At 40.9% G+C, this 144179-nt stretch overlaps 1 long non-coding RNA gene across 2 annotated transcripts; it reads right to left on the bottom strand.

Annotated features, from left to right (window-relative positions):
• Nucleotides 1–40097: 40097 nt before the first annotated feature.
• LOC132401559 (uncharacterized) lies at nt 40098–124454 on the bottom strand. Of its 2 annotated transcripts, XR_009514610.1 has the most exons (5): nt 124135–124454; nt 92407–92537; nt 87949–88060; nt 68542–68645; nt 68087–68436 (listed from the first exon to the last, which is right to left on the bottom strand). It is a non-coding gene; the product is annotated as an uncharacterized LOC132401559 (long non-coding RNA). The 2 variants fall into 2 exon arrangements; XR_009514609.1 differs by lacking the exons at nt 68087–68436; nt 68542–68645 and adding an exon at nt 40098–41106.
• Between the last annotated feature and the right edge of the window lie 19725 nt (nt 124455–144179).

Below are 144179 nucleotides of genomic sequence, written 5' to 3'. Positions count from 1 at the left end.
TTCAGCTGGTCAGGATTTCCTTGATTACCAAGAACAAAGAACTTGGAGCTATTGTGCTCACCATACTATCCCTTGGTCCTTCTGACTGCCTGAAAGCACCCACCCTTCCTCTAGTGGCAACATTCCTCAATGGCCAGAAGAGTACTGGTTTCAATATGGGAAACAAGAAAGATTACATCTGCTGGAAATCTGGAGCCACATACACAGAATGCTGGAGGAATTCAGCAGGTCAGGCAGCATGAATGGTGGGAAATGGGCTGTCAGCATCTGAAGTCAAGGCAAAGGGATTGGGCTAAAACTTGGACTGCCCATTTCCTGACCCACTGAATTTCTCCAGCATCTTGCTGCGGGCACTCAGTCATACGCCTGCATTGTTGGGAGCCAGTACTTTAAATGCAGGTGTGTGACTGCTGTAAGTGCTCGCAAATGCAAGATTGTGTAATAATCCAATAGGATTGAGCCTGCTGAAACTGACATAATGTGGCATTATCCAAAGAGGTCTGGTAGAACTATTCAGGAACCTTGCAAAAAAGTTTGCCATTGTTATTGGACTTGAGACTTTTAATGCTGTTAATATGTAATAAAACAGTTTGTAGACCTTTATACATTATTATGGGCACTTGTGGATAAACTGCATATATTGTCCATCCCCAATTGCCCTTCTCAGGGACCAATTATTGGTCAATTAGTTTTCTGAGTCTGGAGGTCAGGTAAGAGTGTTAAATTTCTTCTCTAAAAGACAATTGTGAACCCAGATGAATTTTTGCAACTGTCTGATGATGTCACGGTCACCATTACAGATGTTATCTCTTTTTAGATTATAATTATTCAAGTAATTATTTAACTACTTGAAATTAAGCATTAGGTTTAAGGATGTATTCTGGAGTTAGGGTATATAACAGATATTAAGTTTAACAGCAGTCCTTCTTCGGACATGGACATAGATTGTACATTATATTTAAAATGCAGACTTGAACAATAGTTTTCCTGGGGCCATGGATACCAATTGATTGAAAACCAGACAATGCTGATTAACACACATTTTGAGTGTCTGGAGTGTGGGTGTGAAGAAGGTGTTTGAAAATTATATGTAATTCAAAGGAAGCATTGTAACTATGCAATTTACCCTGCTGTTACCTTTGACCTTTAGCATATAAAGTACCATGGGATCAAGCAGGCCTCTTCCTCTGAGTGTGTCTCATTTTGTTGAATAAAACAATTCTGCATCCACTAGCTTCAGTGTCTCTCCGGTGACTTTGTTCATGTTACAAAAACAGGTGGGATGCCAACTTATGTATCACGCCTCCTAACACTCCTTATATGTCCTAACATGTCCAGATTACTTCTTAATTATAACATGCTTTGGGCTCTCTTGACATCATGAAGTTCGCCATTATAAATGTAAGATTAGCTTGCAGGGAATGAAATAATGGAAGCTGTAGGTTTGGGTGCTGAATTTGCCTTGACATATTGATATAGAATTTTTTGTAGGCAGTGCATCCCGTGGCTAGAAAACACCAGCGATGGTGAAGTTGATGATTGGGATGATCAATCAAACAGACTACTTTGTCTTGTGAAATGGCAATCCCATTGAATATTGGTGCGCTTGTGTCTGTTGTAACTTGCAACTCTTAGTGTGTAATGTAATTATTAACACTGATTGCATATTTCCTAGTTTTATTCTGTTGGAATACACTGTCTATCTTCAACTGCTCTTATGCCTTTAAGTGTGTAATATTACGATCTTATACAGTAATGACTTGCATTGATGTAGCTCTCAATATCTCAGGACTTTATAATCAATTAAGTATATTTTGTAGAGTCATTAGAAACGTCCTACTATATAATTCATTGCAGGAAAACCCTACCTACAATGTTATAAATTATTTGTGCCCCACTTCTCCTTGCCAGTAATAATGGCTTTGGTAAATATTTTTCTTTTGTTGGGCAAACACAGCTGTCAGCCACCCATATTTTAAGAAGTGCTTTACGACCTCAGTAAAAGGATGCTTATTTTTTGGAACATGTTTGCCCACATTCCAGCATATCACAACCATGTCTGAAGCAAATGTGTGTAGCTCAGTTTATGTTTTTCAGCTTATTTTGCAAGTCACTGACTGTTTTACTCTGCACTGTTCTACTCCTTCATGATGTACCAAAAACTGGAAAAATTTACAGGGGTTGCATTCACGGATGTGCATGTGTGCTGTTGTGTGCTCTTCCCTTTCTCTTAGCTTGCCAATAAAAATAAACCAGACACAGAATGGTGAGGGAAAGTCAATAGAAAGAAATGCCGACTGACAGACAAACAAAGAATGAGCACAATGTAAAACAGAGAGTGATATATACACTTTAGACAATAACAGACGGAAAGGGCTGCTTTACCTCCACTAAGAATTTGAGTATGACGATTTAAGTTGGAATTGGGTATAGAGTCATAGAGAAGTACAGGGCAGAAACAGGCCCTTTGGCCCATCTAAATAAAGATTAGCCCTGACTGTGCATTGTGGAATATGTAGTTTTAAAATAGTTTTTTTGATAACTTTTAGTGTGGTCAAGGAGTGGTTAATGTCAGCAGCTTTGCACATGCATTAACATTGAACCTACTCTGCCTTCAGCCTTCCTGTGCCATTCTCTGGGCAGAGGAATGCTAGAGGCAGAGGGACAGTGTTTTACAAAATGACTTGTAAAATATCACAGTCTCCTTTTGGAGGTCAGATTTATGAGGGTGTGACTTAGAAACAGGAAGGGTCTCCCTAATTCTTTAATAACCCAAGTAAGCGCAGAGGGTCACAAGCTTTCAAGCCAATAATCCCTCTTGACATGATGTAATACAGCACAGGGCTGTTTAACTTTGTGGCTATGAATGCACACATTTGTTCTTTCATTAAGACCCTCAGACAGATCATAACTGCATTTCGGGAGAATGAAAAAAGAGCCCTGTGTTTGGTAAGTGGGATGTAAGCCCAGACACATTGCCAAGAAGTCTTCTGTTTTGAAAAAAAAATGTCCTCAGTTGTTGTGATTAGGAGGGAGATTTTCTGGAAGTACACATTTCCAGACTGGGAAATAATTGGCAACTGCTGACTTGTTGACTGGAGCACTGGAACCTGAACTTGGATGTGGTCTTTCCTTTACCACATTCAGCTTGCTTTGGAATGAGATGAGGAGATCCAAAGTTCATTAGAATGTTTCTTCACTGAAGGATCCCGGTAAAGCTCTGACTATTTAGAACCGCAGTAAATAGATCCTCTCAAATTGTAAGTATATATATATATATATATATATATATATATATGACTGAATTTCAAACAAAAGTGTGATTTATCTGTTTTCAAAGTCTTTGAAAACAAATTTAATGAAGTTCATATGTTTTTATATCCCTCAGGATTTGCGCTTGTACCAAGTGTGACCTGCGCTAGATGTCTTCCTTGCCTCTGGCTACAAAATTTCGTTCTTGGACAGTCAAGAATATTGACATGGTCTCTGAAAGGGATCACAATAATGACATACTTTATGTAATTGGAGGTAGAACATTGGGTTGAGGGTATATTTTCTAAACTCCATTAAAACCATTACATTGTTCGCTCAACCAGCTGTGAAGGCGTTGTCACTCTGTATCTCCTTTCCCGCCCACATCCTTGTGTAAATGTACTTGACCTCTTGTTGGTGTACATCTGATTGTCTTGACCAGGGAAGAAACAAAGTGTTTAAAAGCAGACAGAAAAAAACGTACAGCATCAGATATTTCTCCTTTCTTTCCATCTAAGTCAGCAAATGCTGATCATTTATTTAATCTTTTAATATCTCCAGCAGATAATCATGAGTTACCACAATATTTAACATTAACTGTATCCTCAATGCATTGATAAAAGGCCCTGATTATTATTAATTAGTATTCTCTCATCCCTTTAGGAAGTTTTAGAAATGGATATATTTAAATTAACATTTTACAATTACCAGTTGAATTTGAATAAATAACAAGAAAATAAAAAAAAAATCATATATTTAAAATGAACTTGTGTCTAAGTGCCATGCAATGTTCATCTTGTGAAGAGAGCATGGAACTCCTTCCACTGGCATCAAGTGACCTTCTTATCTACCTGTACAGCACAGGTACAGACACTGGCAACCCAATGAGCCCACGCCACCCTGTTACACCCATGTGACCAATTAACCTGCATCTTTAGAATATGGGAGGAAACCTATGTGGTCACAGGCAGAATATACAAGCAATGTATGGACAGCAGTAGAATTAAACCTTGTTTGCTGGCACAATAAAGCACTGCACTAACATCTCAGCTACTGTGCCAACTTTAATTCTGTCATCACCAATATCCTGGACCTTACCACTGGCTACAAATTTAATCCGACTTGTTAGTAAAATGCAATGAATGCTAGACCATTAATTATGGTGTATTCTGTAGCTTCAGACTCTTTCTCAGTATGAGCTTCTCGCTTGCATTAATTATTGTTGTGGCCTCTGGAGAGAAAATGCTAATATTTTCTAAGTTATGCCTGTTGGCAAAAGAACTCTGTAGCCAGTGGTGAAGAAGATACACTAACTTACAATAGCAGTTCCAAGGTGCTCTCGCTGAAAATCAGAGCTGGAACACTGTGATCTTCAGTTGTCCAACCAGGTGCAGCTACAAGAACACTCAGGAACTTCAGTGACATCCAGCACAGAGCAATTGAACTGACTGGCACTTTATCCACTGGAGAAACATACAGAAAATGTACAATGAAAATTCAGTAAGGTTTTGTTGGAAGCATTTCCCAACAACAAGTTCTCTCGCTATCGAGAAGGACATAGAGCTTGGATGTAAGGGAAATCAATCACCTTGTTATTCCCCTCAAAAACCCCTGATCCCAGTAATTACACCTCTTCCTTCCATCACAGAACCTGCTCCTATGATCAAAGCATTTGATCCAGCCCAGGGGTACAATTGGAACCCTTACTAGGATTGGTATCTTCTGCTATAGGAACCTATCTCACTTTGGGAAGATCACTCCTTCAATTGGGCCCCCAGTTTACTGATTAGTTTTCTGGGAATTGAAACCATCCTATCCCTGACTTGCATGATTTATTCCACCCGGTCCTCCTCAGCTATGGCAGTGTGCTCTGGCTATTCTGTTGCTCAAACCTCTAAGTTGTGACTCAGACTGGGAACTGATTGACAAAATATGAAATCCAGCACTTGGGACACACAGCCCATTTAAGAATCCATTGCATCTAGTTGCCTGACCTATGAAATTAGGACCACGTCACCCAAGAGAGTCCAGGCTAAATTCCAGCACATAACTTTTAACATAATTGGGGTATTTTAGAGAATGACCAGGTCTTCAAAGTACGCCACCCACTATGGTGTTTGCAGTCTTGAGACAAATCGGGGTGGATTAATCTCCAGGGCCTGACAAGGTGTTCCCTCGGACTCTGTGGGAGGCAAGTGCAGAAATTTCTGGGGCCCTAGCAGAGATATTGAAATCATCCTTAGCAACAGGCGAGGCACTAGAGGATTGGAGGATAGCCAATGTGTTCCACTGTTCAAGAAAGGCTCTAAAATTAAACCGGGAAATTACAGCTCAATGAGCCTGCCATCAGTAGTGGGAAAGTTATTGATTGGAAGGTGTTCTGCGGGAGCAGATATATAAGTATTTGGATAGATATGGACTGATCAAGGAGAGTCAGCATGGTTTCATGCATGGAAGATCATGCTTAACCGATCTCAGAGGTTTCTGAGGAAGTTACCAGGAAAGTTGATGAAGGCAAGGCACAGAACATTGTCTATGTTGACTTTAGTGAGGCATTTGACAAGGTCCCATATTGGAAGTTACTCAAGAAGGTTCAGTCACTCGACGTTCAAGGTGAGGCAGTAAATTGGATTATACATTGGCTCTGAGGGTAGTAGATGGTTGCGTCTCTGACTGGAGGCCTGTGACTAGTGACGTGCCTGAGGGATTGGTGCTGGGTCTGTTGTTGCTTGTCATCTATATCAATGATCTGGATGAAAATGTGATTAACTGGATCATCAAATTTGTGGATGACACCAAGACTGAGGGAGTGATAAACAGTGAGGAAGGCTATCATGGCTTGCAGCAGGAACTGGACCATATGGAAAAATGGGCTGAAAAATGGCAGGTGGAATTGAATGCAGACAAGTGTGAGGTGTTAATCTTTCGTAGGACAGACCAGGGTAGGTCCAACACAGTGAACAGTAGGGCACTAAGGAGTGTTGTAAATCAAAGAGTTCTGGGAACACAGATAGATTAAGAAAGTTTTTGGTGCATTGGCCTCCATAAGTCAAAGTATTGAGTACAGGAGATGGAATGTTATGTTGAAGTTGTATAAGACATTAGTGAGACCTAATTTGAAGTATTGTGTGCAGTTTTGGTCACCTGCTTACAGGAAAGGTGCAAATAAGGTTGAAAGGGTACAGAGAAATTTTACAAGGATATTGACGGGTCAGAGGACCTGAGCTATATGGATAGGTTGAACAGGTTAGGACTTTATTCAATGGAACGTGATAGATTAAGAGGAGATTTGATAGAGGTATATCAAATTATGAGGAGTATAGATAGAGTAAACGCAAGCTGGCTTTTCCCACCGAGGTTGGGTGGGACTCAACCAGAGGTCATGGGTTAAAGGTGAGAAGTTTAAGAAGAATACGAGGGGAGACTTCTTCACTCAGAGAGTCGTAAGAGTGTGGAACGTGCTGAGAGCACAGATGGTGCATGCAAGCTCGATCTCAATGCTTAAGAGAGGTTTGGATAGGTACATGATGGTAAGGGTATGGATGGCTATGGTTCCAGTGCAAGTCAATGGAAGTAGTCAGTTTAAACATTTCAGCATGGACTAGATGGGCCAAAGGGCCAGTTTCAGTGCTGTACTTTTCTATAAATCCATGACACCTAATGGTCAATTATTTCATTAAATTACATCAAACCGTCTGTTTGTTTTATTAGATGATGGCTCCTAATTAAAGTTTTTCACTTACAGCTTCCCAGATCACTTTTAATCATTTATTTGTTTCATTACTACTTGCCTTTGTAACACCATTCTCTTTATTAATTAGTCCACCCTATCATCCACCTTACCACATACCTCCTTTTCTTCAATCCTCTCCACAACTTCAGCCAAATTTCTTCTTTTCCCACTAAATAATTTCTTTCAAAGTTTGTTAATTACTTTCTGTTAAGGGGTCACGTTATGTATCAATGTATATTTTGAGCGTTATGGGTTGCTATCAAGCTTCCCTGTGTGTTACGTACCGAACGTAACGTTGGCGGGCATTCTGGGTAGATGACGTACAAGCAAAATGAACAGCTGCTTGTTTGTTCCTCGCCTCGCCGTCTCTCGTGTGTGTTATTCACACCCACCCAGTTTCCCAGTATCACAAACAAAAGTTATCCACCTGAAGTACTAACATTGTTTTTCCCTTTGCTTATTATGTAGTTCCAATACATGTTTCCTTCTACTTCAGATTCCCAACATTAATGCGTTTGCCTTTGTTTTATTGCTTTTAATGACATAGGTTACGTTTTGTAAAAGCATCACTTAAATTACGCCTTTCTCCTTGAGTCAAATAAAAACGAACTGTTTTGTTTTTACAGCCAAACGACACTCCAGAGTCATTAGGAGGCAAAATAAAAAAGCCATTTTAACGTAAGTGATTGTGTGATTTTAATTAATATAATTGTGAAAATAAATGGCACAATGTTAGAAGACACAGGGAAGTTAAAGCTTGTTGTGGCAAAGAGCCAACCAAAACCACACCCAATAGATCAAAGAGTCTCTGCAGCCCAGGGAGTAATATCTGAAAAGGATGTAAGATGTACCACAGTTCCACCCACATTCAGCAACGAAAATAGCTACTGAGAATTTTCTTTTCTAATCCCAAGCAGATATTATTAACCGTAGACCCTCAAAGGGAAGTTAACCTCCCAAGAAGAATAAAAAGGACTACGTTTATACAATGTCTCTTAACAAGGGAAAACGCCGCTTTACAGAGATGTAATCAAATGACGACTGACATTGAGTCAAAGAGGGAGGATTACTAAAATGTTGGGTATGGAGGTGAGATTTAAGCAGGAGACTTAGTAGTCACAGAATGAGAGGTGAATGGGGGGAATGTTTAGTGAAGGAAAATATAAAACCATTTGCGTGAAAACATCAAACAAGGGAAAATCTGCAGATGCAGGAAGTCCAAGCATTACACACAAAATGCTGGAGGAACTCAGCAGGCCAGGCAGCATATATGGAAAAGAATTCAGTTGATGTTTTTGGCCCGAAGCGTCGACTGTACTCTTCTCCGTCGATGCTGCCTGTCCTTTTTATTCTCCAGCGTTTTGTGTGTGTTGTGTGAAGACATGCCTGGTAATAGCGTGGCTGAAATGAAGAATGCCTGAGAAAGCCCAAACTTAGAAGACACAAAGTTCTCTACGAGATGTGAGAAGGTTGAAAAGATGGGAACAGGTTAGTCAGTTGGGTGTTTGAAATCATGGATTTTAAATTGGTAAAGTTTAGAATTTAAGCCATTGCACTGTATGTCATCTGGAGCAGAAAGTGGATGGGTAAATTACTCCACATTTGAACATAAAAAAGCGACAAACTTGGCGGCTAAAATACATTGGTGGCCACTTCCTTGTTTTTTTTCTTCTTATTTGTATTGACCCTCCCTGCTTAATACAAGAAGTTTAGAATGTGGTCAGTGAGTGATTGATGAAGGAAATACAAGGACAGTTGAATCCAGAGGTGACAAAAATATTTGGAGGAACATGATAGCAGAAGGGATTTATTAGAGGAGGAGATGGGTTATGTTATGGAACTGGAAGTCGGTGATATTTTGTATAATGGGTAAGGAGAAGGTGGTTAGAATTCTAATATCCGTGTGAGGATGTGCAGGCTTGATGGGCCAGCTGGTCTTTTCTCGTCTGTCATTCTTGCATCTTTGTCATTTACTTTCACCCTTTTGTTCAATGATACGGATAGACTTTGAAATCAATTCACAAACTTTCAAGTTATCCTCGGATGAGCTCAGCCCTGCAAACTACGAACATTAATGAAAAAAAATGATGGAACAATATTTAAGTGTTGTGTGCTGTGACCTGTAAACAGTAGGAAGTGATGACGCTGGCAGGTTACATTTAAGGTTTGGCAATATAGTTTGCATATTTAAACTTCGCCTCAAACTTGGCAGTTAATATACGTTGGTGGTCATTTCTTGTTTTTCTCTTTTTTGTATTGACCCACCCTGCTTAATACAAGAAGTCTAGTTGGCAACTTAATAGCCTAACTGAAGTTTATTAATTTGATTATGAATGATATGAAATATTAATATTAAACTCTGACAGACAGTGCCACGAAACTGGCTTTAGACGCATTGAATGTAGCTATGTAAATTTATTGATTGGTGCATGAACATCATTTAAAACATGCAAATATCTGTATAAGTATTAAAATTGTATTATTAAACTAATAGCTAAGCAAATGAATCCAAGGTGAAGAATGTATATATGCAGCAACATGTTTAGAATTAATACATGCAAAGACAAATACACACACAAGCGTGAACATGCAACTATTTCAGAAGTTAATGAGGAGAAATAGCGAAAGCAGGGTACAATTTTGATCTGTGCAATGTATTTTTATAAGTAGATGTTAAGTCTGACATATGATTCCCATTTTCTCGTCCAGGCTTTTGGGTTTTTAATCATGATGGTACCCACCACCCGTGAAACATGAAACTGTGTTGTGTTTTCTTTAATTATAACTTACTGTTCTGTTTAAGTTCAATCAAAAAGCAGTCCTTTGTGGGACTCTCTTCAGGGATTGCCTTATGGGAATGATCCTCTGGGTTGTTTTCTCTGAATCTAATAATTGGAAAAGCTGTGTCATTTTCCTAGATTTAAGACAACTCAAAAAAATAATGAGATCTAAATGTATGTAATGCCACATAATCAATTTTCAAATTAAACACATATAGTTTTGCTCTTTTCATTCCAGACACCAGTGTGGTCTGGTTAATCCTGGGTTATTAACGTGATACACTAATAAGACCTATTCAAAAATGCACCAGCTACATCTGGGAAGAAGCCTATGAAATCTGATGAAAATAGATTTCACTAATACAGGATAAACAGAACTAATGTAAAGACAATTTTATTTTTGAATACATATAGCTAAACAATAAAGAAACAGTTTAATATTGGTATTTCAATACTTATATATGAAATCTTATATATTTGTATGATTCTTCTATTCATTAATCTGTTGTATAATGAGATTCAAGATTCTGCTAAAATATAAGATGAAAGAAAGTCATGTGAATAAATCAGGCATTTCTGTAACAGTATTGCAAAACAGGTTCTGGACTTGTATACTGGCATCATTTTCAACACGTATTGCTACCTATATGAATTTTGAATCATATCTCTACACAATTATACACAACTCTCATTCGTAATGTTATGTGTTAGCGCCTGACTTTTACTCTATGATCATAGCTAACACATCCAGATCATCATCATTTGAAACAGTTTGGTACAATTAATGGATTAATATTTCTTTCTAAATCTTTCTCAATCAAAAATAAAATAGTCCACACAATAATTTAATAGAGAACATCTACTATCGGAATCAGAATCAGTTTTATTATCACCAGCACGTGATAAGAAATGTGCTAACCTAGCTGCATCAGTTCAATGCAACACATAAACTAACAGAGAGAGAATAATAAGAAGAAATAAAATTAAAACATAATAATAAATAAACAAGAAAATCAATTATGTATATTGAATAGATTTTTAAAAATGTGCAAAAACAGAAATACTGTATATTAAAAAAAGGTAGTGTCCAAAGCTTCAATGTCCATTTAGGAATTGGATGGCAGAGGGGAAGAAGCTGTTTCTGATTCACTGAGTGTGTGCCTTCAGGCTTCTGTATCTCCTACTTGATGGTAACAATGAGAAAAGGGCATGCCCTGGGTGCTGGAGGTCCTTAATAATGCATGCTGCCTTTCTGAGACACCGCTCCCTAAAGATGTCCTGGGTACTTTGTAGGCTAGTGCTCAAGATGGAGCTGACTAGATTTACAACCTTCTGCAGCTTCTTTCGGTCCTGTGCAGTAGCCCCTCCATACCAGACAGTGATGCAGCCTTTCAGAATGCTCTCCATGGTACAATTATAGAAGTTTTTGAGTGTATTTGTTGACATGGCAAATCTCTTAAAACTCCTAATAAAGTATAGCCCCTGTCTTGCCTTCTTTATGATTACATCAATATGTTGGGACCAGGTTAGATCCTCAGAGATCTTGACACCCAGGAACTTGAAGCTGCTCACTCTCTCCACTTCTGATACCTCTATGAGGATTGGTATGTTTTTCTTCATCTTACCCTTCCTGAAGTCCACAATCAGCTCTTTTGTCTTACTGACGTTGAGTGCCAGGTTGTTGCAGCGGCACCACTCCACTAGTTGGTGTATCTCACTCCTGTACACCCTCTTGTCACCACCTGAGATTCTGCCAAAAATGGTTGTATCATCAGCAAATTTGTAGATGGTATTTGAGCTACGCCTAGCCACACCATCATATGTATACAGAGGGTAGAGCAGTGGGCTAAGCACACACCCCTGAGGGGTACCAGTGTTGATTGTCAGAGAGAAGGATATGTTATCACCATATTTGTTGTAATTTTGTCCTATGAAATCATCATTGTAAATGATGCTTTTTGTTACGTTTGTACTGACCGAAATAAATAAACTTCATTCATTCATTCACTCATCTGCACAGACTGTGGTCTTCCGGTTAGGAAGTCGAGGATCCAATTGCAGAGGGAGGTACTTCCGGGGCGCCAAGTGTGACTTGAGTAGCAGAAGTACTCTCAATAGATACGATTACTATACCTTAAAAATTATGTAATATATCTTGATTGATAGAAATCATTGCCACAGGCAGCTATGGCAGCCAAGTCATTGGGTGTATGTAAAGTTGAGGTTTTTGATTAGAGAGTGCATCAAAGGGGAGAAGGCAGGAGAATGGGGTTGAGAAGGATAATAAATCAGCCATGATGGAATGATGTCAGGTGCTCCTTCCCCACCACTAGCCTGCAGGTCACCCCAGTGCAAAGTGTAGCACCTGCTGAGCCTCCCCAAATCAGGGTCACATGAAGCCATGGGAGCAGGTGGTGGACATCACAAGCACTGGTTACGTAACCGCTGACACCAGGCAGCAATCTCTGAAGAGTATCGATAATGTCTGAGGTCACCCATTCTTATCAAGACACTTCGCTGAAGAAGACAATGGCAAACCACTTCTGTAGGGAAATTTGCCAAGAACAATCATGGGCAAAAGACCATGATCCCTCATGTCATACAACATGACACATAATGATGATGATGATAGACTCAATGGATCGAATGGCCTAATTCTGTTCCTACAATATGTCTTATGATCTTATGATCCTATAAGACAAAGGATGTCAGAGTCTCCCATCAATTCCACAGATGAGTTCAAGGACCATGTCAATAGTGTTATATTGAGAAAGTAGCATCTTTCAGGTAAGATGGTAAGCCCATACCCATCTTAACAAGCACAAGTATTCATGTAATATTATACATACTACACTGTGGACTATGGGGGCCTTGCTATGTGCAAATTAGCTGCTAATTCCCTTAGACCCATAGAGCTTTACAGCACAGAAATTGGCTCTTCAACCAACCCATCCGTGCTGACGGGAACTCATCAGGTCAGGCAGCCTGCCTCCAGATGTTGCCTGACCAGCTGTCTTTCTCCAATGTTTTGCGTGTTGCTCCAGATTTCTGTTGTATTATCCATGGCGACCAAGAGTCCTTCCTAAGCTAATCCCAACCTGCCTGCATTTGATCCTTATCCTTCCTAAACCTTCCTACCCATGTACATGTCCAAAAGTCTTTTAAACTTTGCAAGTGTGCATGCCTTTAGCAGTCCCTCTGGCAACTCATTCTACATAGCCACCATGGGCCCTCAGGTGCCCTTTAAATTCTTTCTCTCTCACCTTCAATCTATGCCCTCTTAGTTTCAAATTTCCCTATCCTGGAGAAAATACTGTGTCCATTCACCTTATACCATTTTATATACCTCCGTAAGGTCACCTTTCAACCTCCTACGCTCTAGAGAGAAAAAAACAGCTGACCCAGACCCAGTACCATTTTACTGAACCTTTTCTGCATCCTTTCAAGCTTAATGACGTCGGTCTTATAGCTAGCTGTTCAGAACTGCACACAATCTTCCAAGTGTGGTCTCACCAATGTCACGTGAGCCGAGCTGAATAATGAGGCTGGGTTGGGCGTGAGCTACTGTTCTCATTTCTTCATCTTTGTTGTCAGGAAGACATTTTACAGAACTTTTGGGGGTAATTTTATCAGAACTTGCCGGTATAACAAGACATAGAACATAAAACAGTACAGGACAAGTCTTTTGGTCCAAGATGTTGTGCTAACCTGTTGACCTATTCCAAGTTCAATCTAACCTTTCCTCCTGCATAGCCTCCAATTGACTTTCATCTATATGCTTGTCTGAGAATCTCTTATATGTCTCTAATGTATCTGCCTCTACCACCACCGCTGGGCTGGCAGCCTGTTCCACGCTCCCACCACTCTCTATGTAAAAGTAACTACTTCTGACATACTCCCTATACTTTCCTCTAATCACCTGAGAATTATAAACGAGAGACCCTGCAACTCCTGGAAATCAGGGGTAACACACAAAATGTTAGAGGAACTCAGCAGGTCAGGCAAACATCTACGGAGTGGAATGTCCTGATGTTCTGATGAAGGGTTTTGTCCCAAAATATCGACTATTTATTCCCCTCTGTAGATGCTAGGTGCTGCCTGACCTGCTGAATTATATCCAAATTATAGAATTTGGGTACAACAGTCACACACTATGTTGTATTCTGCACTTACTTGAAGGGATGGGCTACTGTCATTAAGAGGTCTCACTGAGAAGCTTTGGATCTGACTGCAGCTGCTATGCAAAGTTCGTAAAATGTGCTTAAGCTAACATTGATCTCTTTGTACAGCTTTTTTATGTGGGTGGCCTCCTTTCTATTCCTTGTTGTCCTTGCCTAAATGAAGAAACTGGAGGACTTCGACTAACCTTCTCTTCAGAGACTTCATCCCCGTGTGGGGCTGTGGTGAACTATGTGCCTGTCGGGACACGCCCCTGCTGACTGCTCCTGTGGCTCCTCCCACAGGCCCCTGTATAAAGGAGACCTGCGGCCTGAAGCTCGGCCTCAGTCTCCAAGACCTTGTATGATAGACACTCACTCCTGGTTCCTTCTTCCAGTCAATAAAAGCCGATATCTCGCCTACGTCTCAGTGTGAGTTATTGATGGTGCATCAATTTTATTGACTGGAAGTTTTAAAACATGGAACCCGTTTTGCGTCCGGACCAGTTGGATTTGGACCCTCAAGACCCTGACGCAGCTCTCGCTTTTGAACACTGGCTTGCATGCTTCCAATCGTACTTGGCGGAGCTTCGTGCGACTGAACCCGCCGTTATGCACAGAATCCTACTCTCGAGGGTCACCCCCAAAGTTTACTCCTTTATCCGGGACCTGCCGACCTACGAAGGGGCACTGGACGCCCTCAAATGACAGTACCTGCGGCCGGTGAACACCGTCTACGCAAGACATCGCTTAGCTACCCGGCAACAGCAGCCAGAGCGAAATGGGTCCCCCATTACGCAGACAAGGCTCGCCCCCTGGTCAAGTCTACCTCGTTTCCCCTCTCTGCTGAGGCCTGCGCGGCCTTCAACTGCATTAAAGCGGACATTGCCAAAGCTACGATGCATGCAGTGGACGAGACCGCTCCCTTCCAAGTGGAGTGTGATGCCTCCGATTTCGCTCTGGCTGCTACCCTTAATCAGGAAGGCAGACCAGTAGCATTCTTTTCTCGCACCCTCCAAGGCTCTGAAATTCGGCACTCCGCGGTGGAGAAAGAAGCCCAGGCCATAGTGGAGGCTGTTAGGCACTGGAGGCACTATCTTGCTGGCAAAAGATTCACCGTGCTGACCGACCAGCGCTCAGTTGCGTTCCTGTTCAGCAACCAACAGCGGGGCAAGATCAAAAATGATAAGATTTTGCGGTGGAGGATAGAACTCTCCACCTACACCTATGATATCCTGTACCGGCCTGGCAGACTCAATGAGCCCCCTGATGCCCTATCCCGGGGAACATGTGCTAGCACACAGCTCGACCAGCTGTACGCCCTTCATGCACAACTTTGCCATCCGGGGGTCACCCGATTTTACCATTTTGTGAAAGCTCGGAACCTGCCGTACTCCCTGGAGGACATCAGGACGATGACCAGGGACTGCCAAATTTGCGCCGAGTGCAAACCGCACTTCTACTGTCCTGACACGGCACAACTTGTCAAGGCCACCCGCCCTTTTGAACGCCTGAGTGTTGACTTTAAGGGCCCCCTTCCCTCCACTGACCGCAATGTCTATTTTCTCAGTGTTATTGACGAGTTCTCACGGTTCCCCTTTGCCATCCCCTGCCCCGACACCACTGCCACGTCCGTCATAAAAGCCCTGCGCCAGCTCTTCACTCTGTTTGGGTATCCCTGCTATATCCACAGTGATAGAGGGTCCTCCTTTATGAGTGAGGAGCTGCGCCAGTACTTGCTAGCTAGGGGCATTGCTACCAGTCGGACCACGAGTTATAATCCCTGGGGTAATGGCCAGGTGGAGCGGGAGAATGCCACAGTGTGGAAGGCCACACTTTTAGCCCTTAAGTCAAAAGGGTTGCCGGTCTCTCGATGGCAGGAGGTCCTCCCTGAGGCACTGCACTCTATCCGCTCTCTGTTATGTACGTCCACCAATGCCACCCCTCACGAACGCCTATTCTCTTTTCCCAGGAAGTCTGTCACTGGGACCACCCTACCAGTTTGGCTGACGTCCCCGGGGCCAGTGCTGCTCCGGAAACATGTGAGGAGCAATAAATAATCCCCGCTGGTGGAGAGGGTTCACCTTCTACATGCGAACCCCCAGTATGCTTACGTGGTCTTACCTGATGGGCGGGAGGACACGGTCTCCATCCGCGACCTGGCACCCGCAGGTGCAGCAGACCACTACCCTGAAGGCTCTCCGGTGACTGTGAACCCTGCACCAGAGTTGACACCGTGCTCACCAGGCCCTACACAGACTCCTCACGACACTTGTATACCGGGCGTTTTGTACGCATTTATACCAGGCGCCTCGAACATGCATGAGGGATCACCGGCGCCTAGTGGGCAAGAACACGCGCAACCCCCGTCCCCTGTGCAATCGCCAATATTGCCGGCATCTATGCGGTCACAGCCGGTGCTACGTAGATCGCAGCGACAGATTCGACCACCTGATCGGCTTGACTTGAAAGAACCTTTGCCACATGAGGACTTTTTCAAATGAAGGGGGGGTGAATGTGGTGAACTATGTGCCTGTCGGGACACGCCCCTGCTGACTGCTCCTGTGGCTCCTCCCACAGGCCCCTGTATAAAGGAGACCTGCGGCCTGAAGCTCGGCCTCAGTCTCCAAGACCTTGTATGATAGACACTCACTCCTGGTTCCTTCTTCCAGTCAATAAAAGCCGATATCTCGCCTACGTCTCAGTGTGAGTTATTGATGGTGCATCAGGGGCTTGTAGAGGAAAGCTGGTCAATGGTGGCGTAAAGGCAGGAGGAAGTGTTGAAGAGGTAGGGAATCATAATTAAGAGTAGCATTTGTGTGTCTGCCTGGGTGTACTCTTGGTATGAATCTCACATGCCATAGGAGATTAGGGAAATGCCTTGCAGCATTGCTCAATGATGCAGGGCTTCTCAACCATTGAGGAAACAATTGTAACCATCTCCCACGAGGCTCTGCTAACTATGTCTCTGATGAGTCCTCTGGCCCACTCTGTGCTTTACTGGCACTCCTACATACATCCCACTGACTGAGTCTTGAGTGTTCTCCTTCACCCCAGCAACCTTCATCCTCTCCTGTAGCCTGGAGTGAAGCGCTCCCTCTTTCAATGGAATCATTGGAAGTGAGTTCAGAGAAAATTTACTGAGTTGATTCCTACAATGAAGGACTTCTTTCATAAATATATAGAAAAATGAGTCTATAATGTTTAAAAAAATGAGCAGGATTATGAGACAAGTCCAAACCTCCAGTGTTGTTAGTCATGCATCACCAGTTCTAATGGAAGTCATTAATTCTGCTCAATTTGATAAAGGATCCCAGCTATATGATGAATAAACTCTTCTCGGACTTTCAGCTGAGTACGGTTATTAAATATAATCACTATTTCGATGACAAACTCTGCCATCTCAGGGATGAAGATGGCAGAGTTTGTCATCAAAACGTTGGTTTTGCCTTCAATCAAATTTGAGGAAGAAAATTTGAAAGATTTATGAAATGTAGCATCTCCATTTTAAATACGTGACTCTTTATTCTGAAACTATTGCCCATATTTTTACAAACGTTTGTAGATAAAAACATAGTTTTTTCTATGTTTTCTATAATCCCATGTTATTATATAACTTCTTCATAACTCAGCTGCTTCATCCCGGGAATAAACCCTTCTCTCTTGCTGAAAATACAGATACATTCTTCGTTAGAGGCCAAAATGGTAAGTTCCACACCACTGGCAGTAAAGGCCAATATTCCATTTACCTTCTTAATGACCGGCTGTACATGTATTTTAACTACCTGTTCTTCATACACCAGGACTTTCAAGATTGTTTTGTTCCAAAACATTTTGTAGTATCATCTTATTCTTCCTTTTAAAGTGGACAAACTTTCCCATATTGTATGCCATCTGAAAATAACCCATTCATCTCAACTTTCTGTTTTACGTTAGGTAAATAAAGCCCTGTTCATGTCAATACATTATTCCAATCCCATGTGCTTTTATCTTTGCTGTAACCTCTTATCTGCCACTTAATAGGTTTTGTTTGGAAATTACAAATTTCCTAGTTATCTATCATCCACCCTATTATGTCTTTAAAGAAATCTAACAGATTTGTCAAACATGGTTTCCTTTTATTAAGTTGCTATTGACTCTGCTTAATTGTCAAATGGATTTCTTCATATCCTATTATTATGCCCCTATAAAATGAATTGTATCTAATTGGCTTATTGTTTCCTCTTTTCTTTCTTTCTACTTTCTTGAATAATTGCATTATATTTGTGATATTTAAATATTCTGGGTCTTCTCCAGAATACAGGGAACTTTTGGTAGATTACAATCAGTGCATCCACTATAATTGTAGTCCATTCCTTTGAAACCCTGGGATGTAGTCAATCAACTCCAGGGCACTTTTTGGCCTTTGACCACACTAGTTTGACTAACTTAGTTCCAATGATAGGGATCATTTTAAGTTCTTCACTCCCTCTAGCCACTTGATTATCTATTCTTATTGAGGTGGTTTTGGCATTTCCAACTGCAAAAAATGATCAAAAATAATTATTTAGAGCCTCTGCCATTTCTCTTTTTTCCTAATATTAATTCTTTAGTCTCTTCCTTCTAGGGAATTAGGACTATTTCACTGTTCTTTTCCTTTTTAAATATAAAATCATAAGACATAAGAGAAAGTTTTAGGCCATAAGGCCAATCATATTTTCTCCATGGCTGATTTTTTTAAAAACTCATTCTCATGCCTTTTCCCCATAACCTTTAATCCCTTTATTTATCAATCAAAATCTATCAGCTTCTACCCAAAATAAACCCAATCACCAGGCTTCAGCTGCCTTCTGTAACAATCTATTCCACAGTGTCACTACTCTAGCTCTGACTGTGTGTTTTATTGTGTATATCTATAGCTCTTATTGTTTATTCTTATACTATTTGTTAGTTAACTCCATACTCTATTCTTTTTTTTTACTTTTTTGTCATCATTTGCTAGTTTCTAAAGTTTTCCTGTGCCCTGGCCTATCACTAACCTATTTTTATTTCATGATGTTTTAACAATAAACTTCAAAGGAATTATGAAATTAGATAACAATGGCCAGTAAATGTGTTATTGGCATCCCATTAGATGAGAACTGATGCTGGAGAGCACAGAAATAACTGAAAAAAAAATAAAGCAAGAATAGTACATTTTAAACAATAACTTTTTATGATTTGAAACTTTTTTTCTCTTGGTCTCCAAAGTAATAATTGCGTGCAGGATATCTGTCCAATTACTACTTAATACAACGAAGAGTTCTTCAAGTATAAGACTTGTATTTTCAAAGCTCTGGAACCTCTTGAGCATTTGTAATAAAACTTGTCTGCTCAAATTACATATCATAAAATTATGAGTAATGATTAACAAGGAAACAATTATGCAGTAAATCATAAAGCATCCAGTGTGAGCATGGAAATGATATTTATGAAGTGATCGGTTATGACTTAAAGTGTGGTGGATGCAGATTTAATTTTGCCTTTCAAAGGGGTATGGGAGAAGCATTTGAGAGTTAGATTTTTGCAAGGCTCTGGGGAAAGAGAACAGGAATGGGACCGATTCGATTGTTCTACAGATCTGGCAAAGACATAAAAGCCTAATGGCCTTCCTATGTGCTGCAACAAATCTTTGTTTGGTGTTCTGTAAGTAAAGTAATAGACCCCGAGATGTTTTATGGTTTGGCCATTTCCTTTTACCAATTTATGCACACCCTAAATGATACAGAATTAGGTAGTATGGCTGACTGCGAGTCAACCACCTCCTGTTGTGTTTAAGAGATACAGTACTTTGAGTCTGGATAAGACCAGTATACTTATAAGACCATATAAGACCATATACTTCTCTGAAGGGCATGAATGAAACAGATCGGTTTTAAAACAATCCAGTACTTTCATGGTCATCATTACCAGTGCTTCAAAATAAACTCAACATTATTATGGTGCATAGTTCCCTGAAGGTGGAATCTCATGTGGATTGGATGGTGAAGAAAGCTTTTGGTATGTTGGCCTTTATAAATCAGAGCATTGAGTATAGGAGTTGGGATGTAATGTTAAAATTGTACAAGGCATTGGTTAGGCCAAATTTGGAGTATTATGTACAGTTCTGGTCACTGAATTATAGGAAAGATGTCAACAAATTAGAGAGAGTACAGAGGAGATTTACTAGAATGTTACCTGGGTTTCAGCACCTAACTTACAGAGAAAGGTTGAACAAGTTAAGTCTTTATCCTTTGGAGTGTAGAAGGTTGTGGGGGGACTTAATAGAGCTGTTTAAAATAATGGCTTTTTCCATTGAGAGTAGGGGAGATTCAAACAAGAGGACATGAGTTGAGAGTTAAGGGGCAAAAGTTTAGGAGTAACACAAGGGGGAACTTCTTTACTCAGAGAGTGGTAGTTGTGTGGAACGAGCTTCCAGTAGAAGTGGTAGAGGCAGGTTCGATTTTGTCATTTAGAAAAAAATTGGATATGTATATGGACAGGAAAGGAATGGAGGGTTATGGGCTGAGTGCAGGTAGGTGGGACTAGGTGAGAGTAAGCGTTCGGCACGGACTAGAAGGGCCGAGATGGCCTGTTTCTGTGCTGTAATTGTTATATGGTTATGTGGTTATTATTTAATTACTTGAGTTTTGATTCCCTTGCTGCCCTGGTGGAATTCAAACTCTCCTCTCTAAATCAATGGCCCACTTCTGAAGATGCTAATCTATTAACTTAATGGCCATGCTACATGCCTCTGGATGCTCAGAAATAAAATGGCTTTTAGGCATGACAACTTAAAGCATAGCCACGGAGAGAAAGTTTGATGGAGCAACTTAAAGGAGGAGAGGAAGAGGGAGAGCCAGTATGTGGAAGCCAGAAGCCTGAAGGCAGTGCTGACCACAGATTTTGCAAAGTGAAGTACATAAATGCTGCAACTTTGAATATTGGCAAGGGGAACAAAAGACACTTAGCCATTAACTCCCAGAATGTGAAAGGTCTTCCAAGCAAAAGAGCTGAACGGAGTCTGGTGCTTTGCTCACAAATGCAGCAAAAGCTCCACGAAGTGTCATGGCTGTCAGCAAGACAGCACAGAATCACTTCTGATCAGTGTCAGATTTGTCCCTGTATATGATGACAACTGAGTCTTGGAGGTGGGAAATAGAAAAAGAAATCAGGAAAAATAACTTGCTGAAAAGTAAATGATTTTGATTGATTCAGGTTTGGATTTCAACTGAAGTGAGGAGAAATAGCACAGGACTCTAACGTAACATAAATAATCTTATTTATTGGTAAGTCAGAGCAGATTAATTGTATGCTGGCAAAATGCAGCTTGGTGTAATAATTCATATATTTATTCCTGTATTTTTAGAAGTTGTGGACATCTGATGTCACTTATGGCACATTGTGTGGGATCGAGGGTTGTTGTAGCAGTCCTCGTTTGGTTTCTCTACATACAACCTGCTCCTCATTATCTTCAGCTTTTATTGCTGCCACATGGCGTCTTGCCGAGATAAGTTGAAGCCGTGATGTGGTATTCTTGAGAGGCACAGACCAAAGGAGTCCAAAGAAACTGCCTCTCAGCACGTTTTGACAATCAGACACTCGGCAAGCACAACCACTGCGTGTACTCTATGTTACTGGAGTTTCCTCAGTGCAATTTTAAACAGGTTGTTTGTTCTATTTTCGACGGGTTTTCATGGGAAAATCCCAAGTTGTTTGTTTCGTGCGCAAGAAGATTTACAAGGACACATCTTAAACCACTTGGGGGCAAAATTCAATAGCACCCCTCCACCCCCAAAATGACTTTGAGGATCTCAATGCATAATTAACCCTTGCCTGATCACTGCAATGTAGGCATAATGGCAATTTCGTGTTGCTGGTCTATTATAATATGCACGGTATCCCGCCAAAGCTAACCACACTATTGGCTGGGGACATTAGCAGGGGGGCCAAGCTAATGGCCAAGCTAACTGGCTTACATCAGTTACAGCTAGCCTGCACTGTTTAAAGCTAGCCTGCATCTAGTGCACTTATTGTGGCTGGATCATGTACTTCCTGTCCTCTTACAAACAAAGATAAGTCAGAAAACTTTAAAAGCATTGCCATAACAAGGGAGCAAGGTCCTATATCCCTATGGACACATACTTAGAGGCCAATAGTCAGGATTAAGAGTTAAAGGACAATGACCTGGATGCAGTACTGACCCAAGTTTAATGACCTCATGATTCATCAAGGTAATTTCCTGTAATTTCAAATACTGCTTACTGCACCACACCCAAACACTTATATGCCACAAATCTCTGGTGGTCAGGAATGGAACCTGACATTCATTTGCATCACCTCACCCTCACACCCTTAATGCTGTCGTGAGGTTTGCACCCACGTACCACAGATTACTCTCACTCCCGCCCATTAAACCATAACAACCGTGCCACCCAGGTGAATAGTCTGGTACTCGCTGACACACTTGCATGATAGCAATTATCTACAGCGAGATTGGCAAGGATGTGCTCCCTGACCTGCAAGGAAGTGATGGCACTGACTGACATTGTGATGCCCATTGCTAAGGCTGTAGTTGGTTGTGGAACTGAAATTATTGGTCAGGGTTATATCTGTTAGGCCATTGTGGAGATCTGTAGGTCGTGAGGTATCATGTTTTTGACTTGCAGCAAACTCAAGAGTAGCACAGATGGTTCTAGTTAACTCCCCCACCCATCCCTCTACCTATCATCTCAGCCACTGCATTGCATTATAAACACTTAAAATCACTTTTTACAGTATTGTTTATGTTGTAAATACATGCTGGTTTTAATATATTTATGCATTAATCTCTAAATTTATTTTTATATTATTCTTAATGTTTATGTAATCCCTAGTTAAAATTTCTGTTGCTATACTGTGAGATATTTTATTTTAGTAGCTTTCTGTAAAAGCAGTGAGACCTGCTGGTAAGAGCGTTTTGGTTTTGGCTCAAGATAAAGCGCCACGTTGTCCAACTTAGGAATGTTGTGTCAGCCAGTCAAGGGTGGGCTGGCATGGAACAGTCTGGAGAGCCGGGCAGGAAGAGTTTTGTTTTAGAGGTCAGTAGGCTGGTTTGGGGTCTTTTGGCAGGAGGTGCGGAGAGAAAAGTACCAAGGAAGATGTTTGGAGGATCCCATCCAAAGGGGAGACCCTATTGCAAGGAGCGCTTCGCGAGGTGGAGGATGCCAAGAAGGGAAGTTCTACCTGTGGTTGGTGAGGAGAATTCTGCATTGTGAGTAAAGCTACTCCAAGCTGCTACAGAAAGGAGCTCCAATGTTTATGTGCACATTTAGACTGGTTTAAATGTAATGGGCCCTTTTATCTTTCTTTTCCAACTGTTTGATAAAGTTGAAAATTAGTAAATATACTTTCTTTATAATTTTATGCTGGTGCACGATCTGTCATTTCTGGCCTACCGATAACTGTGTATGGGCAGTATTTACACAGCATTCGCGCAGATTGAGGTTCCTTTAATCCTGTTTGGTTGAATCCCAAATCATACTGACCTTAGACATTAATTGTTTATGAGAAGTGGCCTTCACACTGCTGAGTCATGTGGCTGTCAGTGGAGTAAGCTAATGAGCCAAGTTAGTGTACAAGCCCTGGTGAAGTGGGTTGCATTTGTGAGGGCTTGTCTGGGATTTAGGATACTGTGTGAATGCTGTTTAAGGATTGATTAAGTGGTTTATTGTGTTTTATTTGTGTGTTTAAGCAGTGGTTAAACATGTTTGGGGGAAGTGAGGTGTATTGTAATTAAAGTATTTTATTATGGATATCCTGGGGATTAAGGTTTGGTGCAATTTGAAGTGGTTATCCATAGTCACGTTTGTATTCCAAGCAGAGTGGATATTAGAATTCCCAATGAACTGGTACTTAGAGTGCTGAGTTCTGTAAAATTATTGGGGAAAAATATGCTGATTGAATGGTGTTTTTATCAGTCAGTGGTAAGGATGTCATACTAGTCCGGGCTGCCAGTGACAAAATTAAAATCACACCACCTGATAAGATAGGGGCACCTGGAGAGGCAGGGCCATAGCCTGTTCATCTAGTTGATATCTCCAGCGAAGGGGGGAATGTTGCTGAGGGTGAAGACTTTAAAGACAAGTTGTTCTCATTTCTGCGAAGTGAGGGAAAGGAATTGTCTGATGTGAAAAGTTTAATGGATCCTTCAGCGGTTGTTTTAAATTCTGAGGTGGTTTCAGCAATTACATCACTGGTTGATAAATGCCAAAGAGTACCTGCAGAAAGCCAAAGTTATTGTAGGCAGGGAGTGTTCTCTGGAGTCAAGCCACACCAGATGGGGAAGAAGAATATGAGGCTTGGGCGGAGCAGACATCTCAGTTATTGGATGAATGGCAGTGCTCAGATAATATGAAAAAACAGCAACTGGTGGAGAGTATAAAAGGTCACGTTGTTGAGGGAACCCATTGGTCATGTCCATGGACCGTATGCAAGCGTTAGAAAATGTTTCTGGCAAGTCGTACAGCCCAGCTGATCTTATGATAAAGTTTAGGCACACATTCCAGGTGAAAGGGGAGAAACTTTCTGCTGACATTCTCAGGCTAGAGAAACACTTGCATTGTTTGTGCCGTAAAGGGGCTATTCAAACGGCTGAGATAAATTAATGATGGGCAAGTCGTGAAGGCACGTTGTCACATGATGTGATTGCATTAAACAGCCGAATGACTCACAAGATGCATCCCCCTCCCTCGTTTGTTGAGCTGATCAGAGAAGTAAGAGAGGAGGAAAATACGATGGAGGAGCAGAGGCCTCCAGCAGTTGGCCAATGTCCTCAGTAGTATTCTCTGTTGCTGAAGCGACCCCTGATGCCACACAGGTGGGGGTTTTGCCAGATGAAGTGAAAATCCTTCAAGCTGAGATATCTCAGCTGATATCAGCTAGTGCAACCACCAAGGGTAACAGGTCCAATAGGAAGCCTGACCCACCTGTAGGACATACTAAGCAGAGGGATGCTTTTGATGAAGGAAGCGACCACTTTTTCTGTTACAACTATGGAGAGGATGGAGATTTCAAGCAGGAGTGTGAAAGACAGGAAGATCTTCGGAGAGTAACCTGGTGGTTGCTTGAACAGAAAAGGAAGTCAGGAAACATTGGAGGGACCCAGTAAGGGCAGCGCCTGGCATCTAATAGAGAATGCGTTCCAATCAATGTATCAAGGAAAGCACTAAAGTGCAAAACCCTGTTCTTGAAGGCTTAGCGGGACCAAGCTTGGATGATAAAATGCCACACATGAGGCTGATTAACTAGATAATATCATATCGTGTTACAGGAAATATACTGGCAAGGATAGAGGAATAGCTGACAGGCAGCAAATGGGAATAAAAGGAGCCTTTTCTGGCTGGCTGTCTGTGACTAGTGGTGTTCCTCAGAGGTCAATATTGGGACCACTGTTTTCATGGTCTTTCTCAATGATTTAGATAATGAAATTGATGGCTTTGTGGCAAAGTTTGTGGATGATACAAAGATAGGTGGCGGGGTAGGCAGTGCTGAGGAAGCAATGAGATTGAAGTAGGACTCAGGCAAATGGGAAGAATGGGCAAAAAGGTGGCAGATGGAATACAGAGCTGGGAAATGTACAATAATGCATTTTGGTTAAAAAAAAGCAATAGTGCAGACTATTGTCTAAATGGGGAGAAGGTTCAAACATCAGAGGTACAGAGAGAATTAGGAGTCTTCGCGCAAGACTTCCAGAAGGTTAATTTACAGGTTGAGTCTGTGGTAAAGAAGGCAAATGTTATGTTAGCATTTATTTCAAGGAGAATAGAGTATAAAAGCAAGGAGATAATGCTGAGGCTTTCTAAGACACTTCTCTGGTCGCACTTGGAGTTTTGTCAATAGTTTTGGGCCCCCTGCCCCAGAAAGGATGTGTTGTCATCGGAGAGAGTCCAGAGGAGGCTCACAGGGATTACACTGGGAATGAAGGGCACCTGACAGCTTCGGATCTATACTCACTGGAATTTAGAAGAATGCAGGGGGATCTCATTGAAATCTACCGAATGTTGAAAGGACTAGATAGGGCAGGTGTGGAGAAGATGCTTCCTATGGTGAGGACACAGCCTCAAAATTGTGGGGTGACTTTTTAGAACACTGGTAAGGAGAATTTTTTTTCAGCCAGAGAGTAGTAAATCTGTGGAATGCTCTGCCACAGACTGCGGTGGAGGCTGAGTCCTTGGGTATAATCAAGGCAGAAGTTGATTGTTTCCTAATCAGTCAGGGCATCAAAGGATATGGCAAGAAGACAATTGTATGGGTTGAATGGGATCCAGGATCAGCCATGATGGAATGGCAGAGCAGACTTGATGGGCTGAATGGCCTAAATCTGTTCCGATGTCTTATGGTCTTATAATTTCATGTATCCATACAGACTAAGGGTATTTATGCTAAAGCCTTACTAGACACAGGTTCTCAAGTTACTCTACTCTACAGATCCTTTTACGGTCAGAGTGATGCACTTACCTTGGTGCCATTCAGTGCCCTAGAAATTTGGTGCCTTGGTACTGGTGACTACCCGAATGATGATTACTTGTCATTGAACCTGGGGTGCTTTTGGAAGCAGATAATAGAATAGCTGAGATCCTTGATACATCAGTGTTGGTTCGACTGAATCCGGTTGAAAAAGGGGAAGCTTCCATTCTCGTGGGGACAAATACTTCCATTGTGAGAAGGCTCATAGGGGCTTGCAAGGAGAAAAATGGAGGGAATTTTTTTTGAAAACCTTGCCCATTCACCCCGTGTTCAGAGTGTCTTTTGAGAAGGTACAGGTTCCTCCTAAGCAGGATGATGAGCATTAACAAGGAACTGTGTGGTACACCCATCCAAACACATTGTGTTAGGTCCTGAGAAGGGAGCTAGAGTGATGGGACACCCCAAGTTCCCTTGAATGCCCAGTGCTGGGGCCATCTTGCTGGATGCTCCAGAGGATCATGAAGAGCAGTTGCACCTACCTACTCGAGTGTTGGTGACACCTGAACTGCAGAAGCCTTCAGCGGTCTATGCAAACGGGATGACAGTGATCGGCAGGAACCCCTCAGAGACAGAGGTCACCCTCAGAGGTGGGATACTGATGGCACATCTTTTGCCCATGAGGGTAATGTCTAGCTTTCCAGTGAGAAAACCGGGATAGAGACAGTAACCTAGATCAGGAAAGTTAACAGCAAAGTCATTCAAGTTTGGTGACTCTCCAGTACCCGAGAAATGGAACAGGAGACTCACTAAGAAGATGTTGAAGCTCGAAGATGTCTTTTCTACTGTCAGGTTTGATATGGGTTTCTCCACGAGTACTCGCCACACGATTAGAGTGACGGAGGACACCCCTTTCAGAGAGAGGTCTTGATGGTTAGCGCTGGCGAAGGTGGAAGATGTTCTGCATCACCTGCTGAAACTGAAGGAAACTGGAATTATCACTAAGTTGAGGAGTCCCTATGTGTGGTGAGGAAGAAGAATGGTAAGGTACAAATGCGTGTTATTAACAGACAATGAGCAGGTATACAGTCCCAGACCAATGTACTGTTCCATGGATCATGAATGTTCTGGCCTGTCTGGGTGGAGAGAGATGGTTCAGTATGTTGGAACTAAGGAGTGGGTATTATCACTTACCCACGAATGAAGCTGAAAAAGAGGCAACCACATTCATATGTCCACTTGGATTCATTCAGTTTGAAAAAATGCCCCAGGGCATAGCGGGAGTGCCGGCTACTTTCCAACGTGTCATGGAGAAGACTGTTATGGACATGAACTTGCTTGTAGTACGGGTGTACTTGGATAATCTCATAATGTTTGGGTTCACACTGGAAGAGCATGAGATAATGCTACTGAAGGTGCTAGACCATCTGAAAGCTGAAGGGTTAAAACTGTCACTGGAAAAGTGCCAATTCTGTAAGATGTTAGTAAACCACGTTGGACACATAGTCTCACAGAATGGACTGGCTATGGATCCATCCAAGATAGAGGTGGTGACCACATGGCCAAGGATATGAATGTGAGTACCCTACGGTACAACTAGAGATTTATGAAGGACTACTCCAGAGTAAGCCACTCTTTGAATCAGCTTCTGTGTGGTTACCCGTCCTTGGGGAAGAAAGGAGAAGAGACAAAGTTTATCTTAACCCTTCGGAGACTTTCAGGGACAGATGGGATGCAAAACGTGAAGTGGTTTTTCAGCTGCTGAAAGAGTTGCTGACCAAAGCAACTGTGCTGGCCTTTGCAAACCCCCAGTTGCCATATGTACTGCACACAGATGCCAGCCATGAGGGCTTAGGGGGTTTTTAGATCAGGACTAAAGTAGAGGGTTGAGACCTGTTTCTTTCAGATAGGCTAGCAAGTGATGCTCCAGTGAAGCAGAGTGTTCTGTCCATCCCAATAGTGAGATATGTTACTGCCGTTTACAAATGGACTGGAGGTCCTGTAATCATTAACTTCATTTGAATATTATGTTAATGATAATAGTTTAATACGCTCCAAAGTCATGAAGACATGACTATTTTTGGTGGGGGAAGAGCATACTGCCCTGGTTAAGATTTCTACTGCTATGCTGTGAGGTACTTTATTTTAGAAGCTTTCTGTAAAATAAGTGAGGCCTGCTGGTAAGAGTGTTTTGGCTTTGGCTAAAGATAAAGACTCATGCTGTCCGTCTTAGGAATGTCGTGTTAGCCAGTCAAGAGTGGGATGGCATGGAACAGTCTGGAGAGCCGGGCGCGGAGGTTTTCCTGAAGGACAGTAGTCTGGTTTGGGGTCTTTTGGTGGGAGCTGTAGAGAGAAGAGCATTCGGGAAGACACCTGGAGGATCCCATCTGAAGGGGAGACCCTATTGCAAAGAGTGTTTTATGAGGCAGAGGATGCCAAGAAGGGAAGTTCTACCTGTGGTTGGTGAGGAGAATTCAGCATTGTGAGTAAAGCTACTCCAAGCTGCTACAGAAACGAGCTCCAATGTTTATGTGCACATTTAGTTTGGTTTAAATGTAACGGGCCCTTTCATCTTTTTCTTTCCCTTTTTGCTGTTTGATAAAGTTGAAAATTGGTAAATATACTTCCTTTATAATGTTATGCTGGTGCACGATCTGGCATTTCTGGACTACTGATAACTGTGTATGGGCAGTATTTACACAGCATTCACTCAAATTGAGGTTCATTTAATTGGAACATCCTAAAGTTCCTGTTTGGTTGGACCCCAGATCATAGTGACCCTAGACGTATCTTGCTTATAAAAGGTGGTCTTCTCACTGCTGAGTCATGTGGCTGTTCGCAGAGTTAGCTAATGAGCCAAGTTGGTGTATGAGACCAGTGAGAGGGTTACATTTATAATAATTGAATACTGTTGTTTTTTTGTGCATGTTGCACCACCACACCACATACTAATACAAATAAAATTGATTCTTGATCCTTGGTGATAGCCTGAGGTATGGTGAGCTGGAAGAAATGTTCTGCTGTAGAAGACTCAGATGGGGCTTTGCTAAGACAGTTTACAGAAGAAGATTGAGGGGTCTACAGAACAAAATGCTTAGTGCTTTGACAGGTCTGGCAAAAAAAATCTTTAATGTCAAGGAGCAAGTAAAAGTCTGGGGCACAGCTGTTTACACAAATCTTACCCTATTCTTCTAAAGAATGGTAGAAGATTATGGCATAGAAGAGAATCACTCAATCCATCTGGTACATTACATATTTATATGCTTACTCATTATAGCACAGAAATAATCCAATCAGTCTATTACACTTGTGTTCAGGACAATTCCAATGCCCCCTCCTATTTCCCTATAATACAACAATTTCTTCTCCCTCCTGTACCCATGAAATCCTTTTAAATTTGTTTACTACATACCCAAGCTAATAGGTCTTTCACTGTAACCTATAAACCTACCAGCACATTTTGCGATGTGGTGGGAAACACAAGCACTCAAAAGAAACCCACAGGGTCACAGTGATAATGTATAAAACTCCACACAGTTGACAGCTGAGATCAGTATTGAACCGGCATCCCTGGAGACGTGAAACACTGGGCTTCTGGATCCGAACGTACTGCAGCCTCCCTCAACCGGTGCTGCAGTATCTGTAGCACCAGTGCAGAGACAGCCCCCGTCGTGGGCTTGCAGTGTCTCACAGTAATCCCTCCAGTAAACTTCTGGGATACTCCAGCCCACATCATCTGCACCACCTCCACCCAAGGCTTGGAGGCAGGGAGTTCCGCAGCACAGGTGATAATTAGTTACAGCAAAGTGACAGGGCTTTGTCGGACACTGTCATTGGACAATGAAATGATGACCATTCTGAACCATCATTGGTCAGTCAGCCAAGTTTTATTAGGACAGGATCACTCTGTAAGAGAAGGTCTTTGCTCTGTCAGTCTGCTTTGCATTTCAAACGACAGGCACGATTTTTCCATCCATGATAGCAGGCTGTCGGGGTCACTATGGTCACCTGCCTTCTGCTAATGTTTGTGGAACTAGATATTTGAAACATGCTGTAAGTTTCCCAGGATCTATTTGGGTTGTGTTCTTCTCCAATACTTCACCCTGATGATATGTTTCAATAATTGACTCACATTGAGGAGCACGAGGCAGAATGGAAAAGCTTCAGTTGGGCTGATCCCAAATTTATTTTAAGTAGAATCCAACGTGAACTAATATCAAAGTTTTGCAAATGTTCGTTCATCACTCCAGACATGTGACATGAATCAAAGATAATTTGAAAGGAACCAAGGGAGTCAGAGCATAATCCTTTCCATATTTCCACATGACAGGGTAAGAGGCCACTTGAATTGAATTGAATTGAATTGACTTTATTTCTTACATCTTTCACATATATAAGGAGTAAACATCTTTACATTATGTCTCCATCTGAATGTGCAATGTGCAAATTATAGTAATTTGTAATAAATTGTATGTACAGTAAGATCTACAACAGAACAGGCAATATAGATTAGAAATACAATTGTGTCAGCGTGAATTACGCACCTGTCTTTGTAAATATCCTGAATAGTGGGAAGTTCACATCTACTGTCCACACCACTCTCTGCAGACTCCTGCGACTGGGGGAAGTACAGTTCCCATACCAGGCAGCAATACAGTGAGTCAGGTTCTCTCAATTGTGCCCCTGTAGAAAGTCCTCATGATCTGGGGACTCATGCCAAACTTCTTCAACTGTCTGAGGTGAAAGAGGTGCTGTTGTGCCTTTTTCATCACACAGCCAGTATGTACAGATCATGGGAGATCCTTGGTGATGTGTCTACCAAAGAACTTAAAGCTGTTCACCCTCTCAAACCCAGATCCATTGATGTCAATAGGGGTTAGCCTGTCTCCATTCCTCCTGTAATCCACAACTAGCTACTTAGTTTTTGCTACTTTGAGGGAGAGGTTGTTTTCTTGACAGCACTGTGTCAGGGTGATGACTTCTTCTCTGTAGGCTGCCTCATTATTATTTGATATAAGGCCAATCAATGTAGTATCATCTGCAAATTTAATTAGCAGATCAGTGCTATGGATAGAGACACAGTCATGGGTATACAGTGAGTAAAGGAGGGGTCTTAGGACAGAGCCCTGGGGGGCACCTGTGTTATGGGTCAGAGGATGAGAGGTGAGGGAGCAAACTCTTACCACCTGCTGGTGATCTGACAGGAAGTCCAGGATCCAGCTACACAAGGCAGGGTGAAGGCTAAGGTCTCTGGGCTTCTTGTCAAGTCTGGAGGGAATTATGGTGTTGAATGCTGAACTGTAGTCCAAGTACAGCATTCTCGCTTAAGCATCCCTCTTCTCCAGGTGTGTAAGGACAGTGTGTAGAGCTGTAGCTATACTGTCATCTGTCGATCGGTTGTGTCAGTAGGCGAATTGTAGGGAATTCAGTGTGAGTGATAGCAAGCTACAGATGTAGTCCTTGTCCAGCCTCTCAAAGCATTTGCTTATTATTGAGGTAAGTGTGACAGGACGCCAGTTGTTCAGGCATGTTACCTTGGTCTTTTTAGGTACAGGGACAATAATGGATAATAATTTTTTTAATATAGCATATTCTGCCCACATTCCCCTTGATTCCACACTTATATCAGGATCAATTTTTATTGGAAAATTAACCAACTCACCATGGTAGATGTGTACTTTCAGTCACAATTAGTCTTAGTAATAATGACTACAAATAAACTACTAGATGTTGAAATATCCATTCTAATTTAACAATATTCTATAGAGAATGAAACTTGGCTCCCTCTGCGTGATTAATATTTACAAAATGCCCCATGAAATGGCTTGCTAAGCCACTTTATTGTCACTGCTTCCCAGGGGCGGTTCGGAATGGTAATAAATACAACCCCCAAATCCCTAAAAAATAAATTAATTAATAAAAAGGCTGGAACTAGAAAAAGTTAAAGAAAGTTAGTGAGCCTTTTCATGCCTACTGGCTGACATAATGAGAATTTCTAGGATTTTGTTTTTATTTCTAATTCCCAGCTTTTTTATCATAACATGGAGAAACGTGAGAGGGAGTATGTTCTTCGTATGCATATGGATAAATTTAAGGCTGAGCTAAAAGAAATGCCATAATTTATAACCCAAATTAAATATTGATATTTTGCTCCTTCTGTGCATACTTCTGCTCCCATGATGTGGCTGGCACGCTGAACAAAATTGTGTGCTGTGGCTGGAGGCACTAAGAAAAGTAAATATTTAATTGGAATGCAGATTCAGCCCAAGCGCCAACACAGTTATGATGATCAAGCGAGCATTTCTGCAGAGTTCTCAAAGGAGACTCACAGGAGCAGAAAAATCATCTTGCTACCTCAATCTCACAACCAGATTATTTCATACGATTGGGAATTACTTTGTCTGGGATAACTTGTCAGCAAGCAGAACTTCCCTCAGTTCCAGATATTCCACCAGACTCTATGACTGTCAGCACGATGACTGTGAGCAAGTATCTTCCTACAAACATGTATGAAATCTAAAAGGACCATTGCGTGCTTGCATTTCTCAGTTATTTTGTGAAATCCTTCTGTTGTTTTCTTCTTGCTTTACTTTCACTGGGCACCACTAAGTTCGAGGAAGCCCAGGAACTCAAAGCTAACCTGAAAACATTGAATTAAGTTATTAACATATTTGAACATACAACCCCCCTGAAGACAGTGAAGATTCAAGATTCTTTAATGTCATTTCAAGTACACAAGTGTGAAGGAGAACAACTGTTACTCCAGATCTGATGCGGCACAAAAAACACAACATAAGATAAAGAACAGAATGAAAATGAAAAAACACAATAAATACAGCATAAAAACATAAGATAGCTTATATGCATAGATTGATTGTATGTCCACAAAGTGATGCTAGGCATAGCAGTGTTTGTACTGAAGGGGTCTGTAGGAAATGCTAAAGTAGTGGTCATGGTGGTTGTGGTAGGACGGGTTAGTGAGTGGAGATGTTGATCAGCATTACTGCTTGGAGAAAGTAACTGTCTTTGAGTCTGGTTGTCCTGTTGTGCATACTACATCATCTCCTCCCTGAAGGGAGTGGGACAAACAAACCATGAGCAGGGCAGGGTGGGATTCTTCATGATGTTATTGGCCTTTTCCAGCACCTTTCTGTAAATACTCTGTCCTTGATGGTAGGTAGGCCGATACCAATTTCCATACCACGCAGTAATGCAGCTTCACATCTCTGCTTTGCAACTGCAGAATGACAGGAGTGTAGATGTGCTTAGTCCCGCTCTCCTCAGCCTCCTCAGAAATTAGAGCCGTCGGTGAGCATTGTGGATTGTGTAAGAAGGCGTTCTGGGAGAATGATAGGTTGTGTGTGATGCGTACTCCCAGGAACATGGAACTGCTGTGCCACTAATGTAAAGAGGAGTGTGAGTGGTGCAAGTTCTGCTGAAGTCGGGATTTGTTGTGTTGATGGTGTGGAAGGGGTTATTTGCCTGGCACCAGGTCTCGAGCTCTTCCACCTCCTCTCTGTAGGCTGCCTCGTCGTTGTTGGTGATGAGCCCCACTGCTGTCAGCCGCTGGTGAACAATCAGTGTCAATGTGATTACTTGGGTGTTTGGCCATTCAGAGTGGGCAGTGGGCTCAGCACACAGCCCTGGGATGGGGAGGGCCACCTGTGCTGAGTGGTTGTGCATCCTGACTGTTGTTTATTAGGAAGTCCAATACCCGGCTACACAGTGGTGTAGATGGCAGTGTACTCAGATGCAGCGGCCTCTCCGGGGCCAAGCAAGGATGTTATTGCCTACTTAAACTGTGTCTTTTGCCAGTTGCAAGATACTACTGCACGTTAAGAACTTCAAGTACAGCAGGTCTACCACATCAGCCAGTTGCTCATCGGCAGAGGAGCTGGACTTGGAGCAGACCGCATCGTTACCTGTTACAGAGAGGAATCAGAGACAGTGTGCAGAGGCAGTGTGGAGTCTAATGGCGAGTGATTGCCTTAGTCACTTTTCCTGTGATTGCAAGGCCCTGTTGGACGTTGGTAATGTGGAGTGCTGCAGACTGGTTCACTGGTTTATTGGCAGGACCGATGGTGGGGGAGCTGCGCAGCCTCACTTGAGGAGCAGATGAGGCCTCACGCCAAGATGTTGCCTGTTGTAGCCGGAGAGAAGATGTCGGAGGCAGTGTGACATGGCATCCATGCTTGTGTCAGTGCTACTCTCCAGTGTTTGGTCAGTGGATTGCCTTCATCTCCGGATTGCTGCAGGCAAGTTCTTGCCATGCATGGACTCAGGGATCTGGGCTATATTATATTTTTTGTACATGACTATATGTTTACTGCTACGTGTATCTTACATGTGCTATATGTGCCACACTGTGTATGATTGTTGGTACTGTTTTTGAACCTTGGCCCCGTTTCATTTGGCTGTATGCATGGGTATTTACTTTATGTATGCTTGAATGACAATTAAACTTGAAGTTGAACTTAGACCAAGGAACCGGAGTTTGTTCACCAACACGTACAAACACGCTAGAGGAACTCAGCAGGTCGGGCAGCATCCGTTGAAACGAGCAGTCAACGTTTCAGGCTGAGACCCTTCATCAGGGCTGAAGAAGGAGGGGGCAGGGGCCCCATTAAGAAGGTGGGGGGAGGGGGGAAGGTGCCAGATGAAAAACCAATAAGAAGAAAGATCAAGGGGTGGGGGAGGAGAAGCAGGGAGGGGATAGGCAGGAGAGGTGAAGAAGGAATGTAAGGGGAAAGCACTATGGGTAGTAGAAGAAGGCAGAATCATGAGAGAGGTGATAGGCAGCTGGAAGAGGAGGCAGAGTGAAAGTGTGATGGGGAAGGGAGAGGGAGGGAATTATCGGAAGTTGGAGAATTTGATGTTCATACCAAGGGGCTGGAGACTACCCAGACGGTAATTCCCTCCCCCTCTTGGAATCCGTATTCAGCAAGGAAAGAGGCGATAGGATGCACGTTCAATAGGGTGATATCACAAATCATGCGCCATACATTTCTAGCCTAAACTGGAGATTTGGGGTCACTTATGGCTTTCAAAGAACACTCGCAATAGATGAGGTGCACATCACACAAAAAATCTGAAATGAGATATCAACTGAAAGGTCTGCATTGCTACATTGACATCTTGCACAGAGCATCCACCAACTTCCTTTTTCGATGTTTAACATTGTGGAAAAAAAATAAATCAGTGGTTGTCCCCTCATTATTCACAGCCTTTTAATGCTACACATCTTAAAACTGCATGTTGTAAATATCTGCCCCTTTGATCGTCCTGCACGTCCTGTGATCTCTTGTGGCATGAGATTCGACTGGGTAAGACAACATAGTCCTTGACTGGAAACACATGGCTTCCACTTTACTGTACGGCCCTCCTGTGCAAAATGCCTTCCCACTGTTTTTAATAACTTTTGGCGAGTGTCACAGATTGTTGCAAAGGATTTAATTGAGGTAAATGCAGCATATATTTTGACCACCAAAAGAAGCGTTGACTCAAATTTCTAGGAGAATCTTCTTGACTAACCCACAAAAAATGTTTTATAAAATCCATTAAAATATAAACTCTGCCAGCATCAAGTTCAACACCATGAAGTGGTTGGATGTGGATTTGATTTCAACACTTAAGAGATTTGGAAAAGTACAGAGACATAAGGGGTATGGATGGCTCTGGTCTAGCTGCAGGCTGATGGGACTAGACAGAAAAACAACTCAGCTTATACTATATAGGCAAATTCTCCTTTTTCAATGTTATGGTGCTCCATTATTCTATGACTCTACAATTTGGTTCTGAATATCCAGGATATGGTGAAAGCGATCCTGCTTTGCATGATAACAGAAAGTATAGCTGAAATCTTGCGACACTAACAATTTGAGAATGGATTTGAAACTTTTTGCTCCTATTTTGCTTTATGCCTCAATTGCCTTGTATTAGTTCTTCTATAAACCTTAGGCACCCTTCATGACCATTGCTGAACTCTTGGTCTCCATGCTTCAATCTTTTTGCAAATTCATTATGAGCTGAATTTTTGACTCCATATTCTGTGCTTCACTCAGACTGGTTGACCACCCTAAGCCTCAGTCTGTTTGCTTCTGACATTATTCACACCTTTGAACATCCCCAAAGTTGTCATACTCACATCCCAACCAGAGTAATGTACACACTGCAGTCTAATTTAAACTCTCCTGCAGTTATCCTTTTCCACTCCAACATCAACACCCTAACCTATATTGGCTCCATATCACCCCAGTGACTCTACTTCAAGCTTCTCAGTTTTGACCATGCCACTCACTATCTCCAGGAACTCATCCCTTCCTACAAGCCTACTCTTAGATTTCTTCAGAATCTTTTCCTAAAAGCTTATTTATTCTATTATGCTTTTGCAGTACCTTCTTCTGTTTTAAAGATGAAGTGTAAATGCAAGTTATTGCTGTTTTTAGTCTTGTCTGAGACTGGTTCTTATCCTTTAGCTCCACAGTTCTGAATGCAGAGCTACTTATGTTTCTGAGGGCTCAGAAAAAGGCGTTATGTCTGGCAGATCTTCCTCTTCCATCCAAATGTCCATCCATTAGCTATCTCATTACTGATCTACCAAACAGCATCCAGACATTCACTCCTAATTTGCCTTTACAAATAAGAATGCACGCAATAGAATAAGAGCAGGAGTAGGCCACCTAGTCCTCAAGACACCGTCGCCGTCCATTTTGATATACTCAAGGCTGATGAGCCCCACGGCTCACCCCCCTTTTCTGTGCCAATTCCCGATAGTTTTCAAATTCCCTCATCTTTCAAAAATGTATCTACCACCTCATTTTCACTAATCCAGCTCAACATCCCAATAGGGTAGGGAACTCCACAGGTTCATCAGTTTTTATGAGAATAAACTCCAGTGCAGGTCAGTTTTAAATGAAGCCTCTTTATCTAGTAATTATCCTTTCATTTGAGACTCGCAGTGGGTGGAAATATCTTAACATCTACCCTTCATGCCTCCACAAGATCTTATGTTTAATAAGTTCAATCCTCATTCTTTTAAATTCCAAATAAGACAGATACAATTCTTTTAGCTATTTCTGATGGGACTATTACACAGCCTCACAAACACCCTATACAACAGTAACGATTCTCTAAATTCAACACCCCGAAATAAAGGCTGATCTGCTAGTTGCTTTCCTGATTATTGCTGTACGTATGTGCTAACTTTTGGTGCTCCATATATAAGAACACCTTGCTCTATCTGTATGCCTTTCATTTGAAAACTGTCAAGGCTAGCAGCTCACATAGTCAAGATGAACCACAATATGTTCCACCTGTGTTTCAGCTAAAATGCATTGCTGCCTAGTTAAGCAACGCACATAAAATGCTGGTGGAACCAGCAGGTCAGGCAGCATCTATAGGGAGAAGCGCTGTCAACGTCTCGGCTCGAAATGTCGACAGTGCTTCTCCCTATAGATGCTACCTGACCTGCTGCATTCCACCAGCATTTTGTGTGTGTTGCTTGAATTTCCAGCATCTGCAGATTTCCTCCTGTTTGCCACCTAGTTACCGTTGATCTGTTTAATTAATTCATTTAGATGTAATTAATGTAATCATTTTACTCCATAGCTGTATAAATGTTCACTGATTTAAACCAGTTGGCCTTCTAGAGTCACAGAGAAGTACAGCACAGAAACTAGCCCTTCAGCCCATCTAGGCCATGCTAAAACCATTTATAGTGCCTACTCACATTGACCTGAACCAGAACCATTGATCTCCATATCCCTACCATCCATGTACCTATCCAAACATCCCTTAGCTTTGAAATGAAACTCACATGCACCACTTACACTGGCAGCTCATTTCACCCCCTCACGATCCTCTTTGAAAAGAAGTTCCCTCTCATTTTCGCTTAAACTTTTCACCTTTCACAATTAAGCCATGACCTCTGGTAGTAGTCCCACCCAGCTACAGTAGAAAAGCCTGCTTGCATTTACCCTATCTATACCCCTCATAATTTTGTATGCCTCTATCAAATCTCCTCTCCATTTTCTGCATTCTAAAGAATACAGTTCTAACCTATTCAATCGTTCCTTGTAACTCAGGTCCTCCAGACCTGGCAACGTCCTTGTAAATTTTCTCTGTGCTCTTTCAATCTTATTTACACCTTTCCTGTAAGCAGGTAACCAAAACTACACACAATATTTCAAATTAGGCCTCACCAACTTCTTATACAACTTCAACATAACATCCTATCTCCTGCACTCAATACATTGGTTGATGAAAGCCAATGTGTCAAAGGCTTTCTTTACGACCCTATCTACCTGTGACACCACTTGCAGTGAATTATGTGCCTGTATTACCAGATCTTTTGTTCTACCACACTCTTTAGTATCCTCCCATTCATAAGACCACAAGACATAGGAGCAGAATTAGGCCATCTGGCCCATCGAATCTGCTCTGCCATTCAATCATGGCTCATCCTTTTTTTTTAATCTCTTCCTCAACCACAGTTCCCAGCCTTCTCCCTATAACCTTTGATGCCATGTTCAATCAAGAACCTATCAATCTCTGCCTTAAGTACATCCAACAACCTGTCCTCCACAATTCACCACCCTTTGGCTAAAGAAATTTCTCCGCATCTCTGTTTTGAAAGGACGCTGCTCTATTCTGAGGCCGTGTCCTCTTTCCTGGACTCTCCCACCATGGGAAACATGGGAAACAGTTCACTGTGGAAGATCTACCCTGGATGGTACTACCAAAGTGCAAAACCTCGCACTTGTCTGCGTTAAATTTCATTGGCCATTTTTTGGTCCATTGTTCTAGCTGCTGCAGATCCCTCTGCAAACCCTGATAGTTTTCCTTATTGTCCACTACATCCCCAATCTTGATGTCATTCACAACTTTCTGATCCAGTTAACCACACAATCATGCAGATCATTAATATGGATGACAAACAATAATGGATCCAGCACTGATCCCTGCGGCACATCACTATTCACAGGCCTCCAGTCGGAGAGCCAATCCTCTACTACCACCCTCTGGCATCTCCCACAAAGCCAATGTCTAATCCAATTAACTAACTCATCCTGAAAGCTGAGTGACTGAACCTTCTTCACCAGCCTCCCATGTGGGACCTTGTCAAGTGCCATACTATATGTCCACTGCCTTGTTTTCATCCACCTTCCTGGTGACTTCCTCAAAAAACTTCATAAGACTGGTTAGACGTGACCTACCATGCACAAAGCATGCTGATTATCGTTAATCAGTCCATACTTACATGTTTGGTCCCTCAGAATACCTTCCAATAACTTTCCCACAACTATAATTTCCCGGTTTCTGTTTGGAGCCTTTTTAAACAGTGGAACAGCAGCACACACTGGGAAGAAGTTCTAACCAGTTCCCTACCCACACATCCGGAAACCGGTGGATTGCCCTCATTTACAGCATACCTGGAATAAAGCAGTCTTACCTCTTCTGTTGTAATATCATCAGCAAGGGGAAATGAGAGGGAGTAAGGTTGAAAGCAAAGAAGACCATTAAATTAGAAGCGACATATTCAAGCTTCTGTACAATTTAAATTTTACTTGGGTTATAATCTCTGCTCTGCATGCTAGAATAATCAGTCAGTCACCTGCAATAAATAATATTTACTTAAACAGAATAACCCTGGTAAAAAAAGACATTTTATTTCCAGCATAAAAAAGGACAGATTTTATTTCCAACATAATCCAGACAAGCTTTGCAACTAATATTCCAGAGACTTGAATGATCCATTGAAAAATTTACAGAAAACAGTATGCATCATTTTACTGCAATAACGGTTGGATTTTAAAAATTAACAACAGGGACTAGAGCTCTTGATGTGCTGAAAGCGGGGTGTACGTGTGAAGGAAATCCTGAAAAGGTTGCGACCTGAATGTCAGTGTCTTTCTATCTCAGTCCTTTGACCAATCAACAAGGGACTCTGTGAAGCAAGTTAAAGGGCAATCCCAAAATTCAATCTGCTGGATTTTGGAGCACAGCATAAAGATTTGACAGAACAAAACCGGAATGTTCAACGTCTGCGCACTTTAGTGATGGTGTTGGAATCTGTGGAGACACTCAGGAAGGTTTGGCAGTGAAATAAAGAAGTTGTGGTTAGAGGCTGACGGTGACGTCAGTAGCAGAAGGATGGCGGTACTCTCATTGATTTAATGGTGTAAGTGTTTTTCAATGTAAGCAGAGCAGGAAAGGAAAGTACTGAGGCTAGCTACATCCTGCTGTGTGAGTCACGCAAAACTCTCTAATGTGCACACCTCAAACATGTCTGACTTGTTATTCCTCTTACAGTTCAGTCTGGGGCAGCACAGTAGTGTAGCAGTCAGCATAACACTTTGCAGTGCCAGAGCTCTACGTTCCATTCTTGCCACTGTCCGCAAGGAGTTTGCATGTTCACCCATGACCATGTAGATTTCCTCAGGGTGCTCTGGTTTCCTCCCACTTTCCAAAGACACAGAGAGCTAGTAGGTTCATTGCACATGTGGGTGTACTTGGGCAGCACAACCTCACTGGGCCGGGAGAGCCTGTTACCGTGCTGCATTTCTAAATAAAATATCAAGAAGTCGTCCCATCCTTCTTTCTCCGGGTGCACAGCTGCATCTGCCTATCAATCACTGATGCTCACCTCGAATCTGTGTTGTGCCAATCCTTGCTTCTCTGGCCGCACTCAACCACCTGATCATCACGTGCCATTGCTCAGACTCCTGGATCCCTTCCGTTTCTCCTGGCAGAAGTGGAGAGACACAGCTTAGGAGGAGCAGTTGTAAATGAGGAATGGCTACGACAATGCACAAAGGTGTGGGTGGCAGATAGTTTGCCTGCTGACACTCACGCATCGGGAACTGACAGTAGAGCATCTGCTTCAGACGGTATCAAATGTTCCTCTGGATGGAGGTACTATGTATCTAGAATTCTTGTAGAGCAGCAAGAAAGACCATGTGATTTCTATCACACTATGCAAACTAAAAGATACAATGGGGGAAGTCTGTCTCAAGAAGGAGTGAGCTATTTGTCAGGCTTTTGCATTGATATCTTCATCTTGGATTGAATTGCCAAAGGCAAGCATAATCAAAAGTGCCATTCAGCCTTTCATACTGTGATGGTATTGGGTTTCCTGAACACAAACACCTAAACTAAAAAATGAAGATTTTAAGCCCTATCCAATATAGGTATCTACAGGTATTATCACTATAGGGAGGTTGTACTGTATCCACCTGCTCTTCAAGGACCAGCTCACTTCCCTGTCTCATCTCTGCGGCACAGTCTAGCTGCCAATACCCATTGCTTGAGTGGTGGGTCCCCTCTCCCTACCGAGGAGGAGCAAGTTCCAGCTGAGGAAGTAGTTTAAACATAATTTATTTTCATTTTGAAGATACACAGTTACATTTAGACTAATAGTTCTTGGCATTCATTTAACACGCACAGCAGATTTCTGATTTATAAAAGATTTCTGGATTACAAAATATTTACAAACTAGGAAGTATTTCCAGACACAGGTACAGTTCTCCTGAACTAAAAGAACATACCAATAAATTGCAGATGAATGAGTCATCAGTCACAGAAACTGAAGGGTGAGGAATGAATTCTAGTTTTTTCTTTTTTTTAATTGATTTTTTAATGCATTTTCTACAACACTACAAATAAAAAAAATCCCAAAACAAAGTAGAAAATTAGTACAGTGCAAGATAAACATACAATAGTAATGTAATACAAAGTAAGATAATTGAGAAAGCACCCAAATTGAAGTCATGTAAAGTTAGTATCCTCCCCAAGCCCCACAACAAAAAAAACTCCAGACCAACCAAGACAAAATGTAGAGAATATAAATCAAGACATTCAAACCCCCAAAACTGTAAATACACTTGAAAACAGAAGATAATAATGCCTACTACCAAAAAAAAGAGCTGAAAGCAAGGGACTGAAAAAAAAAACTTAATTAAGAGGAAAATTATGGAAATACTCAATAAGAGGTCCCCAGACCTTATAAAACTTTATATCTGAATTAAGAATTGAATAATGGATTTTTTCAAGGTCTAAACAGCTCATGATATCATTAAGCCATTGAGTATGTGTGGGCGGGGCAACATCTCTCAATCTAAGGAGGATTAGACGTCTAGCCAGGAGAGAAGCAAAAGATAATAATCGACATTTAGTCGAACTCAAGCGTATATCTGTCTCACCCAAGAAACCAAACAGAGCAATTAAAGGGTTAGGTTCTAAGTGGTGATACAGAATACAGGATAAAGTTATAAAAACATCTTTCCAAAATTTCTCTAAGCTAGGACAGGTCCAGTACATATAAATAAGAGAAGCCTCAACACTTTTGCATTTATCACAAAGAGGACTAATATTAGGGTAAAATCGAGATAATTTAGATTTGGACATATTGGCTCTATGAACAATCTTAAACTGTAAAAGGCAATGGCGAGCACAAAGAGAGGTTGAATTAATGGATTTGAGAATCAAGTCCCAAATCTCATCAGATAAAGAGATATTTAAGTCATGCTCCCAAGCCATTCTAATTTTATCCACAGGGGCATGATGTAAGGATATTAATTTATCACAGATAAATGATATTAAGCCTTTACCCAGTGGATTAATAGAGAGAAATAAATCCATAGCATTTTTCTCAGGCATTTCAGGAAAGTTAGGAATAAAGGGATTGATAAAATGTCTGATTTGGAGATATCTAAAGAAATGGGCATTAGGCAGATTGAACAGCAGAGAGCTGTTGAAAGGATGCGAAGCGATTATCGATAAAAAGATCTTCAAAATGTCTAATGCCCTTTCTATACCAATCATAGAATGTTGAGTCATTCACAGTAGGTAGAAAAAGATGATTATGTAAGATAGGACTAGAAAGGGAAAAACCATAAAATTTCCTGAACTGGGCCCATATTCGCCAAGTATGTCTAACAAGAGGTTTAACAATTAGTCTAGACAAGCTACTATGGAGTACAGAACCAAGAAGTGCAGAAATAGATAGTAGTTTTTTCTTTCTGTCAGCCCCGTACTTTCTATCAGTCTCCTTGTAAGTCCGAACAATCCCCACGACTTGTTAGGGAAAGTGAAGCAGTGATAGACAGGAGCTACAGGGAGGTACAGGAGACATAAATAGGTGACTGTCACGAGGGGGAAGGAAGGACATCAGATAGTGGAGAGCACCCCTGTGGCTGTCCCCCTCAACAATAAGTACACCTGTTTGAGTACTGCTGGGGGGACAACCTGCCTAAGGGAAGCAACAGTGGCAGTGCCTCAGGCACTGAGTCTGAACCTATGGCTCAGAAGGGTCGGGAACTGAAGAGGATGGCAGCAGTAACAGGGACGCTGTAGTCAGGGGGACAGATAGGTGATTCTGCGGATGCAAAAAGGAAACACAGATGGTAGTTTGCCTCTCAGGTGCCAGAGTCTGAAGTGTTTCTGGCAATGTCCACAATATCCTTCCAAGATGTTTTTGGACACATCCACAACATCCGGACAAGGGAGGGTGAGCAGCCAGAAGTTGTGGTGCATAATGGTACCTACTAAATAGGAAGACAAAGGGAGAAGCTCTTGAAAAAAGAATACAGTTAGTTAGGAAGGAAGCTGAGAAGCAGGGCCTCAAATGTAGTAATCTTAGGATTGCTCCCTGTGCTATGCAACAGTGAGGGTAGGAACAGACTAAGGTGGCAGATAAATACGTAGCTGAAGAATTTGAGCAGCAGACAGGGATTCAGATTTCTGGATAATTGGGACCTCTACAAAAGGGACGGGTTGCACTTGAATCCAGAAGAGTCCAATATTCTTGTGGGCAGGTTTGCTAGAAATGTTGGGAGTGGTTTAAATTAATATGGCAGGGGAATGGAAACCAGGATGACAGAGCTGAGGATGAGCCAGCAGATTTATAAGAAGATGATGGATGCAATGTAAATGTAAGGAAGGAAACACCAATGATTGGGTACAAATGTAGACAGAGTAAAGAGTTAAATTGTACCACAAAGGCAAAATTCAAGAAGGCAAAGAATGCAGAACTGAAGTACTGTATTTAAATGCATGTAGCATTTGGAATAACTTGGACAAACTTGTGGCGTTATTAGAGATTGGTCAGTATATGGGCATCACTGACTCATGGCTGAAAGAAGGCTATAGTTGGGAGCTTAACATCAAAGGATATGCCTTGTATCGAAAGGACAGGCAGGAAGGCATAAGGGTGGTGTTGCTCTGTTAGTAAGAGATGGAATTACATCTTTAGAGAGAGATGACATAGGGTCGGAGAATGTTGAATCTTTGTGGATGGACTTAAGAAACTGCAAGGGTAAAGAAAGACCATTATGGGAATCATATATAGGCCTCCAAATAGTAGATAGCTAACAGGTGGGGTTGAGGTTGCAAAGGAAACCAAAAAACTAGACAAGGGTAATGATACAATTGTAATGGGGAACTTCAATATGCAAGGATATTGGAAAAATCAGGTTGGTATCAAATCACAAGAGAGGGAATTTGTTGAATGTTTAAGAGATAGCTTTTTAGAACAGCTTGCGTTTGAGACGATTCAGGGAAATTGGATGTTGTGTAATAACCCTGATCTTATTAGGCAGCTTAAAATAAAGGGGACCCTTAGGAGCTAGAGATCATAATATGATTGAATTAAAACTGCAATTTGAGAGGGAGAAGCATAAAGTTACATGTATCAGTATTGCAATAGAATAAAGGGAATTACAGAGGTTCGAGAGAGGAACTTGACCAGGTGGATTGGAGGAGGATACTGACAAGGATAACAGCAGAGCAGAGATGGCTAAAGTTTTGGGGAATATTTCACAAGGCGCAAGATAGGTATGTCCCACAGAGGAAGAAGTTCTCAAATGGCAGGCTTAGGCAACCGTGACTGACAAAGAAAGTTAGGGACTGTATAAAAGCCAAGGAAAGGGCATAAGGTGGCAAAAGTGGATGATTGGGTAACTTTTAAAATCCAACAAAAGGCAACTAAAAAAGCTATAAGAAAGGTAAAGATGAAATATAAGGGCAGATTAGCCGATTATATAAAGTAGGATACCAAAAGCTTTTCACTTATATAAAGAGTAAAGGGGAAGTGTGAGTTGATATTGGATCACTAGAAAATTATGCTAGTGAGGTAGTAATGGGGGACAAAGAAATGGCTGATGAACTTATTGGGTATTTTGCATCTGTTTTCACTGAAAACAGACTGGAAGACACTAGCAGTGTGCCAGAGGTCCATGAATGTCAGGAAGAAGGAACGAGTGCCATTACAAAGGAAAAAGTGCTAAGCAAACTGAAAGGTCTTAAGGTGGATGTCACCTGGACCAGATGGACTATATGCTATATTCCTAAGAGAGGTTGCTGACGAGATAATGGATGCATTGGTCATGATCTTTCAAGAATCACTTGATCCTGGCATGGTCCTGGAGGAATGGAAGATTGCAAATGTCACTCCACTCTTTAAGAAGGAAGGAAGGCAAAAGAAAGCACATTATAGGCCAGTTAACCTATTGGTTGGGAAAGTGTTGGAGTCTATTATTAAGGGTGAGATTTTGAGGTATTTGGAGACTAACGATAAAATAAGTCGAAGTCAGCATGGCTTCTGTAAAGGGAAAACTTGCCTGACAAATCTGTTAGGGTTCTTCGAGGAAGTAACAAACAGGGTGGACAAAGGAATGGCTGTGGACGTCATTTACTTGGTTTTTCAGAAGGCATTTGATAAGGTGCCGCACGTGAGCCTGCTTAATAAGATAAAATCCTTTGGTGTTATAGGAAAGATACTGGCATGGATAGTAGCTGACAGGCAGGAGGCAGTGAATGGGAATAAAAGGCTGCCAGTGACTCATGGTTCCCCTCAGGGGTCAGTATTGGGACTGCTGCTTTTCACATTGTTTGTCAATGAATTGTCTTGATAGCTTTGTGGCAAAGTCTGTGGATGCTACGAATCTAGCTGGAAGGGTAGGTAGTACTGCAGAAGCAGAGTGATTGCAGCAGGACTTAGACAAATTGGAAATGTGGACAAAAAAGTGGCAGATGGATACAGTGTTCGGAAATGTATGATAATGCATTTGCACAAAAAGAACAATAGTGTGGGCTATTATCTATGTGGAGAGAAGGTTCAAACATCAGAGGTGCAGAGGGACTTAGGACTCCCAGAAAGTTAATTTACAGGTTGAGTCTGTGGTAAAGAAGACAAATGCAGTGCTGGCATTTATTTCAAGGGGAATAGAACATAAAAACAAGGAGTTAATGCTAAGGCTTTATAAGACACTAGTCAAGCTGCACTTGGAATATTGTCAACAGTTTTGAGCCCTTATCTCAGAAAAGCTGTGTTGTCATTGGAGCCTGTCTAGAGGCGATTCACGAGGATGATTCCAGGAATGATGGGATTGACTTATGATTGTTTGCCAGCTTTGGGCCTGTACTCACTGGAATCTAGAAGACAGTGGGGGGTGGGGGGGGGGGAATCTCATTGAAAGCTACCCAATGTTGAAAGGACTAGATAGGGTGGATGTGGAGAGGATGCTTCCAATGGTGGGGTATCCAGAACTGGAGGGCTCGGCCTCAAAACTGAGATGCAACCCTTTATAATAGAAGTAAGAAGGAAAGAGTAGTAAATCTGTGGAATGCTCTACCTCAGACTGCAGTGGAGGCCAAGTTGGTGATTTATTTAAAGTGGAAGCTGATCATTTCCTAACTGGTCACAGCATCAAGTGGTATGGCAAGAAGGCAGGTGTATGGGATTGAGTGGGATCAGGGGTCAACCACGATGGAATGGTGGAACAGACTCAATTGGCTAAATGGCCTACTTCTGCTCCTACATCTTTTGGTCTGATGGTCTTAACATTTATACTGTCTTTTTGTTAGATAGCATGATCTGCATCAGATATTTTCCAGATACCTTTTCTGGAAGAAAGTAATTTACACAGATGGCCAAAGAGCTTCTGAGGACAATGGTACATATAACTTAGCTGTATTTGTCTGGCTTAATGTATGCCAATTAACACAGCCCCGTTGTTTTGCATTTGCCTAATGCAGGCAAGAAGTCTCATGGTGCAGACCACATTTCTTAGCAGCCAGCCCAAGTGTCTTTTTAACTTCAAACAGGTTATTGCTCGCAATTTATGTTAATAACTGAAGACCAATTCTTGTTTACTGCAAGAAGTTGAGCAAGGAATATTTGTTAAAAGTTTAACTTTGTCACTCACAACTCTGACCCTTTGGAAAGGTCATTCTGCTGCAGTAGAAAGCTGAGGTTAGCAATAAGCCTCTCTGGGCTTGAAAAGTGAATATCCATCACAAGAGCATCTTCCACTCACATGAAGCTGACCAGGGAAGCATGCCTAGGTGGCAGCCTATTCTGACTGGAGTCATCATTGCTGTTCTGGCAAACAAGAATTATTGTCTTACCCTAACTGACTTTGCATTGATGACTGTGAAATCTTTCTTGTGTCTCCAGACCAGAGAACACTGAGCCTGGTTGTGATTCTGGCAGCCACTGATAACATATGGCCATTAGATTCAGCAGGCAATAGACTTTAGATCAGGATGAAGGGTCATGGCTGTTTCTCTGTCAACAGATATTGCCTGGCCTGCTGAGTATTCTCATCATTTTCTGTTTTTGATTCAGGAATCCTTTTCTTGCTGAAGTGAGATCAAAGGATTCCAAATACTATTTAGCAGTTGAATTAATCCTGTCCTGAGTAGCTATAATTTGTGTTAAAGGACTGACTGAAAGTCTGCACAGTGTGGACGTGGAGCTTCTCTTACTCCAATGCCACTTCTTTAAACACATGTGTAGAACATGAGTTAGTGTTTTCTCACTTTAATGTCCCAAAAAATAGTCCACAGGGACAATTAAGGCAAGACAATAATGCCTCATTTGCCAGAAAAGCATCAATGACTCTAGTCAGAATGAGCGGCTGCCTAGGGGTATTTATCTGGTTGGCTTCACTTGGTGAAAAGTTCAGAGCCAGTTTTTATCTGCAATACAATACTACCTGTAATTCAGTAAAACTGCAAAGGAAAGGAAAATAGACCAGGGTAACGTCACTTGCAGCCCTCACACACATTGCACCATTTGATAACATCCCAATGAACACAGATTAAGGTTGCAAACTGGAATGGAACTGGTATTTGAAACTTTAGGCATAATATTGTGAGTTTAATTAGTTTTATCTGAGACTGTTTAGACATGGAATAGCCCATTTTCTCACATTGCTATTCCCTATACAAAATCCATCCTTTAGCTGCAGTGGAGTGAAAACTGGGACTTTTTCTTGGCAGGCCGGACTGAATTTCCAACTGCTCAGAGTCAGTGGGTGGAAAGTCTAGCACATCAGTGCTGAGTTAAGTGGATGGTGAGGTGAAATAGAGGCATTTGTTTTCATATAGCATTTAAGCCAAGGAATGTTACTGTTGGCCGATAGAGATATTTGGAGCCATCTGCTTAGCTTACTCTTTGGCATAATTGTTGACATGTTCTATTAGTTTTGCCTTTTTCATTATTCACTTACTTCCTGCAGAATTGTATTACTTTTGTCCTTCAGATGAATGTGCTTTCACTTCAGAGTTAAATGAAATCACATCTCCCATGCTGCAAGGAATATAAACACACGAAACATAGACCGCGCTGCTTCATGAATGTGTCGTGGCACTGAACCGTACGTAACCCAGCTAACAAATGTAGTAGCGCACCATGACCTTGGGTGATTAAATTTCAAGCAAATATCTCATTATAGTAATGTAAGTAAAACTAGTGTAAATGTCAGTGCAAATTGATATTCATTGTGCCTGTTTATCAAATATAATGTGGATCAAAAATGAAGCACTAGCTCGATAGCTCTTATATACTGAGCAAGCTATGGCTTTCCCTTTGGAGCAAAGAAGGGTGAGAGATGACTTGACAGAATGTACAAGATAATAAGAGGCATAGATTGACTGGATATCCAGAGTCCTTTTCCCAGGGTGCAAGTGGCAAACACAAGAGGTGCATAATTTTAAGGTGACTGGAGAAAAAAATGGCGGGGCGTTAGAAGTAAGTTCTTTACACAGAGTGTGGAATGCTCTGCCAGGGTTAGTAGTAGAGGCAGATACATTAGGGGCATTTAAGGAACTCCTAGATATGCATATGGATGACAGAAAAATGGAGGGCTCTGTAGGAGGGAAGGTGTAGATTGATCTTAAAGTAGGCTTAAAGGATGGCAAAACACTGTGAGCTGAAGGGCCTGTACTGTGCTATAACATTCTCTACTTTATGTTCTACAAAATGGTGCTAATAAAGCAGTGGGTAGGGGGGTGGAAGGTGCTTGGCTGAATCAGTGGCAGATACATTGGTCCCATTGATGTTTCCAAAATGGCCACCCTGTGAAAGGTTGCTCGAAGAACCGACTACAGGGTCGGGCTTCTGTAATAAAAATGAAGTCTCCCAGTCACAGAGCGTCTGCACGATCACACGATGCCCCAAAGTGCTCTGGAGTCATTGCTTCTGAAAGTATAATCACTGCTGCAGTGTGGCAAAGAGGTCTGACAGTTAATGGATGACCCCTTACTGGAGTTAATGAGTAAAGAGCAAGACAGTCATTGGACTTGCTCCACATGTAATTCAGATTCAGTTTATTGTCATGTATAAACCACAGATACAATGCAGTTAAAAAATGAGACAAAGTTCTCTGGAATGATATCACGGAAAAGCACAAAACAGACTACACAAGAAAAACCACATATCATTTGGTAATCCCCAATCCAGATTCTTCAGCTGGCTAAGTTAACCTTTCTTTAAAGGGATATTGCGTTAGTTCCAGGAAGATAAACTTTTTACATAGAGAGTGATGGATGCTGCCAGAGGTGGAGGTAGAGGCAGATGCATTCAGGTCATGTAAGAAACTTTTGGATGGGCACATGGTTGATTGAAAAATTGAGGGCTATGTAGGAGGGGAGGTTTAGAGTAGGTTTAAAATTTTGGCAAAGCATTGTGGGTCAAACAGCCTGCACTGTGCTACAATGTTCTGAGTTCAATGCAATTGGCCTGATATTAATGTTTTTGCTTAACTGGCAGCTCAGCTGAATGCGGTGATGAGGTTTGCACACCAGTTTCCATTGCCCTTGAGCCTCTCAGCTTGGTGTACATTGTTAATGTGCACAGGGGCGTTCTCCTCCCTGCCGTCCACAATAATCATTAAGGACATATTTCTATAGGCCTACATGCATAACATGTGTTTCCTTAACATGGCCATCTAAGAATAATCAAATTTAAGATCCTGCATACCCCAGGGTCTTGTACTGTCACATCTGAACCCAGATGTTGCTCTCTACTTCTGTGCACTTCCTGGAGGCCCAGGTTAATCTTTGCCAAAAGATTGCTTATTTGGTCACACTCTCAGCTGAAGGCTGCCCTGTGTGAATTTCACTAAAGAGAGGCGGCAAGCATTTAAAACATATATACATTAAATGGCTTCCTGATGGTTTAGTAGGTGAATGGACTGCCTTCATCTCTGTTCAATTAATGGGTCTCAGCTGGAATAATAATGAATCTACAGCTGAGCTCAGCCCCACGAGCTAGGAAGAAGAGAAGCCATTGAATGTTCCTGCTTCTGATTGCTAATGCAAGACAATAGGGGTCAAGCTCAAGACTTTACCCAACCCTTCACTGCTGAACAGCAGAGTGGAACCCTTTGAAGTTATACTTACTGAATGGCAACATAGTACAGGATGATTATGTTGCATCAGCAGGCCACTAATATGATTGTCCATTTTCCATTTGCTATGATTTCCCATAGGCTCTGAAGTTAAAACGAGAGAACAAGTAAAGTGTATACAATCCTATTCAGCTCCTTCTACCAAGTTGAAGTGGAGGGAATGATATCAGAAGGATAAGGTAAGAAACCTGTACAGTAATCCATTTTAGAAGTAATATAGAGGCATAGAATCAGCTCTATAGGATGTTGACCTCTCTTCATTATGTTGAGTACTGAGTCACTCAATAATTTAATAGGAAATAAATCATAGAATGAGTGTTGTATTCCCAGAATCACAAGCCACCCTTGAACTCATTGACAGTGTTTCTCTCTACATCTCCATCTGGTCTGTGGTTTCATTTGTTGATGAAAAATATTACAATGAAAAATTAAGCTGATTGCCCAAATATGCTCTACTACTGGCCACTAACTAGATTGTAGAATGGTGTTCGGCATTTCCTGAGAATTTAATTGGTAAAATTATTTCCAGTAAGTGTAATGACCTGCCCCAAATGGTTGATTAGTCTGAAAGCTGCTCCTTCAATATTTATAATGTCCAGTCCAATATTTAGTGGATAATAGTTAATTTAAATTCATTGCTTGTTAGTTATGATTCCAGCTTTATTATTTATACAAAGTGATGGATATTTTTCTGGCTGCTGTTAACCTTTTCCAGGCAACTGGCTTTTAAACAGCTAGGATGACAGACCTACTTGCATGAACTTTGATGGCTCCCTGCCTGTACTCACTGGAGTTTAGAAGAATGAGGGGGGTTCTTATTGAAACCTATTGAAAGGCTGAGGTAAAGCGAACATTGAGAGGATGTTTCCTATAGAGGGGGAGTCTAGGACCAGAGGGTGCAGCCTCAGAATACAAGGCCATCTCTTTAGAATAGAGCTGAGAGGAATTTCTTTAGCCAGAGGGTGATGAATCTGTTAGATTCTTTGTCACTGATGCACCATCAATAACTCTCTGAGACGGGAGGCGAGATATCGGCTTTTATTGACTGGAAGAAAGAACAAGTAGCAATTGAGCACCATGCTACATCCTGGAGACTGAGGGCAGGGCTCAGGCCTCAATCGCCTTTATACCGGGGTCAGTGGGAGGAGCCACAGGAGCAGTCAGCGGGGGGCGGGGGGCATGTCCAGACAGGTATATGTAGTTCACCACAGCCACCGGTGGCTGTGAAGGTCAAATCTTTAAAATGGCGGTTCATAGGATCTTGATCAGTAGAAGTGTAAAGGATTAAAGGAAAAATGCAGGAGAACGAGCTTGAGAGGGTTAATAAATCAGCCATGATGGAATGGCGGTACAGACTCAATATGCCGAATGGCCTATGGTCTTATGGCCTTCTTAGAAAATGCACTGCACACTGTACATCTATGTACTGTGTTATCAGCTCAGAATATAAGGCACCTGGGATCTTTTCACATACAGGAGGGGTGTCTACTGAGGCACCTATCACTCTAGAGAATAATATCAGGTCTCATTTTGATAGCCTGTGTGAAAGAATATGTAAGGACTTTCACTCCATTTTGTCAGCTATGTTGACTGAACCGCAGAGTAGTAGAATGTCTGCTCTAGGGCCTGGAAAAGATACTACAACTGACTATTCCATGTTGCCATTGCTGTCTGTTTTTAAGGTATCACCCCCCCCCCCCCCCCCGCCCACACAGCAAAAGATTTTTTTGATTCTTTCGTGGTTTATCGTCCATCCTAAATGACCCTTGAATAATGACCTTGCAGTCTGTTAGCTTCTGAGAAGTGGTGCAGCAGACTGCCTCAGTAGATCACTCTTTATACAAGCGGCTCAGAAAGGCCTTCAATTATCTTGTTCGGGTGATCTGTGGATGGGCAATAAATGCTGGACAGCCAGTGATCAACGTGACCAAAGAATGAAGAAGGAAAAACATGGAGGTTGGCTCTGTCAATGTGAGTCAGCCCAAGGTTTGTAACAGGGGTAGTTTGTAATTGCTAATTTGCCCGCATTTAGCAGAGAGGGAAAAAAAAAATCAAACGTTATGTCCAGAATAGATCAAAATAGTTGAGTATTCGTCCTTAAAATAAATGACAAACCACATTCTTGTGTTGGTCAAAATAACCCCAGGTTTTCAGCATTTTGGTTAATAACCTAGTCTGTGATTGAAGCAGCTGCATTTTCCAAAACAGAGCAGGAATAGAATTCTAACTTCAAATTTAATGCTAACCTCCAGAGAAAAGATTTAAGAAATTATTCATACCTTTATTTGATTCTGTGTAGTAGTGTTTCATACTTAAGGGAATATGCATTAGAACCTGTCCAGTTCACTGAGATCATATAAAACGTGAAATATGCCATATGCCGATCTGTGACCTCATATTTGACTTCAGTCCTTTAATGACTATTCTATCCATTTTGCTGACATACAGCTGTAAACATGCAAGCCAACCTTTGGGAAGCAATAGTAGCAGATGTGGTAATCAATGGTAATATATTGTATAGTAAATAACAATTTAAATTCTATTATTTCTAACATGGCTTCAGAAGAGATACATTCAAGCCTCGGAAATGACTAACTGGTTATTGGAGTGTTTTTGACCTACAGTCTCTTCCTGAGAAGCCAGCAGTAACTCTAGTGAGACCTTTAATAAATGAAGGCAGAGTATTGCTCTGTTTCCATCTTACACATCTCCAGTGTAGTTCGCATTGCCACACTGGAGGATCACAATCCTGCATTGCATGGAGCTGTGAAATTTGAAATCGGAACTAATTGGTTTAGTTGAGTTGCAATTGGTGAGTCAAATCCATTCAACTGGCTTCCGGATTTCCATAACTCATGTCCAAACTTAGCGCAGAAGTCACCTTCAGATTAGTATGTCTGAAAACAATCTTGTGAAATTTTGTCCCAGATCTTACACACACACACACACACACACACACACGTCGACCTAGATATGGACACACATACAGAATCACAGATGCAGTCACATTCACAAAACATACACATTTTTGCACACACATATCACAAACTCGGAAATAAATGTGGGAACACACAAACATACACATAGACATACTGTATGCACAGAAATACAGACATGGATACACAGTCACAGACACACACATAGATACGCAGAAACTTCCACATGTATACACACAATCACACAAGCACAAAAACATACACAAGCATGCAGTAACAAACATAGTACACTCCAAATATTGAATATGAAGCACTGCTGCTCTATCAAGGCTATTTTTGTTGTACAAGAAAGTGTATGTTTGTACAACTATGTATAATTGGTTATGTTTAATGAATCTAACAGGGGATATAATATGGCTGGCATGGGTGAGGCAGTTAGTCAGTGATTTTCAGTTACAATCTTCAGTTGATTAGAACAAGAGCTTTAAGCATCCATATGTAAAAGCTGAAATGCCAAGAAAACGAAATTGCTGTGAAATTAGATAAATGAGAAAGCTGGTATTTACTTTAAGGGTTTACTAGCCCTCAGAGAGTGTGAGGCAATTATACAAATACCAGCTAACAAAACAACCATATTTCACTACTGCTTGAACAGAAGGATATGATCAGAAAGTTTGCTTTATAATCAGCCATTTAAAGAATGTACTGATCTACAGATATCCTTGATTGCAGCATATTGACTACTAACTGGAATGATACTGGAGTTAGATTTATTTTTTCTTTCAGAAGTAAGCAAAGATGTTTCTCCAATTACTAAGTGGCAACAGGATGATACAAAAACTTGAGAAATGCTTAGACATAGTGTGAGGAGAACGTCATTCCACGGAGACTGCTTTTCCCATCAGCAATCTGCCAATATACAATAAGTAGATAATTAATAAGTAGATAATTTCAAGCCCCTGTTCTACCAGGGCCAGTAGCTTCAGTGTCAGCTGGTTAACCAGACTGCAGCTGCATGTTTCTAACCACTTCCAGCTTGACTTGATTTCCTCGGCAGCACCCAGTGTTGTTTCTACCACTCCAGCTGAGCTAAAGGATGGCTAGCCAGCTGTTACAGAGGCAGATTATTGAAGAATGAGAATAATTTTCAAACATAATGTGCTGTGAAGAGTCCGAGGTTCTGTTTGTGTCTGAAGTCTTTGCACATTGGTGGGAGTGGGAGGAGCCATTGACTTCCATCAGGCACAGCATGTAACAAAGTGATTAAACACTTATAAAGGACAGCTTTATGATTTTACGGTTCAAGATTCCTACCAGTTGCAAAGAAAATTCAGAAAAGCATCTTTATTTCCACTGCTCCTTTCGGCAAAGTTAAGTTAGTGAATGGGCTAGTGGTGAGTTTGGCTTCTTAAAAGGTTAATTCAAGAAGAGATTGAATTCTGTTGTTCTGTCATCTTATTTTTAATTTTTATGAAATATGATGGGACAAACCCAGAAAGATGCTAATTTGTGCAAAGCTCTAATAGAACATAGAACATCGAATAGTAAAAGTCCTTTGGCCTATAATGTTGCACTGACTCTTTAACCCTTCCCTACCACATAGGCCTCCATTTTCTTTCAATAGTATACTTACTGAGCAAAGCAGCAAATAAATCAAGGCATATCTGAAGTATATTGCTTTTTGCAGAGCCACTTGGATCGGAAACTTCAAAATGAGAACCAATAAGTGGCAGTTTGTAGGTTCTCAGGACTCTTGAAAAGAATAGTGCTAAGCAAAAACTTTTCCTCTTGGAGTCACCACTGAGACTAATGTCGAGATCACAGAGATAACTGCAGAAGGAAAGTAGCTATTCATGTTCAGGAATCCTGGCCCCAAGATATTAATTACATTTTTATGAGTAAATGTTTCCTGGTGTTTGTCTGTTTACCGAATTGTTTCTCAGTTCCTCTGAATTAACCTTTCATTCTATTCATCTCCTTCCATAGTTATGGGGTTCTCACTTTGTCTAAAGCTGCTTGCTGACACAATCCTATGGAAATAAAGGGACAATGTTTTCACTCTCCATACTATTCCCAAGATCAGGATACTTTCATTGTGTTTAGCTTATTCACTTGCTGCCTGTTACACCACTGGCATTTAGGGCAGCAGTGAAGGTCCATCTCTGGCGGTGTTCAGGGCTTCCTTCATCATGTCAGTAGCTTCCTCTTGGTTTTCACTCCTGTCAGTCATGTGGTGTAGAAGGATCCTTCATCGCTGTTTCTGTAGCTATTTTGTTTTACCACTCGGGGTCGTTAGTCCTGAGCTGAACCTCCGAACCTGGAGGACTGGCCTCTACCCTTTGACCAGTCTGGCATGCGTGACCCTACCAGGAGCCAACGCGTAAAGCCCAACACAGCTCTCCGGGCCATTGAGGCATGCAAGCCTCCAAACCACAACAAGGTTGTGGTCTCCTTAGAGGTTGGGTTTAGCTACCCAGAACTAAACCCTCCACCTCTTGTCTCCTCTGTCTAGGTGGAGTCTGCACATACAGCCTTTAACTTTGGGGATTTCCCTCATCTGTTTTGGTTTTTTCCTACATCCCTATGACGGGCTTTTTAGTGAATTAATTGGCTGCTCTACACTGCCCCTAATGTGGGCATGTGACTGAGGAATCGGGGTGAAAGGCACTGTGAGGGTTAAGAGCTTGCAGGAAAGCACCTGGGAAAATGCAACTGAGTGGATTGTTTTGATACCTGGCAGTAATTAGATAGGCTGAATAGCCTCCATTTCTTCACAAGGAAATATGAGAAATATGAATGTTTAAGTTGACAGGAAACTTCATCAGTGATGCACACATCAGCGTTTGCAGTCATGTTGTACAAATTGCCCTGAGCTGCACACTGAGACTTCCTGCCCTTGATCTGCCCATGAGTACCGATGTCTACTATGCATGATTTATTGGAATAACTCGTAGTAACATATTCAACTTCTCAACAGACTTAAGCTAATCTTAAAAAGCAGAGAAGTCATCAAAGGCAGATGGAAAATAAACTAAGCTATTGCTACATACTGTACAGTTACAAATGTTTTTGTCCAAGTAGTATTTATAAAGTAACGATATTCCAACAATTCTAATTTATTTTGAGAAATACTTGCTGAATCCTGTAAATTGACATTAATTTCACAGATTTATTGAACATTACCACTACTGGATCCAATGGGACCATTACAGTCGAAGCCTTGGTTAAATTAAACAAAATTTCTGGCCTTCAGGCAGTACTGCCACCTATTGTGAACTGAATCCAAAGTCCCAATACTGTATTTTTCTATAGATTTACTGGCAGCTGAACCCTGTCAAAACTCAGGCACTATTTTCCTTGCTTCTTTTAGTACTCCTAGAAAATTGCAAATGCCATCAGCTGACATCTACAGGCTGATTGTCTCCAGGTGGGAAGAACATTCTAGGTTTCTTTTACATTACTCAACAGTTGAAAGGGCCATACAAATGTATAGCTGTTAGAAAATTATAAGACCATAAGATATGAGATAGAGGAGCAGATTAGGCCATTAGGCCCATTGAGTTTGCTCTACCATTTCATCATGGCTGATCCATTTTTTCCTTTCAGCCCCAATCTCCTGTCTTCTAAATATACTCTAACATTACACTGCAATGTCTGAGCCATTATAATGCAATAGTCTGAACCCATCCACTGAAAAAATTCTTTAGCCAGAGAGTTGAGGATCTATGGAATTCATTGCCACAGACTGCTGTACAGGCCAAGTGATTAGTTATATGTAAGGCAGAGGCTGATAGATTCTTGATTATTCAGGGAGTCAAAGGTTATGGGGAAAAGGTAGGAGAATGGGGTTGAGAGGGATAATGAATCAGTCATGATAGAATGGTGGAGCAGACTCAATGAACCAAATGGCCTAATTCTGCTCCTATGTCTTCTAGTCTAAAATTTTTCTGCTGGAATCTTCCATTTTGCATAATGTGTAGTATGTTATGGATGGAAGGGAATGTAGGGAAGTGTATGATGTGATTTGGCAGCTTCTGTTCCTTGAACATTACAACAAAGCAGACAATGTGTACAAAATAGTAACAATGGCACTTAGCATGTTTTTTTCCCTTTGAGCTTTATTGAAAAGATCAAATGAATCAGCCAATGAATCAGACTTATTAATTCACACTGAAGGTTATGGAGTTGATCAGTATGGCTCCTCTTGGTCTTTCTGAACCTGAGCCAACTGTCCAAAAAAGAAGTCACTGCATATGAATAGAAATAAAGAACAGGATGAAAATGACCCAGCAGTGTCTTTTTTCCAGAAGTTGCCTTTTAAAGGAGTCACCGGTTACATCATCGTCCTGCCGACAGAAAACAGAATGAAAACTACACTGTTGCCTTTGTGTCGTCAGTCAATGATAGAACATAGAACATAGAATAGTGCAGCACATTACAGCATATGATCCTTCATAAATTCAGGAGGAAAAGTGTTTCTCCGTGAGACAAATCCTACCTCGCAATAGCATGAGAGAATTTTAAGATAACCTTCGGTCTAACTTGACAGCTAAATACCATTAGTAGTTTAGAGTATATCAAACTAGAGAACATGATTGTGGTTCTAGTTACGCTTAGAGATCACCAGGAACAGTGCGATTTGGAAAAAAATCCATCTCATATCAAGAGCTCAATATACAGTCTGATTTTTAGCCTTTCCCACTTCTTAATGATGTCATGTTAAGTTTTAGCCGCGGTTCCTTAAATAATCTAACAACATCTTTAAAAGAACAACCAAATGAGAGAAAGAAGAAAGCCATGCAATTCTATTTATAAAAATGGATCTACATAGGGAATTTTGTCCCCTCAGGTTATTTAACAAAGTATTAGCTCAAATGTTTGCAGGTTGTTGTTGATATTTGATCACCACAACTGGTTTTAAAAGTGTAAAATTTTAATAAGAACATTAAATTCTTTGAAAATTATTTCTAATATTTGCTACTTGAGAACAATCAAGAGTAGTGTAATTGCATTTAGAACACAGTGAGTGCTTTGTAGTTCTCATTGTTAATATGTCACCTTTGAATAAACTATCGGTGGTTAAAATGCTGAGCTTGTAACCTCTAAAGATCTGCAAGGATCGCTATGGCATTGCCTCCTTCCCCATTTTGAATGATTGTCTTCCAATCCTTTGTTGCAATTGCTAACTTACCATTTGTGAAACACTATATGGTAAATCCGATCTTATAGATTTATGGTATATAAAGGCTGACTTCCAGTGTACTGTACCATAATGCTGAATAAACTGTTAGAAATATGCATTTAATTGCCATTGCACTCATGGGTAGTTGAAATATAAAACTATTAAATCTTATGAGGAAGGTTACAGCTTTGAATCAACATTAGCACAGATGGAAATGTATTATTTTGGTACTTTGTGGGCAGATATCAGGAGTGGTAAGGGCAACCAAAAACGAAGAATCATATAACCATAACCATATAACAATCACAGCAAGGAAACAGGCCATCTCGGCCCTCCTAGTCCGTGCCGAACTCTTAATCTCACCTAGTCCCACCTACCCGCACTCAGCCCATAACCCTCCACTCCTTTCCTGTCCATATACCTATCCAATTTTACCTTAAATGACACAACTGAACTGGCCTCTACTACTTCTACAGGAAGCTCATTCCACACAGCTATCACTCTCTGAGTAAAGAAATACCCCCTCGTGTTTCTCTTAAACTTTTGCCCCCTAACTCTCAAATCATGTCCTCTGGTTTGAATCTCCCCTACTCTCAATGGAAACAACCTATTCACGTCAACTCTATCTATCCCTCTCAAAATTTTAAATACCTCGATCAAATCCCCCCTCAACCTTCTATGCTCCAATGAATAGAGACCTAACTTGTTCAACCTTTCTCTGTAACTTAAGTGCTGAAACCCAGGTAACATCCTAGTAAATCGTCTCTGCACTCTCTCTAATTTATTGATATCTTTCCGATAATTCGGTGACCAGAACTGTACACAATATTCCAAATTTGGCCTTACCAATGCCTTGTACAATTTTATAATTTTTATAATTTTATAATCACTCTACTAAAGACAGGAGACCAAGAACTCCTTCCATTGAGTTAAGTTTGCGTAGTTCTTCTTAAACTTCCAAAGCAGAAAGGTCATTCTCAGGTTGTCAAAGGGGAACAACTCCTGTTCCTGCTGAACTGAGCCAGTGCAGACGATATCAACTGTTATCAGCTCAGTAGGCACAGGAGGTTGAGCCCAGGTCTTCCAGTTGCCGACATTGTTTTTGTTGGTAACCTAGGTATATTCAAGCCATTGATCATCAACACAACCAGAGGAGCTGTGTCTTCTGGGGACCTGGCCATCTTTAAACCAGGACCAGAATAACATCCTTAATTAATAAATAAAGACTTGATGGAATGGAAAAACTTGGAAGTATTTTGGAGATTCATCCACAACTCTACCCTAACATCATTAGGAGATGAACAGTTATCTGTAAGCCAATGCTGCATAATATGTGATTGGCTATTCAATAGTGTGGTACAGCTTCAGGAATGCATCACCCACTCTGATCTTGCCTTCATTTGCTACTCATTATAAGACAATACCTCTGAACAATTAAAATTAGATTAATCTGAATGATCGTTAACCTATTAGAGTCATTTATTAATCAGGATGCTATTAACTTACTAACAGCAGTAGGTAAAACAAACATTATTGGTGATATTAGTAGCTGTATGGTTTGGTAAGGGTTGGCCAGAAATGGGAACAATGTCCAAGAAAGTTCATCAAAGTTAGAATTCTTTAGGGAATTCTCTTTCAGTAGATATATTCCTCAGTGGCACCGTAAGCACAAGAGATTCTGCAGATGCTGGAAATCGAGAGTAACATACACAAAATTGCCGGGGGAACTCAGCAGGTCAGGCAGCACCGTTGGGGAGGAATAAACGGTTGACATTTTGGGCTGAGACCCTTCATCAGGCCTGGAAAGGAAGGGGGAAGAAATCAGAATAAGAAGCTTGTGGGAGGGGTTGGGGTACAAGCTGGAAGGTGACTGACAAAGCCAGGAGAAGGGGGAAGTGAGTGAACGGGGGAAAGTCGGGTGGGGGGGGGAATATGAATTGAGGAGTCAGGAGATGATAGATGGTAAAGTTAAAGGCTGAAGAAAAAGGGATGTGATAGGAGGGTAGAGTGGAAGATGGGAGAAGTAGAATGAAGAAACCAGCTTTCACAAAGGCCAACACTGAAAGGACTTAAGCTGATTACACTAATCCATAGGATCATACATTTGAACAGAGTATTGAAAATAACTTAGTCAAAGCAATTCATGTTCAACATTAATCTTTATCATATCTTTTTTTCTTCAATGTTATGAAAGAAGAGCTAGTCCTTATTTCTAATCAAGAAATGTTTTGATAACATGTAAGGTTCTGCAATTGCTTGATTCAGACTAGAAAATGGTGATGTTATTGTGGGTTTTTTTTGCCACTCTGAAAGTTCATGTGGATTAAAACTAATATAGTTCACCTTCCTGTCCATTTAAAACATTCAGCACCATACAACTACTCAGGTTAATTCATACAAAGCCGTTAAGTCAAAAAATTGTGTTGTTTCTTAAGCAATTTTAGAAAGTACCATTCCTTAAAATAATCACCCTTCTGTTTTACCTGAAGCAGTATAGGCTTCAAACAGTGTCTCTCCACACTTACTCCAACCTCAATGACACATCATCCTAAGGTGCAATAATATTTTACATTTCTAGCTGCTACTTAAACAGATAAGTTAATAAATTAAAAGTGATAATTTGCATAAGGCAATTTCAAGAGCAAATTAGTCGTTCTGAAGTAGAACAGGTTGCAATGGTACAACTGACCATAAAATAACTAGAAGCAATTTGACCAACTAGGATGTATTAATTCTTAGTATAAATTCTCATACACTCTAGGAAAATTCTATTGTCATATATATTGTCAGAGAAATGTATTTAAGTTATTAGGTAAAACAAAACTTTAGTTTAAAAAGATGTTAACATTTTTGTCTTATTTTATAGCAGGAATACGCAACCTAAAGTGGTCTTCCAGTGATAAGCACTTTAGTACTTCTTATGCCCATTTTCGGAAGTACAAACCCTCCCTGAAATGTATTGTCCTTGAGGAGAATACATTAGTGTGTGGACCCATATATACAGGGACTTCAGGAGGAAACGTATTCCGATGAATAGCACTAAAGGTTGTAAAATGCTATAAATATTAGCTGCATAAATTGCCGGGGTTGTTCAGTCATCCTTTGTTGCCACATTTCTGACGGTTAACAGTTTATTAGGTTTAATACTTGCACAATTCAAGTAAAACATAGCACACACAGATAAAAACAAATTAGAGAAACTGGTCTTAAATATTTTTTTTAAAGGGGAACTCAGTCATGGATTGAAGAAATCTCTACTTTTAGAAGTAAGTGATGGCTTAGGCAACTTTTAAGGGCACTGAGTGAGTCTACGTAGCGACTCCAACATCCTATCAATCGAAAAATACCAATGGCATCCCAGGCATAACTTTTTGCATCAAACGTAAAGTAAGTTTTTGAGCTTCAGGGTGACTCTTCAGGGCAAAATGTGTTAACTATGCCTTGATGCCCCTAGGCTGGAATGTTCAGCACAGACCGATTCAATGGTAACTTGTCTCTAGTTTCTCCAGTAGCAAAAACGTCCTGTGATCCCAACTTGTCCCACAGAAAGGAAAGTGCAAAACAAAACATTTTACTTCCATACCCAACATTTTGAAAACAGAAGTAGAAAGACCAAATGGGACATCAATATTTCCATTAGCACGGCTTCTTTAATATTTTACATCGTTTTGCTACATTTTTTGGTATCAGTCAGAGATGTAAACTTTGAAAACTATACCTTTTTTCAGTACAGCATTTAATATTTTGACAGTTAGTTCACAAACAACAAATAAATTATTTTAAATATAGACGTCAATGGGAGAAACAAATAGTTTTTCATGGTCTCCAGGAATTGAAAGGCTGTTTGTGGGAATAAAGCCAATCCTTTTACTGGGAAACTCTCAAGCATTAGATGTGATAATTTAATTTTGTATTCCCAATTCACATTTTTACACATAAGCAAACAGCAATAAGAAGAAAGTAGAACAACACTGGATGGACCTATTGGAATCAATGTGCTTCCATGTTATATATACTTCATATTAATAAAAATTAAGTGCATTGATAATTCTAACAAACAAAAACAAACAACTGTGTATTGATCAGTTGTTCCTCTCATCTCCTTTGTCTGAATTTTAAAAACCTTTAGCTTTTCGTTTAGCAGGTCCCTTTAATAGTAAACATAACATTGTCTTTGAAAGGTTAGATTTGTTAGAAGTTCCTGAAGTGTATTGTACCTTAACTGAGGCACAGTAACTGTTTGCATGGTTATGTAGGATTAGCACCTAAGTATCAATTTTCTGTGTGAAAAGCTGTTTCAAATAAGCCCTGTTCTTAAACTGGAAAGAAACCTTTAAAATATTTTATGGCACAGAATGTTGTGTGAGCTTGGATCATTCCTTCTTCAATTACATTATTATTTTTCCATAGATTTAGTTTGACTACTTCTGCTTTACTTGATATCTCTGTTAATACTCGAAGAGAAGTTTTCCAGACCCTTTGGAGCCAGATCCAATGAATTGACTTAAAGAGATTTTTTTTTAAATTGCATCCCAGGAATTGAAATAAAAATTCTCATAAAATCCCTTGACTAGCCCTAATGGTACTAACGTTGCCCTCATTTTTGACAGTCACTCCACCTACTGTTGCAGCTGATGTCTTCACTCTGTTCTCTGTTTCCATTCCATGTCAATGGTCATTCCTACTCTTTATTAAATATCATCTTTAATAGCTGATACTTCATATTCCTTCCGATCTTATCGCTTCAGTGAACATTGTACCAAATCTCCCTGCTCAGACCCAATGATTCCTCCTTTAATATGACTTTATCTCTAGTCTCTGCTGTCGATTTCTTGCATTTTCACTTCATTGCTAGGACTATTTTCCTCTCATAGCTCCAGAGTCTAAAATCCATGCACAGCGAGGAAATAGAGCAAAAATTTCAGATTACAGATATTTCATCAGAACTCAGTTAATCCTTCCACTAGCCGTTGTTGATGTGGAATCATTAAAATGCTTCTTACATTCTTTCCTTCATTACTGCACTCTAAAATATCCGATTGGCCTTTCCTGATCTCCACATTTACTCATCAATCTTTGAAATGTTCAATGGCTCAGTTTAACTCTGTTTCTCTTCTCACAGATACTGCCTAACTTGTTGAGTATTTTGGACATTTTCTGCTTTGTTTTATTCAGATTTTCAGCATCTGTATCTTTTTGATTCTCAGTTTACCAATTCTGTTCCCAGTTGCTGAAGGATTTCATTAACATCTATTCCTCACTCCTGTATTGATTGCAAGGTAATGCTGATTATATGATCACTCATTGTCCTCCCACCTCACTCCTTACAGTATTCTTCCTGCATTTTATTACCCTTCTTTATTAGTGAGCCTGTGAACTTTCTTCTGATGTTCCCACGCAGAAGCAAATAAACCTTCTGACATTCCCTCCAATTTGGATCATCATCAATAAAATTCAGTTGAAATGATTCCATATGACCATAAAACCGGAAGACGTAGGAGCAGAATAAAGCCATTTGGCCTATCAAGTCTGCTCCGCCATTCCAATTTGGCTGATTTATTATCCCTCTCAACCATGTTCTCTTGACTTCATCCCAAAGCCATTGACACCTTTTCTAATCAGCCTCTGCTTTAAATATACCCAATGACTTGGTCTCCACAGACACCTGTGGCAATGAATTCCACAGATTAACCACCCTCTAGCTAAAGAAATTCCTCCTCTTCTCCGTTCTAAAGGGGCATCCATCTATTCTGAGGTTTTGCCTCTAGTTTTAAAGCTCCCCACTTTAGGAAACATCCTCTCTATCTAGGCCTTTCAATATTTGATAAGTTTCAATAAGATCCCCTCTCATTCTTCTACACTCCAGCCAATACAGGCCCAGAGCCATCAAACGCTCCTCATACATTAAACCTTTTTTTGGGGGGAGGGGTTATTCTTGTGACCCTCCTCTGGATCCTCTCTGATGCTGGCACATCCTTTCATAGATAAAGGGCCTAAAACTGCTCACAATACTCCGTGCGATCTAACTAATGCCTTAAACAGCCTCAGCAATACATCCCTGCTTTTATCCTCTCATCCTGTCAAAGTGAATGCTAACATTGCATTTGCCATTCCTTACCACTGATCAACCTGCAAGTTAACCTTTAGGGAATCCTGTACATGGACTCCAAAGTCCCTTTGCACCTTTGATTTCAGAATTTTCTCCCTGTTTACAAAATAGTCTACGCCTTCATTCCTTCTTCAGATTCATCTGAAGTATTTCTTTTACAAACCCTTGGTGATACAGAATTACTAATATGTTGATGTGCTCTTCTCTTGCATCTATAGACCAAAATACACACTTGGCTTTACCTGATCACACCTTGCTGATTCATGCATTATTTGACTGTACATTCTACACCTTGGCCTTCTGAGTAAATTTCTCAAATAAAAACTTTTTAAAAATTTTATTTCTCAGTCTTAAGTAAATGACACTGCTTCCATAGTTCACCTCTTTTGCCACAAAATATTGTAAGAGATTCCTAAAGTAATAACTTCTCTCTTTTGCTCCTTCATCTGTAGTATCTACTTCTATATCTTTACATACTGCTAATACAAGCATTGGAATGGAGTAACAAGAAACTGTAGAAATCAAGTTACCTGTGGTGCGGTGGTCGTGGGGCAGGTGTGTACAAAGATGAGGATGTTGTGTCGTTATCTCAACTCTATAACCTGGATCTATGTGTAGGCAGAATTATTTACCTATCATAATCTGGAATTATCTAAAAGTGTACTTAAGCTTTAAAAAATGATAAAGAAGACTTCATGATATTCTCCAGGGAAGTGCAATATCATGACAATTTGTGTTAAGTGAGTCACCACTGGCCCGGTTAAGGTTAGGCGTGTAGTTGATACTGTTGTGGCTTTTGCATAAGTGCGGAGAGTATTCCGAGAGAAAAAAATGGGATATGTTCATTCGGACTCAAGAACCCCACTTAACTCTATCTTGCTTTAACCAGCTTGTTGAATGCAAACATTCTGGAAAACAGTACATTGAATCAGTCAGAACAAGAGAAATAATTAGCACCAGCAAGACCTGGGGACCGACTGACATAAGCCCGTACAGACATATGAACTGCAAATGGAAGTCCGGAAATCCGCTTGAGTTCAACCCCTGAGGTGCGGAACTTAGCCACTGTGAACATGAAGGCGTTCAAAGATCTGTTCACAGAATTAGCTAAGTCCTTCACCGCATAGGGCTCAGACACAAAATCCCTCCTGCAGGCTCCCTTAGTATCTCCACATGGTCATGCATTTCATAATCTGAAACAGCTGAAGTTGAGCAGCAAAGAAAATGCTGGCATGTCAGGGACACAGGCTCACTCCTCCTGTCGGTGCAGACAAGGCAGAATTTGTTTTTCGTCTTTCAACAGAAGCCCAGCGTCTCAACCATTTTGGTTACAAAGGAGGATGGGCTTAAAACAAGCAACAGAGGAATATATTTTGTCTTGAATTTTTTTCTCTTGGATATTCCATTTTACATCAGCATAATCAATTCTGACTGCTCTGATTTTCTCTCTGAACAAGATCTAGATTACAAACATTGTGCAATTTGACACAGAAGTTAATACCTGAGTTATCTTTTCAGCTTCTATTCCATTTTAAGGCTGGAACCCACCTTTCCATCTTTCTGGTTGGAAAAATTAAAAGAAATGAATGACAAATTTGCATTGTGAGTTGGTGAGTTGTGGCTTTGGAGAGAATTAGCAAAACCAATCTTTTCACTTTTTCCTTAAAATATTAATAATACTTTATTTTGAGAGCATTTGATCTAAACAATAATTCTGTTTCTTTTTCCACAGATGCTGCCTGGCCATTTAAACATTTCCGACATTTTGTAGTTTTGTTTCAGATTTCCAGATTTCTTGACTTTCAATATCTTTCAGGATGGTATTGTTGCAGTGAGCAATTCTGACTCTCATTAAGGTCATGAACAAGCTTAGGATCAACTGATTTTATAAATAATCCTTTCACATTGATATACCGGCCACTTGAAAAAAACATTAAGTTTAAAGTGAATATTAGAATAAAACCATTCTTATGGAAAATTGGGATAATCTTAACCTAGGGCTTGTTCCTTACCGACCACCCAATTAACCAGCTAAAGGTAAGGCATATAGAAAGGACACAGTGTGAGCTCCATCTTGACTATTGATTGGTTTAAGGTAAAACTAACATTGGAAAAACAATATGCATTTATTTGTCAAAGCCTTAATGTTTTATAATTTCCCTAAGATCTTCTTAAGATGCTCCGTAAAATCTAATTCTTTAAAAAAGAAATGTTTCACAATCTGCCCCTTTATTTACTTATCTGCCTTGGTGGAAAATTTTATTTAATAGTGAATAGTATGAACACCCACATTGAAAATGCTATATAGAAGTTAGCTGATTGTGGTCTGTTGGGGCATCGGGGAAAATTCCTGATATTGACCCTGTCAGCTGTTCCCTGATTTTTATTTTCATTAACATCAAAGGAAACAGTACTCAGGAGTTATGTTCAATGCAGGGGTTCCCAACATTTTTTTAATGCGATGGACCAATACCATTAAGCAAGGGGTCCATGGACCCCAGGTTGTGAACCGCTGGTTCAATAGATCACCAAATGTTGCTATGCATTTTACACTATTTCCTAATATTGAATGACTCCTTGTTTGAGCACAATCTTTCAAACTTCAAGGATATCCTAAATATTAGAGAGGCTCTTCACCCTTAATGTCTCAAAGCACAATTTGTCTGCCACGTTGCCATCAGGAAGGTAGATGGCAAACCGGATACGCCTTCAGCCTTTTTTTTTTGTGGTCTATGATTCCTTAATTGTTAAAAATGTGGGGGAAAAATCCACAATTCATTTCTCGCCAATAGTAAGATGCATTTTCTTCAGCAAGGTGTTGTCAGCATTAGCTGGTGACTAGTTGGTAATCCCTGGCAATGTGATTTTTACATTATTAAATCAAATCACTCTGCCAGGAACCCAGCCAGCCACAGCACGCAGTATCTTGCAGTCCATGGGAAACTCTGGGCTTATATCGAGAGCCAAAATAGGACCTGCCAATAATCTAAAAAATGAAGCTGATTCAGGCTACTTGCAAATGATCATTTTCTCCTTTGCAAGGCGCAAGCATTTTTTCCCCAATCCAAGGTGAGAGAAAACTATTGTCAGACTGGTGTAGATCATGGCATCTTCTGTTCCATTTCAAACTTGTACTCCTGCAACTTGAACACGCCTGAAATGCAGACATATAAATATAAAAAATTGAGAAGAATTGTACATACATGTTGGTAACTGAAGTAAAACATGCAGATTTCAAAAGGATTAAAAAAGAAATTACTTTTCAGAGGCACAAGATGGACCATCTCTTCAAAACCCGACTGTTCCGTCAGTATAGAAAGTTATATTCCTGTATCCTGGACCTATCATCATGCAGAAATCTATCTGCAAAATATAGAAAAGCATCACCATAATTCATCTCTGAATGGAAATGGGATCACAGAACTCTTTTAACTATAAATGTGGCTCCTATATGCTGATAACTTGGAAACTTTCTTGTACAGTTAGTGTCACGAAACTTTAAAGAAATTAATTTTGCAAACTCAGTTGAACTGGCAGCCGCCTCCAGCAAGAGGAGAGTGTAGATTTGGCAATCCGACTTTAAGAAACTACACAGATGATTGGCACCGTCCAATATAATGTCTTATTGGTGCAAAGGAATCATAGCACAGGAAAGGCTCCTTTAGCCCATTGTGCATTTGCCCAGATTAACTGTTGGTTAGCTATTCTTCTGCCCTTTTCTCCAGAGATGTAAATATTACACAGAAGTTAAATATTTTACATATACAGTACATATTTTAAAATAATAATATTTGCAAGGACTCTTCAAGTTACAAAAACCGAACTCATGGACACCTGTCCATATGAACAAGCTCCCGTAAATATTATTACATTCAAAAGAGTAAAGTCTTGAAAAACATCCTGATTATGAATGAATGAAATTTTATTTTCATCTGTACAAACATAACAAAATGCGTCATTTTCAATGATGATTTCATAACAATGATATCGGAAGACAAAATTAAATAATAAAAAAATCTTTAAAACAGACCGAAAGGGTGTAGGCTGAAGCGACAGTTTATTACGCCTGCCCCTCTTACTTATACAAAAACATATTTGGCGTGATTCATCACATCAAAACAAAAAATTTCATAATCTTTTAACACAAAATCCAATTCCAAGTATCATTTATTTAAACAACACACACAAAATGCTGGTGGAACACAGCAGGCCAGACAGCATCTATAAGGAGAAGCACTGACGACATTTCGGGCCGAGACCCTTCGTCAGAACTAACCGAAAGGAAAGATAGTAAGAGATTTGAAAGTAATGGGGGGAGGGGGAACTGTGAAATGATAGGAGAAGACCAGAGGGATTGGGATGATGACAAGAGCTGGAAAGGTGATTGGTGAAAGTGATACAGAGCTGGAGAAGGGAAAGGATCATGGGACAGGAGGCCTCGGGAGAAAGAAGGGGGGGGGGGGGAAGCACCAGAGGGAGATGGAGAACAGGCAAACAACTAAATTTAGTTGAATTTAGTTTGGTAAATTCAGCTCTGTATCACTTGCGACAATCACCTTTCCAGCTCTTGGCTTCATCCCACCCCTTCCGGTCTTCTCCTATCATTTCACATTTCCTCCTCCCCCCACTACTTTCAAATCTCTTACTTTCAGTTAGTCCTGATGAAGGGTCTCGGCCCAAAATGTTGACAGTGCTGCTCCTTAAAGATGCTGCCTGGCCTGCTGTGTTCCACCGGCATTTTGTGTGTATTGTTTGAATTTCCAGCATCTGCAGACTTCTTCGTGTTTTATCATTTATTTACATCACTCACATTCATTTTAAACCATGTGTTTTATATTTGTTCATTAAATTATTTAAAAATAATTTTTAAACTTATTAAGTGTGTTGCATGTTTTAAATTCTCACTACAACTGTTCCATAGATTCACCCCTCTGACTGAAATACAATGATTTTTTACATTTGATCTTATCCTTTGTTTTTGAAATATATGTATTCCTCTCATATATATATGTGTTCCTCTCAAAGCATGCAAATAGTATAATGTCTGAGAAACCATACATATATCGTTTATATACAAAATGAACAACAATTGACCAGGCACTGAACCTTGTAACTACCTCACGGTAATCAGACACCATTTCCTCTTAAGAATACATTAAGGTTAGGTACTTCTGCAGTGATACTCGTGTAACAATATTACATCTACTGATACTTCAAGTCCATTAAAACCAACCATTGAGCTTGGGACATCATAATTCTGTACCATTTGAACTAGTCAGAGCAAGAAAATAAATTAATGTTAATATTAATTGGCCCTTATGAACCCCATTCATTCCAATACTGTGGGGATATGGTTATTTTAGGAGTAATTTAAAGTTTTGTGACTTACTGACAACATAGATTTATCAACCTCTGTAAAGAGGGTCGGGCTATATTTAATTCTAATTTGTAAGTTGCTGTTGAATCTGTTTTCACTTTTTCCCCATGTTGTCTTTGTTTTTCTGCCAAATGTGTCCTTTTGTCCTTTTTATTACCGATTTTTCTACACTAAAGATAGCTTCTTCTCATCTAACCTGACTAACTCCTTAACAATTCTGCATGTTTCAATGAGTCACTTCTCATCCTAGTTAACTCTAGAGAATAAAGGCATGGGCAGCTAGATCTTTCCTCACAGTTGTATTGAATTCTGGCTATAACACTACTGGCAGGTTAACCAAGTCTAGAGGAGGGTGCAGTAAAGATTTATTAGAATGTTTCCAGAAAGAGAGACTTGATTTACGTGGAGAGATTGGAGAGGCAGATGTGGTTATGGCTGGCTTACTGGTCTCCTTGCGATTTGCATTTGGCTCGCTCCCGACTTCCAGATTTGCCCCTGGATTCAACCTGGCTTTTAATCTGGACCATCAGCCTGACTCCTACCATCATGCTCGAATGGCATAACAGACTTCTGCTGTTTTCTGTTGCTTCAGTTAAATTAATTTTAATGTTTTAGTCAGTTTATGTAAGTCAATTGTGGTTGGAAGTGAAAGTATTTTCAATTTTTAATCATCTAAATGTTTCCTCTATCATCTCCAAGTGTCTAGAGATATCTCTAAACAAGGAACATATTCCTTTTGCTATCAGGTTTCTTCTTCTTCAGCCACCTATCACCTGCCAGCTTTTGACCACCCACCCTCCCCCCCTCACTCATCCACCTTCCCTCCCCCCCACCTGGCTTCACCTATCACCTGCCAGCTTTTGACCACCCACCCTCCCCCCTTACTCATTCACCTTCCCTCCCCACCACACCTGGCTTCACCTATCACCTGCCAGCTCACACCCCTTCCTTATCTCCCTACCTACTTATTCTGGCTTCTTCCCCCTTCCTTTCCAGTCCTGATGAAGCGTCTCAGACCAAAATATCGATTGCTTATTCTCCTCTGTAGATGCTGCCCAACCTGCTGAGTTCCTCCAGGTGCATTGCTCTGGTTTTCCAGCATCTGCAGAATCTCTTGCATTACAAGCAATGGAAAAATCCTTTAAAAGTTTGAGCAGTAGAAGCCCCTCAGGGTGGTCTATAGGTGGAGCTTTAGTTTCTATTGCCTATGGCCTGCTTGCTGACTGTGTACTACCGTGTGACATAGAAGGACAGTGCAATAAAGCTGGTTGATTGCTAAGAATGACACACATAAAATAGGCAAGTGCTACCAAAGATTAAGGGGTCGGCCATTTAGAACAGAGATGCGGAAAAACTTTTTCACCCAGAGAGTGGTGGATATGTGGAATGCTCTGCCCCAGAAGGCAGTGGAGGCCAAGTCTCTAGATGCATTCAAGAGAGAGTTAGATAGAGCTCTTATAGATAGCGGGGTCAAGGGACATGGGGAGAGGGCAGGAACGGGGTACGGATTGTGTATGATTAGCCATGATCACAGTGAATGGTGGTGCTGGCTAGAAGGGCCAAATGGCCTACTCCTGCACCTACTGTCTATTGTCTATTATCTCAACACAAATTATGAGTGAGGCTCAAAATTGCTGCAATGTAAGCACTCTGACTGGCTTCTCTGTAGCATGTCAAGCTAATTAAAGAATATTAATTGGACTGTTTGAGGGGAAGCAAGAGTAATTACAGTGTCTCAACCTATTTAATCGATGCAAGGGAGGCTTATAATTATTGTCTACACTCTATGATGTTGGTCCATTAAGTCAGTTAGTGCTTTAGTAGCATGTGTCTGTAACTTCGTCATCCCTGAGGTACTTTTATAGCCCTGTGGTCATAGATACAATTATGTCATGAACTGGTGAAGCACCGTAAAAGGGCTATGGTAGGGTAACCACACCAAAGAACCTCGGTCTAATCAGTGATCAATTCTTGAGAGTGGCAGACATTTATTGAGAAGTTTTCCAATGAGCAAGCCTGGGGTAATCAAGCAATGAATACGAGTTAAAGTAAATGTAGGACTTTCAAAATCCAGCTGGAAGGAGCAATTCAAAAAGAAAGTATGTCGATCTATCTCAAGTTTGCACTTCTTTCTTACGTGCTACAGAGTTGCAAATGCGACAATGTTGAATTTTCCCTCTTGTAACCCATCATTACATCTCACATAACAAACCATTATTAATCAGACAAAGAATTATACTTATTTCATGAAAGGTCGGGTAAACCAAAAGGTGAAAGACCAAAGACAATGCTTGCTTTTTTTCATTTGAAAGAAACAGCCAAATATTTTGTACGAATAAATGTTGAATTTTCACAACTAAGAGCCCACCACCATTATTCATGGACTGTAACCTGTAAACACTTAGATTTTTCTCCTCTCTTCTCCATGCTTTCCTCCTTTGAGGTTGTTGCAGAGGAACATTATAGCTTACGATTTTGACATATTTAATCATTGTAGTCCTCAGGCAGTCTTACATAAAGGGATCATGTGAATTAACTAGTCCTCACGGTGCCTTAGGAAATTCTTTGCTGACAAATTCTTTGTCAGAGAGAAGATTGTATGATGACTATACCAGTTTTATTCATCTCCCTAGCAGCACCCCAGATCATAGGAGTTTAATGTTTTTCCCATAGTCATCTCTGGGAAACACATATTACTGACATGTCATTCCTTAGATATTAATTCATTAAGTCACAGGTTGAACAGTAAGTGAAATCAATTTAGGTGAATGAGAGAACAGGTAGAATAGGGATTCAAAGACCCCTTTTGGGCTTGCTCTTCTTAGTTGTGATCATTAGGGAAGAATATCTGACCTTTGAACTCTTTTTTGTAAGCACAGAAAGACAGCAGTTTTGAATCTAGGAACAGGAATCAGCTATTCAGCCCTTCAAACCTATCCCACCATTCAGTAGCAAACTTACTGGGCCTCGTTCTGATAAAAGGTCAGTGATCTGAAACATTAACTCTTTCTGTCTTTGCAGATGTTATCTGATCTATTATTTCCAACACTTTCTGGTTTGGTTTCTTAGAAACAACCTGATCCCGAAAGTACAGCACATCACTGGATAACTCATGAAACTATTCACTCTCTTATTTAATATATAGATTTAAATAGCCATCAAAAAGAGGGAATTTTTTTGTCAAACTTCGTGTCAATCAAACAGTGTCATCTCAGAGGGTGTCACTGCAGTACCAATACCGATTCCTTTCCTTGTTCAGTGATCTTTCTCTCTTTAGCCAGAGGGTGGTGAATTGGTGGAATCCATTGCCATGGACAGCTGTGCTGGTCTGGTCATTGGGTATAGTTAAAGTGGAGGTTGATAGGTTCTTGATCAGTGAAAGTGTCAAATGTGACCGGGAGAAAGCATGAGAACAGGGTTGAGGGACATAATAAATCAGTAAATGATAAAATAGTACAGCAGACTTGATGGGCCAAGTGGCCTAATTTTGCTCCTATGTCCTATGGTCTTATGAGCTCTTTGTGCTCGTGTATCACAATAATTCTATAAGTGAGGGGTGGTGAGAATGTGCTCATATTTTGCATTGAAGATACTGCTGAAGTGAGGGAACCATCTTTTGAAGGAATTCCAGAAATGCGTACCTCTGTTTCGAACTGCTCAGTGTGACACAGTAAGTAATGATTTAACATTCAATTTAAATGTATTTAAGCCTGCAGCTTCCCACAGATTGGATAATACTAGCCATCCTATCAGGAAGTTGGAGCAATTCAGGTTAGTATGCCTGATACTTTGCTGGTAACAGTGGTGTACCAATTTATGCCAGCATGTTCACTGCATCTTTCCCTCCAGCCAACATAAAACGGAGGGTTAAGCTGCAAGCCACGGCTTTCATTAATAGTTCGCAGTACAGCTAGCAGCAGGTCAGTCTGCTCTGTTGCATTTGTCTCCCCTTAAACTGTTGAAAGAAATGTTACAGTTGCAGGGAAGTGTCATGCAAGCAGGAAATAAGGTGCAAAACCACAATATAGTAGGTTATGAGATCAAGAGTTCACCTCATTGTACCAGAGATCTGTCCCACAGTTTTATAACAGTAGATTTGAAGCTTCCCTTGAGCCTCGTCATATGCGCCTTCAGGCCTTTGTAATTGCTGCCTGATGGAATGGTGGAAGAAGAGAGAATTTCAGAAGGCATTAACTGCAAAGCCAGTTAGAGGATTGTAAGAGGCCGCAGAGGGATGTGGACTCACCCAGATCCACAAACCACCCCAATATTGAGGACACCTTCAAAAGGTCATGCCTTGAGAAGGCGACATCCATCCGTAAGGACCCTCACCATCCACGACATGGCCTCCTATCATTACCACCATCCAAGGAGGGTGCACAAGAGTCTGAAGACCTACTCAACATTTTAGGAACAGCTTCTGCCTCTCTGCCATCAGATTTCTGGACAGTCAATGAATCTATGAGCACTACAGTGATATTCATAGAGTCGTAGAATTATAGAAAAATAGAGCACAGGAACAGGCCATCTAGTCTGTTCTGAACCACTTAACCTACCTACTCCCATTGACCTACTCCAGGACCATAGCCCTCCATACTCCACCCATCTTTCTTCTTTGTACTATTAGTAAGTTATTTATTATTGTAATTTACAACAATTTGTTATTGTCAGAAAACAACACATTTCATGACTAACATTTATGATGATAAACCTAATTCTAAATCTGATTATGTGGTTTATTAATAAATATATTCCATGTTTCACGGGGAACCTATTAAATAATATTCCCCAGTACAGGCAAAGTGAGCCCCTCCACACTCTAATTCTTAACACCAGCATAGTCACCAGTAATTAGAAGAGAAAGCCCAGATAATCCCTCATTTCCTCCTTAGCAGGATCACTTACACTGAACATAACACATATATTATTAAACCCCTGTTCCAATGGCTTGCTACAATCATTCTCAGTGGGGGGCAGCTCCCTGGGACAAATCATATAAAGTCGTCAAATTTATTTCTGCTTTGTTTAAAGAGACGGGGATTTTCTGTTACAGCTAGAGTTTCCTCCTACAAGTTTTTCCTGTGATGTTTCTGATGAATCTCCTTGTGTCTCCAGCACACAACTCCCATCTGGAACTTTCCTCAGTGATGGGAATGCTCAGGTGCTGGTTGTGAAAGTCTTTCCCCGTTCGTTTGCTTTTGCTCCTCAGCAAATAATGATGACAGGTTGCCATAAGGCTGAGTGGAAGAGGTTAATGCAACCCTCAGATCTGTTCATAGCAAAATCTCAACAAGAGACTTTGTGATTTGCTCAGGTCCTGTCTTAGTAAATGTTGCTGCATGCAAAGAATATGTTCCTACCATGAAACACACAAAAAAAAAGCCCTATATGCTGCAGATCTGGTTGCTGTTTCAAGTCAGAGAACCTTTGTCAGAATGGTTCTGACAAAAGTTCTTCAAACCCAGTTTTTCTTTCCACAAATGCTGCCTGAACTGTAACATTTTTCCAGCATTTCCTGTTTCTGTTTCCTATGTACTTTCAGTCAGCAGCCTGGCCTTTTTATTTTACTGCAAAACCATATGTCTGCTCACAGAAGTGGAAAGCATGAGCAGTTTCAAGTTCTTGGGAGTCAACATCTCTGACCATCTATCCTGGACCAACATATTGATGCAATTACATTGAAGGCATACCAGTGGCTATATTTCATTTGGAGCTTGAGAAGATTGAGTATGTCACCAAGGATTCCAGCAAATTTCCACAGAGGCACAATGAAGATCATTCTAACTGGTTGCATCACCATCTGGTATGGAGGGACCACAGCACAGGATCAGAAAAGATGTAGGAGGTTACAAACTCAGGCAGCTCCATTATGGATACTAGCCTCCCAGCATCAAGAACGTCTTCAAAAGATGGCATCCATCACTGAGGACTTCCCCCACCCAGGATATGCTCTGTTATTTTCACTAACATTAGACAGGAGGCACAGAAGCCTAAAGACACACACTCAACATTTTAGGAACAGCTTCTTTCCCTCCACCATCAGATATCTGATTATCTGAATGGGCAATGAACCAGCCCATGAACATTACTACCTCATTAACCTTACTGTCTTTTTGGACTAATTAGATAATTTTTAGAATACATTTCTTATTATAGTTTGTCTTTTTTTGTATTTCATTGTACTTCTGCTGCAAAACAACAAATTTCATGACAAACTTTATGTCAATCATATTAAATCTGATTCTGATTCAGAGATGCTAAAACAGATGATATCTAATTTCAAGGCAGTCCTATCATTATCCCATTCATAACGTCAACTGTCAGTTCTAGATGTCTCGGGAGAACTTCTCACACTATACAAAATGATGAAACAATCTCTGTGATGTCATGATAACAGATGCTGCCTGTAATTCAATCAAGTTCATCTCTTTCTATGATGACAAGGAGGAGATCATAAAGGTCTAATTTTAGCAGGAAGTGAATTAAAAGGTAGCTGATCAAATAATGTCATTTTCTCCCTGGAAGCATTCTGGAAATTAGTCGGAAAATATCTGCTTTAACGCAGTAAAGAGCAACATTGGAATATTGATCAATCTAGAAAGAGTGCAGATGAGTTTTACAATGATGTTGCCAGGATTAGAGGGCCTGAGTTATAGAAACATAGAAAACCCACAGTACAATACAGGCCTTTCAGCCCACAAAGCTGTGCTGAACATGTCCTTACCTGAGAAATTACCTAGCCCTCTATTTTTCTGAGCTCCATATACCTGCCCAAGACTTTCTTAAAAGACCCTATTGTATCCACCTCCACCACCATTGCCAGTTGCTCATTCCACACACTCACCACTCTCTGTATTAAAAAAACTTACCCCGATATCTCCTCTGTACCTACTTCCAAGCACCTTAAAACTGTGACCTCTCATGCTAGCCATTTCAGCCCTGGGAAAAAGCCTCTGACTATCCACACGATCAATATCTCTTATCATCTTATACACCTCTATCAGATCACCTCTCATCCTCCATCACTCCAAGGCAAGAAGGCCAAGTTCACTCAACCTATTCTCATAAGGCATGCTTCCCCAATGCAGGCAACATCCTTGTAATCTCCTCTGCACCTTTTCAATGGCTTTCACATCCTTCCTGTAGCGAGGCAACCAGAACTGAGCACAGTACTCCAAGTGGAGTCCGGCCAGGGTCCTAGGTAGCTGCAACATTACCTCTCGGCTCCTAAATTCAATCCCACGATTGATGAAAGCCAATGCATTGTATGAGTCAACCAGAGTCAGCCTTGAATGTCCTATGGACTCGGAGCCCAAGATTCCTCTGATCATCAGTACTGCCAAGAGTCTTACTTTTAATAAGTCTTACCTTTCTGCCATCATATTTGACCTACCAAAATGAACCACTTCACACGTATCTGGGTTGAACTCCATCTGCCATTTCTCAGCCCAGTTTTGCATCCTATCAATGTCCCGTTGTAACATCTGACAGCCCTCTACACTCTCCACAGCACCTCCAACCTTTGTGTCATCAGCAAATTTACTAACCCATCCCTCCACTTCCTCATCCGGGTCATTAGGTTCTAAACTAAGTATCATGGAATAAGCTTCTTCTATACGACCTTATTGGTACTCTTCCTGCCACCCTTATTGGAATAAAACCACTGTGGTAGCAATTTATTTGCAAGAATTTTGCAATATCAATACTGAAACAAGGAAAGGAGTATCAAGAATATACTTACTATGTGTCAGAAAACTGCCCACTTCCAGAGTGAAATACTACTGGGACCATTTCCAGTTTAAGTCACACCACTATGAACATTTTATAGGAAGAGGCTTGCCTTTATTCCTTAGAAAGTAGGAGAATGAAGGATGACCTTATAGAAATGTTTAAAATTTTGAGAGGCATAGATAGGATGGATGGTAACAATTTCTTCTCCAAGATTGGGAGTCCATATCTAGGGGCCTTTGATTTAGGGTGAGATAGCAAAGATTTAAAAGAGACAGAGAGTGGTGAGTATATGGAACGAGACACCAGAGGAGGTGGTTGAGAAAAGAGCAAACACACGGATATCTGCAGATGCTGGAAATTCAAACAACAACACACACAAAATGCTGGTGGAACACAGCAGGCCAGGCAGCATCTATAGGAGAAGCACTGTCGACGTTTCTGACTTCGTCAGAACTAACCGAAAGGAAAGATAGTAAGAGATTTGGAAGTAGTGGGGGCGGGGGAAATGCAAAATGATAGAAGAAGACCGGAGGGGGTGGGATGAAGCTAAGAGCTGGAAAGGTGATTGGTGAAAGTGATACAGAGCTGGAAAAGGGAAAGGACCATGGGACGGGAGGCCTCGGGAGAAAGAAAGGAGGTGGGGGAAGCACCAGAGGGAGATGGAGAACAGGCAAACAACTAAATATGTCAGGGATGGGGCAAGAAGGGGAGGAGGGGCATTAATGGAAGTTAGAGAAATCAATGTTCATGCCATCAGGTTGGAGGCTACCCAGCCGGTATATAAGGTATATAAGGTATATATAAGGTCTTCTCCTGAAGGGCCTGATTCTGTACTGTATTGCTCTAAGACTCTACAAGGACCTGTCTTTGCAACATAAGATTAAATTAACTGTAATCTGAAAAACAATGTCTGTAGCAGCAATTCATAAGTGTTTGATTGTTGTGTTCATTTCCTCGTTGCTAATCCTTTGCCATGCTTATTGTGCATCAGAAGCAAAAATCAGATATTTCCCATCGTCCTTCCAACCTCATTATCATTGTCGCCACTCTTTCATTTATAACTGTCCGCATTGAGATCTATATTCATTGGTGAGCCAATGTTCTGCCCTCAAGCTGTTATTTGTCACCCATTAGAACTTGAAGCATTTGTCATTATGTGTGGAAAAAGGGTGCATAAAAGGGATAGATTGTAGCAAGGTTGCTGTTAAAGTGAAGGTTTGCTTGTCTGTCATTCCGCTGATCTCCCCTAGTGTGAATCTACTCTTTGGTGTATAAAGGTGGGGGGGGGGGAGTTGTTTTAAATCAATCGTGTTGACAGCAGAATAATTAATGCTAAAATTTCATGCAATGAATCTGCCAGACATATGTTCCTTAAATTATTGAAGCGGTGTAATCCTCTGCTTCTACCACCGTTGAAAAGAATACACGTCTGTAATTTGAACAAATTTCAGGTACAAAGATATATTTCATTAAACTTTATTTAAGAGTGATAAATAGATGGGAACAGGGAGATTATCTGAGTGCAGGGTTTCAGCAGACTGCCCCTAGAAGGCCTCACTCTATTTATTATATTCATAGGTCTTTCCAAATCATTATAGTGCCTCAAAGAAACAAAACAGAATAGTTTACCATCAACTACAAAGGACTGATTATGATCTCCTTTAAACTGTGCTTCAAGTTTTACAAAGAAAAACACTAATAGACATAGTCTTGGACATCTTTCATTCCCCCCATTGCACCTCAGTACCTATGACCTTGTGGTATTCATCTGTAAACAGTTTAAGAAGAAATAGTATTCTCAGATGTCATGCAGACACGTCAGGTAACATAGAAACCAACTGGCAAATGCCTTCAGTAATTTGTCTTTGACAAACTTTCCACAGAACGTCTGGATTAGGGTTTCTGGCTCAAGTTTTCTTTTCCGCCTTTGAGCTTATGAAGATGATTGGCAGATACCAAAAAACCAGCAACCATGTCATAGGCTGGGAAAATGAGAGAAAAAGACTGCCTGATAACTCACCAAGACAGATACTTAGAATATTATGTGTTGGAAATGACAATTTACATCTTGGCTGCTGAAGTCTGCCAGAAGACTTGACTTCTGAATTGCCTTTTTCTCAATTAACCAGAGGCTGTGTTGGCAGTGAAGGCAGTGGTAAATTTTATCGTCGGCATCTGCCTTTGCGCAGAAGTGGTTGTAGAGTTATGGGAAGTGATCACATTTTCCAGGATCTCACCAGGCGTCTTTATTGTTGGGAGGTGGCGAGATGCTTTGTGGGCAGGTTGGTAGTGAATTGTTTCCTTGGTTAGAACATACCTGGACATCTCACTTTAGGTGGAATTCACAGGTAGCAATGCACCACATTTTTTAAAATGAAACCTTGTGAAAACTATGAGCTTCGTCCACAGTACGGCTCATTGGTTACTCAGAATTCTGCCATTTTCTGTGGCAGCATTGATTACAGAGATGCTCTGTTTGATAAATTATACTCTTGCTCAGCAGGTTAAGCACCAGAAACACAAAGCCAAAGGTGTTACCTCTTCAAGTCCCAAATTTGCTTTGGAATCTAATCTAGACAGATGGTGTGTAAATTCTACCTCCTTAGTAAACCCTAGAGTGGTATGTGAAACAGGTTTGGCCTGTCTTCTTTCATTTATTAATAAAAAATAACCTGCTGTATTGTTTGATCAGTTCTTCAGCTATCACTGATCTGCAATTTACAGACAGGGTAAATTATCCAGTAATAATTGTGCACCAAGAGTAACATTAGAAGATTCCCAGGTAACAACAGGTGACTCAGTATCTCGATCATTAATGAAGCAAGCAAAATCACTTGAGGTTCAAATAAAAAACTGTACTGAGCTGAATTCTGTACCATAGTTGATAATGTGGAGACCGCAGCAATGATTATCATTACAGAGCATGAAATGGGGCCAAGATTTTTATTTCCCAACACAACCAAATTTCCTCAAAGGGGGAAGAAGGGACAATCAAAAATCCTTCAAAAATACCTTATAACCAATGAAGTGCTTTAAGATATCTGGGAAAAGGCCAAATAAATACAACATTTCAGTACCAATGATAACTATGAAGCACAGTCACTATAGGAAATGTTGCACCCATTTACACATAGTAAGCATCCACCTCCAGGTAAAGACAAGATAATCTTTTATTTGCCTTTGTCCGTTGAAGGATAAAGTTTTCCCACAATGACTGCACTCTCTCCTGGATTACTCTAAACTACTGCAATGGTATCCTTTGCATCCACTGAGCAAGTTTAAACAGTTCCTGAGAGAGTGCTGTAGTCCCTGTACCTGGAGCACTTGAGGCTGGGTATCAGTAGTCATGGAACCCATACTCAAGGACAATAGACCATGCTTTACAATCAGGGATCTCTGGAAACAATAGAAATGGAGACTGGTGGAATCAGGGGAGGAAATAAAAAAGGTAAAAAGAGCATCAAGTTTGAATAAGGGACAGAGTTAAAAAAAATAGACAGACAAATGGAGCAGGAGAGTCAGAAAAAACACAGACACAGGAGTGTCTGTGTTGCTAACTGGCAGAGGGCCAAGGCATGTCTCAATGATGTATAATGATTCTAAGTATGCGAGTGCTGTAAACTTACTTCCCCCAGTTATACACGCAATAAAATCCTGTAACTGCAATCTTTACTGTTGCTATCAACAGTGAGCTATTATTTACAAAACATGCTAGGATTGAGGTTAAAAGCAGAAAAATGATGAATGGCGTCCCAGAGCCGATATTTCAGCAGAACACAGCCTTTTATGAACATTGTGTCTCGCTGATGCATTAAGCTGAAGAAAGAAGCAATTGCACTACAGCTTAAGGTGGACAGGAAAAGCATGACAGACATTATCGCCCATTTGAATCAGAGAGGAAATATGAGTCAATAAGTACAGAATCAGAACTTTTTAGTAATGGGTGGGTGATGAGGGCAAGTTTCCTGAAGTGGTAATGTCACCAGTTAAAAATAAAATGTCACAATATTATCAGACGTACAGTGCATAGATTTGAAATGATCGTGGAGAAACCAGCATGTAAGCTTTCAACTGTAGTCAACACCACCAAAAATGGGCATTACTCATTACACAACACTGAACAGGAATGCACTTCAGCCTTCCACAGACTTTCAAAAGTAGGGATATATTTAAGAGCTGTTACTTATTTTTAGAAGTGGCTTTCAATGCAATTAGTGTTCAACTTCTGTGTAGGTACTGCTTTCCAAACCTGTGGGTTTTCCTGGAAGTGAAATGCTCCTGATGTCCCTAATTTCTACAGATTCCCCGCAAATTTCTACAGATGTACAGTGGAGAGCTTTCTACCATCTGGGATGGTGGTGGGGGTGGGGGGGGGGGGAGGTGGAAGCGGCTGAGCTACTGCACAGGATTAAAAAAAAGTTTCAGAGAGTTGTAAACTTAGTCAGCTCCACCATTGGCACTAACTTCTGTAGTATCCACAACATCTTCAAGGAATAGTGTCTCATTAACGATGTCCATTACCCTGGAATCACCCTCTTCTCATTGCGACCATCAGGAAGGAGTTACAGGAGCCTGAAGGCACACAATCAATGATTCAGGAACAGCTTCTTTGCCTCTGCCATCTGATTTCTAAATGGACATTGAACACTACCTCACTACTTTTTACTTTTTGCACTACTTATTTAATGTAACTATTTGATATATGTGTATACTTAAAGTAATTCACAGCTTTACTGTAATGTGCACTATAATGTACTGCTGCCACAAAGTCAACAAATATAACGACATATGCCAGTGATACCAAACCTGATTCTATTTCTGATTTAGGACCCTACCTTCCGTAGTTTAGTAACAGACACTTGTGATCAACCTAGGCCACCACATTTAATGTTAATTCTATCTTCTCGTGAAATTAGGGTCAGCTGTACAACAATATTCAGGAAGGAAAAGGACAATTCCCAGTACTTTAAGGCACAAATTATTTAACCTTGCATCATTAACATTAGTAGAATATTAACTAAGGTTAACCAAATGCACTAGTTCTAATCAGGAATATCAGTGCCTGGTTCTGTAATTGCCCACTCAGAAAGGAACTGTTTTCAATATTTTTATATGAAGATTATTGAAGTTGAGCAATTTCAAGGGGGAAGTGGTTTAACCCTTATCACTGAGCTATATAAATAAACCACACCAGTTCCATTGGTTTTCCCTGGAACTAAAGGTAATGACCTGGGCAGATGACAGAAGTTTCCCTTGAATTTACTGGTCACAAAGTAGACTACTGACTTTAAAGATTTTTCCCAGAAAAGGTAGTTCTCTGACACACATACTTACAGTCAGCAGCAGACAGTACAGATTTGTAAAACTGACATCATGTTCCAAATATTGATTCTGATTACTTGGATTAGTTGACAACATTGTGGAAAAGATTGCAGACTGTCCGAAAAGAACAAAGATAGGAGTTGGGTAAAAGGTAACCACTTGAAGTTTCAGAACGAGGAAAGGCCTGTCCCACAAGGATCATTGGTATTCAAAATTAATCATTTAGTCTTTTGACACAGAAGGACATCCTCCAGATTTGTGGACCATGAAGAATTGGGAAGAAGTAATCTCACTGAGGAAGACTGCAAGAAATAAATAAAACTGCAGAATATACATATGATCAGCAAATAAATATCAGTGATTTAAGTGTGAGGTATTATATTTGAATTCAAAAAAGGAAAGAGTGTAATATTCAATAAGTAACTGAATATACATGGGATAGGAAACCAAATAGTTCTTTGATTTCACAACTACAAATCACTCAAACATTCAACAAAACTCAATAAGGATATAATAAAGGGATTGAAAATTGAGAAGCAAAGAAGTTATGCCAAATTTGTATTGAACTTTGCTCTAACCATGAGTGAGGTATATTGTGCGGAGACATTGGAGAAGATGGAAAAGATAATTTACAAAGAAGATGTCAAAGCACAGTTATACACATCTTTTGATGACCTTTAACATGAAGCAAGGCTTTCCTGAGCAGACATGGGAACTAAAGAGACTTGCCAGTATAAACAGGTGCAGGAAGCAGGAGACAAACTTCACGCTGCTTTCTCATTTACATATTTACTACCTACAGCCAACTCTAATAACGCTATACAATGACCATTTGCCGGGGTAATGTGCACAATTACTTTGAGTTGTTGGGACCCATTAAAGCCAGCGAGAAATACTCTAAGAGAACTTGCAGCTCTTAAAGGTAAGGCATATTGTTGCTGCACCAGGTGCTGGCATGCATTGTAAAATTCTGTCTGGGAGGCTGTCATAAAATAGATGATGTGGTATTCTAAATCCTGGAGAGCCCATTGGAGAAGGTGCAAAGCAGGGGATACCCTGTTTCTGTAGGGAAGAAGGGACTCTCCAGACAAATCCATAAAGCATGGAAAGAAGGAAGAGATCTCTGGTGCTCATTGTTACTGTTCAGGTTTTGAGGATTTAAGGTAGATCTATTAACAGTTTAATAACCTTGCATGCATGATCAAAGTCATTAAAAGCATCTTCAAAATCCATAGCCTACCAATTGCATCTACCATGTAGATGCCACCTAAACACCACATTGCCATTGTTCACCCCTCATGAATCTTTATCAATGAGGACTCCAACACACCCTCTCACATTTAACGCTGCTACAAGTCTCATGTACCCATTTGGATTCAGGGCTAAACGTAGAGGAAAGACTCTCTTTGTGTCTCCTTGATACAGTGAAGAGATAAGGGTTGCCAGACTTGCAGGACACATTACTGAATCTATGGCTTATAGGAAGACTGAAACCATAACAATGATGCCATTCTCAAACCACATTTTTTCACATTCCACTAAGATGACATAGAGTGTAGAATATAAAGCAGTACACTCTAGGCAAGGGCTCTTCTGCCCATGATCTTTGTGCCTTATTAAACTAATGCCAAATTAAACTAAATCTCTTAAGCATGCATATGATCTATTTCCTTCCTTTCCCTTGTGTTGACATCTGTCTAAATGACTCAAACATCACTGTTGAACACATCTTCATCTAATGTGTTCCAGGAATGTATCACCTTCTGTGTAAAAAAAAATTGCCTTGTAAATCTCTTCTAAACTTTCTTTCACCTTAAAGCTATGCTCCCTAATATCTGATACTTCCTCCTTAAGGAAAAGGTTCTGGCTATCTACCCTCTCTTTGGATTTCTTTATTTTATATACTCCTGTCAGGTCACTCCTTAGCCTCTAACTCTCTAGAGAAAACAGACCAAGTTTGTCTAACCTCTCTTTATAACTTATAACTAATATTGTCTAATCCTGGGATCAGGCTGGTGAATTGTTTGCTCCCTCCTCATGGCTTCCATATCCTTCCTGGAACATGGTGACAAGAAATGCATGCACCACTCTAAATATGGCCTAACTAAAGTATCATACAGCTGAGATATGAATTTCTGATGTACTCAACACCCTGACAGATGAAGACAAGTCTTCCTTACCAACCCATTGACTTGAGTTGCCATTTTCAGAGAGCTGTAGACTTTCACCCTAATGCTCCCAAGGATCCTGCCATTTACTGTACGTGGCTCAGGTAGGAGAACAACTTCCTGAACTTTGTGAGTGTATTTGTCTTTCTGCTGGGAACCCTCCTTTCCCTTCTCTTCCTTACTTTTCCAGTTGTTTACCCTATTTCCTGTGACATCTGCTCATTCTCCTGATCAAGTAGTACTCAGGGAGTCCACCGAGATGTAACACTGAGCGTCATAGGAAGTCATTCCTACCTGTGGCCATCAAACTTTACAACTCCTCCCTTGGACTGTCAGATACCCTGAGCCAATAGGCTGGTCCTGGAATTATTTTTTCACTTGGCATGATTAACTTATTATTATTTAATTCTTTATGGTTTTATATTGCTATATTTCTTCACTACTCTTGGTTGGTGCGGCTGTAACGAAACCCAATTTCCTTCGGGATCAATAAAGTATGTCTGTCTGTCTGTCTGTCTGTCTGTGCCCTCCCCAAGTTCAAGGCACTAGGAGAGAAAGCTTGAAGTTATGAAAAAAAAAGCCCTCAGGACTTAACACAGCACTTCTCATAATTTAATGATTTAACTAAATACAGAAACCTTACACGTCTATAGAATTGTTAGCCACAGCCAATATGAAAACGTATCAGCAAATAATTGGTTAATAGTTGGGAAACTCTGTAAGTAAAACTTATTAAGGAAAGGGGGTTCTAGTTGGGAAATGTTCCTGCTGCTTTTTAAGGTTATAAGGGGGCCTTAACTGAAGAGCTGACGTCCTGTTTTATAGGAGAGTAATACTGCCTGCTGAGTGATATGATGTGCCTACATGCCTGCTCTTCCAGCAGGTGTTCCCCGTACACTAGACAGTTTAACAATAACCAGGAAAACATCACTCATACTATGAACATATACTTCCATTGCACTAATTTGGTTCTCAAACAATCGGTGTGCTGAAGCTAGAGAGAATCTGCTTCTGCATCTCCAGTGATATTTGTGGGAACAAGCAGAACCAGGCACCATCAATGTGACACTAGAAAACCGAATAAAAAATTCAGAAGTTCTTTTTTTTTGCCGAAAAGTCTGTGAAAATGTGGGACCACTAAACCACGAGGAGGGCTGTGATGAGTGGTAAAAAATGATGGTGCTTTGTGTCCTAAGTGAGAATTCTTTATGATCTGACTAACAAGAATGAAATAAGGCAAGGTATGATAACATTTATCTTTGTAGGTCGGGCAATTTCTACAATTATATTAATGAAAGAGAAGAGCTAGGAAAGAAACTTATGCTCTTAAACTGTAGCACGAGGAAGAGATTATGGAAGGTCAGATTGTACATTAGAATATCAATCTTGCAAAAACCAACATGCTTTGGAAAGATAATGATTGGCATGTTCACGATGCTACCAGACTTGAGCTTTTTCATTTCAATGTAATATCCAACAAAGAAATTGGAACCAGGAAAAGGATGTTTTAAGAAAAAAGGAAACAAAACTTCATTTTAGGAAAGCAAGTAATTTTCAGAAGAAATTGGAGTCAATAATGAAGTCGGCTTCATTGGCAAACTCAGCTACTGTATGGAAGGTGGTTTATGGGAGTGACAAAAAACTTGTCTCACACTCGCTTAAAATTTCCTCTCTCAACTTAAAGTGCATGTCTTCCAGTATTTGCCTGGGAGAAAGATTCTGCCTGGCTACCCTAAACCTCTGCTATATCCTTTCCAAAGCTTCTACATCCTTCCTTTAATGGGGTGAGCAGAATTACAGACAATACCGCAAGTGTAGCCTAACCAAAACTTCATGCAGCTGCAACACAACCTCCTTACTTTCATATTCATTGCCCTGCTCGATAAAGGCAAGTATGCCGTATGCCTCCTTTGCCACCCAATCTACTTGCGTAAGGAAGAAAGCTGGAGAGAGTCAGACAAACTTCCTCTTTGTCAATGCCATCTGGGTGTTATTCAGGGATTGAGCAGGAAAACTTACACTGAATTGTCATCTGGGAGTACAGACACAGCACATATTTTTAACTTACCAAGACCTATCGCTGTGCAATGTGTAGTTCCAAGTTTCACATCAGACTGAAGATCTGTTCTCAGATTGTATAGATATTGTGTGGCAGAATACTTCCTTGAAGTGTAAAATTTCTGAAACAAAGAAAACTCAGTAAATCTATTTTCTTACATAATATTGTGCTATCCTCTATGACAATGCCAGATGAATGAACATCAAAATGATGCACACAAAAGTAAAAAGACTTACTGGTATTTTATGATGTCTGATAAATACTGTGAACAAGTTAATACACTGTCATGTACAAGGGTATCCAGTGACTACTCGAGAAATGAAGTTTCTTTGCAGTCATTAAGAGCTGAACATGAAATGAATTTGGGCGGATTTCATCAGGTATGAAACTGATAAGAATGTAGTGCAATCTGACATAGAACTGGCAGTCTTTCCTTGTAATTATCAAACGTTGGGATTGATGCAGGAACCCCTTTGAGAATGGATAAAGCCATTCTGGAACTGTTTTGAACCAGTTTCATTTTAGTAATAGATCTATTTGTAATAAGGTATGAATAATATACAAACAAGGGGACAAAGTTCAACATTCCAGTGCCAGTTATACTTTCCAAGCACTGGTTGGCAAAACAGTAAGCTATGGAAAGAAATGGTGGGCTAAAGAGAATGCAAATGTAATTAAAGAAAAACACAAAACGGAGTAAATTTGGATGACTATTTTACAGACTGGATAAAAGTTTACAAAAGTGTATTCTGGGAAGTAATATCAAAATCACTTTTCCTTTGGACAGTCATCAACGATCTATAATTGGGGATACCATGCATGATTTCAAAGTACATAGAAGGAATAAAAGTCGGAAACATACTAAGCAATGAGGAGAACTGTAGCTCGCATAAGGACAAATCAGTGATTAAAAAAATAGGACAATGAGAAATACTAAATGAGACTTTTGTAGAAAGGTTAAAGAGATAGATTAATAACTAAAAGACATTATTTATAGATGGTGCAGAAAAAAAGAGTGACATGCTTCCGAAGGTGTCACAAGCCGAGATGGTGAGCTAGTAAAGAGCTTTACCAAGCAAGCCATAGACAGCTGATGTTTTTTTTTACAGAATATTAACTAGGATGATTGTAAACATAAGAGATTCTGCAGATGCTGGAAATCTTGAGCAACTCACACAAAATGCTGGAGGAACTCAGCAAGTCAGGCAGCATCTATGCAAAGGCATAAACAGTCGATGTTCCTGGCTGAGACCTATTATCAGGATTCATTGCGGAAATTGTACTTGTTAGTTGGACTTGGAGTATTCTGTCTGATTGGGATGGTGGAAACAGATTCAATATTTAGATCAATGTCTTGGATTAAAGCCAATAATAATAATAATATAAAATTGAAGGGCTAAACAAAAAAAGTAGGGCACTGGAACAAACTGGAAAAAGTCTACCAAAGAGTCCATGCATACCATGTGAGTTGGCTAGTCTCATCCAATGCTATGTCCTGTCATGATTCAATGATATGAATATACAACAGATTAAGGATTTGTAACTCACCAGCTAAAGAACTCAATAGTAAAGTTACATTTCCCACTGTAGTATATCTCCCTGATACACTGCCATTCAGTCACATTGGAATCTCTGATCAAGTTGGATTCTAGACTACTAAAAGTGAAATGCATGGATTGAATTCTTAACCCATCCTGCATGCATGAGGGATGGGAACAAGTGCCTTGACAAATGCACATAGAGATGTTTCCTTGTCCCAATTCCTACAATACCTACACTGTTTAAAAATATTGGAAGAAAGAGGGAAGGCAAGATTTGTGAATGTTCAAAACTATGTTCCTCAAAGGGCAGTAGGAACAGCAATCTCAATATTATTTAAGACAGAGTCGGATAAACAAGCGCTGAAAGATTACTCGGGGTATGCATGAGTTGCACTCAGATCAGCCATGATTTTATTGTATAGAGGGACATGATCAAGGAGCTGATTGTACCTGCTCATAGAGGCATTTTTATAAGATATAGGATAGTGCATATTGGTCTGTCTGAATGGCACTTATGCAGAGGAGAGCTGAGGTTTCCTAGGAAAGTTACTCAAAAGCATAATATACAGGTTATGTGTGGTTTGTAAAACATAGCAGGGAAATGAAGATGCTGTCTCTCCATGTGGGTGCAACATCTCCACCTGAAAACATGGAGAAAAACATGGCCCCTAAACAAATCCTCTCTTTACTTTTGGTCACAGATCTCACAACCCACCTAATCACAGATCACGGATCTCACATCCCATCCAATCACAGATCACATATCGCACACTCCACCCAATCATGGATCACAGATTTTACATCCCACCTAATCACAGATCACAGATTTCATATCCCATCCAATCATGGATCACAGATCTTAAACTCCACCCAGTCACAGGGCTGCCCCTGCTTACAGCAGTCCCATCATGTGCTCCTAATTGCCAGTGCCACTCTCAGTCATCTTTCTTCCCTCTCTCTTTTTCCATTTCCCATTCTGCTCCCCTTTTGTCCCTTCTCCTCTTCTCACCTGTTTATCACCTACTTCTGGTCCCCTCATCCTTCCCTTTCTCCCACGGTCCACTCTCCTCTCCTTTCAGATTCCTTCTGCAGCTCTTTACCTTTTTCACCTATCACTTCACAGCTTCTCATTTCATGCCCCTCCTCCACCCAACAACCTTCCATCTCACCGAGCTTCATCTATCCTCAGCTAGCTTGTAATCCTTCCCTCCTCCTGCCACTTTCTTATTCTGGCTTCTTCCTCTTTCCTTTCCAGTCCAGATGAAGGGTTTCTGCCCAAAACATTGACCATTTATTCCTCACTACAGATACTGACAGACCTGCTGATTTCCTCCAGCATTCTGTGTGCGTGTTATTCTGTATTTCTAGCATCTGTAGAATCTCTTTTGTCCATCACAGTTGATGCACCATCAATAACTCACTCTGAGACATAAAGGTGAGATATCGGCTTTTATTGACTGGAAGAAGGAACAAACAGTGAGTGACCACCATACTACATCCTGGAGACTGAGAGGCCGGGCTCCGGCCTCAATCGCCTTTATACCGGGGTCTGTGGGAGGAGCCACAGGAGCAGTCAGCAGAGGGGCATGTCCAGACAGGTATATGTAGTTCACCACATCAGTCCCACCACATCCTTGATCAACAGCTTCCCTTTTAACCCAGGCCAGAACTCTGACCATTCCCATTCCAGGGGATTGTCCTCAAGCAACCCATTTCTGCCGCTGTTAAGGTTAGCTCCGGCCTACTAGGCAGAGCACACTATCCTTTAGGCTGCTTCTGTGTAGAACACATAACCTCAGGATGTTAATAAGACTGTTTGGCACTAAAATTAGTACTATTCTAAATTCTTTGGCCATTTTCCACTCACTTCCCACCCCCACTCTCTCTTACCAGCTTCTCATAAACATCAGGACTATAATGTCAGAAGTTTGTGTGCAGGCCAATCTGTGTATCTCTGTACTACATGCTGGTATCCAGGATTTCACCGTGGCTTCCATTGAGACAGTCTGCACGATTCAAATGGAAATGAGGGAGAGCAGTATATTTAGATTATTCTTCTGAGATCCAGCCAGTGATCAAAGCCGCGTCTGTTCCTATATTTAGCCTCCTCTGGATTCCCGTCATTTTGACTTTATTAGAAGTCTTTAATCTGGGAAGGACCCGAAGTACAGCTGAGAAAGAAAAGAAGGAGTTTGCACTGATATATCCCGCCTTGTCATACCCTCATGACCTTTACTTGTGATAAATTATTTTTGAAATGTAGATACTGTTATTTAGTGTCCAATAAAGCAGTAAATTTGCACAGAGCAGTCCTACTGCCAGTGACTGAATTGAATGATCATTTAATCAGCTGATTGAGGGAAGAATATTGGCCAGGAAGATTCAGGAAGTCTCTGCCCTAATTAGCACCATATGACCTTTCATAACCGTGTGACGGGATTGTTGGAACTCAGGGTGGTGAATCTGGGGAATACATTGCTACAGATGGCTGTGGAAGCCAAGTCGCTGGGTAGATTTAAAGTGGAGGTTGATAGGTTCTTGATTAGTAAGGGCGTTAACACTTATGGGGGAAGGTAGAAGAATTGGGTTGAGAGGGAAATAAATCAGCCATGATGGAATGGCAGAGCAGACTCGATGTGCTGAAAGGCCTAATTCTACTCTTATGTTTTATGGAGTAATGGAACTTAATCTGAAGCAACAGGAACCTCAAACAACTACCACTCCCTGGGTATTACAGGGAAGAATTAGCCAGCACAAGTGTGAATGTCCTACCTACAGTGTGTTTGAACTGACAATGGCGATCAATGCCATAGACAGCTTCACAGCTCCTCAGAGCTAATTCAGAAACGAACTTTGAAGTCATGGCTGAGAACAACATGTTCCAACACCAGAGTTTAATGAACTTAACAAGAAAAGAGGTACTTACCTGGAAAACCCACGTCCGCTCTAATTAGCCAGAACACCGTATGATGCTTTTTGCCTTGGCACAGGAGGTATTCTTAATTTATTCAGGGCGGTCATAATCTGAGAGATCTTCTATTCATTCCCATTGACCAACTGCAAGTTAAAAGGCATCGTGTAAATAAAATTCCAAGCTGTTGTGATTCTTTCTAACCCCTCCTCTCAATGAACTAGATGTTCATTGGTACAATGTACATCCCTGCCTCCTGTCATTACAACCAACGAGCTCAACCAGTGTTTTTCTGACAACTTCACCATCCAAATCCAAGCTTTGAGACACGTATCAGAAAAACATAACTATAGGTTGCTGGAGATGATGGTCTTTTCTCAGTCTAGGTAAATGACATAGTACCGCATAAAGCACAACAGAAACAAAAACCAAATTAACTGCTCATACTTGCTTCCGAGCTTTAAACTGAGACAAATCAGCACATAAATGATTTATGAAATATTGACTTGAAAGGATTTGTGATATCAATCACAGACAGAAAAGCTTGATGATTTATGCAAGTCAACTGACCACAGCAAGCAGCTGCTTGGCCAATAATGCAGAGTATATGTTGCAATATGCTCAGATTGTAAATCTTGGTTTTTCAGTTATTTGTAATGATGCAATCCTTTTGCCAGTTTTCTGAGATGGCTTAAACATAAATATTGCTTTGCATTATAGAGCAGGAAGGGATGTCATACTGATTTAGGATATCGAACCTATTTAAGCACTAGGACAGGTCAGAATGTAATTATTTTTCACTCAGAGGATGTTCATATGCTTCTCTGTTCTCTGCTTGTTTTTATTTACTCAGCCAGCCAGTTGATACATCAGTTAGTCCAAATTCAAGTTGTCCCTTTGATGCAAGTTCTGCCAAAGGAACGGAGAGATCTGCAGCTCTCCTGTTCTCCACAACAGAAGTCTACTTATAAAACAGCTAGATGTTAATTCACATGTTTCTCTTCAAGAACAAGTAAGAGAACGGCTTTCTGTGTGGATGTTATCAGCATTGAAAGTCAGCTGTTAACTGTTTTGATGCCTTACTGGTGGATCTCAGTATCATTATTATGTTTTGATATTCCTGAGGCTTTATAAAGCACCGGTCAGGTCAGACCACTCTTGGAATATTGTGAGTAGTTTCGGACCCCTTACATCAGAAAGGTTGGAGAGGGTCCTGACAAGATTCATGAGAATGATTCTGGGAACGAAAAGGGAATATGAGAAACATTTGATGGACCTGGTCCTGTACTCACTGGAGTTTAGAAGAATGAGGAGTGATCTTATTAAAACCTATTGAATATTGAGAGGCCTAGATAGAGTGTATGTGGCAAGGATCTTTCCAATAGTGAGGAAGTATAGGTCAAGACGCATTGCCTCAGAATACAAGGACGTCCCTTTAGAACAGAGATGAATAGGAATTTACATCCTGAGGGTGGTGAATTCATTGCCACAGACAACTGTGGAAGGGAAATCATTGGGCGTATTTAAAGCAGAGGTTGATATGTTCTTGATTAGTAAGGGCATCAAAGCTTATGAGGAGGAGGCAGGAGAATGGGGTTGAAAGGGATAATAAATCAGCCATGGAACAGACTTGATGGGCCAAATGGCCTAATTCTACTGGCCTTATAGCGATGTGCAACTTGTACCACAGTAGAAGCAGTACAATGGAAGGAAAACATCTACCACCCCACAATGCCTATTATACTTATTTAGAGATAGAAACAGAAAGAAGATAATGACCAGTTAGCAAATGCAGACTTTCTCCTGTTAATGACCAGTTACTGACTGCCGCTCGTTCATACCAGGTGAAATCAAGCTGCGATGACTGCAGGGGTTCATCATCAAAGTTTTTTTTTCTATTCTCTCATGTCTCCAATGAATTCGGTGATAAAATTATGACTGAGGGGAAGTAACAGCTATTTCTGGAATTCTGAACAAAAGCAGATTTATTGGAAGTGCCTCAGAGCCCTATTACAACACCAAATTGGGAGGCAATCACTAACAGACGCCAAGGCCCAATTGTCTGAGCCTGGCAGAGGATTGAACCTTTGTTCTCCCACACCTGAGAACAAGAGTGATTAAGCATTTTTTTTAGTATCAGCCATTCATTGATTTTAACACATCAATGTCCACATCCTCAAATATTACTAACAATAATTCTGCGGTTTACCCCTGAGATAGAACTTGATAACCTGATTTAGTGAAAAGCCTGAAAGAAGCAATGATTAATTTCCATTATTATTCTAAATTGTTGGATTGACTCAATTCATCACTTATTCATATAGCTTACTTCTCCTATCTGCTTGCCTCACCAATGGTCCAGGGTATAATGGATAGAGAGATAACAGCAACTGAAATATAAAGTGTTGCTAAGAATTTAGGTCCTAAAATTATCCTCCAAGAATTAACCTAAGAATTTTGAAATGAAAAGCAGTCTCAAATGACAATGAACTGCCCTAGTGGTGTGATAACCTACTTAAAATAGTTATTTTAAGGTTGTAGTTTATTCTTTTAATTAATTTTAAAGTTAATGGAAGCTTGGTCATTTTCCATTCAGGACCGTGCCACTTCCAATATGGTAAATCACTGAGATCAAAAAGTGGGAGAGACAGTTTAATCCTTGGGAGTTAAATGGTTGTGGAGAAATTTTCTCACCTTTCCTGTACCCTCCATGGGGAAATTAATCCTTCACTGCTTGCCTGTAGCAAATGGTTTCAGTGACTTTTGGTCTCAAAGGGGGCAACTCTTCTGTTGTCACGCAAAGTAAATGATATGTTCATTCCTGCCAGTTTTATCACCAAATGCCAAAGGATAATTGCAGACCCAGCCTCTTCAGAGAGAGAAGCAGGGCAGCCCAAGGGAGGGTTAGCTTTCTCACCTTCAAGTTGCCCCAAGCTTCTTTGGTAATAAAGCTCCCTTTAAATTCTGTCCTTGTCAGCTACTGAATAAAGGGATCCTCTAAATCATTTGTCAATGAGCCTGAGCTGTTCAAAGATCCACGCTAATTAAAAGTTTTATTCGTGCTATTAGCAAGCAAGCGCAGGAAGGGAGAAAAAGTTTCAAGTTCTCTTTGAGAAAAAAAAGAGAGCTATTTCCTGTCTCTTGACAATTTATGAGTGCGCTGCTTCTACAAAGGTCCAGATGAACACAATGCACACCTTTTTCTGGCTGTTAGCATCTGGTAGCTAACACACTTTACAGATCTTTGACAGTGGAACAAACTATCTCAAGATATATCCTCTAACAGAATGTATTAACTTTATATATTTCATATTTACCAGGCATATAAGAAAAGTCTATTTAAAAATTATTAGGTAAGAAGAGACATGTTACTTTTCCACCAGCTTCTGCCTTGACTGTACTTGAAAGTTTTGTTCAATTATTTCATTATTTTTGGCTGGAACAATGTCAGCAAGGTAGATATTGTATGTAAGTGATACCAAAAGCAGAAATGCTTCATATTCCCATCTCATTTCTTTCCTTTGCCAACACTAAGCACAGAATTTTTATTTATTCCTCTCAGTCAGCTGACGATTTAAAAATACGCTAAATATTGGAAATCTCTGTTAGAACTGCTTCCCCAGCTCATGCTTACATGTAAGTGTTTTGAGACATTTTTCTATGCATTGTGCTATATAAATGCAAACTGTTACCTCTGGTGCTCTGTTTGTACATATGCAGCTATGTGAATTTTTATGACCTATACATTATTGTTTTGTCTGCGCCTTAAGCTCTAGTTAAAGAGGAAAAACCAGCATTACATAGACCATTCAGTGAGTTGCACTGCAGTGTGGCAGACTTGGAATTTTTACAACAGCAATTAAATAGAACCAATGATTCAGCAAACGGTCGGCCATGGGGGGGGGGGGGCGGGGGGAAGTCACGAAGATGTAAGGATACAACCAGTGGAACAGGGATGTGACTGTGATAACTAAAGGCTTAATTGAAAGGATACATTGAAGAAGGGGAGAGAATGGAGAGACATAAAGGACTGGGATGAAAATCTAGAGCGAACTGCATCAGCAGTTGAAGGTTTGGTCACTTTGTTCAAAGTTCAAAGTAAATTTATTATCAAACTACACAGATGGCACCATCTGCTACCTTGAGATTCACTTTCTTGCAGGCATTCACAATAGAACAGAATCAATGAGAAACTACACACAAAGACTGACAAACAACTGATGCGCAAAAGAAGACAAATTGTGCAAATACAAAATAACAAATAATAATAATAATCTATAGGTAAATAAATAATACTAAGGTCATGAGTTGTAAAGTCCTTGAAAGTGAATCCATAAGTTGTGTTCAGTGGTCAGTTCAGTGTTGAGGTGAGTGAAGCTATCCATGCTGGCTCAGGGGCCTGACGTTTGAGGGGTAATAACTGTTCCTGAATATGGTGGTGTGGGACCAGTATCTTGATGGCCTGGATGCTGAATGCCCTCGATGGTTGATGCTGCTTTCTTGTGGCAGCACCTCTTGTAGATGTGCTCAGTGTCAGGGAAGGCCTTTCCTGTGAGGCACTGGGCTGTAATCCATTCCTGTGACTGGTGTCTCCACACCAGGCTGAGATGCAACCAGCATGGTAACCTGTGCTGGCATGGGAAAGACCGTGTTAGCGAAAGAGAAAGCACCAAGGATGGTCGATAGTGCTCAGGCAGGTTTTCAGGACAAGGATAGGAAATATTTCACTTGGGTATGTAATTAGTGAAGATCATCAAGGACATAGCTGTAACGCAAATAGGAAATGCTTTGAGAAATAATACAAAGAGTGTGATTTAAATTTGCTGCAAGCTGGAAGATGGGAGGCTGGCCAATAGAGAATGAGATGAGGGTAATACACTGGCTGTGACAGAGGATTGGGTGAGAATTCAGTGCATGTGCCACAACAACAACCACTCAGTGTCGGTGAAACCAAGGAGTTGGTTGTCAACAGGAGGAAGAAGCTGGGGGCTCATGAGTCAGTTTTCATTCGAGGACCAAAGGTGGAGAGGGTGAGTAGCTTAAGCAGCATTTCCGAGGACCGATCCTGAGACCAGCATGGAAGTGTTGTTACAAAGAAGGCACAACGTCTCCTCTACTGCCTTAGAAGTGTGAGTACATTCAGCATGCCACCAAAAACTTTGACAAACTTCTATAGATGTTCAGTGGAGAGTATCCTGACTAGCTGCATCATGGCCTGACATTGAAACATTAACGCCCAGGAGTGGAAAAGACTACAGAAAGCAGCTGATGCTGCTCAGTCCATCACAGGCAAAGCCTTTCCCACCATTGAGTATATCCACATGGAGCACTGCTGCAAGAAAGCAGCATTCATCTTCAAGGGCCCCCACCATCCGGTTTCTGTACCTCCTGCTCTCTGAAGCTGTGAGTCCCACACCACTTGGTTCAGGAACAATTATTACCCTATAACCATCAAGATTCTGAAATGCCACTCACCACAACTCTGAGCTGATCCTACGACCTACAAACTCACTTTCAAAGACCGTTTAAAACGTGTTCCCAATATTATTGGTTTTATTTGTACAATTTGTATTCTTTTGTACATTGGTTATTTGTCAGTCTCTGTTTATGTATAGTTTTTATTGTATTATATATTATAAACAATACTGTAAATTACCAGGTTTTCTATCTTTCTTTATTTTTACATAAATGCCTGCAAAAAGTGAATTTTAATGTAGCATATGGTAATATATATGTACTTTGACAATAAATTTACTTTGAACTTTAAACTTTTGAAGGGAAGCTAAAGCATTGGCAGCAATGTAACAGAGCTAGACAGAGACAATTTTTCCCATATGTTCATCCATATAAACCTATCAAATGCTAATACAACTTGGGAACACAGCCAGGTCTTTCTAGGATCTACCACATTACCATAGTGGGAAAGCCAGAACATGCATTTATGTGCAGGTAGGGTAGCAGCTCAGATGCAAACATAAAGAAGTCATTGCATGGCTGATGGCTTGCGATTCAGAGAACTTTGTGCCATCGTTTTCATTGAACATAGAACATTACAGCACTATATAGATCCTTCAGCCCACGATGTTATGCCATCTTTTTGACCTACTCCAAGGTCAATATAACCCTTCTTTTCTACGCAGCTCTCCATTTTTCTGTAATCTATATGCCTATATAAGAGTTTCTGAATGTATTTGCCTCTACGACCACCTCTGGCAGCACTTCGCATGCACTCATCAGTCTCTGTCTGAAATACTTAACTCTGACTTTCCTCCATTCACCTTAAAATTATGCCCCCTCATATTAGCCATCATGACTTTTCATATCAGAAGTTTATACTTATGCATCTTTGCACTGCTGGCATTTCTGAAATGGCCAGGATTTATGGTCCATCCCTAATTGTCCTTGAGAAGGTAGTAATGAGCCATCATGTTGCATCTGTAAAATTCTTTTGGCGTAGGAACTCCAGTTGTGATGTTAGGTAGGGATATTAAATCCAGAAACAGTGAAGGAACTGTGATACTTTCCTAAATTGGGATGGTGTGTGACTTGGAAGGAAACCTGCTGGGTAACTGGCTACGTCACAGCAGGGGGAGAGGTGGCTACTGCACAGGATCGAAGAAGGCTGCTATAAACTTGGTCAGCTCCATTGTGAGCACCAACGTCTGTAGTATCCTTCAAGGATCAATGCCTCAAAAAGGCAGCGTCCATCATTAAGGATGATGGACCACCACCCTGGTCATCCCTTGTTCTCAATGCTACGATCAGGAAGGAGGTACAGAAACGTGAAGGCACACACTCAATGACTCAGGAACAGCCATCTGACTTCTGAATGATCAATGAACCCATGAAAACTACTTCTTTATTTCTAATTTCTGCATTACTTAGTTAATTTAATTATTACATGTATACTTTCTATAATTCACAGTTTTTTTTCTCTATTATGTATCACATTGTACTGCTGCCGCAATGTCAACAAAATTCACAATATACACTGGTGATATTAAACCAAATACTGATTCTGATTCTGTCTGGGATAATGGAGATGAAAGTAGCTCCCCCCACCCCCCAGCATTGCCTTTTGACATTTTCTGGATACAAACAGCAGACTGCTTGAGGCAGCAGATCTTCCCTGCGGTATCTTGGAATAAACCAAGAACATGAAAGGTTCAAGCTGTGATAATGGAAAGAAATGCTTCTGTTCCAGATGTTAAATGCACGCCACAGATGATTCAATTCTATAGGAGCCAAACTTGTGAGGAAGTGGTGAACACTAGTCTCCTCTGACGTGGACCTCAGTGAAAGCTTGGACTAGAGTGATAAAGCAGGCCAGACTTTAGCCTTCTATCTGGACCATAGAATTTCTACCTATACCATTTCATGTACTGAGAATGCAAACAAATAACAACAGAACATCCAGCAAAAGCAAGAAATCCTTGGAGTAAGATGTAACAAAATGTAGTTTTAAAACCAACTAAAATATCTTTAGTCCCAAAACCATCAACACACTTTTCAAAAAGCTTTTCAATTAGTTTCCTAGAGTGTGAAGATACACAAGAGAGACTACAGACACTGGAAATCTGGACCTACACACACTGAAAGCTGGAGGAATTCAGCGGTCCAGATGGTATTGATAGTGGAAATGACGTTTCTCATTTTATCTGAATGTGGTAAAGGATGTTGTAATTTAGAGTTGTAATTTTATCAATGGTACTACTTAATAGAGCTTTGCTTTGCCTTGGATTGAGGAAGCCCCTTTGAATCTTCTCCAAATGAGCATGAGAAAATCAGAGAATTTCCACCATTCCTCCAGAGACACCCCGACCCTCACATCCTACCAAGGCCTCTGTGCTTTGGCCTCATGGACAGGGGAGCAGAGCACCATTTTACAAGCCTCATGCAGTTCTCTCAGAGTCAGTTTTTGGTGAATCTACCAGTTACTGTAAATCTACTCAATTTGGTTTTGAGGACGGATAAGGCCTAATTGTATCCTGTCATTTATGGAGTTTGGCAGATACATAGGTGGGCACAGATGCTATCTTCTAGGAGTCAGGTGAGATTGTGAATATCTCACTATAAATGCCTATATTATAAATTTCATTTCCACCAGAACTGAATTAGAAGAGCGGAATTAGGAAAACAAGGAAAGGTTAGACTGGTTCAGCTGAAAAGCACTGAAGGCTGATTATAATGATTTACACATGTAGCTGAAAATTACAGCATTCTGTACGTAAGTCATTTCAAGCCATGTTGAGGACCAGGCCTCTTCAGCATGCAGCTGGCAAACTCCATCTGCCAAATCATTGACCTTGGGGTATTGAGTTGTCAGTAGGTTGGGGGGGGGGGAAGTGGAGAGAAGGGATCGGCAGTAGGGTGGGGGGTTGGAATTGTCCAGCTCCTAAGTGGAGCCAGCTGGAGAGGCTGATACCTGGGTGGGCCTTGCATAAGTTAGTCGCGGGTTGAGGATAATGGCACCAAGCACCACTGTTTTCTTTGACAAAGGAACCAGTTAAAATTCTTCTCTGTCTTTTTTTTGACAAAGCTCCATGCAACGTGCAGCTATGACCCTCAAGGCCTGCTAATTTGTATTTTACAAGTGCTCTCTGAGCTTGAACTGGACAGGCACCCAAGCCACCCTTCCCAGGACCCAGCCTGACGTTGCACTCACTGGAATGGCAGTGTAAACAGAATGGTAGGTGATCTTAAATCATATTTTAACAGCGGCAACCTTGTTTATTCAGGGTAAAAGGAACTTATAAATCTAGCAACAGGGTTAAAAGATTGCCAACTTTGCATGTTAACTCTGATTTTTTTTGCTTTAGTTGGAAACTGGCATGACGTCAATCCATTAAATTTTGTGTGCCTGTTGACTATTGCAAGCTCTCCAGGTTCAGCATAATGGCAGTTGCTTTAACACTAGTCACGTGACATGCATCCTGAAAACACTTAAACGTGTCACATATGTATTTAATGATTACTGTCACCTTCCAGAGCAAAATCACGCCATGTGCAGGGCTCTGTAGAATGATTCCCAGCGTGAAATTGATGGCTAGAAGTGCTGAATTAGCCAGACACTTCTCAATTCACTTCCATTCCCTTGCCTGTGGCTCTGGGCAACTAACGGAAAAGCCACTGCATGCACGTATGTTCCTTAGAGTCGGGTGCGACAGGCTTTTCCTGGCATATAAACAAGACCAACTGGATCTGCTGTACACTGAAGTAAAGACAAGCGGATTCACAAACTCATGTGCAGTAAACCTTTCAGGAAGCCTCAGCTCTTCCAATAGGGCACCATGTAAGAGAAATGGAGTCCAGATATGCTCAGCAGAGAGTCGTGCAGTGAGTCACCTCCATGTGAGCTAATTAACTCAGTTGGTAGTAGTCTCACTCCCAAGTCAGAAACAGGCAAATTCAAGTCACACTCTGGGTTATTGAGCACAGAAATCTCAGTCAGATGACACTTGACTGCAGGACGAATGGGGTTAATACTCTTAGGGATACAACTTCTTGAAAGAGATGTTAACCAAAGCCACATCTGTCCTGTCAAGAGGTAATAAAAAGCCCTGGAGAAATATGTTGAAGAAGAGCAGGCAAGTTACCTCTGGTATTCTGGCCAATATATTATTTCTCAATCAACATCACATAAATAGATAACATGGTCATTATCATAGTGCTGCAAGTGAGAACTTGCACAGATCAGCTACCATTTTTTCCATGTTGCAACAGTGACTGCATTTCAAGGTTCAGTAAAACAACTGTAAAGGTTTAAGGAAATACAAACCTGAATAGCATTCAATGCATAAAAATGCCCTATAATTTTCAATGAAAGCTTGACACATCATGTTGCCTTACGGTCAAAAAATGATCAAAATGAATAGGCTCGGAACAACAGTTCTGCTGAAGAATAAAAAGTAACAGCCAACAAATGCTGGAAGTATTGGCAAATACATCCGAATCTTTAAAGACAAATAGAATGTTAGTACCTGGGTGTAACCATTTATGAGAATTGTAAGATGGAGACTAAAGAAAATAAATACTAATCTGCCTTCTTAACGGCTATACTGTATTGTGCTGCATCTAGCAGATCACTACCATTTTGTCGGCTCTCTCTGGGGCATACTTTAGAACACTCCCACAGCGATCTAAACAGCTCAAGCATTGTTTCAGCATATCAGATGTTTGCTCAATGATATTTCTGTTTCTATAATGTTTTCCATTGTATGTTTTTTGCTGTGCAACTTGGAGATTCCTTAGCAGTTCCATGAACCATGCTTTGAGAGGTTAACCCTCATTTCTGAGCAGCCAACCCTTCAATTTGTCTTTCCTACTGGACCACTTGACATGTAGATGATTCCTCTATGTTTCTGGCAGCAAAGGCATTCTCCAAAAACTACTTAATTATTCACTTAAATAATTATTTTGTAGTGGTTGTCAGCTATTCAGATTTTTATTAACTGACGACGAGCTTAAGTTGTTTTGTGGTTCTGGATTTAGTTAGATGTATTTTTACCCACAGAGGGTGGAATTAGCCTGACCTGCTAATACTGCATGCCAGAAATGATTTTAACACCATCTTCCTTTATAATACAGACATTAAGTTCTTTGGTTATTTTTATCAAATGTGTACTGAACTTGAAAACTCAGTGGTATGAAAATTGAATGTCAATTATCATTTTACTTGTCTTGAGTTATGAGGCTGTACTTGGTGTATAATCGCAAGCCCAAACCAGAAAATCACACAATCCACAGAAAGATTCCTCAAAAATGTACCTAATGAGGAGAAAGTAGTTTTGTTTCTGGTGCCAAGTAGATCCTTTCTGATGGTTCCTGTCCTTCTTCTAGACTGGGACCCAGTCCTGCAGCTTGTGGGACTCTTCCATATGTTCAACTACGTGATACTGAGGTGAATTGTTCATACCCAATCTGGTCTGTTCTGTTTGGATAATTCTACACACAGCATTAATAATACAATTATGAAAAGTGCAAACAACCAATTATTTAAAAATCATATAGTTCTCTTATTGATGGTTTAATGGTGCTAATGAGTAAAACTTTAACACCAATTATGTCGGTTAACTCCAAAGATTAATGGTCGGTGACCTGAAACATTAACTCCTTGTCTGTTTGTCTACTTATCTCTCTTTCTCTCTCATATATATATATATATATATATATATATATATATATATATACACACACACATATGATGAGATGAGGAGTTATTTATTATGCTCAAAATTATTACAAATAATTTTAGAAGTTCTTTCATTTTCTCTTTAATATTCAACAGCGGTTTGCTCAATGTTGTAGACCAGCCTGCACTCAAACAAACCTGGGAAATTCTATTTTCCACAGTGATAAATTAAATATATTCCTCTTAGAGGTGTCACTTTGTGCACAGTGGCACAAAACAGATACTTATTTCACATCCCTAAGCAGTTTTAAGTGAAGGTTGTTTGAAAACTAAGTGTGTGGAAATCTTCAAGGTGCCATAAACATCTGGCACACTTAAGACAGCATTGTGGTACCAGTCTGTTAGCTCTGTGGTTATCAGGTTGCCTACGGTACACTGTGTCATTCGGCTGCTGTTTTTCCAAGTGCTGAAGGGCAACTTGTTCTTTGGACTGAGAGTGCTAGTAGAATTTAAAGTTGCAACCAATGAACCTGGAGTTGTCTCTTTCACCCATGGTAGAAACTGTAGATCTTTGATGGGAACTGAAAGATGTAATAAATTAAGCTGCACTAAATGCAGCCTATCTACATCAGCTGAATATTTTGCCCTGTTAATAGAGAATGGTAGCTGTTTTGGCTACTGGATAATGGTTCTTTCACCCGCCACATTTAAGAGGTGAGATAGTGAATTTGCAGAGTTTTGTTTGCCTGGCAGATGCACATTGTGCTCTCTGTACTTTCTCTTGCAAGTCCATTACAAATAACAGAGAAACCAAAGGCTACAGCTCAGTTTGCAGAGCACTTATTCTGCTTATGCCAAGTGGATTGACTCACAGTGTGGCATTTATTTTTTATTTTGTGTATTATGCAAATAGAAGTTGCACCAATTAAAATAAACAAAGTTAATCATACCCATTGTTCTTATTCTCTCACTCTACTAGGGAAAGGAAAGGTTTACTCTCTCAAGTCAAACATCGCCACATCTAGTTTTAACTCACCAAACATTCTTTGACAGCATCTTCTAAACAGTAACCTCTACCCCCGGACAAATAAGGGGAAGAGGCGCATTGGAACATCACTGTCTCCATGTTCCCTGGCAAGACTTGAAAGTATATTGGTGTGCTTTCACTTAATTACATCTCAGAATTCCTCACGTAACACTTTGAAAGCTGCCAATTCAGAGAAGTGTGGTCCAGGACCATCGCCTCAGTGTGGAAAAATTGGGATGGACAATAAATGGGGGCCATCCGAAAGCAATCAAGCCAAAACTGGGTGAAATTGAAAAAGGCACAGTAATCTGACCATGACTGGAAAAATCTTCGATCAAAGTATGAGCCAGTGTGATTCAACTCCACAAAAGTTAAATATTTAGATTGAAGCCACTGAATATAGACAGGTATCTAAACATGCTCCTTATTGTAAAAATAACACATAAGAAATTAGCTATGATTTTAAGGTAATGAAATATTTTTATTGAAATGAAACAGAAATGCTGGGAATACTCAGCAGGCAACATTTGCAAAGGAGGAGATACAAATAAAGTTAAAGATCAATGACTTTTCACTAAAGCACACGCTTCCTGACTTGTGAATATCTCCAGCATTTTCTGCGTTTATTTCAGATTTCTCACGTCAACGGTATTTCATCATTCATTTTCAAGCCTTTAAAAACTGAGCTCATTGTTTACTTCAGTGTTACTACAGAGAGCTCCATTCTGTGCACGACCAACATTGTACTGGGGACTTGCTGGAGGATGCTGAATTATATGTTTGATTTACAGATGACTATTTTGGGAAAGAGCATTGACCCGCTTGTCGGCTAGTCACTCTGGGCAGGCCTCGTGGATGGGAATGACAAGGCATTGGTTTCTGAGCTTCCAGTCCAGTGCTACCCAATTCACATTGTAAATTGGAGTTGTAGACAGTTGAAATTTAAGCATTATAATTAGACAGTCTTCATATTGGACTTTAAAAATAATATCAGTACTGTTTTGATAAACAGCCAGTTGAACATTTCCACTCAACCATTCATTTAGATGTTCCCTTAAACAAAGTTAAAATAGAAACACATGATAACTGAAAGCCAATTTTCTTCTTCCTCTAAGCACAAAGTACAATGTGTCTCTTACTGCTAATCTAATTGGGGATAAGTTGAAGTTATCATACACAACATTTTCTTTAATGATCTCAGCTACCTTAATGGATATATTTATGTTGTTATTGAATTTAATTTGGACTGTTCATGGCTTGAAATTATACAAGCTTCCTGGTTTCCTTAGAATGGATGAAAGTGCAATTTAAAGGATTATCAATATTACCAATATAATGTCTCTATTTATCTTGAAGGGCGCGAGGCAAAGCATTGGTTACAGTACAGTGTTTTTCTTCATTAAGCAAGGACTGAATTAGGGAGTGATATCTTTTGCTTACACAACTCCAGGTCTAAGTCATACATTATAGTTAGCATTTATACACCATTTACTAACTAATTTTTGTGATTATTCAGAAAGTCAGAATTAAAGCCCCAGACAATTCCATGTTTTGCGTTATACTGACTTTTCACCTATCCAGCAGGATACATATAGATCACATCCCATTAATTCACCAGGATCACTGAAATGAATCCTATTGTGGTAATTCCACAACCGATGGACTCACGTTCAAGGACTCTACAACTCATGTTCTCAGTACTGTTTATTACTTCTTTGTTTGTTTGTTTATTTATTTATATTATTTGCATCGTTTGCCTTCTTTTGCACGTTCAATGTTTGTTAGTCTTTGTTCATGTGTAGCTTTTCATTGATTCTGTTGTATTTCTTTGTTCTAATGTGAATGCCTACAAGAAAATGAATCTCATGGTGGCATATACATACTTCGATAACAAATTTACTTTGAACTTTCAGATTGTGGTATTAATCTCCGTGGTCAGTAAGTTGAGTCCACAGGCTGTAATTAGAATCAATTCCATCAATTTATCTATTGTGCACAGTTTGAATTTTTATATCATTTGCCTGGCAGTTTTCTTGGTTAAGGGCTTAGAGGAACTGAATTTGGAAAGGCTGAACTGATCAATGATCTGGTGATTGAAGGTTATTGGAAGAGGAATTTAAAACAGGAGAAATGCAGAGTAGTAGGAGAGTTGCAGATGATAATTCTACAATGAATGAATACTCCGCCTGTATTTGTGAGTCACGTGGATTGAGGGTGAAACATGTACACCCTCTCTGAAGAAGTCTGAGCAGGACTTTAGAATGGAAGGCACACAAGAGGAGACTTGTAAATGACAGCAAAATGCTGAAGGCAACAGGGTGAATTTTAATTCAGAAAATTAGGTGATGCCAGTAGTTATAGTTCAAAAATCTATGAAAAGAACCAAACTCACCACAGATCTGTGATGGGAAGAGGGATAAGAGTCATAATGAACAATCTGCTTGTGACAATTGGTTTGGACATTTAAGTATTATATTATGCTTGTCTTCATTTTATCCTTGAGTGTATAAGGTTTTCCAGGCTTGGCTGCTGTTTGAGAAGCTGAGTTCACAGCAGCCTTTTGAACAAAGAACAACCCAAAAAGCTACTTAGGATTTAGTAGATCCATATGACCTGTCCTCTCTTCCACTGATCGCTGACTGACCCTTTGTTCCAAACATGATCAAAAACAGGAACCTGCACTTCTCAAACACTAGGATTTTCCTGTCTGGCTATGAGCAGACACCCATGACTATAACAGATCTTAACTCTGCATTCAGAAACCCCTCCTTGCAATAAGATTTTTTTGTGGTTTTCCTCACCTATTAATCAGAACCCATTCCTTGTGGTCCTCAAACTGGCCGTGGACTGATGATCAATTAGAAACAAAACTAAGTCTTCTATTTGAGATTTCCTGAACTCATAACAGCTTTCACAACCAAAACATCCAAAGTATACTCCAGCCAAATGCATACATGGGGTTAAGATTAACAATATCAAGGACACTAAATAACATTGGATACCATTGGATAGGATGAGGACAGTGAAACTTTGAATGAGCTACAGTTTAGGTTTCTTTTGTAAAGTTAACAAGAAAGATACTGGGGGTGTTGACAGTTTTAGTTAGGAGGAAGTTGTATATTAATGAATGAGACTATTGGGCTTGAACAAAAATTTCTAAACACGTTTCCAATCTGAAAGTATGCTTTGAGATTTTTATTTTAAAAGTTACTTTATTTCAAAAGGACAAGGCACGATGCTAAACTATCAGTTTACTTTCATTGTTGAAGAGACTGCCACAGTGTAATGTAGCAAAGATATGACTTTGATAGCAAGCAATGCTGTAATACAAAACTATGCCAAGAACGTTTCAAATGCTTTAAGATGGGAAGAGGCTTCATCCCCCAACAGCTATTAAGCTTATCACATTTTCCTTGTTCTTTCTATTTATGATGTATGTATCATATTGATTTATTCTGATCTTTTAAAGTTTTTTACTTATAAGGCGATTTCCAAACTACTAGATTTTTACTTGACAAAATAGCAATCATCATCACAATTATTGATTTCTTAACATGGCTGTAATTTCACATGAGCAAAACAAAGAACATTGTTGTATGTACAAGCTACTAAATGCTCCTTTAAGGTTGGAGAGTTTGTTAATACTATAAGAGAACATGTCATCTGATTACTTCTTGTAATAGCATTATTACCATGCATTGGTTCTCATTTAAGATCTGATTGCCAAGTTATGTTTCCTTAATGCTCTGTCTAAGTGAGATAAGGTGATGGTCAGCTACACTGGTATAGAAGGACCCACAAGAACACATTGAAATTTGCTTTCAGTATCCAAAATAACCATCAACAGAGTGAAGTGAGGAACCAAAGAAACTTAAAACATATTTTCCAAACTCTGCAGCCATAATATTACCAATACTCTCAGACGATTGAAATAATCAAATGAAGATTTTACACTATCATCTGGACTTTTGAGGTATCAGTGATGTTGGCTTCAGCTAAGCAGATTATAAAACAACAAGATAAAATGATTTTGTCAGATTGCTTATAAATAGGACAAATATGCTTCCATTATCACAACACAACGGTTAGCTGGTAAGGCTGAGATAAGGTTGCTCCATTAGCAATCTAGGATGGTGGTTTCAAAATTTACAGTCGAGAATCTTACTTCAGTTTTCAAAATAACCAAAAAAAACCACATTATTGGTGTACTGAGCCAAATTTTATGCAAGGCTCCTTCTGGTTTTACTCAACCTAGACTACTTATACTATAAGCCATACCATTATGGTTGATAGTTGTGCCTTTTTGAAATGGCCTGGTCAACAAAACTGTGACAAACGAAGTCACTTAGCAAGGACAGTTAAGGCTATCTCTGCCAGCAAGAGGATGAAAGTGAAAGGGAGACTCAGGCATCAGTTGAGACAGGTAATCAGGTCAAATCTGGAAGATGCATAGTAATAAATTAGTCTATAAAGCAGATCAACAAGTTTAGGAAAGGGGATACAAGAGAGAATTGGTTTTCATGCAAATAATGACATGGTAGCTCCTTTCTTTGTTGTGCGTCATGCCCAGAATGCCACATATCATTCATCATTGACTGTTCCCCGGTTTTCAATGTAACCCATTCCAGAGCTCTTTATACCCAATGAATGTTTTTAGCATGTAATGCAGGGAACACAGTAACTAGTTTGTGCATGGTAAGCTCCCACAAACAGCACTGCAATCTGGTTTTATGGAGTCAGAGACTAATACAGTATGGAAACAAGCCCCTTAGCCCAACTTGTCCATGATTCAGAATCAAAATCAGGTATAATATCACTGGCACACGTCCTGAAATCTGTTGTTTTGTGGCAGCAATACATAACAAAAAATCTACAAATTACATTAAGTATATATAAAAAATTAAATTAAAAATGAGAAAAAATAGTGATGTAGTTGCTCATGTGCATTCAGAAATCTGATGGCAGAGGGGATGAAGCTGTTCCTGAAACACTGAGTGTGTGCTTTCAGGCTCCTATACCTCCTTGATGGTAGCAATGAGAGCAGGGCATATCCTAGGCAACTGGGGTCCTTGATGATGGAAGCCACCTTTCTGAGGCATTGCCTTTTTGCCAGCCATGGTGCCCGCCTCGCAAATCCCATCTGCCTGCATTTAGGTCATTTCTAAACCCCTCCAACTTGAATACTTATCCAAATCCCAAATCCTTATAACGTTGTTTGGAAGAGAAACATTACTTTGTACAAAAGCGCACCAGCTTGCACTGTTCTTCAAAAAGTCTCAGAGAATACTTCATCTGGGAGGCAGATATAGTATTAATTTGATGTTTGAACTGAAATATAGCATCCATAAAGATGATGAGTGTCAATCTCGATTCCAGTATTCTTGTCTCTGGAGCATGATTGGAACATGGAGCATTCTGATTTAGAGGCAAAATTGCTACCAAATGAACCTTCCCATTGTGTTATGATAAATGCTCTAAATGAGAGCCATTAATCAGATTAGCAGCCCAAAAAGTATATTACGAATCAATTAAGTGCATCTCCATGGGTCAGTAAAGGATGAAAGGATTATTAACAGTGCTTGTCCAGAAACGTTCATGTTTAAATAAGTTCCTGTAACTACTTTTTAAAGGCGCATGATGTGTAAATGAATAAAATAAATTGATTTTTCCCATCAAGAGTTTAAGATTGTGTGGAAGTCAATAGGGAGACACACAGACTCTGTTTAGAATTAACACACTTTCTGATCAGTTACCACATTAATGCAATCCAGCTTTTCCACAATGTTCCTGCTACTTTTAAATGTTTACAACCTTTTTGCTGGGCCCTCTTCATTTGTATTTCAACCATTAATGTGTTGTGAAGTTTACTTATAAGGGGTTTGTTTCCGCCCCAAATTCTATTAATCTTTCAATGAATATATTAAGTTCAAAGCGTTACCTCAAGAAATTTTTTTAAAGAGAGAGTTACTCTAAATTGAATTCTTTAACAAGGCGTCCAAGTATTAGAAAATTTCTTTTATAAGAAGCCCATAGATGACATTCATTCTTTATCAGCCATCTAATCATATGGTAACTTTAACTCAAATCTCCTCTGAAAGTGCCTTTGAATCCAGCATAAACCAGCTCCTCGTCAAAAGTTAATGAAAAATTAAGCTTAAACTGGCCATATGAAGGACTGAGTAAGAAATGGCAGATGCCCCTGGGAACCACAAAGGAAAGGAAAGATAGTGGTAAGAGAGTGAGACCTACCAAACTTGGGAGGTGCGCATTTGGACATTAATATATGATTTTTTAAAAATGTATTTGACTGAAATTCCTCTTTCCATTTTTCTAACAGAAATACTAATCCATTTATTTTGTAAGTTTTGGTTGTACTTCTGCTATTATCTAGAGAGCATTTTCAAGCAAATAAGGTACAATTTAAAATTATATATGTAGCTGGATTTCCTAATTTCAAGGTCTAAGAACTTCATTATTAATCAGTGAAACTTTATCTTACTTTAAACAACGTTAACCTTTTTCACAAATTTGCTCTCGTCACTCATAAATTCTGATTTTTAAAACATTAACTGCTGCCTCTGTTCCTTCTTTGTTTAAGTTTCTCATTTTGGAAGTAAATTAAGTAAAGAAAGAAAATATGCTTCTTTGAAACTGAAAAATTTAGCTTTTACAACACGTTTTCATCTATGGATACTAGAATATTTGTTAATGATTGTTTTAATGAGTCTCTTTTTTCATTTACCCATTCAATGATTGTCATTGTCTACATACATTGAAAGCAAAATTTGCCATCGGTAAAACATGAGACAAGAAGAAGTTAGGTTGTCCACCCACTCTGAACCCCAAGTCAATATGAACATTATCAGTGAAGCAGGCAGTTGATCCACCTTTCCTCATTTTCAAGCCTCCTAATATTATTGCTACTGTTCCATATAAGTTTCAGAGGTGCCATAAAGCAGGAAAGAGGAGATATAAATTGATGAATATTCTACAAATATTACTGTAAGTCTTTAAACTGACAATATTTACTTGTACAGTATGACTTCCAGGTGAATTAACCAAAAGCATATAATCTTTTTGCACAAGTTCTATCAAGCTCCAGCAAAATGGAGGTGTGCTGAGGTCAGATCCTGGTACATCTGCGGTCAGATATATAACATATCGTCTGAGTTCAGATGAAACCTATGAATAATGAGATGGCCATCTGGCCATACCTTTAGATTACAGAAGGTAATTTTAGACGATAAGACATTGGATCAGAATTAGGCCATTCGACTCAACAAATCTGCTCCACCATTCCATTATGGCTGATTTATTTTCCATCTCAACCCTATTCTCCAGCCTTCTCCCTGTAACATTTGACACCCTTACTAATCAAAGATATATTAATCTCCGCTTTAAATATATCTAATGACTTGGCCTCCACAGCCTTCTGTGGCAATGAATTCCACTGAGCCTCCACCCTCTGGCTAAAAAAATTCCTCCTTATCTCTGCTCTAAAGGAATGTCCTCTGATCCTGGACTCCCTCACTATCGGAAACATTCTCTCCATGACTGCTCTACATACTGTATGTCTTTCAATATTCAATAGGTTTCAATGAGATACCCCTCATTTTTCTAAACTCCAGCAAGTTCAGGCCCAGACCCATTAAAAATGCTCCTTCGACATTAACCTTTTCATTTCCAGAATAATTTCATGAACCTCCTCTGGACCCTCTCTCCTGCCAGCGCATCCTTTTTTAGACAAGGACCCAAAACTGCTCACAAAGCTGCAAGTGCAAACTGACCAGTACCTTATAAACCCTCAGCATGACATCCTTGCTTTTATATTCTAGTCCTCTCAAAATGAATACTAATATTGTTTTTGCCTTCTTTACCAGTGACACAATTTGCAAGTTAAGCTTTAAGGAATCCTGCATAAGGACTCTCAAGTCCCTTTACACCTCTAATTTCTCCCCATTTAGAAAACAGTCTCTGCCTTTCTTCCTTCTACCAAAGTGTATAACCAAACACTTCCCTGCACAATTTTCCATCTGCCACTTCTTTATCCTTTCTCCTAATCTAAGTCCTTCTACAGACTCTGCTTCCTCAACACTCCCTACCCTCCACCTATCTTTGTATTATCTGCATACTTGGCCACCAAGCCATCAATTTCATCATCCAAATTATTGCTGGAGAAAAGGATCAATAAATCATTGGGGGAATCTTTTATTGCTTCCCAGATAGGATAGTATTGATTACACTCGAAAAACCTCAACACTAACCTTTCCACCAGTTCCTGCATCACTTCCATCGCAGCCAGGGGAACACCTCCTTGTGGCAGCTTTTGTATTAACATATGCAAATGACTATATTTGTATTCCCTCATGATGCAAAAGGCCATTCTACTCACTGAGTCTTTCAGACCAGTCCTATTTCTCCATGTACTCCCCTGCAACCGATTCTCTCATCTTCTGACTTGAGATCCTAGTGTCATTTTTAGGTACCAATGTATTGGCCATTGTTTGCTCATTGGCAATATTAGACATGACTAACCTATGATCTTCAACTGTACATTTATGTCCTTCATTAGAACAGAAGTACATGGAAGAAGCTGAATCTCTTTTCAGATTGCACAAGTATCAGGCTCCGTAGTTGACCCTTGCCTCCCTGTGTTGAGGTCCAACAATCAGCTCAGCAGAAGGGAGGAGACACCAGATTTCTAGTGTTCTTCTCAGTAATGAGCTGCCAGCAGAAAGTCAATCTGAACAATTGGGAAGTTCTGTGCAAGTGAGAAGCCCACTGCATGCTCAGTGTTAGCTTCGACAAAATCAAATCCTTTGACTCCTCAGCAATCCAAGGAAATAATATGTAAGTGCCTATTGTTTATGGTTTAATATAGCATTCAGAAAGTAACCCTCAGGGGAGCAACTTTAGTCTTGGCAATTGTAGTCTGGAGAGCACATGCTTAAAATGGTAAAGGCACATTAGTCTTCAAAGTCTTAACTGGTTTGCAGTTTAAAGCACTGGGGATAAGCACAGACTGAAATATCCAAGGCTGTGATAAGGGGAGACATATGATTTTCCAGTAAAATAGATGTTGGAAGTCAGAAAGAGAAGCAGTAGGTACTAGAAATACAGTCCAGATCAACCAGCATCTGTTGAAAAAGAAATAGCTGAGGTTTATGTTAATGATCTTTTGTTAGAACCTTTATGAAGAGTCATTGACCTGAAATGTTGATCTTACTTCTTTCTCCACAAATCCCACCTAACCTGCTGTATTTTTATTTATGTGTGATGTTCTTGATGTACCAGATGAGATGACTGATTTCAGCTGTGCTTATATTTGGTCTTCTGCAAGTAGATGTTACCTTAGTACAAATTTATCTTGGATTAACAATACAAAATAGGGCAGGGAGTTAAATATACTACCAAATTACTAATATGCATTTTCCAAAATCCTATAAACCTTTACTTCTGATGGTTTTGCATAGCTCTTGTGACCTTGAATAGTGATGCTATTTCCTTTATTGTTCACTGTTTTGTGGAGTATTAATTGTTGAGAGTAGATATTTGAGAAAGAAGGACTGATATAGTTGAAATAATGTACCGTAATTAAAGGGGAAACCGAATCAAGTGGTTATAAACATTAAAAAGTCACTAATTACCAATAAGCACAATAGGGAATTCAAAGGAAACATCTTACTCTTAAGCTCATTCCTTCTAAAATTATTTTGCTATGACATTGGTTATGAAATCTCTGAGTATTTTCTTCCAAGAGTGCATAATCAGTTCGAACAGACTTCACCCCATTCTGTGACCTGAATCCAAGGAAAAAGCTAAAGTCTTAAAACCAGATGTCTCACTAATTGTGCATGTCCCTACCCATTTCTTGCATTCCTCATTAATACCACTGCTTAGCATTTGATTCAACAAAAGCCCAGGCATCATTCTGATGATCTACCTACTTATCTGTTCATTTTTGCTTTGCTTGAATCCTGCCTCCATGCATCAATGCAAAACGATCTTATTTACTCTCCAAATGAATAAAGCAATAGAAATTTATCCATTATATGCCTGTACCAAGCAGAATTCAATTACTTTTCTTGCTAAAGCAATGAATTTTTATGCTTACTTGAAACAATATATAAATTAAAAATTAATTGACTTCAACTATATTGTTTTATTTTAATGAATTAATGTTTTCAAGAGCTAACAGTGGTGCAATAATGTCTGTTGGTAGGAACAAGATTCTCGTGTGTAAGGACATTCCCACCTTAAAGTAATTTCCATATTTACATAATCAAATTAATTACATGGAAGGATCACTCTTCCGTTCTGTGCTCCTAAATGTTTGACACTTGCAATGTACTTTACAGATTCTTTACATGTTTGAAATGGTGTACTTGTGCTGAAAGCACAGTATGTCTCATGACATATATGTACTCGGATAAGGCATCTATAAGATGGAATCTAGTAGGCAGGGGTGAGTTTTCAGCTGTTCAATAAATGATGTTATCACCTACAAGTACATTGCATCTGTCATGAGCCAAGTTGGAGTGGTTGATGCATTTTAAAAAGGGCACTTCTTATGTTCTCTAAGAATACTGTAACTATATCGTATTTGTTGCGAATAGTCAAATTAATCTCACTGGCTCTTTCTTGAAAAGAACTGTTTGAATATTTTTCAATTGCAAAATGTAAAGTAAGCTAATTATTTAGTGACCTGCAAGTCAGAAGTTTCATGGGTGAGAATCCAGATCAGTTACTGAGACACAAATAGAGAAGACTCCAAATATATCCTTAAAATATTTCAAGTTATAGCATTTCTAAATGCTGTTTTACAGACACTTTTTGCACAGATTCCACCCCCCCCCCCCCCAGTGTGTTATAACCAACATTTATCTGGTGTATATTCTTTGTGCAGATGGTCAACACCATAATCAAAGCAAAGACTGTCAGTATCAGACAGGATAAAATAGCCATTTGGTTTCAAATTTCCTTTAGAAATGTATAATCTTTGTTACTGAAAGGCCATTCAGGTGTTGATTTTTTTCCACAAAATGTATAAAAGTACAGGAATGTAGAATACTGAAGCGGGAGTGGGCCAATCAAGTTCAAGTTCAAGTTTAATCAACCCTTCGGACCTGCTAATCATCTATTTCAGTATCATAGGCCTTCTCCTTAAATCTCTTGATCCCTTTACCCTTTATCTCTTCCTTGTATATATTTAATGTCTTAATCTCCCCTGCCTTCTGTGAGTAGAGAACTCTACAGATTTCCTCAGTAGTTGAAGAAATTTCTCCTGAATTTGGCTCTAAATGATCATAATTTCAGTTTCTATATTCACTAGACATTTAGAGCAATCTCCCTGTCTCTAGTCATCTATTCCACCAGCTCTGATGGGATCCCACCACTAGCTACATTTTCCTCTTTCTACCCCTTTCCACCTTCTACAGAACCTATTCTCTCCACAGCTCCCTGGTTTGCTCATCCTTCCCCAATCATCAGGGAGGAGGTACAGGAGCCTGAAGGCACACACTCAACAATTCAGGAACAGCTTCCTGCCCTCTGCCATCCAATTTCTGAATGGACATTGAACCCATGAACACTACCTCACTACCATATCCCCTCCCCCATCTGTTTCCATCTGCTTTTCACCTCTTTCTTAATTTTACCTTCCTTATGTACTTGTAGTCTTTGTGTTCCCATTTATCACCCTCCAGCAGCTTTCCTCTCCTCTTCCCTCATTTAGGCCATAAGACCATAGGACACAGGAGTAGAATTAGACCATATGGTCCATTGAGTCTTCTCTGCCATTCCAATATGGCTGATTTATTATTCCCTCTCAACCTCATTCTCCCCTTAACCTTTGTCGCCCTGATTAAGCAAGAAACTTTCAATCTCTGCTTTAAATATACCCAATGATTTGGCCAGAAAAGACGTCTGTGGCAATGAATTCCAAAGATTCACTTCCCTTTGGCAAAAGAAATTACTCTTCATCTCTGTTAGGTCCTCTGATTCCCTTCCACAGAAACATTTCCATATCTACTCTATCTAGGTGCTTTAATATTCAATAGGTTTTAGTATTCGACAGGCCTTCCACTTATCTTTGTATCATCTACAAACTTGGCCACAAAGCCATTACTTCTGTCATCCAAATCATTGAGATATATTGTGAAAAGAAGCGGTCCCAACAGCATCCCCCGTGGAACAACAGTCGTCAAACCATAAAAGGCCCTTTATTCCCACTCTTTGCCTCCTGCCAGTTAGCCAATTTTCTTTCCATACCAGAATCTTTCCTGTAACACTATGGACTCCAATCTTGCAGAGCAGCCTCATGTGCTGTACCTTGTCAAAGATCCTCCGAAAGTCCAAGTAAACAACATCTACTGATTGTCCTTTGTGTATCCTGCTTATTAATTCCTCAAAGACTTCCAACAAATTTGCCAGGCATTATTTCCCCTTAAGGAAATAATTTCCCCATCAGGACTACCCTATTTCATCATGTGCCCTCAAGAACCCTAAAACTTCATCCTTAAATAATGGACTCCAACAGCTTCCCAGCCACTGAAGTCAGGCTAACTAACCTACAATTTCTTCTCTTCTACCTCCCTCCCTTCTTAAAGAGTGGAGCGACATTTGGAATTTTCCAGTCCTCTGGAACCATTCCAGAATCTAAAGATTCTTAAAAGATCAATGCCTCTACAATTTGTTCAGCCATCTTTCAGAACCCTGAGGCATAATCCATCTGGTCCAAGTGACTTATCTGATCCTTCAGCTTCCCAAGTACCTTTTCCTTATGAATAGCAACTACACTTACTTATGCCCGCTGACGCATTCAGATTACTGGTATACTGCTAGTGTCTTCCACAGTTAAGATAAATGAAAACTACTTATTAAATTTATCTGCTATTACTTTTTCCCCTATTATTACGTCTCCATGTCATTTTCCAGCAGACTGATATCCACTCTCACCTTTCTTTTACTCTTTATGTACTGTAACTGAAAAAAACTTTTGGTGTCCTCTTTTATAATATCGACTTGCTTTCCTTCATATCTTATCTTTTCTCTCCTTATGGCTTTGTCGTTGTCTTCTGTTGAATTTTAAAAGCATTCCAATCAATCCTTTAACTTCCAATACACTTTGCTATATTATGTGCCCCCCTTTTGCTTTTGTGCTGTCTTTGACTTCTGTTGTCAGCTACTGTTGCTTCATCCTCCCTTTAGAATGCTTCTCCATCTTTGGGATGTATCTGCACTTTCCAAATTTGACTCCATCTGTCTCTTTTTACCTCTGCCTACTTCTACCTATCACCCACCTGATTCTGTCTCTCAGCACTACCCCTCACCCTTTGCTACCTGGTTCATTCTGCCCATCATCTTTCACCCCTGCTCAGTTCAGCAATAACCTACCTCTCACCCCTCTCTTTCTTATACCATTCTCTTCTCCCTCCACTTTCAGTCCTGACACAGGGTCTTGTCCTGAAATGTCGGCAGTTCCAGTCCCCTCACTGATGCTTCTCAACTTGCTGAGTTCCTTCGGGAGTCTGGTTTTACTCTCAATTCCAGCATCTGCCATGTGTTATGTCTCTTGGTCATCTTGTGTCTTCAGCCCTGCATCTGACAAGTTCCCCACCAATGCCATCATAATACATTCTTTTTCTTGTTGTGCAGTCTCTGGATATATTGTCCAATTCATAAATTCTCCACAAAGCACTAGCATGCAGGGCAGTTCAAAAGTGTGCTTGAAGGTGAAAATTTTTCAGCTTAAATGCATCTATGAAGAAAACTGATAGAAATAGCAAACTGCATTTGGAAAGTATTGGAATCTGCAGTGACAGAACAATTATGATAACGTAGAAAGAACTTGCAAATGTGATAATTACTCAGGTTGCAATAGTGGAGAATCAATAAAAAGACAATGATGAATAACTCTTTGAAGATGCTTTAACTTTCATGGTAAGTATATCACTAATATTGCTGTTTAAAGCACTTGTATCTGTGAGTTTGCATAGCTGGCTTGAAACTTGGATACTATGTATCAAATTGCATCAAATTTAGCCTGGTATCCATTTCAATATTCATTTAAAAAAAGGCATTTGTTGAATATAATACAAGGGTAATCATATAAAAAAGATTTTACAACTGTCAGATTCTCAAGTACAGCAAACGGAACGCATAAATATAAATTTCTGCAATTTTAATTTTAAAACTTATTTTATTGGCACTTTTATTGATGATTGTCTGCAGTTCAGTTTAAATCACATGGAGTTTCTTCAGAAAGAGTGTCAACCCCTTATAGCTTCCTCATATTGCATTATATGATTGATCAGTCAATTATAACAATTTTGTATGATTACAGTTTCAGAGTTCTGTTTACTGTTGCAATGGACTCATTGTACAAGCGCTGAATTATCGAGTTTCCTAAATGTGGCTGCATTTTTTGCTTATACGAACAGTGATGAAACACCATCTTACGATTATGTCGAAGTTTGTAAGTTGGAAATGCCGTTTGGGGAGATGGCACGCGAGAGATTGCCTAAGAGGGTTTCTGGTTAGAATCCAGGGGCGTGTAATGTGGGGTTTCTGGTCAAAGCACTGGAAACAGCCAAACAAATGACCATTCAAGTGAAGCACAGTTGCTAAAACCTAGTGGGCCTCCAACTCACATTCCTGCATGAGATTGTCACCCACTCCCACCAGCTTCCCGCCACCAGTTAAAAATTTGCATCTGCATTCCCAAAAAGTCATAAAGTTTGCTACATGCTTACATATGGGGTTCTTGCAACATGATATTCTGAAATGAGCTATATATCAAATGAAAGATGTATTTCTTCACAAGTTAAACCAAAGATTTATTCTTATATTGCTGCGAGTATTAATCATAACTCATTAAAGGAATGACTATTTATGTTGCTCTTGACGGGAATGTTGAAACAAAGTCTTTTCTGCTGCCAGCTCTCGGAGAACAACCCTTGTTGAGAATGACTTTTACACTAGAGTCGGTTGTAATATCACCTTGACCTTGAAGCCAGGTAAAGGCTGTTGCCTTTCCCTGAATAAAACTATGGTTAAGTCTCAACTTTTCATCCACTCAACAACAAATAGTCAGATTTTCTTATGTCTTACATTTTAAAATAGATTGGATTTCAGTATTTTTTTTCAAAAGGTTGAAATGTTTAATAGATTGAAGCTTTCCAGAGATGTAGTTGCCATTTCACTATCACTTACTTCACGCTAACACACAGTCAGAATTAAGTCCATGTGCGGGTAGAAGTGAGTACAGATCACATGTGAGGAAGAGAACAGATTAGTTGCAGAATACAGTAAATGGGTGCAGATTAAGTGGGTGCGGGAAGTGAGGAGTGCAGACCACCACTAGATGTGTGACTTGCAGAGAATAGTACACATTAGCTGGGATTTTTTAACAGCTTCCAGATTTGAGCTACACATAGTACATATGGCAAAGAAATACAAAAATGTTCCACAAAAAAATAATGTGTATAATGGGAGGTTTCACCCTCGTGATGATGTAGGGACATGTGCGTGCCAGATAATTACTCAGATCAGATTTCCAAGGCCTCGTATCAATAATCCAAGGCAGAACTGACGTGGAGTAAAATTCCACTTCCTGTCACCATTTTGGAAGCAATTAGTTTTATACAATAAAATGAAAGGTATTGCGAAGAGTGAGGATTCAGGACTGATTATTCTTGTGACTACAGCCTCCCTAATGATTGCACGGCCTCTGAAATCTTGGCCGCATGGAAATTTTAAAGCATAAACTTGCTGCGGATGGAACACGGACATTGAAAATGTCACAGTCCTGTAGCCCTTTATTTAAATTCTGCCTCCCCTAATTTCTCCTCTGCAGGAGCCATTTTACAGCCTCGTGGGATATGGGTGTCTGCTTCCTTTGCTGGAACAATTACAGCAGCATTTTTCTTTTTGCTGTGATCTTTTCACTCAGTTAGGGTCAATTATACACATTTAGAACCACCAACCAGTGATCCGTACACACTCATTCAAACTGAGTGTATGGTTAATTGGTTCTATCTACTTGTAAATAAATAAGAAATAACACAAGGTTGAAACATTGTGTCTCTTTTACAACAGATTTATTTGTGTGAGGTGCTTTCTCTACCTTACACCCCTTCTATTCTTGTCACACACCCTTGGCAGTTTGAAGGTCAGCAAAGAAGCCCATTCCTGTGTCCATGGGACAGCTACAGGGAGGAGCTTGCGGCTAGTAAAGTTTCGCCATCTCGTGTGAGGACGAGGCTGAATTTGAAATGGACTTTATAGAGAACTGTGGTGCGAAAACCTTTTACTCGGTTGCCCGTGCTGTCGTACATTAGTACACGAATGCCATATTTCAACAGCCTGTTGCTGGTTAACCTCTTTACGCTGATCAACAGTGCAAGGATACAGATAAAACCACTGAAACAAGATGGAGCACATGCTCACAGCAGTCCTGCAAAGGAAATGGGGGAAAAAAAAATTCTGGGATTGCCTCCGTCACATGCTGCAGGAACACTTCTTCACCAAAGGCAAGCAACATGCGAAGGTTTTGTGGTGAAACTAAATACTATCAGCCAAGATGTAGTCTCTGGTTTTCCCTGTTCTACTGCAAAATATTTCACTTGAGTGATCGGCAAAGTAAAAGGCTTTCCGGTTTCCGTGCAGATATATTTTTTTAAATAGTCAATGGCCGCCTCGGACACTTAAATGTGATTCATATGTTTACTTGGGAAGGGCAATGGGTTTATTAGGTTGATTATCGTGAAAAAGCAACGTAGCAGAGCAATTCTTTTGACGGGCAGTGGATTTGGAAGTTTGGAATCCTTTTGAGTGATAGTTTTTCACCCATGAAATAGGGAAGAAAAAGTTCTTCAGAAAACAAAAGTATACTTGACTTTGCAAAGAGTATAAATAAAGTTTGCAGAAGCAGCAACGTGGGGCTTCTTTTAAATTCTCCATATCGAGGAATAAAACATTGCACAAAATCAGAATAAATTATTTACAACAAATGAAATTATGTCAATGAAGGACTGGGATATCGACTCAAGTGGGTGTTAGTAATGAGTTCTGAAGGGAGAATAGGATATATTGGCTCTTAGTCTGAAATAGGCCCATGTAAAGTTATCTTTTTAAATACAAAATTAATGGGTACTCCATACTGTCTTTTTTGTTGTCGCAGTATTTGTCTTCATATTTTTCGCTTAAGTCAAGGAAACTCATACTCCATTCTAAACCTCCCTATTAACCTCCCTCTAAACCTCATTATAAAGCTGCGAGTGAATGTGACATCCTAGACAGACATTATATTTTCCATAAATGTTTCCACCCAAACAGACCTTTCCACAGTACGTTTCATTCTACTGACATTGCTAAGCTTTGCCCATGACTAACTATATATTTGGAATACCATAAGGATGCCATTTCATTTTTCAATAGAAGAATGACTGAACAGCTTAATTAACATCCGGGTCTGTACCTTTCAGGAGGTCAGTAGACCGAGCATAGCTCTTCTCTCACGTAAACCTGTCACTCCAAGTATAAACAAGTCTGCAAGAAGCAAAGACTCGTGACAAACATATATTAAAAAATCCAGATAAGAATTTCTTCTTGATGGTTCACTGCAGTAAAGTGGCTTTGCCCTGATACAGGCACATCAGATGATATTAAATTTATTCTGTCAGGGACATCAAAGTGCAACTATTTTCAGTGAAGTATAGATGTAAGTTTGAGATTTAATTTCTGAACTAGTCACAAGTTAGTGTCAACAATTTTCCATCAACATTTAACAGTGATATGGCAAATGGAGCTGGTGAGGTGGGAAGATCTGCAAAGATGGAAGAGGGTGACGGAGAGAAAAAAAATAAATTGGAGCTAAAATATATTATGGTAATTGACATGTGAGTTTATATCTTTGAATCTTTACATCCTGAGCATGAATCATGAAAGAATGTGGTGGGTATAATGAAACTTTATTTAGAGTTATGGAAAGAGGGCTACAGGCTTTGGCAAACAGGAAGCTCTTTGAAAGGGATAACATAGAGTCTACATTTAGAACTCAGTACTGTTTTATTGCTTTCCATATTTTTTTCTTTAACACTAATTGCATGACAGAATTCTTTTTTGCCTCGTGCTTAATAATACAAATACTACTTTCTGCATACTGTCTGTCCTCCCGTCTCTCTTGTTCTTTCTCTCTCTCCTCCTCCTCCTCCTCCTCTCCTTTTCTTCATACATTAGGAGCAGTTAAAATGGATGTAATCAACTTACAGCGAAAACCTTGTTACAAACCATGCTTTATAACATCCTGTTTCCTTGGTCTTCGCTGAAACTCCATTATAACTGAGATGGCATCAAAACTGCTCCCTCTCTGGGAGCTGACTGCCTCTTTTGCCAAATTCTTAAATATATAACAATGAGATGAGACTGTATATTATAGCAAAAGGATCAAAATCATAGCCGACAAAGAGCAAATTTGAGTAATTCAATCAGAAATCTTATAAAAGTAAAGAGACGGAATTGGTTTCATTGTGCTCTGATTTCCAGCATCGATAATAATTTCTTCAGGAAAACAAAATTGACGGGATTATGAAGTTTTCCTATTATCTTTGCTCCACCGTAGAATTATATTAATTCAGTATCCTAAATACAAATGGCAGAATCTCAAAAATATCACAGAGGTCAGAAGAACTTTATTGAATACCATCAACGGACACAGGTAAATATGATTTACAAGGGGTTAAACCAAACAGAGGAATTTTGATCTATTAAACTAGAGCCAGTATAATGAACGGCGTCAGGTTTATACTGTAACCATAACGAGAATTTTATCCAATTTCAATGAGTCTCACCCAAATTTAGCTTTCAATGCATAAGATTATCCAGACAAAAGACAGTAGTTTGTCATTGTAATTGATCATTTTTAAGAAGGATTAAATCTTACAATGAAATACGTTGATATTTGTTCAATAGTCAAAAGCATGATTCAGCGCGTAAAAGTCATAGACTAATAGTTTGAAATACTGACTGTGTACTAAGCACATCTATATAACTAGGACAGGGCATGGAAAGAGTTAAGAATAACACTAATAAGGAGAAAACCCTGTTTCAGGTAAAATATATATTCAGACAAATTTCCCTGAGAAAAACTCCGACGTTCGCTTCAGCCATATTTGAAGAGACAAAGGTAGTTTCTTTACATATATCAAGGCCACCATCGGACGCATACACGTCTCATTTGTCTCAAATGTTCTGCTGTTTTCAGAACTCAGTCCTCTGACATGCAAGAATGGACTATTCAATAAATAAGCTGTGATAAGGGATGTTCAATCAATTGATATGTCAGAATTTTTTTAATGTAGCAGTGAGCTCAGCTTTATTTGTACAGACACCCACGTCCTTTTAACATGAGTCAAAGGCAAAATTACAGCTAGCAGCAACCCTTTTAACAAACGCTCCTCAGAGATAATGTGCTGATAGTAATAGTAATCCTGACCTTGCACTTTTGTGTCTCAAAACAAGGTACATTAAACTGAACGGATATACACGGTGGAAGAGTTTGTAAGAGTTTTAAACTGTTACTCACAATCAAGCTGGTCTTCCCCTCCAGACGACTCGAGTTCAACAGGAACATATTTCGACATCATTACTTCATAGCTACAACATCCCATCTGGTGGTCAACTCTGCTTTCAACTTCTGAAAGGGAAAAAAAATGACTGTTTTAAAAAGGGCAGCCTCCCAAAACTCCTCCCTCCTCCCTTTTAGGGCAGGGGCATGGTTAGTGGCTAGAAAGAATAAACCTTCTCAGATCATTCATGGTTTTTTTTAGAAAGTAAGTCAGAACTCCACCCTGACGTGGATTAATCAGAGGATAAGAAATGAGAGGGAAGGTGGAAGCAGGGAACTGATTGCTAACAATAAATACTTTCTCTGAGACGGAGTCACAAGAAATCTGCAAATTCCCACCTTGCTCTTGAACTGGGTTACTGATCTGTGAAGTACAGTATACAAGGCTTTGTAACTTTCACCTGCTGTGTGCATGTGTCTAGAGTTCTTATCGATGATAATGCCTATGAGTCAGAGAGAGGAACTCCACCCAGCGTGGGCGGCCAAAGCTGTCATTCATGCTTAAAACTGCTGGCACTAAACAGACAAATGCCTATCTTTTAATCTGTGTAGACAGATTTTTTTTTGATATTCCTCAAATTTTTATTCTTTTAACTCTAACATTCAAACCACTTAATTTCAAAAAATCCAGGCTGCTATAAAAATTCATTTCAACGCTAGCTTCATTCTGGCGCTTCAAAAGGCTGGGCAAACCTCACGGTTATTTGCATCAATTAATAAATACAGATCAGCACGATCCCATTTATAATAAAAATAGAAAATGCCTGAATCACTCAGCAAGTCAGGCAGCATTAGTGGAAAGAGAAACAGATTGCATTTGAAGTTGAGAATATTTCTATGATGCCTGACCTGTCGAGCATCTTGAGTACAAGAGAGCAGAGAGGAGATTCAACAGAGAGAGTGCAGAGGAGATTTACGAGAATGTTTCCTGGGTTTCAGTAACTAAGTTGCAGAAAAAGGTTGAACAAGTTAGGTCTTTATTCTTTGGAGCGTAGAAGGTTGAGGGGGAACTTGATAGAGGTACTTAAAATTATGAGGGGGATAGATAGAGTTGACGTGGATAGGCTTTTTCCATTGAGAGTAGGGGAGAATCAAACAAGAGGACATGAGTTGAGAGTTAAGGGGCAAAAGTTTAGGGGTAACACAAGGGGGAACTTCTTTACTCAGAGAGTGGTAGCTGTGTGGAACAAACTTCCAGTAGAAGTGGTAGAGGCAGGTTTGATATTGTCATTTAAAAAAAATTGGATAGGTATATATATGGACAGGAAAGGAATGGAGGGTTATGAGCTGAGTGCAGGTCGGTGGGACTAGGTGAGAGTAAGCACTTGGCACAGACTAGAAGGCCTGAGATGGCCTGTTTCTGTGCTGTAATTGTTATATGGTTAGTACTTTCTGTCTTATGTCAGATTTTCAGCAGCCACAGTTCTTTGATATACAGTGTAACATTAGTCTTTAGTGATGTACTTTAGGCAATGATAATCGTTACCCCCTCATCTTCATCTGCATCCCTCCAGAAAAGTCGCAAAAGCCATCATCAAGGACCCCTACCATCCAGACCATGCACTCTTCTTGTGCATCTATTGGCCAAAGAGGTGCAGAAGCCTTAGGTCCCACACAACCAAGTTCATGAACAGTTATTACCCCTTAACCATCAGGCTTACGAACCAGCGTACTAGTCACTGAACTCAACCTATGGACTCGCTTTAAAGGACTCTCCAACGCATCTTTTCAGTATTATTTATTTATTATTACTTGCTTCTTTTTGTACTTGCACAATTTGTCAGTCTTTGTGTGTAGTTTTTCCTTGATTCTATTGTACTTCATTGTTCTACTATGAATACCCATAAGAAAATTCATCTAAGTTATCATTTGGTGACATAGACCATAAAAACCATAAGATATAGGAACAGAATTAGGCCATTTGGCCCATCAAGTCTGCTCCACCATTTCATCATGGCTGATCCATTTTTCCTTTCAGTCCCAGTCTCCTGCTCTCCCTTCATGCCCTGATCAAACAAAAATTTATCAACCTTTGTCTTAAACATATGTAAAGACTTGGCTTCCACAGCTGCCTGTAGCAATGAATTCCACAGATTCACCACTCTCTGGCTAAAGAAATAGCTCCTCATCACCATTCATCAACTGTGTTGGCATCCACCAACCATGGGATTGAGTTCAAGAGCCATGAGGTAATGTTACAGCTATACCTGTTACACCTTGATCAGACCCCACTTGTTCAGTTCTGGTCACCTCACCCAGGAAGGATGTGGAAGCTACAGAAAGGGTGCAGAGGAGAATCACAAGGATGTTGCCTGGATAGAGGAGCATGCCTTATGAGAATAGATTGAGTGAACTTGGCTTTTTCTCCTTGGAGCAACAGAGGATGAGAGGTGACCAGATAAAGGTGTATAAGATGATCAGAGGCATTGATTGTGTGGATAGTCAGAGGCTTTTTCCCAGGGCTGAAATGGGTAACATGGGGGGCATAGCTTTAAGATGCTTGGAAGTAGGTATAGGGGGTTGTCAGAGGTAAGTTTTTCACACAGTGGGTGTGTGGAATGCTCCGGTGGTGGAGGCTATTTTAGAGATTCTTAGATAGGTAATGGAGCTTAGAAAAATAGAGGGCTATGTGGTAGGGTAATTCTAGGCAATCTCAAGTAGGTTACATAGCCAGCACACATTTTGGGCCGAAGGGCCTGTATTTTGCCGTAGGTTTCTATGTCCTATGTCCTATTCTAAAAGGACGTACCTCTATTTTGAGACTGTGTATTCTGGCCTTAGACACTTCCACCACAGGAAACATCCTTTCCACATCCACTCTATAAAGGCCTTTCACCATTCGATGGGTTTCAATTAGGTCACCCCTCATTCTTCCAAATTCCAGTGAGTACAGATCCACAGCCATCAAACGCTCCTCATATGACGAGTCATGCAATCCTGGAATCATTTTCATGAACCTCCTTTGAACCCTCTCCAGTTTCAGCACATCCTTTCTAAGGTACTGCATACAAGTGAGTTCTCACCAGTGCTTTATAAAATCTCAACATTACTTCCTTGCTTTTATATTCTAGTCCTCTTAAAAAGAATGCTAATACTGCTTTTGCCTTCCTCACCACCAACTCAACCTGCAAATTAACCTTTAGGGAACCCTGCACCAGGACACCCAAATCCCTTTGTGTTTGTATTTTCTTATTCTTCTCTCCATGTAGAAAATAGTCTACCCTTTTATTTCTTCTACCAATGTGCATGACCATACTCTTCCCGACACTGTATTCCATCTGCCACTTCTTTACCCATTCTCCTAATCTGTCTACGTCCTTCTGTAGACTCCCTATTTCCTGCCTCTCCAGCTAGCTCCACCATCTGCAAACTTTGCAACAATGCCATCAAGTCCATCATCTGAATCAATCCCAACATAGACCCCTGTGGGACACCACTAGTCACTGGCAGCCAACCAGAAAAGTCTCCCATTATTCCCTCTCTTTGCCTTATGCCAATCAGCCATTGCTTTATCCATGCTAGAATCTTCCTGTAGGCACCTTGTCAAATGGCATCTGAAAATCCAAGTTCAACCGTTTCTCCTCTGTCAACCCTACATAACATCAGCTGATTCTGCTTCATCTATCCTAGTCTATGTATTTACTTTGATAATAAATTTGCTTTGAACTTTGAAAAATATCTCTGCAAGATATCTTGCTTTCCTTCACTTAACTTTCCTCACCGTTTCATGACAAATTCGTTTCAGTCGAATTATACAGTCAAATACCTACTTCAAAAATATTCTTGTTTCACTTTTAACTAAACACTGTGATCAAAGTTTAAAGTTCAAAGGAAAATTATCATGACAGTACAAATATGTCACCATATACAACCATGAAATTTATTTTCTTATGGGTATGCACAGTAAGTGCAAGAAACACAATAGAATCATTGAAAGATCCCACCCAAAAGGACAAACAAACAATGCGCAAAAAAAACTGCAAATGCAAATAGAAAAAAAAGTAAATAGTAATAAATACATAAGCAATAAGTATCGAGAACATGAGATGAAGAGTCCTTTAAAGTGAGTCCATAGGTTGTGGGCACTGTTCAGTGATGGTGCAAGTGAAGTTATCCCCACTGGTTCAAGAACCTGATGGTTGAGGGGTAATAACTGTTCCTGAACATGGTGGTTTGGGTCTTGAGATCCTGTACCTTCTTCCTGATGGCATCAGTGAGAAGAGAGCATGGCCTGGACAGTGGGGGTCCCTGCTGCTTTCCTGTGACAATGCTCTGTTTAGATGTGGTTAGTGGTGGAGAATGTTTTACCCATGATGGACTGGACTATATCCACTACTTTTTCTGGTCTTTTCTATTCAAGGGCATTGGCGTTTCCATACCAGGCCATGATGCAACCAGTCAATAAACTTTCCACTACACATCTATAGAATTTTGCCAAAATTTTAGATGACATGCCAAATTTTCACAAACTTCTAAGGATGTAGAAACACTGCTGTGCTTTCTTCGTAATGGCACTTGCGTGCTGGACCCAGGACAGATCTTTTGACACTTTCAACACTGAGGAATTTAAAGTTGCTGACCCCCTCCACCTCTGGCTTATAGACCTCCAGTTTCCTCCTCATGAAGTAAATAATCAAGCTCCTCTGTCTTGCTGACATAAGGTTAAAGTGAGTAGGGCAGGGGGCTAACCACATAGGCTGGTAACCCTGCGCTGATGGACAATGTGGAGGAGATTTTGTTGCCAATCTGTATATTTTCAATGGGGATAATTTCAAAGACAATAAAATGGAATAAAATTAATTAGAAACATCTCCACATTATATAATGGATTTGAAAATGAAAGTTATAGCAGATGAAATTAGATGAACCGTGGAAGCTTAAAAAAATTCTAAAACTGGTAGAAGCAGATAAATGTTGCTCTTTACTTTGTCCTTTGTGTGTTTAGAGAAATGATGAATGAAGATAAAGCAGCAATTAAAAGGTACCTGAACAGGTACATAAATAGGAATGGTTCAAAGAGATATGGGCCAAATGCAGGGAAATATGTAGCTCACTCAGATGGGGATCTTGGTCAACATGGACAAGTTGGGCCAAAGGACCATTTCCTGTGGGGAGTGATTCTATGACAGTATAACTGGGATGGTGGGAGGATAAATGATATGTTGGTCTTTATTGGAAGGATGTTGGGATGTACAAGATGTTCAGATGAAATCATTCAGTAGTTTAATGAGGCTATGTATGTGTTTCTGTACTAAAGAAAGGATATGCTTACCTTAGAATTATTGCAGTGGAGATTCACAAGAGTGTTTCTGGGAGAAGGGGAGGGGGGGGAATTGATCTATAAAAAAGAAATTTGGGAAGTTTTTGCAACATTCATTAAAGTTTCAATGAAAGAGAGATTACCTCAATGAAATTAATTAGATTCTAGACAAAACTGACTGTAGAGAATTTGAGTCTTTGGGGATTTGAGTCAATGGGGTAGACGGCCCAGTGGCTTTCTTTGGTGCAATAATTTTCTTTGAAGCTGGTTAAGGTCCCTGGAAGTTGACATTTGGCAACTGAGTTTGGATGAAATTTTCCTTTGTTGTTTATGATGGATAGTCACTCCTGACCAGTAGGCATCTTGGTTGTTAGTTAACCTTGCTTTCTGAACATAGCAGCTAACATTTGTTAAATCACTTACAATTATAAGTAAACTCCAAGTTATAGTTGTTTGACTTCTGATCATATGTGAAACTCAGTCTTTAGTTCTTAAAATGTATAGCAAGCAATAATCAGCTTGAAGTTAAAACAAGTTGTTTATAGAACAGCTTTGCAAACAAGCTCTGTAGATAGTACACACACTGCCTGTAAGAAGTAAAATTTAGCTCACTATACCTGGTTTGTTGCTGCTCAAGATGCAGTGTAAGAATATTGGTTGTTTAATTTGGCTTGTTTCAGACAGACAAGCTGACTTTAAGTTGCTTAGTTCAAGGAAGCTTGCAGAACCAGATGGATAATATAATTTAGCATATCAAATACCTGACTTACTTATAGTTGGAAGGTTTATGTAATAAAGGAAGTTAGCTTTCCAGTATTCATTGAACAATAAGCTGAGATTTAGGTCTCCAAAATACTTTTAGACCATTTGTGTTCAAAGGGTGTCTGAGGAATATATATCATATATGTGTGAGGTCACCCAAGTGTTAGAAAAAGGGTATACATGTAGAGAGCCATACAGGCTTATTAGGAGTGGCTGAAGGACATCAAGAAGAATGATAGGAAGATGGGGTGACTAGAATCCATTCCTTTGGCTTTGGTTTCTGCGGATGATTCGTTTATCTGGATATCAGTATGCCTTTTTATTTTATACGAATTGTGTTTTTGAAATCTTTTGTGTTCTAGAAATGGTTTGTAATTTGGAAATGTTTTATAAGATAGAAATTCTCTGTGAGTTTTAACTGTATTTTAAGACTGTTGTTTGGATTTAAATGTGTATCCCAGAAAATAAAGAATGGTATTTATACTACTTTGTTAGCTGGAAGTAACGTTTCTTGGTAAGGAGGAGGGACCCACTGCCCAAATAGTGGATATTGGCAGCTAAATTCACCATGGAGAATAAACAGAGAAGTAAATTAGTCTTTCAAGATAGGGTAGTTATAATATAATCTCCCTGTACTGAGAGAACTCGTGGCTATTTATATCTGAAAGGGCTTAAGGCCTTTGTTTAATTGGAGAACTTCATGGTTAGCAAACCCAAAACCATACATGTTGAATTAATTCAAAGCTGGATTGAAGATGTTCTATGTAATAGAAGTAGCAAAAACACTGGTTCTGTAAATGTTCTGTGAGGTTTGACATGGTTGAATTATTCTCCAGTCTATTATTCTATTACACGGAGCGACTGGGGGCGAACCCAAGTGCAGGACATGGACACGGAGACAGGGGTGAGAGGTGCTTGCACAGTCATGAACATGGAACAGATAACCAGGAGGAATCTTGACAAGGAGCTCTGATATACAGTCTTGACACGTAGACGGCGTTTTCATGGAATAACTTGAAACTGTTGCTGAACTAAGAACTAACAGTTCTAAGCAGTTGGGAAATGAAGTTATCACATGGAAATAGACCAATGAACTGGTGACCAGTAGTTGTGATGCCAGGGTTCTTATCCTGCAGTCTCTGATGGAAACCAGGTGTGCTGTAATTAAGTGAACGAGCACCAATTGGGAATCTAACAACTGGAATTAAGGCATAATCAAGGAGATAGGAGTGAGATGGGGGACAGCCAGACTGGACCATGACAATACTCTCCCCGCTCCCCCACAAACGGGAGTCTCCAGGCAATTCCTCAGGCTTGTCTGGATGGTCTCGATGGAAGTCATGGATGAGGGAAGGGTGCGGGATGAAGGAGCAGGGAATCCAGGAATGTTCCTGTGGGCCACATCCTCCCCAGTCGACCAGGTACTGGAGGCCCCTGCCCTGACAGCGCACATCCAGTAACCACCGGACGGTGTACGCTGGGTGGTCGTCGATGATCCAAGCAGGAGGAAGGCTGACAAAAACCCGTTTTAATTGGGAAACGTGAAAAGTAGGATGGACATGCATAGATTTAGACAGCTTGAGTCGAACCACCATGGGGCTGATAATAACCTCAATCTCAAAAGGTCCCAGGAAGCAAGGGGCAAGCTTTTTGGGTTCGTTCTTTAGAAGAATGTCTTTAGATGAGAGCCACACCTTCTGCCCAGGTCAATACTCAGGTGCAGGAGTCCGTTGGCGATCGTCACTCCTCCAGTTGCATTCAGCTTAGCGGAGCATGTGTCTTCCCAGACCTTACAGCAATGGTGGATGTGGGCCTGAACAGAAGGCACTGGAATATCCTCTTCCTGAGCGGGAAACAGCAGGAGTTGGTAACCAAGAGAGCATTCAAAAGGAGATCTTCCGGTGGCGGTGCTGACCAGAGAGTTGTGGGCGTACTCTAACCACGCGAGGTGGTTGCTCCAGACAGACAATTTGTTGGTTGTTATGCAACATGGCGCTGCCTCCAAATCCTGGCTGACCCGCTCCGTTCGTCTGTGGATGAAAGCCGGACGACAGGCTAACTGAGGCACCCAGGGATCGACAAAAGGATCTCCAGACTTGTGAAACGAATTGGGGGCCCCGGTCGGAGATAATATCCGAAGGAATTCTGTGGAGGCGGAAGACGTGGTGGATGAGAAGGCCTGTGGTCTACTGAGCAGAAGGGAGTTTAGGAAGGGCTACAAAGTGCACAATCTTGGAGAAAAGGTCCACCGCAGTGAGGACGGCGGTGTTCCCATGTGAAAGGAGTAATCCCATGACAAAATCGAGTGCTATGTGAGACTAAGGACGACTAGGGACAGGTAGGGGATGAAGTAATCCAGCAGGTGGGAGGCTTTTCCACAGGCACAGACGGAACATGCAAAGGAAGGGGTATCAGCATCCATGGAAGGCCGCTAAAAGTATCTTTTCAGAAGGGACAGTGCCCGATCACTCCTGGGATGGAAGCCAAACCAAGATGTGTGCCCCCACTGGAGAACCTGAGATTGAATGGAATCGGGCACAAAAAGGCAATTGGTGGGTCTGTTACCAGGGTCAGGTTCAGCCGGCTGGGCCTCTTTTACTATGGCCTCGATTTCCCAGGTGAGGGCAGCCACTACACAGGATGGCGGAAAGATGGTCTCCAGGCTGGAAAGGTCTTCCTCGGAATTGTATTGATGGGAGAGTGCGTCAGGTTTCCTGTTCTTAGACGCCAGATGATAGGGAGTGTAAATCTGAACCAACCAAAAAAAATAATGCCCAACAGGCCTGGCGGGAATCCAGGCGTTTGGCAGTTTGGATATATGCAAGGTTCTTGTGATCAGTTCAGACTTTAAATGGGTGTTCCACCCCCTCCAGCCAGTGCCTCCATTCTTCCAACGCCAGTAGCTCCCGGTTCCCCACATCGTAATTTCGTTCAGCAGGAGATGGCTGGCGAGAAAAGAAGGCACAGGGATGAAGTTTCTCATCAGGTCCAGAATTTTGGGACAGGACTGCCTCCACCCCGGAGTTGGAGGTGTTGACCTCCACAATGAATTGATAGGAGGGGTCTGATTGGACCAGGATGCGAGCGGACGTGAAACGCCTCTTCAGTTCAGCGAATGTGGAGTCAGCCTCGGAGTCACAAAGAAAAGGTGTTGAAGGTGAGGTAAGTCGGGTAAGGGGCGCCACCACCCAAATGTAATCCCTAATAAACCAGCGGTAGAAATTTGTAAAACCCCAGAAATCGCTGGAGTTGCTTGTGGGTCATGGGTCTGGGCCACTCCGCCATGCCTGGATCTCCTCACTCGCCCGCTCTCGATGATGTAACTCAAGAAGCTGAGCCAGGGGATGTGGAATTCACACCTCTCAGCCTTCACGAATAATTTGTTCTCCCACAGCCTCTGTAGGACTTGACGGTCATGATGAATGTGTTTCTGGAGACTGCTGGAGAAAATTAGGATGTCATCCAGATAGTCAAGCACAAAGTGGTTAATAAAGTCTATCAGCACATTGTTAATCAAGGCTTGAAAAATGGTGGGGGCACTGGTGAGCCCAAACAGCATGACCAGGTATTCAAAGTGGCCTAGAGGGGTATTAAATGCCATCTTCCACTTGTCCCCCTCTATTATTCTGACCAGATGGTAGGCGCTTCGTAGGTCCAACTTGGAGAAGATGCTGATTCCGTGAAGTGGTTCAAACGCTGAATTTATGAGGGACAGTGGGTACTTGTTTTTAACGGTTATGTTGTTAAGGCCTTGGTAATCAACACAGGGATGTAGTGACCCATCCTTCTTCCCCACAAAGAAGAACCCTGCGCCCACTGGGGAGGATGAGGGATGAATAATGCCTGCCGTGAGAGACTCACTGATGTACTTCTCTATGGCTTCTCTCTCAGGCCAGGACAAGTTATACAACTGACTGGTGGGTAATGAGGCCCAGGGGAGAAGGTCGATAGCACAATCATGTGGTTAGCGTGGAGGCAGGGAAAGAGCCTGTTGGCTGCTAAATACCTGCCCCAGGTCGTGGTACTCTGCTGGAACCCTGGACAAGTTGGGGGTGGGGGGGGGGGGGGTGGGTTCCACGACAAGCAAGGACGCGGTGACGTCCCCATGGGATAGGGCCGACTGAAGACAGGTGGAGTGTCAAAATGGGCTCTAGCTGACTATCCACCCAGTAGTGGGGATTATAGTGGCTCAACCAGGGGTATCCCAGAACTATAGGGGCTTGAGGGGAATGGATTAGATTAAATTGTACCTGCTCCCAATGGTTTCCAGACAGAATCAAAGTCAGAAGTGGCATACAGTAGGTGATCCGAGCCAGAAGTCTTCCTTCCAGCACCTGGGCTTCCAGAGGGGTACAACGGTTCCCAAGGAATTCCGGCCCGGGAGGCTATGTCCTCATCCAGCAGATTTCCCTCAGAGTCCACCAAGGCGGATAGAGACAGTGACTGTTGGTGATAGTTCACAGTAGCATGGATCTGCATGCAGGTTTGGGGAACTGAAGGGAGAGTCGTCTGGCTCACCAGGGTAGTGGGAACGGTCGGAGTGGAAGGGGGAGAGAGGTTAGGGCTGGTCGAAGACGGTAAAATGGGCTGTGGGGCGACCAGTTTTCTCTCTCTGATGTTCTCGGAGTCGGCTATCTAACCTGGTGGCTAGAGAGACCAAAGGGACCAGGCTGTCCGTGTCATCCCTTGCTGCCAGTTCCTCTTTTATCCTGTCATAGAGGATTTCCCTCGGCACTGGAGTCCAGCAAGGTGGATGGGGTCATAACAACCCCATGACGTGCGCTATCTTTGATCTGTCCGTGGCGTACGTACATGGCTGTTGCTCAAAAACCGAGGAGCATTGCAGTAAGAAAGCCGGGCACTTCCCTGGGTCCCCAGCGTAGGGTTCGGGTATGTGCGGCCCTCGTTGCTGACCCATAGGGTGTTGCCATCCCAGGCTGTGCGGGTTGGTCAGACCGGGTTCTCGGAAGGGGCGGAGTAAGAAGAGCGGATACTTGGTCGACCTGCTCACTGACTTTCTTTACATTCTCGGACAGGGCACGGAGATTCTCCATGATGTCTCTGAGCAGCTGGTGGTGTAGGCCCGGTAGGGTACCCTGGCTGACAAGGGCCTGTTGCAGTAGGTTCGTGTCGGCTGGGTTCATTTTTAGCCAGTTTGTTCTATTTCACGGAGTGACGGGGCAAACCCCTGGCACAGACATGGAGGTAGGGTTGAGAGGTGCTTGCACAGTTGCGAACGTGGAACAAATAACCAGGGGGAATCTTGACATGGAGATGGGGTTTTTATGGAATAACTTGAAACTAGAGCTGAACTTAGAACTAACAGTGCTAAGCGGACAGGAAACAAAGTTATCACATGGGAATAGACCAACGAACTGGTGACCTGTGGTTGTGATGCCAGAGTTCTTATCCTGCAGTCTCTGATGGAAACCAGGTGTGCTGTAATTAAGTGAACTAGCAGCAACTGAGAGTCTAAGAACTGGAATTAAGGCATAATCAAGGAGATAGGAGCAAGATGGGGGACAGCCAGACCGGACCATGACATATTCAAGGTATGTCTGTTCACCTTACTGAATCCATTCACATAACGCTGTATGTCTTAAGGTGCCACTTAACACTTCCCTTGATAATAACTCAAATTTTCATGACAGCAGTTGGCTAATATTAGACCTTATAACTTTTTTTTATATTACTTTACTGTTTCTAACCTATTTCAGTATCATCTGTTATTCCCATAAACAGATTTTACATACTTTAAACTCTTAGGGATTGCAACAAAAATATTTACCCTTTTATCTGGTTTCTCAAAGCCTTATATGCCTCTGACTCTGGGAAATGGGTTAAACACCTGATAACTTGTTCATTGCTTGAAGAACACAGTGGGAGTATATAGTTTTCAACACTCCCTGGTGTAGGAAAACAAAATAGATGCAGTTTGCTCACATTATAAATACAGGTATTAAAGCAGTTGCTTACTCATACTAGCATAAAACTTTATTTGGATATACAAAGTTCACTGTGAGTAGATAACCTACAATAAATTGGAATCATAGTTTTAGGGTTTTGTTGAACTTCCTTTACTGGAATATAGGATGTTTGAGGAAAGTTCAGTCCAAATCATTTCTTCAGCACGGTAGTATAAATGAAAAAAAAACATGGAGGAGGAATTTAAATTTCAGGAGTGAGTTAAAGTGGTTAATAAGGGTTCATGATGTTCATTATTGCCAATTACGATTTTTGATTTTTTAAAAAAAATTGCTCTAATGAAGTGTCAGATATGCAGAGTCACATTATCACCTCTGTGTCAGAGAATCTTCATGAAGAGGAAGAACTCATCTCAACTGAGTAGCATAATGCTATATCCTCTGATAAAATGCTCGTCCGAAGCCATGTCTGACTCTTTAGAGGGACATCAATGGTCCAAAGGTACTTGTCTGAAGAGCGGGGAAAATGACGCATGAAAACGCATGCAAGATTCACAAATTAATTGCAACATAACTGTTTACTGTACTCTGCTATGCTTTCTGCACTTCAGAGTTATATCTCACTACTGTATTACAATCAGTGATACACCATCAAACTGCAATCTTGAAGAATGAGGAATGGATTTCTTGATACAGATATGATCCAGAGAGGAGAATTACGTAGTAGTTTTGAGATGTTTTCACTAGTGGGAAAGCTACAAAGGAGAGTGCTCAGTTATAAGTAAAGGAATCAGTCACTTAAAACAAGTATGTAGAAATCTCTTATCACATTGGATAATGAATCTTGGAATTTTTTCCCCCCAGAGGATAATGAATGCTTAATCAGTTCAAAAGAAAACAATAGATCAGTAGTTCAATAGTTCAATCATGATTAGAATAGAGGGGCAGGCTTGATGAACGCAGGGCTTACACTTGCTGATATTTTCTTGTGTTTTGTGCATTTAGTTATATTTTGAGCCTCAGTGAACTATTTTAGGATGTCCTCAGCATATAAATTGTTTGGATATACACAATGAAATCACTTTGGCATAAATGTTACCACACACTTCAGGGTTTAGAGTTGATGCTGCTCAAGTTTAATTGACGAGTGTACCTGATACCATCTTTGATCTTCAAGATTTTTAAAAGGCTTTTCAGGTTAGCTTTATTTGTCACTTCGAAGCGTGCAGTGAAATGCATCGCTCGCGTCAACCACCAACAGCCTAAGCATTGTGCTCTGCAAGTGTCAGCGTGCTTCTGGTGCCAGGATGACACACCCACACCATACTAACCCTAACCCTTGGTAGGAGGAAACCGGAGCACCTGGAGGAAATCCATGGTGTCACGGAGTGAATGTCCAAACTCAGCAGCGGGAATTCAACCTTAATCAGTCTCTCAGGATTGAGGGTGACTAGCTTCCACTCCAGTTTTGTGTGTACTGAAGAGACCAAGGAGCTCAACGTGAGAAGTATAATCTTTTCCACAGTTTAATGGATTAGTAGATCTTCTACAAATTACCCATTGTCTTTGTTAATCTACTGATCCAGCAAGGTAATCTCCCCACTGTTCACTGCTATAAAAGTGCTTAACATCCAGATAGGACGTCTGTCAGATGGTGGAGTGGAGTTAGACATAGGACCTTTGCTTAAGGAGACACAAAACACTGCAGATGCTGGAATCATGAGGAAGGAAACAAACTGCTTGAAGGAACTCAATAGATCAGGCAAAATCAGTGGAGGAAAATGGACCGTCAACATTTCAGGTCAAGATCCTTCATCTGGACTCAGATTGACTAATATTGGTTTTGTCAGGAGCAGCCAACCCAATGTGCATGGAAGCTGAATGAGAGGTTGGCATAGTCGGTGCCATTGAGCCACTGCAACCTTCAACAGGTCTGTGTCTTGGAGTACTAGACATGAAAATAATAGACAAATGTGCCGAGAGCTCTGGAAAGTCCTATTGACTATCTTCTACAGAATTTACAAGCCTGGCCTCTGAAATCGAGCTAAAAGCAAAGTTCTTACAGGCATTGTCAGAGGCACCAGAGCCGCAAGGTCCTCCTGTGCTCTCTCTGTTGTGACTCTGTGTTCTCAAATAGATGTATAAACATAACACACAAGTCAGAGTCAGTGTCTGTCGTTATGTACGTTCTTTCTGGAACGCTGCCTGAGGAACTAGGAATGTTCCTATGGATTGCATTTTGTCTTCTTCCACTCAGTGGGCACATGATGCCTGCACTGGGGCTGGGGTTGAGCTCAGCATCGGCTGAGAGCTGGCTCCCACCCATTTCCTAGGCCACGCTATTTTGCAGCCCTTGCCCCTTGTTGGGTGAAGAAGCACTGAAGATCTTCCAGGCATATCCCAGCACCTGAGGTGGTATCTGCAAGTAGCAAGCTCAAACGTAGGCTCATTTCAATGATCTGCTGCCTTCTTATTCCCCCTTTTCCTGATAAGTACGTGCACACCTGCTGAAAGGAGGCACAAGTTAGAGAAGCAGATGAAAGCATGATCTAACGCTCACCATCTTTCTACCTTACATGAAATACTTTAACCCTTTGCTGGCCTAAATGCATAAATGATGGAATTCAGCAGACTATTGCACTGACAGGTCCTGTATCTCTTGTCCTCTCTGGTGTCATGTGATAACAACAAATGAGGAGGGCCCACAGTTGCCCCATTTGCCCCTTCCCACGATAAACTCCTTTTTCAGAATCATCATAGTATATCTTCCTTGTTAAGGCCAGTGGCTTGAATGGAGTAGTTATTTAATTTGATGGCATGGAAGACAACAATTGTAAGTGGTATAGGTGCTTGTATAACCAGCACCTGCAAGGATAATGAGAACACCCTCGCACTTCTCAGTGACTCACCAGAGTTCACTGGACGTTGACGGGTTGGTGCTGCAAGCAAGTAAGAAGACAAACCATCGTCATGTTCCTATCTCTTTATGTTACATGTCTCATTAGAATCCAATTCTCTTCTTGTTTTTGAATACTAGTGCCCCACATAACCTGCCACTTTAAACAGCATTACACCTGCATTATTAAGACAAGAATGAAGATCACACACATGCAGACGTTGGAAGTTGAAGTAGGTACTGAAAGTGTTGGAAATGTGAAGCAGCACTGGTGGAACGACAAGGGTTAATGTTTCAGGTCAGACTCTTGTCAGAGCTGCCATTGAAGTTTGGCTGTTGCAATAAAATGGTGGCTTTGCCTGTTGTTTATTCTATCTCACACTTGCAGTCAGGATATGAAGATAAATGATGACCAAACCGTGGAGGCTCCTCGTCTGAAATTTGATTCCTGTTTAATATATGTGCAGCAAGCATTTAGATAATTAACTCTCGGAGTTTTAAAAAAATAACAAGAAGGGCCCCAAGGTTTGCACCTGATTTAACTGATTGATAGTCTCAGTGGCTTTACAGTCAAAAGGTGAGCTGTATTGAAATTGACTCTAGCATTGCAAATCTTTATTCATGATTTTTACATCTTCATTGTTTATTAAAATAAAGTGTTTCTTGCCTGTTCATAATTTATAGTTTGCTGGGACTTTGCAGTTTTAATCATTGACTGATCGTAATTTTGCCAAGTGGTTGAAGTAAACCTGAGTCAGAAGCAGAAACTGGGAATGATTAATTGGCTTAAAAAATCACTCTTGTTGTATGCTTATATTAAATGTTCTCAAATGCAGAAGAAAGCAGTTCCTTTGATATTATTTTACTCTGTCTAAAAATAGTATCCTATACTGTTCTTTCTTTCCTGCAGTGACTGATTTTTTTAAATTTTGCTTGTAATGAACTCCATGAGAAAGGCCAAGTGTATGGCTTTTTATTTCCAGATGGATTGCGCCTCTTTTTAATATTGTTTTTCTGCCGGCTCTCTAGATTTCAATTTGTATCTGTTACACTTCTTGTATGTGCAAAGTTAAATTCACCTGTTTCATCCAATTTTGGCCAGTTTCAAAGGTGCACTCTATTTGCTGCCATAGTGACTGATTTTCAGAACAATACTTCAGAGAACTTTCACATTTCCCCTTAAGATCCCTCAGTGATTCCCAGACTCATCATACCATACCTCCTCCTTATCAGAAACATGGGTGAATGTTGGCAGTTTACTTGGCATGAAAATACGAGGCAAATGTGGTGAAAACTCTGCAAAGCCTTGGGGCAAAGAGGGTGGAGGGTGGTTTTCACTGAAACCTACTGAATATTGAAAAGCCCGGAGAGAGTGGACATGGAGAGGATGTTCCTAATAGTGGTAGAGACTGGGTGTCATGGTCCGGATCGGTTCCCCTTTAAGTTTAGTTAGGTTGCGATCTGGACCAATGACGCCTTGATCCCTTTTAATTTCGTTTCACACGTCCCTTGAGCTTGGCAATCAAGGTAATCTACCCTCGACCCAAACCGGCAGCTTATAAGTCCCTGGCTTTAGCCATTTGGGACGAGAGTGTTAAAGAAGAGTGTTAACGGTATTTGGACCAAAGATGACCGACTCTTCATCTGTTCACGCAGTTTTGCTAAAACTGCCGACTTTCTGGACGCTGCGACCACGCGTATGGTTTAGCCAAGCAGAATCCCCATTCCAGATTCAACAGATATCCTCTGATTCCACGCGTTACTATCACATGGTGAGCGCCCTTGACCAGGAGACGGCCGTCCAGGTTGCGGATTTCATACAGTCGCCCCTGGAAGGAGGCAAATATGAAGCATTCAAAGCGCTGCTCATTGGGACCTTTGGCCTCTCACGTCGTGAGCGGGGTGCCCGCCTGCGTCACCTGGACAGTTTGGGAGACAGACTGCCGTCAGCATTGATGAACAAGATGTTGTCCCTGGCTGACGGACACAAGCCCTGCCTCATGTTCGAGCAAGCGTTCCTAGAGCAACTGCCCAAGGACATACATTTGCTGCTGGCCGATGCAGATTTCAGCAACCCCCGGAAGGTGGCAGCCCGGGCAGACATGCTGTGGAAAGACAAGAGGGAGAGCATGGCATCCGTCAGTCAGATTAACAGGCCACGCGCCCAACAGCAGACCAGACCAGGCCCGGCAGGGGGGCGCACACAACACAGAGGCAGGAGTGAAGAGGACAGTGAATAGTGGTGTTGCTACCACCAGCGGTGGGGCATAAAAGCCCACCGTTGTCACCCGCCCTGCAAGGGCCAGGGCCAGGGCCAGCTGCCGCTAATGACTATGGCGGCTGGCCACCAGGACAGCCTCTTGTACGTCTGGGACAAGCAGTCGGGATGCCTCTTCTTGGTCGACACTGGAGTGGAAATCAGCGTCTTGCCCCCGATGGGGTACGACACCCGCAACAGGAAGCCAGGACCCACCCTGAGGGCCGCAAATTGCAACACAATACAGACCTACGGCACCTGCACAGTGTAGCTACAGTTCGGCGTCAGCCGGTTCACGTGCGACTTCACACTGGCCGCGGTGACCCAACCACTCCTGGGGGCGGACTTCTTGTGAGCTCACAACCTGCTGGTCGACTTGCAAGGGAAAAGACTGGTACATGCCGAGACTTTCCAGATGTTCTCCCTGGGTGAAGCCAAGTTGCCGGCCCCACACCTGGACTCCATCACGCTGTCGGACAATGAATTCACCAGAATCCTGGCAGACTTTCCATCGATTCTGGCACCACAGTTCATGGCAGCCATGCCCAGACATGGGGTACAGCACCACATTCCGACCCAGGGACCATCCCTCCACACCCGCGCACGAAGGCTCCCCCTGGAAAAGTTCCGCCTGGCGAAGGAGGAGTTCAAGAGGATGGAGGAATTGGGGATCGTACGGAGGTCCGACAGTCTATGGGCCTCCCCCCTGCACATGGTGCCCAAAGCAGCCGGGGGTTGGACACCATGCGGCGACTACCGCAGACTGAATGAGGCTACAACTCCAGACTGCTACCCCGTGCCGCACATACAGGATTTTGCAGCAAACCTGTACAGGGCAAGAATCTTTTCCAAAGTAGACCTCGTCCGGGGATACCATCAATTCCCGGTGCACCCTGAGGACATCCCCAAAGCAGCACTCATCACCCCGTTCGGCCTGTTCCGAGTTCCTCCGAATGCTGTTTGGCCTGAAGAATGCCGCACAGACGTTCCAGCGGCTAATGGACACTGTGGGACGTGACCTGGACTTTGCGTTCATCTACTTGGACGACATCCTTATAGCCAGCAGTAGTCGTCAGGAGCATCTGTCCCACCTCTGCCAGCTCTACTCCCGCCCGAGTGATTTTGGCCTTACGATCAACCCGGCCAAATGCCAGTTCTGTCTCGATACCATTGACTTCCTGGGCCACAGGATTACTAAAGATGGGGCAACACCTCTGCCCGCCAAGGTAGACACGATCTGCTGCTTTGCCCAGCCCAACATGGTCAAAGGCCTGAAGGAGTTTGTTGGTATGGTGAACTTCTACCACCGTTTCCTCCCCTCAGCAGCCCGTATCATGCACCCTTTGTACACCCTGATGTCGGGTAAAGGCAAGGACATTACTTGGGACGAGGAGGCCGCGGCCGCTTTCGTTAAAGCCAAGGAGGCTTTGGCAGATGCCGCGATGCTGGTGCACCCCAGAACGGACGTTCCGACCGCCCTCATGGTGGACGCATCCGACACAGCAGTCAGTGGGGTGCTGGAGCAACTCATCGAGGGGCACTGGCAACCCCTGGCGTTCTTCAGCAAGCACCTACGACCACCTGAACTCAAGTACAGTGCTTTCGACCGGGAGCTGTTGGCACTGTATCTGGCAATCCGGCATTTCAGGTACTTCTTAGAAGGCAGGCCGTTCACCGGGTTCACGGACCACAAACCGTTGACCTTCGCATTCACGGAGGTGTCCCTGGTTGGCTCACCAGCAGCGCCATCTGTCCTACATCTCCGAATACATGACGGACATCCAGCATGTCTCGGGAAAGGACAACGTCGTGGCGGATGCACTCTCCAGACCAGCTGTCCAGGCCCTGTCCCTGGGAGTGGACTATGCAGCACTGGCGGAGGCGCAGCAGGCAGATGGCGAGATGCCCAGCTACAGGACCACAGTCTCGGTTTTGCAGCTGCAGGACTTTCTCGTAGGCCCGGGTGAGAGGACCCTCCCATGCGACGTGGCTACCGGCCAACCTCGCCCCAACGTCCCGGCAGCCTGGAGGAGGCGAGTTTTCGACTCCATACACGGTTTGGCGCACCCATCTATCAGGACAACCACCCGGCTGGTCTCCAGCAAGTTCATGTGGCACAAGCAGGTCAGTGAATGGGCCAGAACGTGCGCGTGGTGCCAAACAGCCAAGGTGCAGCGGCACACTAAAGCCCCGCCGCAGCAGTTCGAACCCACCCACCAGAGGTTCGACCACATTCATGTGGATATCGTGGGCCCCTTACCAGTGTCCTGAGGAGCGCGGTAACTCCTAACAATGGTAGACCGGTTCACAAGGTGACCAGAGGCGGTCCCGCTCACCGACACATCTGCCGATTCCTGCACCCGAGCACTGATTGCAACCTGGGTAGCATGTTTTGGGGTACCGGCCCACATTACCTCCGACAGAGGCGCCCAGTTCACCTCCAGCCTGTTGGGAATGTAGCTACACCACACAGCTGCCTACCACCTACAGTCAAATGGACTGGTGGAACGCTTCCACCGTCACTTGAAGTCGGCTCTCATGGCCTGCCTGAGAGGACCTAACTGGGTGGACGAGCTTCCCTGGGTCCGGCTTGGAATTTCCACAGTGCCCAAAGAGGATCTGCATGCCTCATTGGCTGAGTTGGTGTATGGCGCACCCCTGGCCGTCCCAGGAGAGTTCATACCCGCCCCAAGGGAAGAGGAAGAACCTGCAGCAGTCCTGGACAGACTACGTGAAAGGCTCAGCAACTTGGCCCCCGTACCGACTTCACAGCATGGACATACCCCAACCCATGTACCCAAAGACCCGCAGAACTGTAAGTTTGTGTTTGTACGAAGGGGCGGACACCGGGCACCGCTACAGCGGCCGTACGAGGGGCCGTTCAAGGTGATCAGCAACAACAGG

The sequence above is a fragment of the Hypanus sabinus genome, chromosome 11 (assembly GCF_030144855.1).
Source record: "Hypanus sabinus isolate sHypSab1 chromosome 11, sHypSab1.hap1, whole genome shotgun sequence".
NCBI lineage: Eukaryota > Metazoa > Chordata > Chondrichthyes > Myliobatiformes > Dasyatidae > Hypanus > Hypanus sabinus.
The sequence above is the reverse complement of the archived record's forward strand: the minus strand, read 5'-3'. Positions and strand labels throughout refer to the sequence as shown.